At 52.9% G+C, this 103,211-nt stretch overlaps 4 protein-coding genes across 7 annotated transcripts; 1 reads left to right on the top strand and 3 right to left on the bottom strand.

Moving 5' to 3' along the window:
• The first annotated feature begins 17,389 nt into the window (after positions 1-17,389).
• ADGRA2 (adhesion G protein-coupled receptor A2) lies at positions 17,390-54,878 on the top strand. Of its 3 annotated transcripts, XM_055567095.1 has the most exons (19): positions 17,390-18,076; positions 30,285-30,356; positions 42,179-42,250; positions 42,501-42,572; positions 42,729-42,800; positions 43,055-43,218; positions 43,560-43,773; positions 44,566-44,730; positions 45,342-45,540; positions 46,021-46,170; positions 46,291-46,452; positions 47,414-47,638; positions 47,824-48,040; positions 48,629-48,837; positions 49,958-50,085; positions 50,355-50,478; positions 50,908-51,053; positions 51,716-51,805; positions 51,994-54,878. In XM_055567095.1, exons 1-19 carry the CDS (start codon positions 17,799-17,801, stop codon positions 53,252-53,254), a joined length of 4,020 nt encoding a protein of 1,339 aa, XP_055423070.1. In that variant the 5' UTR covers positions 17,390-17,798; the 3' UTR covers positions 53,255-54,878. The 3 variants fall into 3 exon arrangements, with proteins under 3 accessions (XP_055423070.1, XP_055423071.1, XP_055423072.1); XM_055567096.1 differs by lacking the exon at positions 51,716-51,805; XM_055567097.1 differs by lacking the exons at positions 17,390-18,076; positions 30,285-30,356 and adding an exon at positions 41,641-41,910.
• On the bottom strand, positions 54,869-59,211 carry BRF2 (BRF2 RNA polymerase III transcription initiation factor subunit). The gene is made up of 4 exons (XM_055567098.1): positions 58,968-59,211; positions 58,196-58,255; positions 56,956-57,277; positions 54,869-56,149 (listed from the first exon to the last, which is right to left on the bottom strand). Exons 1-4 carry the CDS (start codon positions 59,119-59,121, stop codon positions 55,420-55,422), a joined length of 1,266 nt encoding a protein of 421 aa, XP_055423073.1. The 5' UTR covers positions 59,122-59,211; the 3' UTR covers positions 54,869-55,419.
• A 5,524-nt stretch (positions 59,212-64,735) lies between these two features.
• RAB11FIP1 (RAB11 family interacting protein 1) lies at positions 64,736-101,405 on the bottom strand. Of its 2 annotated transcripts, XM_055567092.1 has the most exons (6): positions 100,950-101,405; positions 81,412-81,851; positions 79,385-80,174; positions 76,423-78,150; positions 75,729-75,837; positions 64,736-68,068 (listed from the first exon to the last, which is right to left on the bottom strand). In XM_055567092.1, exons 1-6 carry the CDS (start codon positions 101,324-101,326, stop codon positions 67,850-67,852), a joined length of 3,663 nt encoding a protein of 1,220 aa, XP_055423067.1. In that variant the 5' UTR covers positions 101,327-101,405; the 3' UTR covers positions 64,736-67,849. The 2 variants fall into 2 exon arrangements, with proteins under 2 accessions (XP_055423067.1, XP_055423068.1); XM_055567093.1 differs by lacking the exon at positions 76,423-78,150.
• LOC129643017 (elongation factor 1-alpha 1) lies at positions 86,209-87,938 on the bottom strand. Its single transcript, XM_055567094.1, has one exon. The coding sequence runs from the start codon at positions 87,871-87,873 to the stop codon at positions 86,485-86,487; it is 1,389 nt and encodes a 462-aa protein (XP_055423069.1). The 5' UTR covers positions 87,874-87,938; the 3' UTR covers positions 86,209-86,484.
• Positions 101,406-103,211: the final 1,806 nt, after the last annotated feature.

Genomic DNA, 103,211 nt, shown 5'->3' with positions numbered 1-103,211 from the left:
TGAAGTCCAAGGGACTCTCAAGAGTCACAGATGCAGCCAAAGCCACACTGCAGATAAAAGGAGGGATTCTGACATTCAAAGCCTTTGTGTGGATCACAATAAACTGGAAAATTCTGAAAGAGATAGGAATACCAGACCACCTGACCTGCCTCTTGAGAAACCTGTATGCAGGTCAGGAAGCAACAGTTAGAACTGGACATGGAACAACAGACTGGTTCCAAATAGGAAAAGGAGTACGTCAAGGCTGTATATTGTCACCCTGCTTATTTAACTTATATGCAGAGTACATCATGAGAAACACTGGGCTGGAAGAAGCACAAGCTGGAATCAAGATTGCTGGAAGAAATATCAATAACCTCAGATATGCAGATGACACCACCCTTAGTGAAACAGTAAGTGAAGAGGAACTAAAAAGCCTCTTGATGAAAGTGAAAGTGGAGAATGAAAAAGTTGGCTTAAAGCTCAACATTCAGAAAACTAAGATCATGGCATCTGGTCCCATCACTTCATGGCAAACAGATGGGGAAGCAGTGGAAACAGTGTCAGACTTTATTTTTCTGGGCTCCAAAATCACTGCCAATGGTGATTGCAGCCATGAAATTAAAAGATGCTTACTCCTTGGAAGGAAAGTTATGACCAACCTAGACAGCATATTAAAAAGCAGAGACATTACTTTGTCAACAAAGGTCCATCTAGTCAAGGCTATGGTTTTTCCAGTGGTCATGTATGGATGTGAGAGTTGGACTATAAAGAGAGCTGAGTGCCGAAGAATTGATGCTTTTGAACTGTGGTGTTGGAGAAGACTCTTGCGAGTCCCTTGGACTGCGAGGAGATCCAACCAGTCCATCCTAAAGAAGATCAGTCCTGGGTGTTCATTGGAAGGACTGATGAAGCTGAAACTCCAATACTTTGGCCACCTGATACGAAGAGCTGACTCATTTGAAAAGACCCCGGTGCTGGGAAAGATTGAAGGCAGGAGGAGAAGGGGACAACAGAGGATGAGATGGTTGGATGGCATCACCAACTCGATGGACATGGGTTTGGGTGGACTCCGGGAGTTGGTGATGGACAGGGAGGCCTGGCGTGCTGTGGTTCATGGGGTCGCAAAGAGTTGGACACGACTGAGCGATTGAACTGAACTGATTACTGTAAATTCTAAAGGCCAGAAAGTTAAATGTTTGCATTTCAGGAATTATGAAAAGAGGGGGCCTCTTGCTGTTAAGAGACTCAAAGCTACCTCTAGGTGGCGACATTGGCTAACCTGAGGGGCAAGCATTGGGGTGCCACTGTCGGCAAATTACCCTGGGAGAGACTGTCATCTAGCATCACCCTGTTTTTAATAAATGTATTTATCTATCGGGAGAATGGTTTCTAATGGAGATTGTTTACTTATTTGGCTGCGTGGCATGGGGGATTTAGTTCTTTGACCAGGGATTGAACCTGGTCCCCCTAAATTAGGAGTGTGGAGTCTTAGCCACTGGACCACCAGAGAAAGTCCCACGCCTTCTCTTTTTCAACTTCATCTGAGAGGGTAGAGATCTGAGAGAGGGGCCGGGGTCAAGGAGGGCACCCCACCCACCACCTTCACAGCATCTGCCACCTCCCCCGGCTGCCCTCCGGGGTTCTCCAGTCACCGCTCACCCATTCTTTTTAAGTCAAAACAGAAGCCAGGAAAGACACGGTTTTCCCAAGCGATGTGGCTGACTTCTGCAGAGTCACAAGGTCCTTCCAGATACCTCATTTCTCTGCAAACTCGGCTGAGGGTTCTGAGGGTTCCATGGAAACTTTGGGAGAGACATAGTTGGAACAAGAGACCCCTCAAGCTTGTGCGTGTCTTCAGATCAAGAAAAACTAAGGAGGGGACCTGGGGGGGAACTCTGGGAGGCTGACTCAAACCCAGATCACTAAAGGAAACCAAAGTCCAATATGCCCACCACAGGCCAGGACCTTTCGCAGAGAGAACCAATTGTGACTTTGTCTTGTGTTACGTGGGCCAGGCATGAGTATTCAGATTTCCGTCAAAACCCTGACAGCGTCCACAGCAAGTTTCCTGAGTGACAACCGCACGCCATCCTGGATCCCACCCACCTGTGCAGCCTGTCTCTGACGATGCTGTCCAGCCCCTGGACCCTGGTACCCAGCCCCAGAAAGTCTGGACACGCAGAAATTCCCCAGTGAATCCTTCAAGGTTCTGTCTTGGGGAAGTTCCTCACAGATTCACCGCATCTCTTAACAAAGCAACCTCTTAATATTCAAATGGGCCTCCTCCATCCCCTTTTATAATCATTTATGACACACAAATTACCATGACTACCTCCTCTGATTCTGCCCTCATGGCAGCCAGTAGGGTGATTTAGGCTGCTGGGCGGTGTCCCTTTGTGCATGCGGCACCAAGACCCAGAGGAGGTTCTGTGTGCTCCTTCCCTGAGGTCAGAGTGGGTTGGTGGCAGGACAAGAAAGAAACTCAAGACCTTTGATTCCTGGTCCAGAGCTTGATCACCACACCACCCTGGCCTCCTCTGCTGTCTCAGCCTTTAATAATTAGTGAGCGGCATATCCTTAGATTTATAAGCTTCATTTAGTTTATTATTGTTTTGATTTCTTTGGCTGCACCGCTCAGCTTGTGGGATCTTAGTTCCCCAACCAGGGATCGAACTGATGCCTACGGCAATGAAAGCTCAGAGTCCTAACCACAAGGGCCTCCCTATAAACGTCATATAAAAGAAAATTCTTACCATGAAAGAAATGGATGATTTCCAGCCTGCAGTCATTGTTGAGAACTGACAAGTCTTAATGCAGAACAAACTTTGGAACCCCAAGTAGAGGGGATGGGAGGGAGGGAGAGAATTAAACCCAGCCTGATTGGACTCACCCTTTGCTTTCTTTTACCCTGTTTCCCTCACGTAGATGCAAACTGTGTCACAGGCTGCAGGGCTCAGAGTGTGTGCATAGTGCCCTTTAGCCCCCATGGCCAGACAGGCGCTGAATTCTGTTCCCCAAGGCTGGGCCAGGAGGAAGGAGGTCAAACGGGGCATTCGGAAAATCCAGGACATCCTTGTCCTTGAGACGAGAAGTGGCCCCAAAGCACCGAGGGTGGACGCCTCGCCCCCCTGTTCCTAGAGGGCTTCGAGGAGACCAGAAGTGCAGCCGTGCAATTGAGCTGATTTGCGCTGGGAGCCGTGGCTGTCTTTACCATGAAATCAGTTGAATGCTATTACATCAGCCTCGTGACTAAGGGCGAAAGCATCCAACCGTCCACGAGACAGTTTTTGCTAATCTGCCCTCCCCTCAAGCAGCACGTAGGTAGGGAGAGGGTCTCTCTTTTTTTCCCTACCCACTTTGCCTCAACCACACCCAGTCGCGCCCAGCTTTATACCCGGTTTGTAGATATCTCAGGCCGCCTGTGGCCGAGTCTTCATTCGCAAGGTCAAGTCCCTCTCTGAAAAAAAAATCATTTCAGGGTCCCAAAAGGGACCTCAGAGCTGACACTGTCTTCTGTCAGCTCCAACACAGGGGGCTGACACGGCACACGGTGGGGATGGAGAGGGGGTGCGGGGCGACGGTGGAGGGGGTTACTCTAGGCACCGTTTTTTGTATTTAAAAATCAATACACTGTCCAGCTCCTGAGCTTTGAGACCCCAAAGGAGCAGAAGCCACCCTCCGAGTGCCGATGGCCTTCTGGAAGGTTCTCTCCGCGAGCTGGCTGGCTGCACTCCTGCCTGGAGCTCCCCAGCTTCAGAGCTAGGCTTGACCCAGCTGCCAATCTCCAAAATAAAATCAATGTGTGACCTTATTCACCAGCTGTACCGAAGAAACTAGTGCAAACCAGGGCCAACTTTGAAGCCAAAAAGGGAAGATGAGAAGTTGGGAGAGAGAGAGAGAAAGAACGGGGGTTGGGGGGAGAGGAAAACTTGGCTGGACATGAAAGGTGTCTTGTCTGTCTGTTCCCCATTAGGCTCGATTCTCTTGCAATCTGCAGCCTCGACATAATTCTCTTGACCAGAAACTCTCCGGAGAGATAGTGTCAGAAGGAAAAACAAACAGAATGGCATCTCAGACAGCAAAGTCACTTAAAAAGCTATCCGGGGGAGTGGAGACGGTAGGGGAGGGCGGTAGGAGTCAGCTCCTAGCGGGTGCTCCTCACAGCAGGCCGCCTGTGGAGGACCACTCCCCTGGGACAGACAGAGACATAAGGCGGGGTACCCCCAAGAGAGGGCTGGTGGGCCAGGCGAGGAAGCAAAACCCCAAGTCCTCTGCCCTCCCAGCCTCTCTGACACCTCAAAACCCACCTTGGCTGGCTTTCCCAACTGTGCGCTCGACACAAAACCCCATGGTGCTGGGCTTTTCACAGCCCGCAGTGCATGGAGGGGACTTCAGAAGGATTACCTGAGAAAAAAGTGCTCCCAGTTTGTCCTAACTCCACTTCTTGTTTCTGACTGCCGCCAGCAGCCAAAGGCTGAGAACTATAAGCTGGCAGCCAGCTCCCCAGGCTGCAAGGCCTGTTCCCCCAGCCCCCTTCGACCTGCCTTTGAGCAAAGCCAGCTCCGTGCCTGCAGGAGCCTGGGGGGGAGGTTAGGACTTTGGAGTCAGGGTGCAGTTCTGCACTCAAGTTTCTGGGGCAGGGATCCTGTGAAAGGAGAGGGTATTGGAAGAAAAACTAATCAGAAGAAGAAAGTAAGAGCTTTTCCCTGCCTTTCAAACTTGTTTATTGCTAGGATATCTGATTTCAGCGGAGGAAGCCGGCACTGAAGCAAGATTTTTATTGGCCCCAAGCAAGAGGCATTCGGGGTTTGCCTTTGAATTGGTTTCCCCAAACCTGGAAGGACAGAAGCGCCCTCGCTGCTTTGATGGTGCAGCTCTGTCCTTTGGGGCCCCCGGACTCCCTGTTTTCCTTAGCATCCTCTAAATGCCCCTTGGAGGATGAGGTGGGGAGCAAGGGGGCCCAGAGTGGGAGGTGGCCTCGTGGATATTTCAGAGAGGAGAGTAGAAGAGGGGACAAACAATTAAAAAATTCAGGAATTGGCTCCAGGGCTGTGCTCTCTGCCCCCCTTCCCCCGAGCAGGGACCTGGAGGAGGGAAGGTCTGGTTTGGATGAAAGCTCAGTGTCTCTAGCTGACGGGGCTAGGCGGGCTGCTCGGAGGGCCAGGCCTGATGGTTTCAATGTGTGTGGAAGATAAAGCCAGATCTGCAAAGGCAGGCCCTGCCCACGGCCCTCCTCAGCTGGGCCGGCGGGCTCTGGGGAAGGGGGTGCCCAGCTGGGCCATAGGCTCCAGGGGCTGCTGCTGACCCCCGCCCCCTCCCCGGGCTCCCCACGGACACCTTCCTGCCCAGACAGCAGCTGTTTGGGGGCTGGAGCCCTGGCCTGCCCAATCTACTCTTGGGCACAGGCTTCCTGCCTTTCTCTGGCTTCCCAAAGGGGCATCTCCTCCCCTGGAGAAAGAGGGGGGTGCACCTCCATTTGGAGGCCTCTGGGTGAGCCCAGCCAGCTCAACCTTTACCCTCTCTGCATCTGACAGCTGGCTTTCCCTGGGACTCCCCCTCATCACCCTTCCCTCTGCAAACCACAGGTGACAGGAGGGGCCCCGAAATGGAGGGCTCTAAGTGTCTTTGCAGATTGATCCCTCCACGGAGGGGAGTTTGCTTCTAGGGGTGCCAGGATTTGGGGGTGTGCGCTGATGGTGAAGGGCAGCCCTCTGCCAGGAAAGAGCCTCTGCCCTGGTATGGCCCTCTTCCCAGTCCAGGTTGGGGGCCAGGAGGTCCACAGAGAGCCACCTTTCCCCCTACCCCCCCGGGGCTCACAGCGTCTCTGTGTCTGTGTGATGGGTCCCTGCCCGCCTCGTCTCCTCCCCCCCCCCCACCCCCAGCGCACTCCTGGAGCGCTCTGCTCACCTGGGACGCCCGGGCCCTTTTTGGCAGCCTCCGTGCCGTTTGGCGCTCTGAGCTGAGGCCTGGAGCCTCCCTAGGGCAGGAGGTGGGGAGCAGGGAACAGGCCTCTCACTGTGTCCACTGCGAGGAACCCAGGGCATCAAAAGGGTTTTATGGAGTGAGCTTGGGAACCAGCTCCCAGGGAGAGGAGCTGCAGGCGTAGGTGTAGAGGGACTGCACTGGGGGAGGGGAGCTGTGTGCGTGCACACGTACTCACACACACACAGGCGCACGCATGCCCACGAAACTCTCTCCAAGACTCTGACACCCGTCTGTCTGGGTCCGAATTCCCAATCTGCTCCCTGCCAGCCATATTCCCTCGAGCCAGAAACTAAGCCCCTGTGGTGCCTCCATCCCCTCAACCTGCAAATCGGGCCTCATGGTGTCCTTGTGACGTTTAAACGTGATAAAGCCCATCACGTGCTCTGCACATAGTAAGTGTTCATTAAGCACCAGAGACCAGCAGTGGACCCAGCCCGGCTCGGCCTTGCAGTCTGCCAGAATCTCTGCGGAGCAATGGGGTGAGCGGAGCGCTGATGGATGGAGCAGATAACTGTGGAAGTGGGGGGGAGTCGAGGCGGGGGGAACTGCCACCTTCCTTCAGAAATGAAACAGGAGCCTCTGAGGCTGAGGAAGGGGACCCTCCAAGAGGCAATTAAAGCCCTGAGAGCCTGACAGGCTCCCCTCAGGGGTCTGACACTGGGAGAGTCACGGTGGCCGTGGTAAGGCCAAGTTCCCCTTCAGAAGCCAGCCCAGGATAGACACCCAAGCCTCCCCTTCCTGTTCCCCTAGCTTGAAATGAAAGAGGCGGCTGGAGACTGGGGCGCAAAAACAGCAAAATCTGCCCAGAGTGAAACCAAAACTCCACACCGTCTCACAGGAGAGGAAAGGAGAGAGAAAAGCACACAGAAGGGGGCCTCCCTGGTGGCTCAGTGTCTAGGACCCCTGGCTCCCAAGGCAGGGGGCCCCAGGTTCAATCCCTGGTCAGGGAATGAAGATCCCACATGCCAAATGTCCCACAGACTGCAACGAAGATCTCAGATCTCGTGCGCTGCAGCTAAGACCAAGGGCAGCCAAATAAATACTAAAAAAAAAAAAAAAAAAAAGAAGAAGAAGAAAGGAAGGAAGAAGAGTACAGAGAGGAACAAAGAAGCAGATGGAGGTGACAAGACAAACACCAAAGGGCCAATTCCAGAGCCCCCCCAACCCCAGCCCCACGGGCCCACCAGGCGCCAAGAGGACAGCTGCTGCCAGGAATCAAGGTTCCAGGCAAAACCCAACTTTTCCAGCCAGTTAGACATCTAGGGAATTCCCTAGAGGTCCGGTGGTTAACACAGCCAAGGGCCCCCAGGTTCAATCCCTGGTCAGGGAAGTTAAAAAAAGAAAAAGAAGTCCACTCTGCCAGGCTGTGTGAGTAAGGACGTTTCTCTGAGATCCCTTGTGACTGGAGGGGCTTCCCACGCGCTGCAGGCGGCGGGAAGTGACCTACGGGCAGGGGGCGGTGGCACTGGGAGAGGGTGACAGGGACCCAGAGGATCGGGCTTGGGAATCTGAGGACCGCCTCTGGGAGGGGCCGCTCCAGAAAGCCACCCCACCCCTGAGGCCTCCTTCCCAGGCTGCGTCTACAAAGAGCAGAGAAGTCTAAGGAGGACCAGGTCACAGCCGCAGCTAGCAGGAGGACTGGAAAGAGGCCCTGCCTTGCTTCTCTCTACAAGCTCTTGCGCGCTGTTCCACTTCTTCACCATATGTGTCTATTCCTTTGATAAAAATAATTCTTGTAAATAGTGGTGAGGGCTGGAAGCAGGCTTGGCTCTAGACAAATGTTTGAGGTTTGCCTCAACCTGGGCCTCCCTGCCACAGGCTTTGAAGGGGAAGAATTACCCCCAACCCGGCCTGGAGCCCTGGGGGGTGACCCCAGACACGCCAGGCCAGCCTGGATCATCCTCCACCTCCCCGCCTGCCCAGAATAACGCCGCATCCTCCACCACCAGCTGCCTGCTCCTCGTCTGTTTGCCTCCCTGGGGTACGACGGGGGCGGATGTGCAAGCCTCAGCCCTGGGGTGCGGAGACTGACTGGGGACTGACACCCCCCACCGCAGGGCACGGGGCGGCTGCCGTGGGAGGGGTGTCCCGGGAGCTGGGCCCACCCCCTGCACAGCACGGAGAGGCGGGTGGCCAGTGAGCCCTCCCCACCACACACGCACGCTCACACACACACACACTCACTCGCTCACACATACACAGTCACACACACACACCAAGTCACACATGCACACACACATACACACACTCATACACACAGACACATACACTCACACACTCACACATACACACACGCGCGCACACATACTCACATGTACTCACACACATACACACTCACACATACACATACACTCACACATCACATTCACACACACACACGCACTCACACACACACACGCATTCACACACACACACACTCACACACACATACACATTCACACACAACACACACAAACACACACTCACACTCATACACACACACATACATACACACACACATACACACATACTCACACACACACACCTCACACACAGACATACACTCACACTCACACACAGACATACACACACACTTGCGCACACACACACATACACGTACTTACACACACTCACACAGACACACTCACATACACATTCACACACACAATACACTCACACACACACTCACACATACACTCACACACATATACACACTCGGACACACACACACATTCAGACACACACAGACACTCACATACACACTCGCGCACGCACACTCGTGCGCACACACACAACTCACACACAGACATACACACACACATACGCACTCACATACACACACACATACACATTCACACACACAATACATTCATACACACATACACTCACACACGCACATATACTCACACACACACACATACACTCACACACACATACACACATACACATTCACATTCACACACACAATACACTCTACACTCACACACATACACACTCACACACACTCTTCTGGCCAGAGCTTCTTCCACCCCTCTAGGCCCTGAATACTCTGACCCTGGTAGGGCTCCGGGAGGGGGTGCCGGCCTGGGCCTGGGCCCCGGCCCCATCCTCTTGGCGCCTCTGAGGAGAAAGGCTGTGGCTGGAGCAGCCCCTGGCTGGGGGGTGGGGGAGAAGGATCTAAACAACCATCACGGGCCCCAAGGAGCCCCAGCACCAGGTGGGAAGTAAGGCGTGATGGGCACCAGGAAAGCCCCCTGAACCTTGACCTGACGAGAGGCCCCCTGGGAGATCCCGGGCAAGAGAGACGCAGCGTCCCCGAGCTCTGGGGCGCCCAGGAGCTCACGGGGGGCTTGACGGCTGGCCGGAGAGAGGCAGGAGCAGGAGGGGGCCCTCATCCACCCTCCCTGCCCCCGCTCCCCACAGGGACAGGCGTCTGTCCTGAGCCCATGGCGCCAAGCTCCTCCCTGCCCCAGGCCTGATCATCCTCCAGGCCACTGAGCTGTCACCTCCTCAGAGGCCTGTCCTGACCTCCTCAGGGTCCTCTGCCCCCGTGGGGCTCCCGAAGGTCCCTTTCCCTTCCCAGCACTCATCACGGTGTGTGATTGGCACCCATTCGTGTCCATCCCGGCCTCTCCTAACTGGCCCATCGACTCCATGAGGGCACCAAGCTGGACTCCCCCAGGTCCAAAGAGTGATGGACCCAACACTTGATTTTCTCCCTAAATCTGACCCTTCCTGAGTCTTCTCCAGCTTCATAAACGGGATTCCATTCTCACAGCCTAAGCCAGACACCTAGGGGCTCTCCTGGACAGATTTTTCTCACTCCGCTCACTGTGTCAGGGATCCCACTGGACGCACTTTCCACCCACACCCCACCTCCCTCACCACCTCCTTCACCCACCGAACTGTCACCCCGACCTCCGAGCCTGTCTCAGGACCCCGTGGTCCTCCCACCAGAGTCATCCTCCACACAGGAGGCAGAGAGGAGATGTGAAAGTCCAGCTCGGATCAGGTCATTCCTCTTTTCAAACTCTCTAGACTTCTCTTCTCGTTCAGAATAAAATCCAACATTTTTCCCGTGACCTTCAACGCCCTACATGATCTAGACCTGAGGTCAAGGATACCGTGTCCACCACCCTCTTTCCCTCCCTCTCACTGCCAGCAGGGCAGCCATGCTTGTCGCTGGCTCTTCCTTGATGGGTCACAGCTGGGGACCTCCCACCATGCTGCCCTGTCCCCCCAAATCCCTGGACCTCTTCCCTCATTCCTTCAGAATTCTGCTCTAAGATCACCTTGTCAGAGAGGTCTTCCTCACCACTCTTTTTTTTTTTTAATTGAAGTATAATTAATGTACAATAGTATATGTTACAGGTGTACAATATAGTGATTCACAATTTTAAAGGTTATATTCCATTTACGCACGCATGCTCAGTCACTTCAGTCATGTCTGACTCTTTGCCACCCTATGGACAGTGGCCCACCTCCTCTGTCCGTGGGATTCTCCAGGCGAGGATACTGGAGTGGGTTGCCATGCCCTCCTTCACGGGGGGTGGGGATCTTCCTGATCCAGGGATCGAACCTGGGTCTCCTGCGTCTTCTGCATTGCATGTAGATTCTTTACTGCTGAGCCACCAGGGAAGCCCATATTCCATTTATAGTTATTACCAAATATTAGCTATATTCCCTACACTGCATAATATATCCTCAGAGTTTCTTTTATATGTAACTGTTTGTACCTCTTACTCTTTTACCCCTATATTGACCCTCCTCCCTTCCCTCTCCCTACTACTGATAACCCCTGGTTTGTTCTCGCTGTGAGTCTGCACCTTTTCTGTTACATTCACTAGTCTGTTACATTTTTTAGATTCCACATATAAGTGTGCTTTGTACAGTATCTGTCTTTCTCAGTCTGATTTATTTTGCTTAGTGTACTTCTCTCCAAGTTCACTATGCGGTTACAAGTGGCAAAACTTTCTTCTTTTTTACGACTGAGTAGTATTCCATTGTATATATACATCTTCTTTATATACTCATAGTTTGATGGACACTTTAGGTTGCTTCCATTCCCCCATTTCCTTATCCTGTTTAATTTTGCTTCATTGATCTTCTCCTCACCCACTAGATTAACATATTCATTGGTTTACTTACATATTATCTGGCTCCCTCTGCTATAACATTACCTCCACAAAACCATGGACTTTATTGTCTATCCACTGACTGCTGTATATTCAGTGCTCGAAACAGTGTCTGGCACATAGTAAATGCCCAGTAACTGTTTTTTAAATAACTAAAAACTCAGGAACACTTTGCTGAGCAAGTTAATTAAATGTCTCTTCTATTCGTTGGTCACTAAAACAGGCTGGAAGTCATAGAAATAAAGAAAATAATAGCCTCCTCTTGGACCTTCTGTTCTAGTGGAAGAGTGAGATAGGTAAACAGTGAACTATAACAGGACAAAACCAAGCAGTTTCCAATAAGAAACACAGCCGCCGGCCCTACTGACATTGACTGAGCATGTGAATGTGTCAGGCTGGGGTGTTTTGTTTTATTTTTAATTTACTTTTATTTATTTGGCTGCACTGGGTCTTAGTTTTGGCACATGAGATCCTCAACCTTCCTTGTGGCACGTGGAATCTTTAGTTACAGCGTGCAAACTCCTAATTGTGGCCTGTGGATCTGGTTCCCTGACTAGGGATTGAACCCAGGTCCCCTGCACTGGGAGTACGGAGTCTTAGCCACTGGACCACCAGGGAAGTCCCTGGGGTGTTTTCTGACTCCAGTCAACTCTCCAATTCTTCAGCCCCTACTGGGAGTCCTATAATTTCATTCAACTTTGACACTGACTACCTTACACAGACCACACAAGCTAAGGGCTCAGTTCCCCAAGACTGCCTCTACTTCAGATGTCCTGGGGCGCCCATACTTCCGACCGACTGACTATAAATCAGAGATTCTCGTGACCCCCTCTTCAAGTCTATAGTTTGCTAGAACAGCTCATGGAACTCAAGAAAACACTTTATTCACATTTGCTGGTCTATTATAAAGGATATCACTCATAAGTATACCTATGGCTGATTCATGTTTATGTATGGCAGAAACCAACACAATATTATAGAGCAATTATCCCTCAATTAAAAATAAATAAATTTAATTATATATAAAAAAAGGATACAACTCATCGCTTCCACTTCCAGCCAGGTGGAAGCAATTCATAGGGCAGGGTGTGGGCAGGGGGGTGGGGCATGGAGCTTCCATGCCCATCCTGGGTGGGCTCCCTCCCGCCACCGTGACTGTTCACCAACCCAGACGCTCTCTGAATCTTATTGTTCAAGACGTCTTGACCAGCCCCCATCCTGAGGCTAAGAGTACAACCCTCATTAGCATAAACTCAGCTGTGCCCAGACGAGTAACAGAAGATACTCCTGTCCCTCAGGAAATGCCAAGGGTTTTAGGAGCTGGGGGTCAGGAATGGGTGGGCATGAAGACCAAATACAGTACTTCACTGGTGGTCCAGTGGTTAAGAATCCACCTGCCAACGCAGGGGACACGGGTTCCATCGCTGGCCTGGAAAGATCCCACATGCCGTGGAGCGGGCCCGTGAGCCACAGCAACTGAGTCCACGCTCTAGAGCCTGTGCTCTGCATCAAGAGAAGCCACTGCCGTGAGAAGCCCATGAACCACAACTGGAGAGTACACCCCCACACCTAGAGAAAGCCCTCACTCGGCAACAAAGACCCCGCACAGGCAAGAAAAGAAAATCCATTCATTCATTGTTTAAAAGACCAAACCTATTGTTATAGTATATCACACAGGCACCTTTGACAAGTACCTGACATCATCAACACAGCCCTCTGAAGTAAATATTTTTTCACCCCATTGCACAGATGAGAAAACTGAGGCCAAGGCAGATTAAGTGAGTTGCCCAAAGTCACAAGACCAATAAAATGAAGAGCCTGGGATTTGCATCTAGCTTCAGTCTCATGCGTTTAAGCATGACAGTCATGGTGCAGAAAGTCATCCATCATTTCACTTAAAGGGTGAGTCAGATTTTCATGGAGACAGAGATTATGAGTCCCTCTGTGGGAGGGTCTAAAGTATACACAGGCACCTCGTAGGGGGCGATGTCCAATCTCTGAAGGGAAGTCCTTAGAGGTCCCAATACTTATCCGGGTAGCTTCCCACAGTTCCTGTTCATCCCTTCTGGTTGAGGCATGAGCACTCTGCCATGAACCCTCAGTGTCAGAGTTCAACAGGACGGGCGGCTTAGCAGAGTCCCCACGGGGAAGTTCAGGACAGGGAAGAGAGGACAGAGCTCAGAAGACCACCCCAGAGAGCCTTCCTGGTGGGGAGGTGGGATAAAGGGGTGGTGTTCACAGGTTCTGAGCCTCCATGTCTTTCTAAATTAATGGCGCCCTGGAGAAAAGTCATGCTGGCATTATCGATCCAATTATGGGCCATGACCTTATCCACTGTTACCCTGGGTCTCTGTTAGGATCCTGCCTCTGGCATGAGAAGGCACAGAGGGAACTGGAAAAACTAACAATTAAATTCAGACATCCTGAGTGGGGCCTCTGATGGCCAGGAGAAGAGACCAGGGCCTGGAACTGGGAGGTGCTGGATATTGTGAGCTCTGATTCTATATGTGTTTATGATCTCTCATAGCCTTTATTTTATTTTTTAAAATGTATATATTTTTATCTTTTGGACAGGCTGTGAGGCATGTGGGATCTTGGTTCCCTGATCAGAGATCAAACCCAAGCCCCCCTGCATGGGCAACTCAGAGTCTTAACCACTGGACTACCAGGGAAGTCTCTCTCATAGTCTTTAGAGACTATTCTCTTATAGCCGAGGTGTGGAGCTCCTCGGGAAAGTTTCTGTCTCCCTTGACTCTGCTAGAAGAATAAGGACTGGGGATCCCCGTCCCACCACTAGCTATGGTTTGGGGGGTGGATGTCTGTAAAGGTTCAGCTCAGAGAGGGCCAGAAAATCAAAATGAGACAACCTTAAGCAGAAGTGAGGGGATTTCTTGGACTGATTACTGAGGGCGCCTTCCTACCCCAGAAATTATAAAGCTCAGTGGTTAAAACTGGACTCTGGGACTTCCCTGGTGGTCCAGTGGTTAAGAATCCACCTGCCGGGACTTCTCTCATGGTCTAGTGGCTAAGACTCTGAGCTCCCAATGCAGGGGACCCAAGTTCAATCCCTGGTCAGGGAACAAGCTACAACTAAGACCTGGTGCAGCCAAATAAATAAAATTTTAAAAATTGTTTTAATTTAAAAGTTAAAAAAAAAAAAGAATCCACCTGCCAATGCTGGGGGCATGGATTTGATCCCTGGTCTGGGACGATTCCACATGCCACGGAGCAACTAAACCCCTGTGCCACAACTACTGAGCCCATGCTCTAGAGCCTTGGAAGCATAACTACTGAAGCGCCAAAAGCCCGTCCTCCACAACAAGAGAAGCCACCGCAGTGAGAAGCCCGAGCACCTCAACTAGAGAGTGGTCCCCACCTGCTGTGACTAGAGAAAAGCCCACGTGGCAATGAAGACCCGGCACAGCCAAAACAAATAGATAAATACATTTATATTTAAAAATCCTGATTTCCATCACTTCCAGGCTGTGTATCCTTGGGCAAGTTTACTATTCAGGGTGCCTCTTCCCCTTTTGTCCACTAAAACAGCCATCCTCACCCTGGTATGAGGACAAAATGAGCTAATTCTCCTAAAATGTAGTTGCAAGTGCCCGGCACATAACAAGCCCTCAGTAAACGCTGGCTGCCCTGTGCTAACTCTGGTCTGCTCTGGGCTTGGAGGAAAGGGACACGGATTGTGACCCCCCATCTTCCACTCTCAGCTGCCCCCAGTGGAGGGTCTGGTCAATCATGGGAGAAGAGCCCCCAGCCACTGCCTGATGAAGGGGAATGGATCAGCATTGCGGGTGGAGGCAAGAGAGAGGCTAGCCAGCAGCTAGCACCCAGCAAAGGCAAACTTTGTCTTTTTTTTTTTTTTTGGACATTTTTTCCTCTATTTGTTTATTTGGTTGAGTTGGGTCTTCGTGGCAGCACGCAGAATCTTTGTGGTGCCTCACGGACTCTCTATTTGCAGCCCTCAGATTTAGTTGCTCCGAAGCATGTTGGATTCTAGTTCCCCTACCAGGGATCAAGCCAGAAAGTCCCAAGGAAAGCTTCTTTAGAGAGGGCTTAGAGGGTGCGAGCCCCAGGGCCCTTAAGGGGACAACAATGGTCTAGTAAGTTGTGGTGAGTTACATTTCTGCCCTAGATTGGACTAACATTTTTGATCAGGCCTCCTCACCCCCCATTTTGTTTCAGGCAGGATTAATTCAGCCTTCTCCCTGTATCACGCTACCTTATCCCGAGTTCAATGAAGAGGTTATCCTACACAATCAGGGCCAGGGCCCAGCTTCCTAACCAGATGTCATGAGGGTGGGAGCTCAGCTTGAGTCATCTTTCTATCCCAAACAAACTTCAACACATGCAGGCAACTCATTCATTCCAGCCTGTATCTCTGAGAACAGATAACCAGGAAGGTTTTTCATGGGGAAAGCTTTGAGTGGCTCAGAGAAAACAACATGCAAAAAAAGGAAGCGGAGGATAAGTCCCCAACCCTGTCTCTACCGCTCATCCATCACCTTTCTGGATGGGAAGAGAGATCAAAAGGGATGACTAGCAGGACAGGACAGCATTTTGCAACTGTTTCCATCCCGCGCCTCATTCCCACCTGTGAGGAATCACTGCCTCATTAAATGTCATTTGGCCTCGATTCAGCCTCAGAGAGTGGCTGTTGCAGTGGAATTCCTTTCCGGACTTAGAGTGGCTCCACAGAGCAAAAAAAAAAAAAAGAAGAAATGACAGGAGAGCTGTGTGACCCTGGACCGAGGCATCCCCTGCTCTTCTCTGAGAAGTTCCCTGGCCTGGGAACAGGAGGGCCGGTGGCAGACCTGCCAGTGGGCTGTGGCTCTGTGACGACCCTTCCTAGGAATGCAGGCCTGGCTCCTGCCCGCCCTGAGGAGGGCTCCTGCTGGGGGGAGGGGGGCCGTCCCCTTCTCCCTTGCTCCATTTGCAATCACTATTTATTTATCTTTGGAAGTTGAAGGAACCAGAGCCTGCAACTGGGAGAGGCTTGTGGAGCCAGAAGAAGTCCGTGTCTGGGCTCAGCGTCTGCTGCCCACACAAGGGAAAGAAACCCTTCCCAGGAAAGGGGGTGGGTGGGGGGAACCCCGCTGAAAGGCCACCGTGCTGGAAAAGGTGCCACACACACCCACGGCACCCGAGAAGGCGGCAGTCATCAGAGAGACCACTTTGGTGGCCCAACGAAGGAGGGGGAAAGGGGGCTCGCCTCAGGGGTCCCCCAAACCCCAGCAGCCTGCATCTCCACCGCAAAGGTGCTATTAAGTGGCAGAAAAGGCCGCCTTCGTGGGGAAACTGAGGATGTAGGCTCACTGGGCCACACCTCACGCTACCCTCTGTCCCCAGCCGGGTTCCCAGCCTGCATTCCAGCCCCTCTAAGACCCACTGAGAGTTTTCATAGCCACCTGAGTGGCCCCCGCCCACTCACTCATTCTCAGGCCAAAACTTGCAGTCACAAACTAAGGGGCGGAAGGGCCCCTTTGGACTGCGGAGATTTGACACCCCACGATGTTAGGGACTGTGTCCTTAGTCAGAGCCGCCCAGACCGGGCCCTCCTGACTCACTGCAGTGCTCTTCCCACAGCCAGGGGGAATCCTTGCTTTTGCCTTCTCAGTTCTGCTCATTCCCACCCACCCACGCCCCCACGCCCTCCACACACGCGCGCGCCTGCGCACGCACAGGGATGTGGAAAAGATAGGCCCCTAGATCTGACCTGTCTCGGCCTTTGACCCCTCCTGGCCCAATGACATGCAACCCTCGCTGGGCGAGGTCACCCGGAGGATCCGAGAGCCTCCTTCGTCTCCAGCTCGTATATATCCTGCGCTGACGAGCAGGGCTGCGAGAGTGAGCGCCTGGCTTCCAGCCTGGCCCACCAGGTCAGGGGTCAGGGGAAGCCGAGCCTCAGCAACCCCGGAGCGGGGTACAAAGTTCATTCCCACCCAGGGACATCTCTGTTCAAGCCCGCGGGTCGATGAAAGCCCCAGAAGCAGCGGGGTGCAGGCTGGACGGGCAAGAGTGAGGCAGGATTCCTCGGGAAGTGCTAGCGGTTGGCTGGGGTTGTGGAGAGGAAGAACCTCAGCTCCGGGGAGAGGGGCGGCCGGGAGACATTCAGGGTCAGGGCGAGCGTGGGGGACGCGCGGGGCCTCTCGCTGGCGGGCCGGCTGGGACTCGGAGGAAGGCAGCGGCCTGACCGCGCATCGGGAGGCGCTAGGGCCTCGCGGACGGACGAGCTGGCGAGGGGAGGGCGCCCTCTCGGGAGGGCGGGCGGGGGCTGGAGGCGGCGGCAGCGGCGCCGCGCCGAGCTGCCTCCATCCATGGCACGGAGCGGCGGCGGCGGCGGCGGCGGCGGCAGCAGGAGCCCGGCGCGATCCGCTAGGTCCCAGCCCCGCGCAGAGCGAGCAGGAGACGCGGAGGGGCCCGGCCTCATCCGGCCCGGGCGCACGGCGCCGAGAGTCGGGCCGCGCCGCCGGGGGCCGTCAGCGCCGCGCTGACAGCCGCGCCCGCGTCCTTCCCGCCGGGGCGCTCGTCGGACATGCCTCCGGGGCGCGGCGGCGGGGACCCCGGGGCTCGCCTCCGCCCAGGGCCCCCCGCCCCGCCCTCGGGCGCCCCGGGCCCCCGCTGAGCACGCCTCCCGCCCGCCCGGATCCCTCCGGCCGGCGCGCAGACTGGCCCTGGCGCTGTGGGTCCCCGCGGGGCGATGGGCTGATGGGCGCCGCAGGACGCAGGATGCGGGGGGCGCCCGCGCGCCTGCTGCTGCCGCTGCTGCTGCCTTGGCTGCTGCCTTGGCTGCTGCTTTTGACGCCCGAGACTCGGGGCGCGCCCGGCTGCCCGGTCCCCATCCGCAGCTGCAAGTGCTCGGGGGAGCGGCCGAAGGGGCTCAGCGGCGGCGCCCCCAACCCGGCGCGCAGGAGGGTGGTGTGCGGCGGCGGGGACCTCCCGGAGCCTCCCGATCCCGGCCTTCTGCCGAACAGCACCGTTACCCTGTGAGTACCCTACTTGGCCCGGCCGGGCCCCAGTCCCGACGAAGGCACGACAGGAGACTAGACGGGAGGGCTGGGGAATGGGGGACAGAGACGATTCCACCACTTCAGAGACTTCGGGCCTGAGTCCAGAAGCCGAGAAGGGAGGCTTGGGAGAAGCAAGGGAAAGATTAGGGCTCCAGGCGTGGAAGGAGGGAGGAAGGAGCACTGGGGACGGATGCGCCCCAAAGAGAGGCACCGCGGGGCGCCCACTCACCTGTACAGGTGAAGGGGAACGAGCGCTGGCGGGACGCCCAGACCCCTTGGCTTTCTAGCCGGGGCTGGTGTTGCGGACTTCGGGGACCTGAGGTGGGTGGGATGGGAGGAAGGCTCAGCGGAGATCGACGCCTGCGGCCCAGTAGGTGCCTGTGGTCGTCACCACCGCGGACGCGTCCTGGCCGCACTGGGGGAGTTTCCCGGGTTCAGCCCGCGGGCCTGGATCCTCCAGATGGGGGCGCCCCATCCGACCCCGGGGCCTGCCAGCCCGGCTTGCAGCCCGTCTCTCTAGCTCAGGCAAGAGGGTAGGTTCGGGAAAATGTCTATCCTTGGGGTGCAGGCGCTTCTGATGTGAACGAGAACCCCGGCGTCCCGATTCCTCTTGGGCCCCTGTCCCGCCGCGCGCATCTGTGAATTGACCTGTGCTCCTAGTCCTGCATCCCTTCCTCCTCCCTCCCTCCTCGGATGTGAAGACGAACTTTGGCCGTTTCTCGATTGACTTCGCGCAGATTGCAGAGAAAGAAACCTGGCGGAGGGGAAGGAGGCTGCCTCCCAAACTCCCTCCGTCATCCCGTCGTTCCCTTCTCAGCCCGGGCCTTATTAAGCCCTCATTGGCAACCGGCTCTGCCCGCTGCGCCACAACCCGACCCCCAGCCTCCCCAACGAGGGTCCGAGATCCTGCCAGCCCGCAGGAGAATTAGCGACCGCTCCCCACCTCAGCGATTTCCTGCGCGGACCACGTGCTCGGAGCTACACGCATGCCGTGGAGTGGGGGGTCCGGCCCTGGCAGCGGCCCCTTCCCGTCCTGTCCTAGACCCAGCCTCCAAGCCGCTTCCCCTTCCCTGTCCTCCTGACCCCGGTGGCGACCGTTTCCCCACCACCCCTTGCCCCGGAGTTGGAGCTGGCTCAGGGTCTATCCGATTGTGTCCAGAACAATACAGTAACGACTCTGGTTGGGTGAGTTCAGAGGCTATGCGCTTCCTGACAGGACACGACTGGTCAGCCTCTGACGTTGTCCGCCTGGCCTGCATTCTCCCCAGCCCGGGGTGGGTGTGTGCCTGTGTGTATTCGCGGGGTGGAAGCCGTGTCCCTCTGCTCTCTCCCGGGTTCCTGCCGCTCAGGGGATAGGGCCATGGCCTGGGAAGACAGCTGTGGCAGCTGATTCCCGTCCCCCTGAGAGTCCACTGGTGTGGAAGTGTCCAGACAGGCCTGGGCATTCCCCAGCCCACTCAGTTCTGGAGGAGAAATATGCTTGCTGTGTGGAATGATTGGGCCAGTGTGTCTGTGTGAGTCCCTGCTGGGCGATGAGAATTGAGCTCTGAGAGGGGTGTGTGTGTATGTGTGCCCTGGATCTTTCAGCCCTACTCACACACATGTGCTGCCATTAGGGCATCCTAACGTACTGACGGCAGAAAGAAGGGGAAAAACATTAAAGGTGGTTTTGCAGCACATCTTAGAATGATTTGGCAACTAATGCTTTCCAGCCACGGCTAATTCCCATGGATGCCACTCAAAGGAGACAGCATGGGGTGAGAAGATACATTCTCAGCAAGAGAGACGCTGGGTGAAAAGATATGGGGACAGGGTGGCAGCCAACAGGACCCCTAGCTCACCTTCCCATCCTTAACCATCCCCAGAGGAAGGGCCGCCCCCCTTTTGTCCCAGGCCACTGACCTACCTGGGCCAAGATACCTTCCAAAGAACAGCCCCCACCCCTCAGCCTGGCTAGACATCTCCGCAGGGACAACTGGACAGGGCAGGCCAAGCTGGAGCAGTCCCATGAGAGCCCGCTGGCCCATCAGCCTGCCCCGGGGTGAGACTGGGACCCGCCACAGACATTTGCTTCAGAGACCACCCCACGGGCTCCACCTAATCCGGATCTAGACTGCAACCTGTCCTCCAAGCTGGCTTCTAAAGGAAAAGAGCCCACATTCTCCCTCAGCAGAAGTTGGGCAAGGATTCTCTTCTGGGGGCTCAGTGCCCCCAGTAAACCCATCCCTAGCCAGCATGCATCTCAAGGGAAGAAGGGCTGGGAAGGGGCTTCGGCCACTCCAGTCTGGCTGCAAATGGAGGTAGAAAGCGCAGAAACCTTCACACCCTCCCAAACGCTTCCCTCCTTTATTATTTTTTTCCCCCAAATTTCTCCTTTTCCCTTTCTGCCCATGACCTAGGGCAAACAATGGACTCGGGCCAGTAACCTTTGCATTATAGCTTTCCCCTCTCTCCTCCCATTTTCCTCCGGAATGGGCCGCCAGCTCTCAGTCCCCTCCACGCACCGCCCTGCCCATGTGGGTCCTGGGTAGGCAGGGGAAAGTCGGGCCTCCACTTTGGGAAGCCTGGCAGGCTCTCCAGGCAGAGAAAGTGCTAGATAAGGTGCCCGCCTGCAGCCAGCCTCCAGGCTGATCAGGGGCAACCCTGTCAACAGAGCCGCTCACCTCAGGGAAAACCCTTCCGCCCCCACCCTGTTATCTGCGTCCTGCCTTCTGTTTTGCAGGCCCCTCTCTCCACCCTTGGCTTTTTTTTTTTTTTTCTTTCCTCTAATGGATTTTCATTCGCAGTTTTTCCAGGAAAGTAGAACTCTTGGCTTTCTTCCTGATTCGTCTGCCCACCCCACCCCCTAGTCTCACAGCTGGTCCAGGGGGCAGCTGTGGGCATGTCCCTGCCACCCCCACCCCCAGCCCAGAGCAGGAGCCTTTACGGGCCTCCCTTGAGGGGCAAGTTCTCATGGGGGAGAGTGGCTTATCACAGGCAGGGGATGGAAACACAGACCACTGTGAGCCCCCTGCTCACCCCTAGGCAGCAGCTGATGGGCCTGTCCTCTGATTCTGGGCTCTGGGAGTTACGGAGATGGGGAAAGTGGAGAGGGGATATTCAGGGATTCCACGAAGAGACTGATAATGGGTAACTCTAGAAGGAAATCTCCCCTGAGGACCTCCCAGGACCTCTGAGCAGGCCCTCAGAGGATACTGGGCAGTGTCATAAGTTTCTGGGCACCCTGGGCCGAAAAAGGCCTTAGAGACCAGCAGGTCCAGCCCCTACATGAACATCTGACAGCTGAGCAAACTGAGGCCAGGTGGGGAGAAGGCCACGTCTTGCCCCAGAGCCGCACAGCTTAGCTGGCTGATGCCAGTGTCAGGATTAGCTGGTGGGGTTCCCCTTGTGTTCCTTTCAGGTAAGAGAGTCAGTGTTCACCTGGCTGGACTTGGAAGCCAATGGACACAAAGGCTGATTTAGAAAACCCGGTTCCTTCCCAGCAGGACCCAGGCCCCTTTGACCTGGGAACATTCCAAGGCTGGGTGGGGATGAGAGGCAGGCATGGGACAGTGGACGAATCCTCATCCACTCAGTCTGGGGGGTTGCCCACCACATAGGTTGATCCCACAGGAGAGAAGGAGCTTGGGCCCTGCAGATGTGCCTGACGGTGACTAGGCCCCTTTGCTGTGAGTTTGGTGGTCTTCAGAGCACCATGGGGGAGGGAGGCCCCTTCCCAGCCCTCCCCACAGCCCCCTTGTGCCCTCCCTTAAGCACCCCTCATCCCAGCCATGGGGTCCAGTTGGGGGAGCTGGGGGCAAAGTGTGCCAATGGCCTGCAAGGAGCCCCGAGGGGAGGGGAGAGATGCTGACTGAAGGGGCGGGCCCACGCGGCCTCCCCACCCCCTTCCCTTCCACCCTCTTTCCCCCATATGGTTCTCATAAGGTCTGGGCTCAGAGACAGCAGCCAGAGGAAGTGGCTGTGTACAGAGAGCTTTTGTGCGGGAGAGGAGGGGGAGGGGGAGGGAGCGAGTAGAAAAGAGGGAAGGAAGGAAAGGAGGGAAGAGGCCCAGGACTCCAGCACACTCTCCCTTTAGGGGGGCTGTGGGACCCCCCACTTGTCTGAAGTGAGGAGCCCTGAAGAAATCCACATGCCTCCCTGACTCTCCCCCGACCACCTCCTGGAGTTGCTGGAGGCCACCAGAGCCCAGGTTCCAGGACTCATCAGCCCTTCCTGGAGGTGTTAAGAACCCTGCCGATAGGTGCAGGGCCCAGGGTCTCATCTCAGAAGCACCAGGCAGACAGCAGAGCCCTCCATGCTTCCCTGGGTTGAGTCCTTCTTGCACCCGAGACAGTGGACCTAAAATTCAACCCCCATTCATCCCGAGTGGGGCCAGGACCCAGAATGGGTTATTTGCAGAATTATTCAGAACCCATGCAAGAACCCAGCCACTCCTGACCCCCCAAGGAAGTCTGTTTTTGCTACTACAGCTCACCCCTCTGGGCTGGGCTTTGGGGGTGGGGGTGGGGGTGGGGGGTGGGGCGGTGGGTTGGGATGCAATCCTTAGTCCTGGTGAGTCTGAGAATTTCCCCCAAAGGCACAGGCAAACCAGTGTAATTTGAACCTCACCATAAATTGACCCTTAAATTTGGGGTCATGTGTTTAAAGGGAGCGAGTGTTCCTAAGTTTATGCCACATGGGAGTCATTGGGGTAAGAACTCTTTTCTGAAGGAGAAAAAGTTCCAGCCACCTCTGAGTTGATCTCCATCCTTCCATTCCGGCAAGCATGTCATCCCCAAAGCCCAGAGAGGGGAGGCAAGTTCCCCAAGGCCACACAGCCTGGACTGAGACCCCCCTTCACTCCGCCATTCCACCCGCCCCCGAGGTAGAGCCTTGGCCTCCAGGGGCCCAGACGGAGAGCAGGGGAGGGGAGGGCAGGGAAATGGCCCTGGGCTGGGGAACCAGAAGGAAAATCCGGTTGACGGCTAAGACGGGGCTGTTCAGAGGGGCTGTTTATTTTCATTCCCCCAGCCCAGCCGCTCTGTTCTATTTAGAGCTTAGACACTGACAGGACAAAGCTGCCTCCTCCCCTTCCTCCTTCCTCCCTCCTCCTCCTCCGGGGGCCCCCATCCTTCCCAAACTCCAGAACATTCCTTTGCTTTTAGGACTGGGTGATGGGGGTGGGGGAGCAGAGACGCTACGGAGTGTAGCTAACGCCCGGCGGCCTCCCAGGACCCCGCTTTCCCAGCCCTGGGAGTGGGGAGAGGCCGGCTGGGGGAGACGGGTGTGCAAGATGGATGGGGCCAGGTGAGGGGCAGGGGACAGTCTGTCACGGAGGAGCAGGGAACCGGCTGGAGGGAACAGCCCGGGAGGGAGTTCCAGCCTGAGCTCGAGGGCCCAGACGTCTCCCAGCTGGAAAGCAAAGAGGAGGTCGAGAGCCCCCACCTCCCGCTTCTCTCCCTCCCGCTCCGCCCCCCGCCCCCAGGGCGCTTCGCCTGCTGGGAGCTGTGAGTTGGAGCAGAAACTCTAGATTTCAGGAGACTCAGGGTGGGAAAAGCCATCACACTAAGGAGTGGGCGTTTCCAGTCCAGACCCTTCTTTTCCTAAGAAGGCACCCCGATTGCGGCTGACCTGCCCAAGGTCACCCAACTCCCAGCCAGATCCCTTGACTCCCGCTCCTGGTCAACCCTGTTCCCACACTGACCAATCAGAGCCGTCCTCCCTGGGGACCGGGCAGGGAGATAACCAATCTGCTTCCTCCAAGTGGAGGAGGAGAGGCGTCCACCCGCACTGATACATGTGTGCTTAGGGGACCACTGTGCAGCAGTACTGCACAGAAGACTTGGTGGGGAAGTGGAGGCAAAGAGGAAACTGCCTCCTGACTTGGGAAAACTGGGGGTTCATGGACCACCCCCACTTCCCCTGGAGCTGTACCCCACCAGACTCCCGCCCACCCACCCAGTCCTCCAGTTGCCTGTGCTGTGTGTCTGGCCCCCACTGCCAGGAGGCCCTAGAGAGCTGGTCTCTGCCCTCAGGGGCCTTGCAGGCTCAAGGTGGAGGCTGCATACAGGCTCACAAAGGACAGAAGTGGAGCCTCCAAGTTCCCAAGGAAAATCTCTGGAGTGGAAGGAGTAGAGGGCTAATTTACGCTTAGGTGTAAAAGATTGATAACAGATCCTTTCAGGTTTATTTGTATTTTTTTAAAAAACCCACTTTCTTTGCCTAAAAGTCTGAGTCCCCAGTGGTGAGATTTTAGGCCGCATCTGCAGGAAGTGTGATTGAGAGTAAGTTCCCAGCTTCCTGAAACCGGGTGGACACAGCTATACAAATAGTCCACCCTATCCGACACACGTTCTTCCACCTTCCCTGAGTGGGAAATGGTAGACACCAGGTCTCATTTGTGTTTGCAGTGCTGGTGTGTTCCCCAGGGCCCAGCACACAGCAGGTGTTCAGGTAGGATTGGTGTGTTCCCCAGGGCCAAGCACACAGTAAGTGTTCTTGTAGGATTGAATAATGAGTGAGTGGACGCCCAGGGGTGAATGCTCACAACAGACTCAATTCCAGTGCCGGGGTCTCCCACATCCCAGTCAAGGCATATCAACTACCCACCATGAACAGCTGTAGGTTCGCCTTCTCCAGTTTCTTGGTTTCTGTCTGCTGATCGCCCAGATGCAGTGCCCCTGCAGAGAGAGCAGGTTAGAGAAGAGGACCGCGGGAAGGTCCTGTGTGTAGGAGCCACTGCAAGACAATTTTCGTCTTTACCTTGACTTCAGGCCCTGCCTGGACAGCTCAGCTTCAAGGCTCAGGTCAGAGGCTGTTGCAGGACTGCTGCTACTGCTAAGTCGCTTCAGTCGTGTCCGACTCTGTGTGACCCCAGAGACGGCAGCCCACCAGGCTCTCCCACCCCTGGGATTCTCCAGGCAAGAACACTGGAGTGGGTTGCCATTTCCTTCTCCAATGCGTGAAAGTGAAAAGTGAAAGTGAAGTCGCTCAGTCGTGTCAGACTCTTTGCGACCCCATGGACCACAGCCTACCAGGCTCCTCCATCCATGGGATTCTCCAGGCAAGAGTACTGGAGTGGGGTGCCATTGCCTTCTCCTTCTCCATGTCGCAGGACATGGCCCTCTAAAGCCTGGGGAGAAGAGGCCCCACCAGGGTGACCTCCTAACCAGTAGGTGTTCAGGGCTGACCAGACAGTCTTCCAGCCAAGGGAAGGATGGCAGGAGGTCTGGGAGTGCTGTGTGTCCTCTCCAGCATTTCTGTGCCCCGCAGTCAGGCTCAGTGGAATGAGCACAGCCTTTAGGCAAAGGTGTGTGTCAGAGCCAGGCCCGTGGACCAGAGGCAGTCTCACATTTGGAGGCCCCATTGTCCCATCAGTCATGCTAAACTGCACCCCCATCCTTCATGAAACTGAACGATGATTGCTAATTGGCAATAATATGACATTTAGTAGTTCTGTAGTTAAACCTTCATTAATTTACACTTGCATCATCTATATTCAGTAGTGACTTTTTTTTTTTTTTTTAGGTTTCAGATGCCCTAATGGGCCTGGAAATGCTCCAAGGCCCTGGGTACTGTGCCCATGGGAGGTGGGTTAGGGGAGAACGGTCTCACATTGATGGTTATGAGCCTGGGGCTCTTCTTGTGTCAGCAAGCAGACCACCCTGCTCCCCGCACTGACAGTCTCCCAAAGACACGGCCAAGGTGCCAGCAGCAGGTGTTGGCGACGGGGCCCTCCCAGCCCAGAGGACCCTGGCAGCAGCCTGCATTCCAGGCTCAGAATTCCTGGAGAGCGTGGGGCCCTGGCATGTGTGTGTGTGCTGGGTCAGGTGGGGGCTGGGAGGGTGACACGTGTGACTCTTCCAACACGTGTGAGACCCCTTCGGTGCAGGCATGTGCTGGCCCCACGCCCCACTGAGTGGGGCCTGCGGGACCCCTACAAGGGTCATCTTGGATGTCAGGCCGGGATCTGGCGAGTTCTTGCGGCTGCCTGGAGGCCACAGGGCCCCAGCTGACGCCAGCCACTGGCTCCTGTGGCCTCCAGCCTCGTCGTTAGCAGTAACGCTGCTTGCTCCTCTTCCCTAAAATAGGACCCGGGCTCGGACAGAGTTCTGGAATGGACGCCGTGTGTCCCCTCTCCTTGGCCGGGTTTCAGATTCTGGGGTAGTGAACAGGGGCCTCCAGGGACTGGGCCCCCTTCCTGTGAAAATGTGACCCTGGGTGGTAGTCGGGGGCGGGGGGAGGGAGGAAGATGTTGAGGATGCTGGACTGGGCCAGCCGGAGAGGCAAGTGGCGTGGTTGGGAAGAAAACCCTCCTGGTGGGCACACTGTACTTGGGCTGGGAAGGCTGCTGCTGCTGAGGTTGTTCGGAGAGAGAGGTGGCTGAGGGTATTAGGAAGAAGGGGTCAAGACTGCACCATGTCTGCCACTCTGGACAGAAGCTTGGGGCCGCCCTGCCTGTTTGCCTCCCATGGGAGCCGTGTGTGGTGGGAACATTTTGCTTCCTAATGGATGAGGCTGTGTGTGTGTGTGTGTGTGTGTGTGTTTCATTTACCCCCATGAGCAGCCTTGTGACTGCCACCTTCCTACCTCCCCCAAACGCGGTCCCAATTTTCTGGCCAGACACACAAGGGGCACCTCCAAAGAACTGAACCCACAGACACCATTATTTCAGTCCCCACACTCTGGGACGAAAATAAAATCTCCTCAGCCTGATCTAGGTTGTTAGACCAAAAGATCCAATTTTGGCTACTTGGGGGCTAAACCATAATGGTATCGGTGATGTCTTTCCAAGAACTGGAGATGTGGCAAGAGGGGGTCCATTGGAGGGGGAAGATGCAGTGATGCTGGCCTGGGGTCCCCACTTCTGTGAGTGGCTTAGAGGGTAGGGGATTGGGAGAGCATGTTCTCGAACACAAGAAAAAAAAAAAAAAATCTCATTTCAAGACTCTCCGGGCTGGGAGTTTGCACTGGGCTGGCCCAGCCAGCTGCGTGGGCTGCAGCCAACCCTGCTCCCACGCTGCTGTGCCCTCTCCTCCCCGGCCCACAGAGCCCACTTCAGAGGGGGCGGGAGCCAGGAGGGAGCTCTTCTGGACCAGAGGCTCAGCCTCCCCTGCCTCGGGTGCTGGGCCCCATCCTTTGCTCTGCTCCCAGGCCACACGCACACAGACACACACAGACACACACACACATACGCACACAGCACCCCGGCTGCCTCGAGATCTCCCCGGCAGCCCAGACTTCCTCGTAGGGGGCGGTGCTGGCTACAAGCAGACTAGATCAGGGATGAGGGTTAAGGTCACCAGCCCCATGTGGCCTCTGAGTACTTGCAATGTGGCTGGTCTAAATTAAGTTGTGCTGGAAGAGGACACTGCAAAACACCAGATTCCAAGACAGTACAAAAAGAAGGAAAATAGCTCATTCATAATTTTTGTTATGTATATAATTTATATTGTGTATGTATAATATATAAGTATATATAATATATATGTAATGTTTTCTATTTATAATATAATTATATATTTATAATACATAATAACATATGTATTACATGTTAAAATGATAACATTTTGGATGCACTGGGATAAAGTCTATTATTAAGATTAACTTAATTTTTAACTTTTAAAAAGTGTGGCTGCTAGAACGTTCTGAATTACATATGCGGCTGGCGTTTTACCTCTGTTGACTGACTCTGGGTTAAATTTGGGGTATGTGAAAGGTGTTCAAGGGTTAAAGGCTGAAGAGTCTGGGGAATGTGGGGTACCTACTCCCCAACACTACCTCTAGACGTGTCTGGATGGGGTTCTCCAGTTACAATCCTGAGTTTTAATATTAGGGATTTGGGAATTGGAGACTTTTGTAATTTTCTGTTTTTAATTCAGCAATCTGTAAACAAAAATCTTTTGCTGATAATTTTGAGATAATTTTTTCTTAGAAGGTATTTATTTTCATTCCTAAGGTCAATGTTTCTCAAACTGGGATCCACAGATATATTTGCAGGAAATAAAACAGCTTTCCGCTCCCTTTAACAGGTCCGTACACCACTCAAGTTTGGCAGTGTTCTCAGGCTTCCCCCTTGGTGCTCTGGGCTGTGATAACCTGGCTCCCCCATTCCTCTGTCCTTCCATACCCCTGACCCCTCCCTGTGCCCCCCACCCCCATCAGCATCCTAATCTGTCTTCCTCCCAAGACCCAGGCAGGAATCATCCCTGGAGAGACCTTGGGGTGGGGCAGGCTGAAACAGATGCCCTTTCTCACCCTTCCTCCTGGTATTTCAGGATCTCTCCCCCACATAAGGATACTGAGGGGTCCTCTCGCCTTTTTTGACAGTTAATGCAGCCTCTGAGCCTCAGGCCCTGAGGCTATGTGAAGAAATGAGGTGCAGATGACGAGGAGCAGGTTTGGATTTAAAACTCACACCATCAGGCGCCTGTCACCACCAAGGGGGCGACCCCAGCCCCACCAGACCCTTAGAGCTGTAAGAACTGACAATATTATTTACAATCAGCCACCATAGGTAATGGGAAACAAAACCGTCCTCGGGAGGATCGCCTGGAGGAGGAAATGGCAACCCACTCCAGTATTCTTGCCTGGGAAATCCCATGGACAGAGGAGCCTGGTAGGCTGCAGTCCATGGGGTCGCTAAGAGTCGGACACGACTTGGCGACTAAATGGAACAAGAACAAAACGCATAAAATGAGAATAAAGGGGTTCAAGAAAGTTCTAAGTATTCATATAATGACTACTGTGATGTGCTTTTTGAAATATCAAGGTGTTTGTGTGTGTGTGAAGCACTTTGGAAACACAGCACTTCCCTGGAACCCGTCCACACGGTCACTGTGGATGACGAGGTGGAGAGACAGTGAGGCAGGGTCCAGGAGGGGAGGAGGGGCCTCTCTGCAGAGCGGAGAAAGCAGGGAAGGAGATGAGCTGCACCTCTTTCCCTTGACCCACAAAGCCCTTCCCGCCCGTGCCTCCATCCGGCCACGGTCTGCCCTCCACATGCCCCTTGAACTTGGAGTAGCGCAGATGTCTGGGGTCCTCTCGCTGTTGGGCTGGTGTGTGCACCCACCCACTTCCAGGAGGCTTTGCACAGAGCTCGGACAGCCCCTGTCATGCCCAGTCCCTGCCCCCTGCCCTCTCTCTTACTGTCCAGCCCCGAGGCTGCCCACTGGAGAGGAGGCCGGAGGCCTGCCCCTCTGGCCTTCCCAGGTCTGCTCTCCACTGCTCAGAGCAAAGATGGGAAACCCTTTGCAAGAGCTTGGGCTGAGAGGCTCATTAAAGCCTTTTTTTTTGGTCTCACATGGCATGTAGGATCTTAGTTCCCCAACCAGGGATCGAACCCATGCCCCCTATAGTGGAAGCATAAGTGTTAAACTCTGGGCCACCAGGGAAGTCCCTCATTAAAGCTTTTTAATAAGCAATTAACTCAAGGGATGAGCCCTTTGACTGGTCTGGATCTCTCTCCTCCCAGCGGGGAGCCTGGCAGAGAAAGACTGAGTGGGTGGGCAGAGTGGGTTCCGTCAGGAGCTTGGGGCCCCCTTTCCGCCTCCCGCCAGTACAAACAAATAAATAAACAAAGACTCAGAGGCAGAGCCTGAGGCTTGGGCTCCCTGCGGGGGGGGAGGGGCGGGTGGCCAGGACTCCATCAGTTTCTTGTCAAGGTTGTAGACAGGCTTAGGGATGCACAGGCACTCTGTTCCTCTGAGTTGGGGGCCTTTGAGGGCAGGGAGGGAGGGGTCCCCTTCTGGTGAGGCCCTGAGCTCCCAGAGTGATGGAGACCCCAAGGAAGGTCAATCCCTTCCACTTGCCCCCACACCTACTGGGCTTCTTGTTCTACTTGCTAGACCTTTCTCCCCATCACTGTCCTCAGGTCAAGGCTGACGGCTTGAGCAAGACAGAGCTATCAGGGTGGGGGAGAAAGGGGGGGCTGTGGGCTTGGCCCTGTGATTCCCAGGTGGAAACAGGGTAGCGTGCCTGCTTATATGGAGCCCAAGTCAGATCCAGGCTGTGGGATCCTGGGCAGGTTGACATGGCCGAGCTGGGGCTCAGTGGGCTGACTATATTCTGACCGAGCTATTGGCTGGCTCCTCCCCGTGGTCTTCTGGAGCCCAGGGTGGGGCTGCTCCTTGCACAACCTCAGGGGGCGCCACTTACACAGAAGACAAGTGTTCTTCTCCCATCTGTGTTCTCCCCGGTTCTCCAGGCTCTTGAGCAACAACAAGATCACCGGCCTCCGGAGCGGAGCCTTCCTGGGACTGTCCCTGCTGGAGAAACTGTAAGTGCTCGGGCAGGGTGGGCCGGGGAGGATGAGGGGTGCTAACTGCCAAGGGGCAACGCGACCCTCCCGCATTAGCAGGTGAATAAAGAAATAATTTCTTAGAATTCCCCTCCAGTCCAGTGGAGCAGGGCCCACAGTTGGACTTGACCACCAAGCGGAGGGCGGAGGGGCTGGTCTGGGAAAGAGAGACCCGCTCCCTCCCCGGGGACAGCAGAGAGGCCTGGGGACACCTCGCTGGCCCAGGCAGGGGTGGGGCTGTGGGAAGCTCATTAACGCTCTTTAATGAGCAATTAGCTCCAAGGGCCGAGCCCCTTAACTGGCCAGAAGCCACCGCCCCCTCCCAGCTGGGGGCCCAGCAGACCGGGCAAAGGGAGGGTTTAGTGTGACTGGGGCCTCTTTCCTGCTTCCCTAAACACAAGCAATAAACAAAGCTCCCAGGGTCCAGAGTCCTGGCCAAGGGTGTGGACAGAGGGTCACGTCCAATTCTCCCGCTCCCTGTTCCCCCACCACCCTGATTACTATTGCATCAGCTGCCCTGTGGGGCTGGAGGTGGTGGTGGGGCCTTCACTTGGCAAGGGTCCTGCTAGCCCGAGAGAAGTTCCTTCCCCAAGTTGGGGACCTGCCTCCATCATGGGCAAAGTCCGTACCAAAGGAGAGGATTGAATCGAGCCCTCTCTCAGTTCCCTGTTCAGTTGGCAGCTTCTGATCCACAGCCTGTACAATAGCTTTGGGTCCTGTCTTCTCCACGGGACACCTGGGCCTCCTGTCCCTGCTGGAGCCGGACCCTCTCTAGCTCCCCCACCTCCAAGCCCCCCGCCACCGTCTCCCATCTCTGCTTCCACCCCCTGGGCATTCCCAAGGCCTCCAGCAGGGCCCTGTCCCCTCCAGTACCATTTTGCCTAAAAAGCTTAGATCAGAGCGATGGAGGCTACTCAAGGATAAGGCGGACGCCTCCTTTCAAAGAGCCAAAGAGATTACCGTCTCGTGAGCCCACAGACCATGCCATATATAGAAAAATGAAGCAGGTCGGGGTTTCTGTGAAGTCCAAAGGAGGGCTCAGGGAAGGCTAGAAAGTTCAAGGGTAGTAGAGAAGCAGTATCTATGTGAGATCTTTAACCGGGACAATAATCTCATGAGGTTGTCTCTATGATGCCCACTTCCCAAGAGAAGGGCAAGCCCCTCTCCCAGTTCCCTTGGGGCTCGGGGAAAGCTTGGTGGCCTGGCTGGGTTCGTGGGGGTGGCAAGGCAGAGCGTGTTCCGTGTGATCTGGGCATCCTGGAGTTGGGAGGGGTCCCGGGATGCTGGCCGTGAACACACACAGCCATGACCAGTCTGCTCCAACAAGGAGGAAGGGCTGCCACAAAATTCCTTTTTAAAAGACTTATTAGGGACTTCCCTAGCAGTCCAAGTGGTTGAGACTCTGAGTGTCCACTGCAGGGGGCACGGATATGATCCCTGATCAGGGAAGTAAGATCCCGAATGCCAAGTGACACAGCCAAAAATTAAAAATAAGTTTAAAAAAACACTCGTGGAGATGAAAATGGAAAGCCACTCCCCTGTTCTTGCCTGGGAAATCTCATGGACAGAAGAGCCTGGCAGGGTAGAGTCCATGGGGGTCTCAAAGAGTTGGATATGACTTAACAACTAAAAGATAACAACAAGTTTGCGTTTTATAGTTATTTTTTCTCACGGAGTATTTTTTTAAACAAAATGTTTTATTAATTAAAAAAAAAAAAACCTTTGTATAAAAGCAAAAAAAAAAAAAAAAAAAAAAAAACACTCGTTAGGTACCAACAAAAAGGGAAAGATTTTCTCTCCCAGGAGCAGCTAAGCACTCGGGAGCTATAATTCCTGCACTCAGCCCAGGTCTTAGAGGGCTGAATTGCCAGAAACCAGATGCTCCCTCCAGGGATCTTTTGGAGAAAGACTAACCGCAGAAGCCTCTGGAAGCCTCTAGAACATGCTTCCAGCTTTTCCGTCTTGCCTCATCAGCCGCAGACATGCTGGGTCTGCCCGCTTGCTGGGTCTGCTGGGCCATCCTTCAGTCCCAGGAGGGTAGATGTTCTGATGAAGGTGAGAAGGTGGCCCTCTCCCCACCAGCCCATGCACACCTACAGCACCCACGGGGGCCTGAATCACTGCACTGCAGGTGCATTCAAACCACGCTGAAGGTGAAAGTGAAGTCGCTCAGTCGTGTCCGACTCTTGGCGACCCCATGGACTGTAGCCCGCCAGGCTCCTCTGTCCGTGGGATTCTCCAGGCAAGAATACTGGAGTGGGTTGCCATTTCCTTCTCCAGGGGATCTTCCTGACACAGGGATCAAACGCAGGTCTCCCGTACTGCAGGAAGAATCTTTACCGTTTGAGCCACCAGGGGCGCCTGTCAAACCATGGAGGCAGGCAGAAAACAGTGGGACGGGAGTTGGGGTAATGACTAAATGCCCCTGCCATGTTAGGAATCACCTAGTTGTCCGCTCTCAAGATGTTTCTTGAGCCCCCCTCTGTGTGCCAGGCTGCACACTGGGCATTAAGAGTGAACACAGCAGGCCAGGCGTCTGCCCCATGGAACTCACCTGCCACGGACAGGACCCAGACAATAGCCAAGAACTGAACAATAGATCAGGAGACCCTGAATGCTGCAGAGAAGAAAAGCCAGCAGGGGAAGGGGGACAGAAAGCACTGGAGTGAAGATGCTATTTGATGTAGTGAGGTTAAGGCCTTGCTGGAGTTGATGGAGCCCGAGCCCTCGGGAGGGAGGAAGCTGACCAGCAGGTAGCCTTCTGGACGCAGAGGCAGCAGCAGGTTGGTAAGCCCTGGGGTCCAGTCTGGCTGGTAAGTTTGAGGTGCCCAAAGAGGGCAGCATGACTGGGGAGTGGTGCGAGGTGGGGTCAGATGGAGCCTTAGGTTTGCTCGTTGGTTAAAAGTGGAGAGACAGGGTGGTTTGTAAAGTGCCTTCTGGACTTTAAACTCTATGATCCTTGGGTGTGGGCGATACCCATGGTGTTTCAGGAGAAGGAAAAAATATCAAAGAGCCCAGTGACACGGCCACCTGGGCTTTCAGAGGAGGGGAAGCAGAAGGGGGTGCTGGGTTCAGCAGGCGCCCGCACTTCCCCGGGATGCAGAGGCAGTGCAGGGCTGGAGGAGCCCAGGGCCTCGAGCCTGGCTGAGCACCGCTGCATCAGTCAGCCTTCTGCAGAGAGAGACAGCACTGAAAGGAGATGAATGTGTGTGTCCTTATATAAATAGGCAAAGAAATTAGTTAGTCGGTTAGTTGGTCTTCCCAGGTGGCACTAGTGGTAAAGAATTCACCTGCCAGTGTAGGAGATGCAGGAGCACAGGCTCAATTCATGGATTGTGAAGACTCCCTGAAGAAAGAAATTGCAACCCACTCCAGTATTCTTGCCTGAAAAATTCCATGGACAGAGGAGCCTGGCGGGCTGCAGTCCATGAGGTTGCAAGGAGTCAGATATGTCTGAGCCTGCACACATACATTTAGTTAGTAGTTACATTTTTTAGCTGCACAGCAAAGCTTTCTAGATCTTAGCTCCCTGACCAGGGATTGAACTCAGCCCCGTGGTAATAAAAGTGCGAAGTCCTAACCACTGGACTGGAGGGGAATTCTAAGAAATTATTTCTTTATTCACCTGCTAATGCGGGAGACTTCTGTCAAAGTGGATTTGATCCCTTGGTCAGGAAGAGCCCCTGGAGAAGGAAATGGCAACTCACTCCAGTATTCTTGCCTGGAAAATCCCAGGGACAGAGAATCCTGGCGGGCTACAGTCCATGGGGTCTCAGAGTTGGACGCAACTTAGTGACTAAACAACAACATAAATTTATTTTAAGAAAATGGCTCGTGTAATTGTGTGTGTGTGTGTGTGTGTGCGCATGTGCTCAGCTGTGTCTGACTCTTTGTGATCCCATGGACTGTAGTGTGAATTGTGGGGGCTGGCATATCCAAAATCTGTAGGACCGGTCAGCAGGTTGGAGAGTCAGGCAGGAATGGATGCTGCAGTCTGAAGGCAGAACTTCTCTGGAAAACCTCGGTTTTTACTCTCAGGCCCTTCAAATGGTTAGACAAGGCCCACCCATGTTAGCAAAGTCATCTCCTTTATTTAAAGTCAACTGATAGATTCATCGGTAGATGTTAAAACCACATCTTCAAAATACCTCCACAGCAGCACCCAGATTAGTGACTGATTAAGTCACTGGGTGCTATAGTCCAGCAGTCCCCAACTTTTTTGGGTACCAGTTTTGTGGAAGACAGATTTTCCACGGACAGGGTGGGGGGTGGTTTCTGTATGATTCTAGTGCATTACCTTTATTGTGCACTTTATTTCTATGTAGTGGCAATCTCATGATATTCCGCCTTGATTCTAGGGTGAGGGTTTGTGCTCCTATGAGAATCTAACGCTGCCACCACTGATCGGAGAGGAAGCGGAGCTCAGGCAGTAATGCAGGTGATGGAGAGCGGCCGTAAACACAGATGGAGCCTCAGTTGCTCACCTGCCGCTCACCTCCTCCTGTGCAGCCTGGTTCCTATGGGCCACGGATCAGTACCAGTCTGTGGCCCCGGGGTTAGGGACCTCGGCTATAGTCTGACACATAAAGTGATCAACACAGTCACTCCCCAGAGGTGGAGAGAGGCCCTGGGCTCTGGTCCTGGAGATGCTAATGATCAGGTCAGCAAGGGCCTGGGAATCGCTGACAAGGTAGGCAGGCGATTCTCATGCCCGTCGGGGTTGGGAACCAGCGGACCAGATGACCCCTACACTGTGGGCCTATTCATCGCGAATGAGATGCCATGGCCTGGTGTGCAGTTGGTGCCAGGAAACACTGATCTCTCTGTCCTCTTGGACTGGGCCGTCCAGGCTGCCTCGGTGGACCCAGTGGCAGCTTCACATCCCACGGCCGGGCAGCAAGTCCCGTGGGAGTTATCAGCCTGCCTGTAACTCAGTCTGGGCTGCTCCAGAAACTGCCAGAATTGCCTGCCCATGCCGAGTGCCCCTCTGGCCTCTGCAGTTGGGTGGGGTGTAAGGGGCCCCTGTTTTGCAGTGCAGAGCCCCGAGGTAGGGGAGGGGACACAAAAAGGGCACCCCGAGGGAACGTGCCTGAGACAATCCCATGGGTGGACCCGTGGCCCAGGGAGGGGTAGGGTGGGGTGGGGTGGGGAGACACACCTTCATCAGCTAGGCAGGCTGGACAGGAAAAACTGAAATAGCCTGGCAAGGTTCAAGGATAGTCCAGGCCTGTGTCTGAAGAGCCCAGACTTGTGACCCGCTGCCTCTGAGCCCCGTGGCCTACCGCCCCTCAGCATAGACTAGCCTGTTGTCCAGGGGAAGGACCTTTGGGTGAAGGGACTGGTGATGAAAAGGCACGGGACTTCACCCTGGAGTGAAAAGAGACTGGGATGTAATTGCCCCTCCATCCTTCACCTTCCGGGTGCCTGTGCAAAAGCCGCAGGCTTCTCGCCTGGATCAAAGGGCAAGGCGCGGCTCCCTGATGGGCGATCACCGGGGTAAGAGGCTCTCACCCAGGACGACAGCAGGGGGACACTTCGGGCTCTCAGTACAGGCGGTCCCCTGCTCCTCAGAAGAGTTCTAAGTGGCAAGATGTCACGCCAGCCACCCCTGATCGCTTGATTCATCCGCAGGCCCCAGTCCCGGGCATGCGGTGGTGGAGACGAAGTGTCTGCGCGGAAAGGTCTCGCCGGCGATGGGATCGTCTCTCGGGTCCCGCACATCTCCGTGCGTTCAGCAGGGACCCGGCCACCGGACTTTCCCCGCAGACCCGCAGACCCGAGCGGGCCACGGCGCAGACAGCCCCCTCGGGGGGTGGGGTGAAGGCCGAGGGAGCCCCGGACTGGGCCTGCGGGCCTGCTTGTGGGTCCGCGTGGACGCGCGCACGCCCCCAGTGGCCTGAGCACGCCTGGAGCCGAGGGCCCGGGGTGGGAGCCTGGAGCCGAGGCTCGGGATGATTTGTCGTTGCCTAATGAGATTAATGAGCCCCGGGGGCTGGTATGCGGCGGCGCTGGGGCTCTCATTAGACGCGGATGCTCACGGGAACGGTGGGGGGCGGGCGGGGGACTGAGGCTCCCCAGCCAGGTGGCTTCCATTAATCTGTGGGCGGGGTCGGGGGCCGGGGGCCGGGCTCTGGCGTACCCCACCCCCGCCCCCACTGCCCTCCCGGCCCGCGCCGCCGGAGAGGAACGCGGAGCAGAGGGTGCCCGAAGGCCCGGGCAGGGAGGCTAATGGGTCCGGGGACAGCCCTCCTGCTCGCTGCTGTAGGCCCAAGGCCTGGCACGGGGTATGTGCTCCATAAATACCTATTGGATGAGGTCAGAGACAAGAGGGGCCCGGGGCATGCGGGTGGGAGGGAGCCTCGGACCGTCTGGGTTTTCCCTGGCCCCCAAGACCTCTCCCTTTCCCGCCTCCCCTAGACAACCTCTGTACCTGCGGGGGTGTCGTGCCCACTCCGCAGCCAGCCCTCCCCCCCCCCCACTTTCTAAGGAACCCTGAAAGTCCGGAGGGCCCAAGGGAGCTGCTCTGCGGCCTCCAAACCTATAATTTGGTTTTCAAACCCACAAGCAGGGAGGTCTGTGGGGGCCAGAGGGAGCCAGCTTCGTGCTGCCCCACCCTGTCCGAGTGTGGGTACACACTCACACACATACACACACACACACACACTCAAATACGTACTGTCATACAAGCTCACACACTCAATAGTTTAGTGAGACCTAATTTACATACCATAAAGTTCACCCGTTTAAAGGGTAGGATCCAGTGGTTTTTGAGTACACTTAACAGCTGTGCATTCATCATCATAATCTAATTTTAGAACATTTTCATCATCCCCTAAAGCAACCTTGAATCGTTACCAATCACTACCCCCATCCTCCACCCTCTGTATTTCCAAGCCCTGAGCAAATGCTGGGCTTCCCAGGTGGCTCAGTGGTAAAGAATCTGCCTGCTAATGCAGGAGAGTCTCTGGTTCGATCTCTGGGTCAGGAAGATCTCCCGGAGAAGGAAATGGCAACCCATTCCAGTATTCTTGCCTGGGAAATCCCATGGACAGAGGAGCCTGGAGGGCTACAGTCCATGGGGTCCCATAAGAGTCCGACACAACTTAGTGACTCAAACAACAACCACAAGTAACCACTAAGCTACTTTCTGTCTCTGTAGATTTGCCTGGCCAATCTATAGAGACAGATACACAGAGGACCACACTGTATGTGATCTTTGGTAACTGCATTCTTTCATGAAGCACAGTGTTTTCCAAGTTCATCCATATACTATGTATTAGCACGTCGTTTCCTGTTTATTTCTTTAATTATTATTTTTGGCTGCATTGTGTCTTAGTTGTGGCACACGGGATCTTTGTTGTGGTGCATGGGCTTAGTTAACCCACGGCATGTGGGATTTTAGTTCCCTGACCAAGGATTGAACCTGTGTCCCATGCATTGGCAGGCAGGTTCTTAACCACTGGACCACTAGGGAAGTCTCTACATCATTCTTTTTTTATGGCCAAATACTGTTCCATCTTATGAAGAGAGCATATTTTATTTCTTCATTCATAAGTTGATAGACATTTGGGGTGTTTCCACTTGGGGCTTATGAACAGTGCTGCTATGAATATTCCTGTGTATGTTCTTGTGTGCGTGTGTGTTCACTTCTCTTGGATGTGTACCAAGGAGTGGAATTGCTAGGTCATGTAGGGCTTCCCTGGTGGCTCAGTGGTCAAGAATTCGCCCGTTAATGCAAGAGAAACAGGTTCAATCCCTGGGTCGGGAAAATCCCCTGGAGAAGGAAGTGCAACCCACTCCAGTATTCTTGCCTGGGAAATCCATGGACAGAGAGGACTCTGGCAGTTTCCAGTCCATGGGGTCACACAAGAGTCAGACACAACTTAGTATCTAAACAACAAAACAACAACAAACAATGGTAGCTTTAACTGCCAAGCTGTTTTCCAAAGTGGCTGCACCATTTTACGCTCCCATCAATAACATATAAGGATTCCAGTCTCTGTTTTTTAAATTATAACCATCTTAGTGGACAAGTATTTCCCTAATGGTGTTGAGTACCTCTTCATGCATTCATTGGTCATTGGTATATTCTCTTTGGAGAAATGTCTGTTCACATCCCCTGCTCATTTTTTCAGCTGGACGATTTGTCTTTATATCATTGAGTTGTAAGTTCTTTATATAATCTAGATAAAAGTCCCTTATCAGATATATGATTTGCAAATATTTTCTCTCATCCCATGGGTTGCCCTTTCTTGGGTGATATTCTTTCAAGAGCAAAGGTTTAAAATTTTTAAGTCCAACCTATTAATCAATCTGCTGTTTTATTGCTTGTGCTCACACAGTCTTACACACTCAGCTCCTTGCACTCACACACTCAGTCTTACACACTCAGCTCCTTGAGCTCCTTTTTCCCAAGATGGGTATAGGGTGAGATTTGCTCCCAGGAGTCCCCTGCCCCCCAACTTCTGCCATCGGGGGATCCTACTCCTCCGTGTGGGCACAGATACGGGGAGAGGGATATGTCTGGAGTCAGGGAGCCTGGTCTGGATTAGGCATGGTGGAGGTGGGGAGGGAGGTTCTGCGCATAAGCTGCCTTTTCACCAGGTTCCAGGACCAGGGAGGGCCCTATGGAAGCAGACAGGGGGCGGGAGATTACAGAAGGACGCACATCATGGACGCATCCGTGCGTCCTTGTCACCTCACCTAAGAGATGAAGGGATCGGATGAGAAAGACCAGAGCAGGGGTTTGTAACCTGGGTTCCACGGGCCTCTGAAATCAGGTGCATAGTACTGGGGGGTAGTGCATTCTTCGGGGGCGGGACTCCATAGCCCGCAGCAGATACTCAAAAAAGGATTCCGCTCAGCCAGGAAGGTGCTGAACCACCAACCAACCGGTAGGGGCCTCAGAGGCCCATGGTTCTGTGTGAGCATCTCCTCCTACCACAAGGGAGGGTACAGCCCCAGAGCTGCGCCCCCACCTTGGGGACCAGGAGGCCTGAGCTGCTGGGGGTGGGGGGGGGGGCAGCCCCCATCGGGCTATCAGTTCAGCGCAGGGAGCTGCCCCTGGCCTGTGCCCCTCTCCCCTGGAGAGGACCAGGGACTGGTAGATCTGGGCCAACTCTGAGGGCACTCTGTCCAAGGGCCGCCTTGCCCACCCCGGAAGCTGCTCTGCGGGTGTGAGACTAGGGGGTCAGGACTGCAGACACTAGCTGGAAGCTCCCCTCTCCGAAGGCCCCGGTGGGTGGCGGGGGCTGCAGGAAATCCGGGGCAGGAAGGGGCTGGGCCCAAGCCGCCTGCCTTACTCCCATCTGTGGAGCATCAGTGGGGCAGCTGGGTGGGGGTTCTTGCGGGGCGGGGGGCAGGGAGGAAATGAGAATATACAGTGAGCAGAGAGGGAAGGGGCGGGGGGCTGTGGTCCGGGCCCCTTGGCAGCCCATGAAGGGAAGTGACACAATGAGGAATGTGTTTCCCCCCGTGCGGGGTGGGAGGCAGAGCCCTGAGAACGGCCAGACCCCCAGAGGGGCCAGGGGGCACAGGCCAGAGAGGCATAGGAGGCGGGGGCTGCGCGGGTGGTGCTCTGGGCAGCAAGTGGGGGCGGGGAGCGGGCAGGAAGGGCAGCTCGGGGTGGGGGCCGTCCCCATCTCCAGACTCCACCCTGAAGGAGCCTTCTGGGCGCTGCGTTCTCACACATTCCCTGCCTGCACCCTGGGGGTGGAAGTCACCCCGTGGGACACACCCTGGTGGCTTCCTCTTCTTTCTCAAGGGGCGCAGGGTTATGGAGGCCAGCTCCTCGGTGGGAGAGGGCGCTGAGGTGTGAGGACCCCGGACCAGGGGCAGGGCTGGGCAGGGGACATGTTCCATTTCTCTATGTTTGTCTCTCTGTCCCTTTCTGTTTATGTCTTTGTCTCTCCGTCTCTCGATCTCTCTGTTATTGTCTGTCTCCATCTCTCTGTCTCTTTCTGTGTCTGTCTGACTCCATCTCTCCATCTCTCTGTCCCTCTGTTATTGCCTGTCTCTGTTTCTCAGTCTCTTTCTGTCTCTCTATGTCTCTGTTATTGCCTGTCTCTGTCTCTCTGTCTCTGACTCCATCTCTCCCTCCATCTCTCCATCTCTCTGTCTGACTCCATCTCTCCATCTCTCTGTCTGACTCCATCTCTCCATCTCTCTGTCTATCTCTCTGTTATTGTCTGTCTCTGTCTCTCTCTCTGTCTCTCTGTGTCTCTCTGGGTGTTTTTGTCCCCAGCTGGGCTGGCCCGTGTGAAAACAGGCCCCTTGGTGGGAAGGCGCCTCCCCATCCTGGACACCCATTTCCTCTCCCCCAGCAGGGAGCTGGCTCAGTTAACCCCCTCCTGCCCAGAATCCAGAGGTGCCCCCGAGGCTTTGGCCTGCAAAGCCAAGAGCCCCTTTCTGGAGCTAGGGCTGGGGATGGCCAGGCCTTGGAAAGCAGGTGGGCCCCACCAGCGAGCTAGGTGGGTTACTCCAGGAACACCACCGTACCCCTCACCCCCAGCCACGCTCGCCTCTCTCCTGGGTGCTCCGGGGGGCCTGAGAGGATGCTGGAAAGCAGGAAGTAGAGTGGAGAGCCTGCAGCCCCCTCCCAGTGGGCAGTGAGGCCTCCTGGTGGGGTCTCTGTGAGTGCTGAGCCTGTTTGGTTTGGTTCAGGCAAGACCCAGGTGAGCCTCAGGGAGTGTGGGCGAGAGGCTGGTCCTGCCGGCCCCTCTCCTGCTGCTGTGACCACACAGAGGATGGGGCGCTGATGCAAGCCGGGGTCCGGCCCTCACCTTGGTGGTCCCAGAGGGCTGCCGGGTCTGGTGGGGGTGCTGGGGCCAGGTGGGCACTGGTTGGTCCCCAGGGATGGTCTCTTCAGTCTCTGCCGCCCCTCTGGGACGTGACAGAGGGGAGGGAGGGTGACACTCTGGCTGTGCGGTTGAATCTGAGCCACAGACTCGGCCACCCTGCAGGTCACTCCTGGGGGGTGCTCCTTGGCCCTGGGGAGCCCAGGGGGTGGTCACCATCTTTCCTTTGGTCCAATCTGTGACCTGCTGGAGGCCAACTTGAGGTGACACTTCCCCTGCCGCCCTCCGTCTGCACTGGGGGCTCCGAGGAGACCTGGCGGAAGGTGGTCGGTGGCCCCCATGGCCTCAGCTTCCCCATCTGAGGGCTGAGGGGTGCGGCCAGGTGATGGATAGCAGGCAGCATCCTGCAACAGCCAGCCAGCCGGGGACTCTTCCTCACCTGCCAGGAGGAGAGGGCCACAGGATACCTCCCCGCAGCCAGGCTCGAGGAGACTGTACCTGTGTGTGGCAAATCCCCGTGGTCAGAGGAGGAGCCCGGCGGGCTACGGTCCGTGGGGTCACAGAGAGTCGGACACGACTGGGGGACTGAGCGCGGCACGGCAGTCCACAGAGGACCATCACACCCATTTTCAAACGACGCCATGGCAGCCCTGAGAGATGGAGAAACTCGGGGCAGCTCGTGGCAGCTGGAGCCTCCTGACACCAGGGTCGGGGCCCTCCCCTCCCATTTCCACCAGGTTTGCCGCCTCATTCGTCTGTCCGTCTGTCCGTCCGAGGCCCTTCTGCACCCTCCCTGCGCAGGTCTAACCAGGGAGCCGGGGAGGCCGCGGGCACCCGTCTGAGGGGCCAGGTCCTTCATGAGGCCTCCCGGCTGGCACTGAAAAAAGCAGAGATTTAGAGGGCAACAGAGACCCCAGCCCCGACTAGGGCAGGAGCTGCCCACCCAGGTGGGCCGTGTGCCCTCCGAGTGGGTGAGGTATCAGGGCCCCCGCTTGTCTCCCGCAGGGACCTGAGAAACAACGTCATCAGCACGGTGCAGCCCGGCGCCTTCCTGGGTCTGGGGGAGCTGAAGCGCTTGTGAGTGGCATGTCCTGACCACCCCCCGCCCAGACCCCACATCCCTGGAGGAGGTCCCGTGGATCCCAGTCACCCACCGTCCCTCCTCACCACACAGACGGGATCGGGGGGGCAAACACTTCAAAGCCCCAACCCCATCCCCTTTTTCTCCGCTCCCCACACAAGCCCCAGCCTCACACGTGTGTCCCTCACGCGTGGACCCGTGTGTGGCCACGTGGCCGACATGCTGAGGGTCTGCGTGTCTCTCCAGGGACCTCTCCAACAACCGGATCGGCTGTCTCACCTCCGGAACCTTCCAGGGCCTCCCCAGGCTCCTCCGACTGTGAGTGCGGGGCGGGGAAGGTTGGGGGGGTGTGGGGTGTGGGGGGCGGGGAGCGGTTCGAGGGAAGGCTCCCCAGTCACTCATGGGCTCTGCATTCTCACGGCTTACCCCCAGCCCAGGGAGAACCTAAGATCCCATCTCCCTGTTCCCCTGCAGAAACATATCTGGAAACATCTTCTCCAGTCTGCAACCTGGGGTCTTTGATGAGCTGCCAGCCCTTAAGGTGGTGTGAGTATCCTTTCCCCAGGCCCCTGCTTCCTTCCTCGGCCAGGAGGGGGACACATAAACACTGTGACCACGTGGCCAGCCTTCTGAGGAGGCAGGGCGGACGAGGAGCTGTGTGAAGCCTCAGAGCAACACAGGGCGCACGCACACACCGGAGTTTGCCCTCTCCAGCCTCAGTCTCTCCCTGGGGCTCCATCCCCACCCCGGGAGACCAGGGAACCCCTCTGCTCTACCCTGGGTCCCTCCACCCTCTGCAGGGACTTCGGCACCGAGTTCCTGACCTGCGATTGCCGCCTGCGCTGGCTGTTTCCCTGGGCCCGCAACCGCTCCCTGCAGCTGTCGGAGCGCACGCTCTGTGCTTACCCCAGCGCCCTGCACGCCCAGGCCCTGGCCGGCCTCCAAGAGGCCCAGCTGCGCTGCGGTGAGCAGACCCGAGCCCTCAAGGCTCCCGAGGCGGTGGGCTTGGTCTCCAGAGCGTCCTCTCCCTTAGACCCCACTGGGGACCCATCCTCCATCTGATTTTCTAAACTTCCTTGGGGAGCGCTGCTTGGTTTATGTTTTTCATCTGGTCCCACCTCTTGGGGTGACAAAGCGTGCTGTGGAAAGAAGCACTTTTACTGTTCAAAACCCGCCTGCTCCTTTCCTCTGCTTTAATCTCTGGAGACACTCCACCCCCCTCCTTCTGAACTAGAGTGGGCTCCAGACAGAGGGGCCTGGTCCTCACCTGACACTCAGGCTCACTCCCCGTGTCCCCGCCCACAGAGGGGGCCCTGGAGCTCCACACACACCACCTCATCCCATCCCTCCGCCAAGTGGTCTTCCAGGGCGACCGGCTGCCCTTCCAGTGCTCAGCCAGCTACCTGGGCAACGACACCCGCATCCGCTGGTACCACAACCGGGCCCCCGTGGAGGGCGACGAGCAGGCGGGCGTCCTGCTGGCCGACAGCCTGGTCCACGACTGCACCTTCATCACCAGGTACAGGCCCCGCGGGCCCTTCTCAGCCCAGAGCACGGGCGGGGGGAGCCAGAGCCCTCACCCACCCACCCCCGACAGGAGCTGGTCTGCTCCTGGGAATATCTGTGGGCATGTTTATGCAGATCCAGACCTAAGTCAGAAATGGTCTGCGTGAGGGATACAAATTGAATTGTTGTTTGAGTCACTAAGTCATGTCCGACTCTTTTGCAACCCCACGGACTGTAGCCGCCAGGCTCCTCTGTCCATGGGATTTCCCAGACAAGAATACTGGAGTGGGTTACCATTTTCTTCTCCAGGGGATCTTCCTGACCCAGGGATCAAATCAGAGTCTCCTACATTGGCAAGTGGATTCTTTACCACTGAGCCACCTGGGAAGCCCTACAGATTGCCTGATAGGAAAAAAACTGATTAAATCTGACATTTATTCAGTACCTTTACAAGGATACAGAGGGTCTCACCTGTATTATTGGACTTGCTCTCTGCAAACGTCTTGCAAGAGAGGTTTTATTACCTCCATGATGAGGGTGGGGAGATTGAAGCTCAGAAAAACACTACCGTAAGGCCAGCGTTAAAGGAGTATCAGCCTGTACCCTTGCCTCAGAGCCTGGGGGACTTCCTTGGTGGTCCACTGCTGGGGGCCCAGGTTCCATCTCTGGTGGGGAAACTAAGATCTTGCATGACTCAACCAAAAAAAAAAAAAGAAAGAAAAGAGCCTGAAGCCGGCATCCGGGCGCTCGGGGAGGGTGGCGTGGCCGCCAGGAGCGCCTCCAGCCAGCCCTCGCCCGCCCGCAGCGAGCTGACCCTGTCTCACATCGGCGTGTGGGCCTCAGGCGAATGGGAGTGCTCCGTGTCCACGGTCCAGGGAAACGCCAGCAAGAAGGTGGAGATCGTGGTGCTGGAGACCTCAGCTTCCTACTGCCCCGCTGAGCGCGTCGCCAACAACCGCGGGGACTTCAGGTTTGGGACCACCCCTGGCCGTCCCCTGCCCCCGTAGCCAGCCTCTGAGACGCAGGTGAACAGTCCCCCGACCTGCTCTAAGATGGAGAAAACACTTTCTCTTGTCATTCAGCTCCAAGTCTTGTTGGTGTGTTTAGAGAGACCATATATCCTTTTGTATAAAATCACCCTTCAAGATGTGCTGTGCAGAACAAACAGGGGTTTGGGGTTTTTCTTGGGGGCGGGGGGGCAGTCGCTTCCCTACATGCATAGTTGACAAAACTCTCCCATGACAGATGTCACATTTTAATATCCCAGCGGCCTCTCCCTTAGTCAGGGCAGGTGTTATTCTCCCATCCTACAGCTGAGAAGACTGAGGCCCAGAAAGTATAAGTGACCTGAACTCAGGACTCCAAGGCCAGCCCCGCAGCAATGACAGCATTGTCCCAACAAACACAGCTTAAGAACTCAGGGGAGCTTGGGAAGCCCTTGAAGTCCAGTCCACACGGCCTCTTCTGGACCCTGCCTCCAGCTCCCAAGGGGTCTGGCCTCACAGTTCTCAGGGCAGGGAAGGGACGGACCCTGGCCCTGAGGAGCCTGGGTCATCGGTAACTCTCTACTTCTGCCCCCAGGTGGCCACGAACTCTGGCTGGCATCACAGCCTACCAGTCCTGCCTGCAGTACCCCTTCACCTCGGTGCCCCTGAGCGGGGGAGCCCCTGGCACCCGAGCCTCCCGCCGGTGCGACCGCGCTGGCCGCTGGGAGCCGGGGGACTACTCCCACTGCCTGTACACCAACGACATCACCCGGGTGCTCTACACCTTCGTGCTGGTGAGGCCGGGGTGGGGGTGGAGGCCATGGGGAAGGGGAAGGGGAAGGGGAGAAGCTGGCTGGTCCCACGGGGCTGGGGGCCCCTGTGTCCTTGGGAGGCACGGCGAGGAGCACGGGGCCAGCGCCATGTCTCGTGCTCGTCTCCTCTTCCAGGGGTTTCAGACTCCCCAGGGCCACACTTGGGACGGGAGGGCCACCCCGATCATCTTTGTCCCCCAATACAGCAAGGTCAGTCTTAAGAGGAAAGTGTGAGGTCGTCCCGTTGTCCTTAGGGGTGGCGCAGCCGGAGGACGCCCGAGTTGTGCAGACCTCGCTCTTTACATCTGCCTCTCCCATCGGGATCAGACTCAAACGTGGGCAGGACCCTGCTCCCCAGGCCCCATCGCCGAGCATCAGCACAGAGAAGGGGGCTCCTGGGGGGCATTTTGAGGGAGAAGGAGCCAGATTGGATGGTGCCCTTTCCTCCCATCTCCAACCTAGATGCCCATCAACGCCTCCAACGCACTGACCCTGGCCCACCAGCTTCGAGTCTACACGGCCGAGGCCGCCAGCTTCTCCGACATGATGGACGTCGTCTATGTGGCTCAGATGATCCAGAAGTTTCTGGGTTATGTCGACCAGATCAAAGAGGTGAGGTTCAGTCAGGCCTCTGGGTCCCTTGGAAATCACCTGCTCCCCCTCAACCACTCAAGCCTCTCTCACCCCAGCCCTGCTCCTGCCCGCTGTGACTCTCTCCCCTCCTGCCCCCAGCTGGTGGAGGTGATGGTGGACATGGCCAGCAACCTGATGCTGGTGGACGAGCACCTTCTGTGGCTGGCCCAGCGCGAGGACAAGGCCTGCAGTGGCATCGTGGGCGCCCTGGAGCGCATCGGGGGAGCTGCCCTGAGCCCCCACGCCCAGCACATCTCTGTGGTACCATGGGCCAGCTGGGAGGCTGCCCCAACCAGGGAGGCACAGGGAGGGGCCTTAGAGATGACAGGGGTCAGCCCCAGCCCTCATCATCCAAGAGCAAGTCCAAGTGTGGGCCAGCCGTGTGCCCGATTTATCAAGAACCCGAACATGACTAGGGTCCCATCCCGGTCATGTGGCATCAAATTCCAGCTTGTCAGGGGCAGTGCAGAGGAGAGGGAGGCCAGTGACACCACAGAAGTTACCCAAGGCTTCGTGCGGGGAACCGAGTTGAAAGGCTGTGTCGTTGTTTAGTCACTAAGGTGTGTCCGACTCTTTGCAACCACATGGACCGTAGCCCGCCGGGCTCCTCTGTCCATGGGATTCTCCAGGCAAGAATACTGGAGGGGGTTGCCATTTCCTTCTCCAGGGGCTCTTCCCTGCCCAGGGGTTGAACCCACCTCTCCTGTATGGCAGGAGGATTCTTTACCACTGAGCCACCTGGGAAAGCCCTGAGTTGAAGGGCTAGGCAGATGGAAATACAAGAAGGGGCAGGGAGGAGGAGAAGGACAGGAGGAGGGTTTGGAAGTGAGGGCAGCACTGGGATGGAGTGGGGGCTGATGGAGACTTCATATCCCCAATAAGAGGGGACGTTTCCAGTGAAGGGTGGTGAAATATTAACAGTCAACAAGGAGACCACCGCATCTCCTCTGGGCACCGGTGGAGATACGAGGAGGGGGCACATGGAGCCTGCTCTCTGGCTTAGCCGGGGCAGGAGGACCAGGGCGTGTGGGGAGCTAAGCTGGCTGCAAGGTGGGGGGTGAGTGAGCGGGAGGGAGGGCGGAACAGCACTGGGGGGACTCCACGGCCGACTCGGGGCTCCCAGGCCCTGGGCGACGGGCAAGGGACTGGGGATCAGTCGGAGCAGGTCTGTGGTCTAGAGCAGGAGCAGGCCAGGAGAGGGTGACGGGGTCCCTGTCCCTAGAACTCGAGGAACGTGGCCTTGGAGGCCTACCTCATCAAGCCACACAGCTACGTGGGCCTGACCTGCACGGCCTTCCAGAGGCGGGAGGCGGGCATGCCTGGCACGCGGCACGCGGGCCCTGGCCAGAGCCCGTCACCCGAGCCGGAGCCCCTGGCCGACCAACAGCTCCGCTTCCGCTGCACCACCGGCAGGCCCAACGTGTCTCTGTCCGCCTTCCACATCAAGGTGGGCGCCGGGGAGGCAGGGTGCTGAGCAGGTGGGGGGCGGGTGGGAGACAAGGTGCCTAGGTGGGGCGGGGGGGCGGTGTAAGGGGACGCAGGCAGGGGAGGAGACATGTGGAGGTGGCCCTGGGGGCCAGCAGAGTCCCAGGGACCACGGGCGTCTCTGAGGAACTCCCATGTCCCCCCCAGAACAGCGTGGCCCTGGCCTCCATCCAGCTGCCGCCCAGTCTATTCTCGATGCCCCCGGCGGCCCTGGCCCCCCCGGCGCCCCCAGACTGCACCCTACAGCTGCTCGTCTTCCGCAACGGGCGCCTCTTCCGCACTCTCGGCAACACCTCCCGCCCCGGAGCCACAGGACCTGGCAGGAGGCGCGGTGTGGCCACGCCTGTCATCTTTGCGGGGACCAGTAAGGGCCTGCGCCCTGCCCTACCCCACTCTGGGGGTGGCCCGGGACCCCGCCCTCTGCCCCGCCCTGCCCTCACCCCTGGAGGCAGGGGACGGTGGCCCCCGCACTGTTTCCGAGGACGATGCTGGACAGGGGCATCCGGTGAAGGAAGGGACGGGTGGAGAAAAGGCTCCACGGACCTGGGGTTTCACATCCCAGACTCGTCACATTTCCGAAGGGCTCCAAGCACAGACCCACGTGGGCCTGCCTCTCCTCCCCAGGGTGTGCCAGCTCCCCGCCCGGGGTGCCTGCCCTCCTGTATCCTCCCTTCACTCCAGCTTTTGCTCCCTTGGTGTCACCTTCCACCTTCTTTCCTCAACCCCCAAGTCCTCCCTTGCTGGCCACGTCACTGCGACCCCTTGGGCACTAAGGAGGGCCACCAGCTGGCCGTGCCTTTGTTTTGATTCATCCTTGCAGCTCCCCAGTTAGGCTGAGGCTCTGGGGTGGGGGGCGGGCCTGCATGTGGCATCTAACTCTATCCCCCAGGCCCCCCAAGCCCCCACACACCCGCCCGGGCCTGAGTGGACCCCCCTCCCTTTCCCACCCTAGGTGGCTGCGGCGTGGGGAACCTGACCGAGCCGGTGGCCGTCTCACTGCGGCACTGGGCTGAGGGGGCCGAGCCCATGGCGGCCTGGTGGAGCCAGGAGGGGCCGGGAGGGCCCGGGGGCTGGCGCTCCGAGGGCTGCCAGCTGCGCTCCAGCCAGCCCAATGTCAGCTCCCTGCACTGCCAGCACCTGGGCAACGTGGCCGTGCTCATGGTGAGCCGAGTGGGCGCCGGGGGTGGAGGGCGGCAGAGCACCCTGACCACCTGGGGCCACAGGGAAATACAGAAAGAATGGTGGCCTGATCGGGCCTCGCAATGGGGAGCACTCACAGGGACCTGTCCCTCTGGTCTGCCCCACACCTCTCCATCTTGCAGGAGACAGGGAGGTCCTCAGGCCCTCTATCAGGAAAGTGAACGTGTTAATTGATAATTCGTGTTTGATTCTTTGCGACCCTGTGGATTGTAGCCTGCCAGACTCCCCTGTCCATGGGGATTCTCCAGGCAAGAATACTGGAATGGGTCATCATTCCCTTCTCCAGGGGATCTTCCCGACCCAGGGATCAAACCCAGGGTCTCCTGCATTGTGGGTGGATTCTTTATTGTCTGAGCCACCAGGGAAGCCCCAGACCCTTTTGGGGGGGAAAAAAAAGGAAAAAAGCCCCACAGCCTTCTGGGGAAAAAAAGGAAAAAAAGACAGACACAGAGGTCCTCTATTCCCATGTCGAGAGAGATGGCTAAGGAACCACCGGGCCGGGTCTCTACATCCTTCGCTCTGACACCCGGGTTGTTAAAGTGAAAAATGAACCTGGGCATGTCTGCCCTCTGTCCCCCTCCCCACCCAGGCCTGTCCAGCCCCTTGCCTCCTGCACCACACATCATAGCCCACACTCCCAGATCCTGAGCAGGTGTGCGGCTCTACCATAGATAGTACCTTCTTCCTCTTTCCTCATCTCTGATTTTCAGGCTGAGAACCTGTAAAGTTCCCAGAAAGCCAGGTCAGAAATGCCACCTAGACCAACTTTCTAAGCGTAAATGTGGTGGTGCTTCCATCTTTGCTACCTGGACAGCAAAGGGCCAAAGTTGGGGCCCAAGGCTGACTGGGCTTGGGAGGGGAGAACCGGCGTGGGAGACCAGCCCGGACCCCGCAGGGGGTCCTCGCAGCCCCTGGCTTCCTGTTGCTCACTCCCTGTCCTGTCTTTCCAAGAGCTGAACTCCTTCCCCAGGGAGGCAGGGAGCTCTGGGGTGGGGCTGCACCCCATCGTGTACCCGGACCCCATAGGGGGTCCTCGTGGCCCCTGGCTTCCTGTTGCTCACTCCCTGTCCTGTCTTTCCAGGAGCTGAGCGCCTTCCCCAGGGAGGCGGGGGGCTCTGGGGCAGGGCTGCACCCCGTCGTGTACCCCTGCACGGCCCTGCTGCTGCTCTGCCTCTTCTCCACCATCATCACCTACATCCTCAACCACAGGTGAGCTCCTGCAGGGGGAGCGGGTGTGCAGGAAAGGCCAAGGAGATCGCTCAGCCCTGGCGAGTGTCCCTTCCCCAGGCTCCTGTCCAGCATTTCCTGCGAGCGTTCTGAAATTGAAAAACATGTCTGGGGCTTAAGGTGCCTGTCCCATTTCACGCACGCACACCGATGTCTGCCTTCTTCTCTTCGACTCTCCCAGTGGTCTTGAGAGCCCACGGGCCCGACCTTGGGTTGCACCGTCCACTAACTAGACACTGTTTCTATGGCAGCTCCATCCACGTGTCCCGGAAGGGCTGGCACATGCTGCTGAACCTGTGTTTCCACATGGCCATGACCTCGGCCGTATTTGCGGGAGGCATCACGCTCACCAACTACCAGATGGTCTGTCAGGCGGTAAGCAGGGGAAGGGCTGGGGTCTCCAGGATGGGTACCAGCAGCCTGGGCACAGAGGAGGGAGGCACACAGGCCAGAAGTGGGAGCGGGTCATGGGCTCCAGCTCCATGGTTCTGGGCCCAGCCTTATTGGGGATGGGGGTTGGTGAGAAGCAGAGACACTAGGAGCCAGGGTAAAGTGGAGGGTGGGGGGCCTGCAATGGAAGAACAGTCGGGGACGAGGCCGGCAGCAACGACAGGGTCATGGAGCCACCCTGGCGTGTGGAGGAGAGCCCTGGGCGGGAAGTAGAGAGGGTATCAGCAGGGACACAACCCTGGGGAGGGTCTGGGTGGAGCTGGGGGCGGGGCACGTGGGAGGCAGGGGAGAATACTGTGGGGGCTGAGGCTTCAGGGTGGCCAGCCCCCCAGCCCTCACCCCTTGACCCGACAGGTGGGCATCACCCTGCACTACTCTTCACTGTCTACACTCCTCTGGATGGGCGTGAAGGCCCGCGTCCTCCACAAGGAGCTCACCTGGAGGGCGCCCCCTCCACCAGAAGGGGACGCTGCCCCGCCTGCCCCCCGACCCATGCTGCGGTAGGCACTTCCATCTGTCAGCTTTGCGGTAGGGAAGGGCACCTGGGGTGGGGGAAAGACATCAAAGGCTGTTCTCCCAGGGTGGATGCAGGGTGGGTCCAGGGTCCTGGGAGATCACACTCCCAAGACACAAGAGGAGGCCGGGGTGGGGGGGGGGGTGGTGCTTCCTTGGTAGTCCAGTAGTTAAGACTTGGTGCTTTGACTACCGTGCCCTGAGGTTGCTGATCGGGGAACTAAGACCTTGTGGCCATTAAAAAAAAAAGGCAGGAGAGGCAAGGGCCTAGGTGGCACCAAGTTTGCCCAGTGCCATGGAGGGGGTGCCTCCTTGGGGTTTTCAGGCATACCTCGTCAAGGAAGTAAGCAACTTTGCAGGGCACTGGGCAGGGATCCTGGGAACCAGAGCAGCACTGAGTTCTGCGCTGTTTAGGGGGACAGAAAGCAATTCTGGCCTCTGTCCCTTAGAGCAGTCTTGGCCAAATCCCCTAGGGACCTATGACCTGCCCTAGAGGGGCCTTACATCCCTGGGGAAAAAAAAAAAACAAAACTCGCACACAATTTCCTGGGGAAGGAGGATGGGGCAGAGACCCCTAGGTGAGGGTTCCGAGCACCAGGTCCCCTCCTTGCTCCCCATCTCTCTGACCCCCCAAACCCCCTCTCTCCAGGTTCTATCTGATCGCGGGAGGGATCCCACTCATTATCTGTGGCATCACGGCCGCTGTCAACATCCACAACTACCTGGACCACAGCCCCTAGTGAGCGCCTTGCCCCCGCCCCTGACCTCCCTGCTTGGCGGGGTGCCTCCTACTCCTCACCACGGGGGTCACCACCCACCCGCCCAGCCAGTCACCCAGCCCCAACCCCTGCATGTGGCCCGAGCCACCTCCCCACCCACCTGGCCTCGGGGCCCCACCTCATACACGCCGCCCGTATCTCCCCGCAGCTGCTGGCTGGTGTGGCGCCCGAGCCTAGGCGCCTTCTACATCCCCGTGGCTTTGATTCTACTCATCACCTGGATCTATTTCCTGTGCGCAGGGCTGCGCTTACGGGGTCCCCTGGCACAGAGCCCAAAGCGGGGCACCGGCCGGGTCTCCCTGGAGCCGGGGGAGGAGCTGAGGGGTTCCACCAGGCTCAGGAGCAGCGGCCCCCTCCTGAGTGACTCGGGTTCCCTCCTGGCGGCTGGAAGCACAGGGGTAGTGACGCCCGGGCCCCCGGAGGACGGCGATGGCCTCTATTCTCCGGGAGTCCAGTTGGGGGCGCTGGTGACCACGCATTTCCTCTACCTGGCCACGTGGGCCTGCGGGGCGCTGACGGTGTCGCAGCGCTGGCTGCCCCGAGTGGTGTGCAGCTGTCTGTACGGGGTGGCGGCCTCTGCCCTGGGTCTCTTCGTCTTCACCCACCACTGTGCCAGGCGCAGGGACGTCAGGGCCTCCTGGCGCGCCTGCCGGCCCCCGGCCTCGGGATCCCGCGCCTCCCCGCGGGCCGCGCCTGCCGGCCCCGAAGACGGGTCCCCGGTGTTCGGAGAGGGACCCCCGTCTCTCAAGTCGTCCCCGAGCGGCAGCAGCGGCCACGCGCCGCCCCCGGGGCCCTGCAAGCTCACCAACCTGCAGCTGGCGCAGAGCCAGGCGTGCGAGGCGGGGGCGGCCGCCCGCGGGGACGGGGAGCCCGAGCTCCCGGGTCCCCGGGCCGGCCTCGGCCCGCGCCATCCCAACAACCTGCACCACGGCCGTCGGGGCCACAAGAGCCGCGCCAAGGGGCACCGCGCGGGGGAGGCCGGCGGCAAGAACCGGCTCCGGGCGCTGCGAGGGGGGGCGGCCGGGACGGCCGAGCTGCAGTCAAGCGAGAGTGGCAGCCCGCACCACAGCCCTTCCGAGAGCTACCTGGGCAGCAGCGGCCACAGCCCGGGCGCCGGGCCCCGGCTCGAGGGCGAGGCCGCTCTCACGCCGTCCGAGGGCAGCGACACGAGCGCCGCACCGCCCGCCGAGGCCGGCCGGCCGAGCCAGCGCCGCAGCGCCAGCCGCGACAACCTCCGGGGCGGCGCGCTGGAGAAGGAGAGCAAGCGCCGCTCGTACCCGCTCAACTCGGCCAGCCTCAACGGCGCCCCCAAGGGCGGCAAGTACGATGACGTTCCCTCGAGCGGCGCCGAGGCGGCCGGCGGCGGCTGCATGAAGACCGGCCTCTGGAAAAGCGAGACCACCGTCTAGGGTGGGCGCGGGCGCCGCTTCGGCACGAGCTGGCCGTGCAGGGTCCTGACCCCGCTTCTCGCGGAGGGGCGGGGGGCGCCTCAGAGACGTCCATCGGTACGCACCCAGGTTGGAGTGGAGGTGCCTCGCTGCACCTGGGCTCTCCAGCTGTAGTCCTGGAGGCCGGGAGAGGGAAAGGCGCAGGCCCGCCCCTGCGGAGCGAGCCGTCTCCCCGGGGTACCGACAGACAATCCCTGGACCGCGGGAGGGGTAGGTTTCCGTCCCGGCCCAGGCCGGTTTTCGGCAGCACCTGCCTTCCAGGCTTGCGGCCTAAAGTCCTGCGGGTCTGTGGTGCGACCGAGAGTGGCGGGGACAGCTCGGGCGGGCCCCTTCTAAGGTACACCCGCCTCACTGGCGGCACCCGCGTTACTGGGAACACTGGTGATGGAGTCTGAGTGAGGCGTTCTCGCCTAGCCGCCCTCTTTAGTCTCCCCTCTGTGCCCACACCCCAGAGCCTCTCTCTCACCCGATTCTGGCTAACTAGGGAGCCTAGCAGATGAGCCAGGTTACCAGGACAAGCCGGAGGAAACAAGGTGTTGCTTTTTGAAATTAACTATGCAAGAGGAGAATGGGGGCCTCGTGAAAGGCAGCTGGGATCAACCAGCTCTCTGGAAGGGAGGGAGGTGGAAGGAGGGGTGCAGGATTAGGGCTGGAGGCCATTCCCACGGGACTGGGACAAGACCCACATGGCAGGGCTCAGAGGGGGCACTTCAGGACAAAACTAAGGTCCTACACCTAAGACGCTGACTGCCAGGTACCTGGGGAGGATGGGAAGATAGCAGAGCTAGTACTTCGATTTGGGGCTGAAGGTAGTCCTGCCTCAAACCTAGTCCTACTGAAAAACACGCTCTGAAGAGGGGCGCTACTGCCAGGCTTCACGTGGTGCTGGAAAAACACTTACTGTTAATGGCACAGCCCATATCCCCAGTCTCAACCTTCCGCCTCCCAGGGACTAAGAGGCCTCCCCACCTCCATGAGGCCAGACGGGAGAATCTTATCGATGATCTTATGTCTAGGTCCATATTAGAAACCTCCAAAAAAAATGAAACCAGCTTCCTGCCCCACAAAAGCCCAAACCAAATCCCCAAGGCAAAGGGTAGGGGCCCTGCGAATCACCTGGGACCTGTGCCTTCACTACTTTTAAACACCAGCACTCATATCTTCCCCAACCTAAAGAGCAACCACCAGCCTTTGATTACAGCACACGATCAAAGTGGAGGGAACCTTGGGCCTCATGAAAAGCAACAGAGAAACTCAGCCCAGTCTCCATATCACTCCAGCCTGATCGCCAAGGCGAGAGCAGACAGACAGGGGAAAGGGAGAAAACCCACACGCCCTGAGATGGATCCTGTTATTTATGCTTGCTGCACAGACAATATTAGACAGAAAAAAAAAAAAAGGCAAAAAAAAAAGCTTCATATTATTCTTCCACGTATGCTGGCTGCTGTTTACATACCCCGCCAATGCCTTAGCACTGGAGAGCTTTTTGCAATACGCTGGGGAAAGGGGAGGGAGGGGATGAAAAGTGCCAAAGAAAACATGTTTTTAAAAGCTCGGGTTTTATACAATAGAATGTTTTCTAGCAGATGCCTCTTGTTTTAATATATTAAAATTTTGCAAAGCCCTTTGAGCTATGACCTTACTCCTCCACCCACAGTCCTTTTGTGATGAAAGAGGATCTCTAACACTGTACACACGAGCCCACAGGGTCTGTGAACAAACACAGGGCCGAGGGTTGCTCAGTTCCCATCCTTTGAGGGCTGGTAACGCTGAGAATACCCATGATCCACACCAGGAGAGGCCCCACCAGCCCGTGGCAACTGTGTATCCAATCCAATCCGGGAGCCGGAGAGCCCCTGACACTGCCCCAGCAGCCCAAGAGAAAGCAAGCCCACAGAATCCGGAGGGAGGCAAGCCGCTCTCTTGGACCAAGGGATGGGACTCTCTCCAACCTGGGCGTCCCCACGCTCCTTCTGACTTCACCTCTGGGACTGCACAACCCCTCTTGGGTCCCTTAAACGAGAATGGAAACACCTGAGGGCTTGTGGACAGTGATTCCTCTGGCTGTGTCAGGCCAGTTAGCAAGTCATCAGATGAGGGGAAGCGCCCTCAATGCCCAATGTGCATCAGGGAGGGTTTGGAACACTCTGGGCGGCTTGTGTAGCTGCCTGGGCCTTCTGGAAGTCCCTAACTTCCTGAGGGGTACGCAAATACTGCTCGATTTCACTATCAGAAATGTCCTCGTCTCCAGTGACCGTGGAGACAGGGGGGGTGGGACAGACTCGTTTTGGGGGCTTCAACATGCAGGGTGGGAGGAGGAGAGCGGGGCTGGAGGGCCGCTTGCCCGCAGGCAGCTCTAAAGAGCTACTCCCCACATCCTCGTCTCCCAGTCCTTGCCCCTGCCCCTGGCCCTGCAGTTCCTTCTCCCCAGCATCCATCTCGGCTGTTCCATCCCGAAAGGCCTTGCGGACCAGCATGTGGCGGTGCTGGAGGAGGTCGCCGATGTGCTTGACCACAGACCGTTTGTCAAGCTTCAGAACCTGCAACCAGGCCAGCTGCTCAGCCATCCGCAGCAGCACAGCCAGCAGCTCCTGCAGGCGGGAGGAAGCTGGGTAGGGCAGGTCCACGTTCGCCAATTTACAAAATCGGGCAAGGGAACAGGTCAGCCGATCTGAAGGCCGCAGGGACTGCCACGCCAGGAAAGTGGCGGCGGTGATGACGGGCAAGGGGTGCCGCCCGGTCACCAGCCACGTCTCATCGGCCAGCTCCACCAACTGCAGTGTTCGCGACAGCATCTTCTCCTTGTCTTCCACGTACTTGGCTGGCACAGATGGGGAGGCTTCAAACAGCTTGAAGCTGAAATAACCAAAATGAGGGTCTGGTCTCGGTACCTCCAGGAGACAGCTCTTCCAAAGCACAGAAGATAGGCAAGCTATGCTATCCTTTCAGGAACACACAAGCCTGCTGGGTAGCAACTTTATTCAGGTACCAAGAGAAATCAGGGCGAGTCTCCTGCAGGAGAGGTGAAGGGCAAGAGAGTGCAGAAGGGCGCTAACGTCTATTGACAATCCTGCCGCCCCCACCATCAGCCATCATTCTGAGTGAGTGCTTTACAAAATGTTCTTTAATCTACTCAACACCCTGTTATGTGCATTTAAGAGTCGAAAAACTTGCCCACAGTCATCCAGCTTAGAAGTGACCAAGCTTCAAACTCAAGGTCATTCGACACTGACAGCCTTTGCTTTCTACCGTATTTGTCAGAAAAAAAAGAAAAGAACACAGCTACTTATTAAAGAGAGAAATTAGCTTCTAACTCCAGCTCTGTCAGTTTGCTCGTACTCTTTCAGCTCTAGTCACACACAACGTGATCCTGCTGAGGCAGGGCTGTGGCAGTTAGTCAAGCAGGCCTGAGTGGCAGAACCCAGAAGCCCCGTGCCAAAGCTGATACTTAACCTTCCTACAGCATCAAGTTGCTGTGACAGCGAAGGGGTCTGAAAATGATACAACATTCTAGAAACGTAAACGGATTCACCCGACCAGCGCCAGGCATAGGAGAAGAAGTCCATCCTCATAGAATGGGCTTGGTCAAAAAGAGACAGCTGGAAGTAAAAGGATTCAGGTCTAAAGCCATTCCACCCCCGTGTCTCCCACGAGGCAGGTACCTGCTACAGTAGGTCTTCACCAGGTCCACCAAGCACAGAGATGGCACATCCAGCCCCAGGAGCTTCACTATCTGCATGTAGGTTCCAGAAAACACATCCAAATCTGCATACAGCAGGGTGCAGATGGTCCCCATGGTCAGGGGCCAGTTACGCTGCCGGCAGGTGACTAGGACGCAGCAACCAGCCAGCACCTCCTTCTTCTGCAGCCTGGCCGTGCGGATGCCAGCGAGCTGGTGCGCCTGTTGGTAGTAGGCAAGTGCCGTGTCCTCAAATGTTGGCGGCAGCTGCAGCACTCGACAGAGGTCTCTCACTCGACGAAGACCTAGGAAAACCCATGGCAGGAGTTGGAGGGGTTCCCAACAATACGTTAACAGGATCAGACAACTTGATTGAGTGGGATTTATCCCAGGGATGCAAAGATTTTTCAATATCCATAACTCAATCAGTGTGATACACCACATGAATAAACTGAGAATAAAAACCATATGATCATTTCAATAGATGCAGGAAAAGCTTTTGATAAAATGCAACATCCATTTAAGATAATAATAATAAAAAAAACTCTCCAGAATGTGGGTCTAGAGGGAACAACATATAATAAAGGTCATATATGACAAACTCACACTAGCATTATACTCAATGGTGAAAACTGAAAGCATTTCCTATAAGATTAAGAACAAGACAAAGATGCCCACGCTTGTCACTTTTATTCAACATAGCTTTGGAAGGTCTAGCCATAGCAAACAGAGAGGAAAACTAAAAGGAATCTAAATTATAAAGGAAGTAAAAATGTCACTGTTTGCAGATGATGTGATATTATATGTGAAGGAGTCAAAGGAGCTCCCAGCGAGTTCTGTTAAACTCGCCTCAGATACCACATGCACAAATAATGGACCTTTCTACAATAAGAGTGACACTTGGTAAGGCCATTTGAAAAGCACAAAGACATTTGTGGAAAGAAGTCAACACTTCAGTGCCTCATCTTTTGGAGGTTGGTTTGATTTGTGACCAAGCTTTGACCTGGGTTCCTTGAATCTACCTCAAACATACCCAAGCAGACGTAAACCTTCCACCTAATTTATTCCTCTCTTAGAACCACCTCCATCTTTTATTTCTAATAACCATTCTCTTCTTCTCTACCTTTACTTAGTAATGCTGAAAACAGAAAAGACAAGAGACGAGCTGAACCATAAGGAGAATTTTCTTTAAAGCCACTGTGTCATAAAAGGTTGATTCTCACCTCGTTGCTGGCTTCGACTAACTTGTTCGTTTTCCCCGGTGCTGCGAGAATATGTTACTTCTGTAAGATAATGAACAAATAGCTTGTTTAGTCTCTATTCACAGACCCCTGCCCTCCTACCACACAAAACCAGGGAGCAGAATCCAAATCATCAGGTACCCACTACCCGTCTCACAGAAGGTGCTCATCTTTGCAGGTAAAAGGTCCACCTGGTTTTCTATGACCACAGGCAGTACCAAATACACAGAAGGCTTTAGAAGATTAGGACTAGCACTAAAGCAGTTCCAAGTGTTACAAATTTCCAGCCACCCCTCCTGTACATTCAATTCAGGCAATTTTCCTGCCTGTAGATTTTGAGGGCTGCACTGGTCAGGGACTTGGAACACAAATGAAAAAAAAAAAAAGTTTTTGCCAATTAGTTTTCAAAACTGCTTCGGGGTAGTAGTAGTTCCCGCATTTGCACAACATTGACCTATTGATATAATGCTTCCAAACATGCAGACTAGGTAAATTGCGTGGAACTTTGTTTCTGTTTCATTTATTCAACTAAACTGAATTTATTCGTTAACACCTACATGTAACAGATATAGTGCTAAAAAAAAAACTGAAAATGGCAGCCCCCGATCGAAAGTTCACTAGTTCACTTTCATGTTTTCTCCCATATCTAAGTGTGCTCTAGACAGGAAGAGGGCAAGAGATAAGAAGCATCTGACGTCAATCCCTCCATCGCCCCAGGCTGTATCCATGGCCCTGGAAAAGCCCTCACAGGTACCTCGGAGGTTGCCCTCGTCACTGAAGGTGGTCGTAAGAACGCCCTCGGTGACCACGCAGCCGCAGTCGGAGCACACCAGCTGGTTCTGGGAATAGTGCGAGTCTTCCACGAGCTCAGCGGAGCCGCAATCGGGACAGCGGCCTCTACCCGACATCGCACAAGCGGTCCAGAGCCCAAGCAGCTAACCGCCCCTATCTCCCACAACAGCAACTATGCCGAAACAGGAAGTAGGAGCGGAGTCTTGTAGGGTTGCACCTTCCTCTTCCGGCTAGCGTAACAGCCGTACTGTTAGTACCGCCTCCGCGGCTTCCGGTCCGTTCCTCTGCGGACTCGGGTAGAAACATGATCGAGGAAAGGAGGTTCCTGATCTGGACTGTATCTTCGAATTTCCCGCGATCTGTACTTAGTTTGAGGTTGGCTGTCTAGACTCGGGGTTACTCTTGAGTGAGTCTACAGCCGTGGACGCGCGTAACAAACAAAAAATTGTTGCCAGCCACAAACAATTCTTCTTTCTAAAGCGCCAAGGGTATCTCAGACTCCCCTTTTTCTCTTTGGTAATAAATGTTGATTCTGGCCATAGTATAAAATTTGTGGCCTAAAAAGGGAGGGTAGTGTATTGAGAGAGCAGGAAATTGTGTTCTTTCCAGAGCAGCTTCCCTATAAGCACGTTGTTTCCTCTCTTTGCAGTCTGTTTTTCTCCCCTGTAGAATGAGGGAGTTGAATTAAAATCCAGAGTGACAACCTGGGAGGCTTCCAGAGACTAGCCAAGAAATGTCTAAGGGAGTTGGAGAGAAAGACTACGGAAGTTAGTGAGGCCCTTGGCAGTCTGAAGAATTTAAGCAGATTGGGATGTTTTAAAACCTTAAGCTTTAAGATGCTCCAAGATTCTAGCTCCGAAGGTCCTGGCGTGGTATAGTATAGATGAAAAAAGCAAGCCAAAGTGTGCCTCTAGTAATGTTCCAGAAAACAAGCTCACAAATGAGAGATTTTGTTTGTCATGTTTGAATATAACTTAAGCGTCAGCAAAGAGGATGTGTTTTCTCATAAGTAAATCCCAATTGCACTCATCAAGAATAAAGGTTTTCAGGAATTCCCTGGTAGCCCAGTAGTTAGGACTTTGTGCCTTCACTGCTGAGGGCCCAGGTTCAATCCCTGGTCAGGGAACTAAGATTCCACAAGCCATTCAGTGTGGCATAAATACATAAATAAATAAATGTTTTTTAACACTTGAAAGTTTTAGAATCAATTGTGTTTGAAAAATAAGACAATTGAGTTAAAGTTACAAAGAACCGTGGCCAGTCCCTCTGACTCCAAGAAAACAGACGGGAGTTATCACAGCCAGTGCTGAAAGTATGTGGGGAATTTCTGCTTCTCAGTTTGCTCTTGGAGAATTTCAGGCAGTCTCTGGCATTAGCTGATTTTAGAAGATGTTAGTTTCAGACTGTGCAATCAACATCCTCACTGGGAGGGTAAACAGGTCCCTAAAAGGAACATGGAGACGGCAATGGCACCCCACTCCAGTACTCTTGTACTGGAAAATCCCATGGATGGAGGAGCCTGGTAGGCTGCAGTCCATGGGGTCGCTAAGGGTCAGACACGACTAAGTGACTTCACTTTCACTTTTCACTTTCACGCATTGGAGAAGGAAATGGCAACCCACTCCAGCATTCTTGCCTGGAGAATCCCAGGGACGGGAGAGCCTGGTGGGCTGCCGTCTATGGGGTCGCACAGGATCGGACACGACTGAAGTGACTTAGCAGCAGCAGCAAAAGGAACATAACTGGCCCTGGGAGCATGTCTTTACATTCCCAAAAAGAACAGTATCCGACGCCAGTCATCCCAGTTTTGTGCAGATCATGAACCTAACAGCATTATTTTTTTAAGTGGGATTTCACTTCAGAGTCATCTACCCATGACAGAAGCCTTGAAATTCTGCTTTCCCTGACATTTCTCATAGTAAAGTGGAAGAGCAATTTTATGATCCAGCAACTCTGGGGCTTCCCAGGTGGCACAGTGGTAAAGAATCTGCCTGCAATGCAGGAGACACAGGAGACTTGAGTTCAATCCCTGGGTAGGAAGAGCCCCTGGAGGAGGAAATGGCAACCCACTCCAGTATTCTTGCCTGGAAAATCCCATGGACAGAGGCGCCTGGTGGGTTTATAGTCCATGGGGTCTTAAAGAGTCAGTCATGATTGAGCACACACACAGCTAGCAACTCCAGGGGTGGAGAGGTAATTCTCTTCCAGCCACAAGTGTGTGATGGTCTCAGAGAGCCTCACCCTCAGACGCAAACAGGCAGGGAGGTAGTCAGGACCCAGGCCAGAAGATGGCGCGCTCTCCTAAGACATGCAAGACTAAGGCTCACATTCTCACGAAGAAAACCATTTATTTAGGAAATTCATTTGTCTTCCTCTGGGAAATCAGGACATACACATCATCCTTGGTACCTTTCCTTCCGATACAAACTCTACGAAGATTTAGGGCTTCCCTGGTGGCTCAGACAGTGAAGACTCTGCCTGCAATGCAGGCGACCCGGGTTAAGAATTAAGTGTCCTTCAGTGACAGTGACGATCTGTTTAACAGATGCTTCTCAAAGCCCTCTCCCCAGCTCCTCCCCAAGCCTGTGAAGCTGGAGCCATGTTTCTTGTCCCTAAGGCCAGAGCCCACAGGGTACTTGGCACATCGGCTTTTGGAATGCTGAGTGCCCTGATGGGCTGGATTAGAGCAGAAAGCTACTGAGGAAGGAAGGCCATTAGAAAAGATGCCTCAGACGTGGTCCAGATGTGAAATTCTGACCTCGAGGCCAGAGTTCTTTCTCGAGAGGAGGCCAGAGAGAAAGGCCGATGGAAGATGTCCCGATGGAAGGCCCCTGGCCAGTCATCTCTGGTTACATGTGTGTATTTGTTAGTGGTCTGCCTGTCTGACTTTGTTGCAAATCTCCCTGGGAATGACCTGGCTGTCTCATCCCTGTGCCCCAGGAGCGCCTGTTACACCACAAGGCTGTTAGCCCCTGTGGACACCCGTCCTGGGTAGGCCTGTCAGAGGCCACACATAGATGGAATTCCTCAGTGGCAGGATCATTTCTAATCTGGAGTGAGTAACTGGGGGAGGTGGGGTTGGGCTTCTCTCAAGGCCTCACCCCGGGCTTCCTCCAGCTCAGATGACTCTCTAACCCAGTTTCATTCTGAGCCTGGAGGACCCACTCTCCTCGCCACCCTGGGCCTTGGAGCTTTTCTGCCTGGGTCCCCTTCATCTCAGCTTTCAGCAGATGCTGATTCTCCCCTGACAACTGTGGTGAGGGCCTCAGTCCAGGGCACGACCAGGGCCCTCGCTCGTATTCACTTTCCCCTTTCCTGTTGTTTATTCTCTCCCTCCCCCTGGCTGAGGATCACTGTGTTGGGTTTCTTGATCTCCCAGAATCAAAGTCACCTGGCAACTCTGAGCAGGTGGCCACAGGCCTAGAGCTCAATCATAGCCGGAACGTCCCTCCTCGGGAGCCGTGGCTTATAGGGCCTTGTCTTGAGTGGGGCTGAGTCACGTGGGCTCCACTTTCCCTGCCTGCTCCCATCCTCCAGTATTCCAGGTCACTCAGAATATTATCCCTTTGCCCCCTCCAAAGTAATCCTAGACTGGGTGTCCACAGACGTTTTCCGAAAAGGGCCTGAAAGCAAATATTTAGGTTTGGTGGATGTGAAAGTTTTTGTTTTAACCGCTCAAGTCTGCTTTTGCAGCATGGACACAGCCATAGACAATTACTCATAGACAATGACTCAGCTGTATCCCAATAAAATTGTGTAGACACTGAAATTTGAATGTCATGAATTATTGTTATTTTGATTGTTTAAAAAAATGTAAAAATCTCTAGTATTCAGTGCAATGCTGTTGACTACGGTCATTCTGGCCATTTGATCTCTAGACTTGTTCGTCCCACATTAAGAAAAAAAAAAAGAGGAGAAATCATTTTTGTTGTTGTTGGGTTTTTTTTGTTTGTTTGTTTTTTTGCCGCACTGCATGGCTTATGGGATCTTAGTTCCTTGATGAGGGATTAAATCCAGGACCGTAGGAGTGAAAGTGCAGTGTCCTTCCCCTGGACTACTGGAGCACCACCAGGAAAAATCACCCTTGGTTTGAGGGCCACCTGAACAAGAGTGAGGCCATAGTTTGACACCTGTTCTAGAACCCCAGGTTAGATAGGTGAGTTCAAATTCTTTCTTAACTACCTGCTGTGGGACCCCAGGCAAACTCCAGTTCTGATGCCTCTGAAAGTCTCCGTTTCCTCATCTGCATAATGGAGATATTATCTACCTTGATGAGAACTGGAAACAGCACTCAGCAGTGCTGAGTGAAATGCAGGAACTCAATAAACAGGCCTTCCTTTTGTGGTCAAGTTTCAGCCTGAAGTGAGCACTTGATGTGCAAGGACGGAGCAGCTTCCTCTCAGTTCTCAGGGCCTGCCGGTGTCACCAGGGTGACTGTTTCTAGGGCTCAGGATACAGGTGTGTGTAAGATAGTCAGACATCACAAGGCCACATGAGGACATCTTCCCTCGAAGGTTCTGTGGCTTTGGGAACCGCTGGCCCCACAGAGCTCAGCTTAGAGCTTTGAACTTGAATGCAAAGAGATTGCTCCCACCTTCTCAGGATGGGGAGACTGCAGAATCCAAAAGATGGCACCCCCGATCGGCTTAGAGGCAGGGTCTGAGGGCTGGGAATGTGCATGGTGCTGATGCTTTGGCTGTGGTCAGAGTGGGAACAGTACCCTGTGATGTTTTCCATGGGGAGGTGGGCAGGGTGCCCCCCACAAAAAAGGCAAGGGAGATGAATCTCAGGGGAGAGTTGGGGGTCATTTGTACAAACATTCCTTCCTTGGAGACCCTTTCCAGAGAGCTTTTTGGCTGTTTGCACCAAACCTGGAAGGTTGTATGTTTTAAGAGAAACCACCTTTGTATCACTTTACACGGTGGTTCCACCATCTACATCCGGTTGGGTAACCAGACCCCTCCACCCAAACCGGGGAGGCCCTTGGGAAGCTTCCCCCACCCCACCTGGAAGTGACCCAGGTCCACCTGCGTCTGTCCCTCTACAGTGTGACTGTCATCCCTAAGAGCATCTCCGCCATTCGGAGAGCTTGGGACCCTTGGTTGAGGCAGGCAGACCTCTCACTTCTTTGGGGAAGTGTTGGAGATTATTAGAATGAGCTCAGGAGGAGTATTTTACAGCCATAATCCCCTCTACTCAGAAATGAGTGAGCTACATTTGTGGAACCAGAGACCTGGCTCCTAGATCTGGGCAGTCCTGAATGCAGGGTGAATTCAAATGAAGCTCCAAAAGTCAGGCTTTCACTCTCTGGGAAATCAGTGGGGCAGGGGTGAAGAGGTGTGTGTGTGTGGTGGGGCGTGGGGGAGGTGGTGCAGGGTGGAAGCAAATCAAGAAAGTGTCTTGTTCCTCTGCTCAGCTTAAGGAAAAGGTGGCAGCTTGTATCACTAGGGACAGGAAATTCAAACGATGTTCAGCTGATAAACGCCAGAGTCCCTTTTAGCCCAAAATATGGGTTGTGTCATAGGGAGGTCATCAGAGATGTCCCAACCCCCACAGGAGAAAGGGCACTGGGTCCCCTGGGCACCAGATAGAGAGGCAGCAGCAGGAACCCAGGCGAGAGACCCTCATGGGCTGAGAAACACTGGTCACCCCCTAAGAGAGATTCTGCAGGAAGCCAGAAATTCTTATCACACCCATACAAAACCACAGACACAAAACTTTGAAAGGTAGTACCAGTACCATTTTATTTAGTGTTGTAGGAAGTTTTTAGGTTACTTCTCAAAAACAAAAGCAAAGAAATTCAAAATTCCCAAAATAACAAGGCAGGAGATAAGAATTCTATAATCCAGAAATGCTGGGTGAGCTTTCAATCAGAGGGAGGAAGAGGTCACGTCAGTAGCTCACACAATAGATACTGAGAAAACCACAGGGTTGAGATTGGTGTAGAAACTAGAGGGTAAGCTCTCTGCCCGCCCCCCAACGGCAACAGATCCTTCAGCCTTGAGGGACCATTCACCAGTGAATGGGTCTAAAAGAGAAAGGGCATGAGGAGTGAAGATCGCGCCTAATTTTACAAGTTGCCTCTGGCCTTCAGTCTGCCAGGTGGCTAAGGGTCATGGACCCTCCCCACTCCATGCCCTTCTGAGCCCCCACTGTCAGCTGAGCTGGAAACCACACACGTGTGCCAGTCACTGCCCACACACCCTCCACTCTGGGTCAATGGCTGTTAGTGTGGCGAAGGGCAGACTTTCTTGCTCTTCCATCCCACTACCTGGGGAAGCTGACCCACAGGAAATAAAAGGGGTGGGCAGGACATCTGTCAAAGCCCAACGACAGAGATGATATGAAACAACTGGGCAAAGGATTGACTTTTTTTTCCCAGATGCTGACCTCCAGTGGAAGTTCATCACAAGGTGTTTGGTATTTCACTGGATGCTTCCCTGAAGTACTGACTGGTCTTCTGGGGGTAGGGGGTGGGCAGCCAGGCAGGGCCAAGAAAGAGCTGCTCCTGCTTCTGCAGGGCATGGCCTCCTCAAAGGACCCATCAGTTCAATGAGCATTCTCAGCAGCCAGAGGCTAAACCAGACTCTCCTGGTGCAGACAGCTGGGTGTAAGCCCTCAGACCCATACTGGCTGCAGGAGCTCCAGCCCTCCAGTCCACCTGCCCCTGTGAACAGCTCAGAGCTGACTCCAGCTTTCCCAACTGAGTTCTCCCTCACAGTAGAGCCCTCAAGGACAGGTGTTAACCGGCATCCTTGAGAGGCGCAGGAATGCTACCCATGGAATTTTGTTCCAGCAGTTGGTAGAAACCAGACACTCTTGAAGTTGATTGTCCTTCATTCTCCAGAGTTCTTGAGTGGCATCTCAGAGCAGAGGAATTCGCTCTCTTAAACACGGACCGGGACCCATCCCCGAGGTCCTAGCAGCAGATCTCCCACAACGAAAAGCTTTCAGGAAGAACTCGGGTCTCCACGTGAGCTCTTCTCAGGAGAAACCACTCAGTGCCCCTGCCACCCAGTACACGGGGGTAATCACAGTCCAAGTACACTGACATCAAGTACAAAACATTGCATATCAAATATATACACATATATCTCCAGAGTTCAAGCGAACATCCAGTTCTCTTTATAGGGATGTAAATAAATCTCGTAGCGCTACAAAAATACAAGTCGTCTGAGAGGTTTACAGTGGTCCCCAGTATGTAGGAGGATATTAAATAAAACAGCTATCGATAATTAAAAGTGAATTAGTTCAATCAAGTTACAGTATCATCCTTCAGATTAAAGTGCTCTGATATTAACTAATGTGGCAGCAGACGTGATCCTGAGGAGGAATCCCACTGTCAGTCATCTTGCCTCTTAACTTCAACACAACAAGAATGAACACAGAGAGATCTGTGTTTATAACTGCTCTCTCCTCAAGCCCTACCCACACCCTTGGCCTATGACATTCTCTCCCTAGGAGAGATGTCGGGGTTTGATGAGATTCTGTCTCAACTGGAACAACAACAAAAAATGAGTAATATAGAAAACATTCTCATATCGGGTTACTAACAATGAAATTACCTGAAGAGTCTGAGTTGTTTAGTTGCTAAGTCATGTCCGACTCTTTGCGACCCCATGGACTGTAGCTCATCAGGCTCCTCTGTACATGGGATTCTCTAGGCAAGAACACTGGAGTGGGCTGCCATTTCCTTCTCCAGGGGATCTTCCCAACCCAGGGATTGAACCCCCATCTCCTGCATTGGCAGGATTCTTTACTGCTGAACCACCAGGGAAGCCCCAAAGAATCTGAACTGGTGATATTAGTTAAAAAGGGGTCCTAGTTTAAAAAAAAAAAAAAAGTGTGTTAATCTAGTTTTAAAAACACAGCCATCTAAAAATAGATATCATCTTGCTCTTCACAATGTTATACAAGGGGGGGGAAATGCCAGGAAGAGCTGCCAAGGAAACCAGGGAGCCAAGCGAAGGCATGGGAGGAGAGGGCCAAGGGACCCCCTGCCATGGCTCCAAGCCTGGTAGAACCATTTTAGCAAGCGCCTGGGGCACTTGATGCTAATCAAGGCACTGCCTTGGCCACTCCAGTCACAGGGATCCTGCGATCACCAGAGGAAGGGTTTTGACCAATTCCCTTGAGTGCAAAGTGACTCTAAGTCCCCTGGTCTGCTTCCCTCCATAGACAGGCCCTCTCCATTGAGAAAGAGCATCTTTTAAAGGCTACTGCGGTGTAGAGGCCGATGTCTGGAAAAGGCGGCTTGTCATAAATCTCAAAGGCACACTCGACACTCCTCTGCTCCAGTCGAAACAAAAGACCAAGTCCGAGGAGTCAAGTAGGTTTACATGGTATCAAAAATTTAGCATCTGCAGCCAAAATGCCACGCCTGAGCTATTCAAATGCCAAGAAGGTATGTGCAACACAGCCCCGATCGCCTGGTCCTTGTTATCTCACCTGAAGCTTTAAAGACCGGGGGGAAACGTACTTTAAAAATCTCAAATTCAAAGAAAGAAAACCCCAATGTTTAAAATACATTAATTAATACCCCCCAGTGCCATCTGAACCTCCAGGCCAGGATCAGATCTTATGACCATGTCTCCGGTCAGGCCATAAAATATTTACAATGTGGTTAAAGGCACAGTGGCATTTAAAAATAAAACCCTGGGAATGGACAGTGAAAAGATCCGTTGTAGTCATTGACCTGGCTTCCATGGGTGGGAGGGACTCCTGCCAGATAACCTGGAAGGAAGATGGCAAACTGTGCCCGGCTCTTGGGCACAGCGAGTCCTCGGCCTCAGGAGCTGGTGGAGACAGACCCACGGCAGAGTCTCGATGCTGGAGGCCGGCGGATCACATCTTTCCTGCTTTTTTGCCGACCTGGGAGGGAACCCGGAGGATGTTTGGCGTCTCCTCCATGACCCTGACCAGCAGGTTGTCGATGTAGTCTTCCAGTTGGCGCACCTGACATTCCTTCTTGCTGATCGTTTCCTTCTGTTTGAGGACCAGCTGAATGAGCTCATCGTGGGTCAGCTGCGCGTAGGCAAATGCGGGGTCCGAGGGCTTGTATTTCTTTGGTGGGGGGCGGGAAGGGGGGACAACAAGAAAATTGACAAAGTCAGCCAAGAGGTCAAACATCTCAGAGAAATACCGGGACTCCCTTGGTGGTCCAGTAGCTAAGACTCCACATTCCCAATGAAGGGGACCCAGGTTCGGTCCCCAGCCAGGGAACTAGATCCCACATCCTGCAACTAAGAGTTCGCATGCCACAACTAAGATCCTGAGTGGCACAGCTAAAACCTGGCATAGCCCAATAAATAGATATTTATGAACAAATAACTACTTATAAGTAAATAAAAGAAATACAGAAGAGGCAGCTTTTAGTGATTGAGTCTGTGATCTGAGTCTCCTGAGAATTCATTTTCAATTTCTGTGGAAACCCATGACCAATGAAGCTTTCTGTAAAGGGCCAGAGAGTCAGTATCTCAGGCTGCCCAGGCCACAGATGGCCTTTGCTGCACGTTCGTCTTTTGGTTTGGTTTTTTGTTTCATTACTTTTTCTTTCTTTTTTTTCCTTTTGGCCCTACCATGAGGTTGGTATATTTAACTTATATTTCACTTATACGCAAAGTACATCATGAGAAATGCTGGGCTGGATGAAGCACAAGCTGGAATCAAGATTGCCAGGAGAAATATCAATAACCTCAGATATGCAGATGACACCACTCTTATGGCAGAAAGTGAAGAAGAACTAAAGAGCCTCCTGATGAAAGTGAAAGAGGAGAGTGAAAAAGTTGGCTTAAAACTCAACATTCAGAAAACTAAGATCATGGCATCCAGTCCCATCACTTCATGACAAATAGATGAGGAAACAGTGGAAACAGTGACAGACTTTATTTTCTTGGGCTCCAAAATCACTGCAGATGGTGACTGCAACCATGAAATTAAAAGACGCTTGCTCCCTGGAAGAAAAGTTATGACCAACCTAGATAGCATATTAAAAAGCAGAGACATTATTTTGCCAACAAAGTCCGCCTAATCAAAGCTATGGTTTTTCCAGTAGTCATGTATGGATGTGAAAGTTGGACTATAAAGAAAGCTGAGCGCAGAAGAATTGATGCCTTTGAACTGTGGTGTTGGAGAAGACTCTTGAGAGTCCCTTGGACTGCAAGATCCAACCAGTCCATCCTAAAGGAAATCAGTCCTGAAAATTCATTGGAAGGACTGATGCTGAAGCTGAAGCTCCAATACTTTGGCTACCTGATATGAAGAACTGATTCATTGGAAAAGACCCCAATGCTGGGAAAGATTGAAGGCAGAAGGGGATGACAGAGGATGAGATAGTTGGATGGCATCACTGACTCAATGGACATGAGTTTGGGTAAACTCCAGGAGTTGGTGATGGACATGGAGGCCTGGCATGCTGCAGTCCATGGCGTCGCAAAGAGTTGGACACGACGGAGCAACTGAACTGAACTGAACTGGGGTTGGTGGGATCTTATTTCCCCACCCAGGGATTGAACCCAGGCCCTCAGCAGTGAAAGTGCAGAGTCCTAACCACTGGACCGCTGGGGAACGACCGATTCAAAGTGTGAAAATCATATTTGAGTCACAGGCTGCAGACCCCTGGACTAGCCTCTAGGCCTGGTGTTTAGAGATGTCACGACTGGAGGTCTGTGACCACCAGAACTGGCACAACCAGGTATCCAAGCGGACCTGAGCCCCAGGCTGAGGGGACCCGTGAAGAAACGCTAGCGGCAGACGACGCAGTAGGAAACACTCTCCTCCCAGTACAATACGTGAATGTTTATCCCAGACAGTCTGCTACTGCCTCCACTACGCTCAGGAGACCTGGCAATTAGGAGGATGGCCTGGGAGACCCCAGTCTAAGTCATCTCACTCTCAAAACCTATGCAGAGTCAAAGCCAAGGCGCACCACACAGCCCTTGGTGGTGCCCCCTCAGGGTCCAGTGGCCGTGGCTGGGGCTGAACAACCGCCCCCATTCTGACCAGGGTAGGAGCCCCAGGTATTGTGATCATCACCTGGGAGGCCTGGAGTCTGACTGCAAACTGCTCAGGCCCCAACCACGAGGAGACACAAGATGAGCGTTATGTAAACTAACATGTTGTACCAAGTCTCCAGAGAGCTGGGGGAAATTAAAAAAAAGACTAACTTTTCCTGAAGTCTGTGACTCTGGTTCGAAAGTTGAAAGAGACGAGGTCGTGGGGCAACCTCAAGACAGTTTTGCCTGCGGAGCTCTGAGGTAATCACAGTTTCACCACGATGCGGGTCGAACAGTTTCACTGAGAAAGGCCTAGAACTACCTGCTCCAAGAAGGAGTCCCGGCAGGAGCAGGCGAACCTTGACACAGCATGAGAGAAGCCCCTGTTCTGTCCAGTGATGCAAACTGCCTGCACGCCAGCCAGAGTCCCAGAGAAATTCTGTCCCTCTTGTCCTGGCGACAAGGAACAGCACAATGATGGCTACTAACTTAGAAACTCCTAACGCTTCCACACACGCAGCAGGAGGCCTAGAAATAGGTGAGACGGTGGTTATGGTTTAGTTGCTAAGTCGCGTCCTACTCTTTTGCGACCCCATGGATTATAGCCCGTCAAGCTCTTCTGTCCATGGAATTTCCCAGGCAAGAATACTGGAGTGGGTTGCCATTTCTTCCTCCAGGGGATCTTTCTGACCCAGGGATCGAACCCATGTCTTCTGCATTGCAGGTGGGTTCTCCACCACTGAGCCACTAGGGAAGCCCCTGAGATACTTGTCAAAAACTGTGTCTCACTTTTAATCTTTTTTTTTTTTTTTTAGCTTGTTGAAGGCAGACACTCACAGGGTCCCCCTCTCTGGACCTCCATCATCCTATTTGTGACTTTCAAAACAACCCTTTCAAAAAAGTTGCATTTCTGGGAAAGAACTCTGGAGATTGGTTGTGCAACAATAGGAATGTCCTTAACACTGCTGAAAATGGACACTTTAAAAACAGTTGAGGGGGTAAATTTTATGTTTATCACAATTTTTTTTTCAAAGTGGCATGTCTGTTTACATATCCTACCAAGAAAACAAGTAGTCTTTGTAAAAACAATAGCCAAGAATATATCCTCAAGGAGTTTTAGATTATACCTCTGTCACAGAAGGATTTTATCTGTTCAACAATATTTTACAGGACTTCCTGGGTGGCGTGGTGGATAGGAAGGCAATGCAGAGACACGGGTCCCACCCCTGGTTGGGGAAGATCCCACGTGCCGTGGAGCGACTGAACCTGCACACCACAACTGCTGAGCCCGTGGCCTAGACCCCTCCAGGCACGACCACTGGAGCCCACACGCCCCAGAGCCTGTGCTCCCACTAGAGAAGCCGCCGCAGTGAGAAGCCACGAGGAAGAGCAGCCCCTGCTCGCTGCAACTAGAGAGAGCCCTCGGGCAGCAACGAAAAGCCAGGGCAGCCGAAAATAAATAAGTAACCTCCTCTGACCCAGACTCTGAAGATGAATTAACATTAGTTTTCTGTTCATGTTTGACAGAAAACAACAAAGTTCTGTGAGGCAATTATCCTTCAATTAAAAATTAATTTCTTAAAAAATTAATTTTGCCCGCAATAACATAATCGTGTTTTTAACTGTGAAAAAATATATATTTATTTATTATAGAAAATCTCAAATCCAGAAGAAGGGAAAAAATTACTACCCATAACTCCAACACTTAACACTTGGGTCTCTTATTGGTAATGGGTGTTCTTTGTAATAACTTTAGCCTCATACAGAATCAAGTTCTATGGCTTTTGAAAATTGGGTATTTTGTGAGCATTTTCCCATCATTAAATTTTAGAAAAATTGCTTTTTAAATGGATGTTTTAAACTTAATTGTATTTTAACCATCTCTCTGTTGCTGGTCATTTAAGTTGGTTTCAGTTTTCACAATTATATAAGAACACATTTAAAGGCGTGAACATAAATCTTTGGTCATATCCCTACACATTTCCCTAAGACCAAAGCACAGAACTGAAATGGCATGCACACTTAAGGTACCTCCTGAGTGTTAGTCGCTTAGTTGTGTCCGACTCTTTGTGACCCCATGGACTATAGCCCACCAGGCTCTTCTGTCCATGGGATTTTCGAGGCAAGAATATTGGAGTGGGTTGCCATTCCCTTCTCCAAGGGATCTTCCTGACCCAAGGATCAAACCCAGGTCTCCTCCACTGCATGCAGACTCTTTTCCATCTAAGCCGCCAGGGAAGACTAGCGGGACCTCCTACAAAATGTCAAACAGCTCTTCCATTTGGATTCTGTAATCTGAAGAAGAAATGATGCAGGACTTTGAAATCATCAGAAATTCCTATTTATGTGACGGCTAAAAAAATTAAAAAGCAATCCAGCAGTCACAGAAAGTGAGCAAGGGCCATGGAGAGGAAGAGGTGCAAAGAAAACACCCATTAACTCAGGAAACAATAGTGCCCATCGTCACATGTTTCCTTCCAGGACTTTCACATTGGACTTTTCCCCCATTGTTTTACCAATAATGACGTATATTCACGCTGGTCTCCCACTCTCCCCATATAATTTGACAGAAGACTTTTTGGCTCTAGTTGGCTGTGTTATTTTTAAATGGAAGTGTGGAAGCCACCTGAATAAATAATACATTCCTAGTTATTAATCATCTATAAAAGATGGTGGCCCTAACACAATAACCAAAAAAGAAAAGAAAAAAGCCATTATAGTAACGATTCAGCTAGGTTTTCATAACTTTAGCCAGGCAGTTTCTTTCCCTAACCTCTCTCTCACTTTGCAACATTCCAAAGAGTAGTTATTTTCATAAGTACTGTTTATGCCTTAGTACAAAGCGCCTATTCTATGGCCGGCCAATGGCAGTCCCCAGGAACCTTTCCATATGTACTCAAAAGAGTTACTAGGTCTGGTCCGGGACCAACAGCTCTGTTACAGCCAGGCAGAGGGGCAGCAGTGGGGCTTACAGATCATGAGCAACATAAGTAACGGTTGCCTTGGTTTTAAGGCAAGTTACTGTCAGTCGGGGCCTGGAGATAAGCCCCTGATTAAGTGAGCTTGGACGAGTAAACAGAGCAGGGGACCAAGGGTCTTGCTGACTTCCCGAAAGCTAGGTGTTTGTTTCTCTTTGGAGCCAAGCTGCATTCCACTGTTAAAGGAAGAGGGGTGGGGAGCTGCGAAATGACCCTGGTTTTCGTTATCATCCCTTTCGTGCTGTTCTTTTGCCCAATTTCCTGGTAAATATTATGCATGCCAGGAAGACAAGTGCTGCTTCTCCTAACACAACCAAAGCCAGCCACGCTGGGCTGGTGAAGTTACAGCCAGTCCATCTTTCGGCTCAGGCTAAAAGACCATAGGTACACAATTCTGAATACAGCTGATCATTTTCAGGCTGACGCCCTGTTAGCACAGACTACAGGGAGGAGACGGCAAGACGGCTGGAAAATGCTAAGTGGTTTTCAGCAACAGTTCCTTATCACCACTCTGCCTCTTGACCCGGAACTCGGATCTCTGGATTTCAGTGGACGACTTTCAGCCCAGTTCCTAGAGGCAAAGGTGCAACAAAGCCAGAGGCATCAGCCATCACCCCGCACTTAAAAATACCTGCAGGAGTGAAGGAGATGTGAGCAAAAGTTTTGTTTTTAAAAAACACAAAAACTGGGACTTCCCTGGTGGTCCAGTGGTTTAGAGTCCGCGCTTCCACTGCAAGGGGCACAGGTTCGATCTCTGTTCAGGGAACTTAGATCCTGTATGCTAAGTGGTGTGCCCCCGAATTGCCCCCAAAAACAGAAAAAAAAAACCCACAAAAACTATTTGACATCCTGGAGTCCGTGGGACTGTACAATCTATGATTGAGTGAAACTTCTAGACACCTGCAGTAAAACAGAAATGAAGTTTATGTCTCCCAACTGTAGTCTGCAGGGTCGGTTAGGAAACACAACATGTTTCCATGTGCCTGAAATACAACACATCTCCTCTCATTAACAGTCCCCTGTCACTCGGTAGATCATTCTCCTCTGTCCCTGTGACAATGAGCCAAAGACAAAGAGGTTGGTAGCAAGGCAGGACTCAATCCCTCTGGTTCTAGAACCGGAAAGGGCAGAATGGAGACACTCTCCCCAGCAGAACTCATGGGGGTGGGAGGTGGGGGGTGGTTTTGGTTTTGGGGGGAGGAGCTGCTTTTTTCAGTGGTAGCCACTCAAGCTTTTTACAGAGCAGAGATCCTCTCATCAAGCAATAGTCTTCCTGGAAATTCAGCTTAAGGAAGTCAACTACAAGAAGGGGAAAGTCCTATGCAAGAAACTACGGACTACAGTGTTATTCATATCGAAAACAGAGAACAAGCTAAATAGCCAATTACCCAACTGGGGAGTGGATAAGTACAGACTAGCATAACCATTTCAAAGAATAATTAAGTAGCAACGTGCAGAAGTGTGTATGATAAAAACTAAGCGAACAAGACGATTTCAGAGGGTTTCCACGCAGGCGATGGGGCTGGAGACCCATCCTTCTGCTACTATCTTACATTCATCAGTGGACATTGAGGCCTATGAACCAGAGGTTGATAAAGAGCAGGAGGTTGCATGGCCTGAAATGAATTCCTCACATATTTCCTACTAACTGTGAAGGGGAAAAAATAGCTACTCTGCACTGAAGAACCCAGTGGACACCACCTAACCTAAGTCACCAAGTTAACACCCCACTAAGAGGACAGGGTGCCGTGGGCCCTTTACACGATGCACTGGGAAGGGCGTGTTTTTCCTATAGTTAATACCTGCCGAGAAGACCCAGCCTCCACCTAACCACGAGTAGACGTCAGGCAAAGCCAAATGGGAAAATTCTACCAAACAACTATTCTAAACTCTTGAAAAAGGTCAACGTCTCCAAAGACAAAAAAAGCCGAGGAGCCGTTCCAGAGTAAAGGAGATCCTCAAGACAAGATATCAGGGTCTCTTGGTGACCCTGGACTGGGAAACAAAGAAGAAAGGCCACCGCTGGGACAAACTGGTGACGTTGAAATACGGACGACGGATGAGAAAACAGTGTGATACGCCTGTTAAATTTCTTCATTTTGATAAGTATCCTTATTCTTAGGAATTACACACTTAAGTATTTAGGGGTAAAAGGAGCATGATGTGGGCAAGTTACTCTCCAATAATTCAGGGGGAAAAAATGTATGTACATACAAAGAGAATGGAGAAGGAGAGGGTGAGCGTGATAAAGCAAATCTGGTGAAATGCCAATAAGCTGGTGGATTGGGGTGAAAGGCGTACAGGAGTTCTTTGTGCTACGCTTGCAACTTTTCTCGAGTTTGAAATCACTTCAGAATAAAGTTACAAGAAAAGGCGATCTGTGCCGCAGTTACAGCTACAGGAATTTTACCTTCTTGCCAAAAGATACGCAAGGACGCATGGGGAAAAGGAGAATGTCTGTTGGCATGACCGGGGGTGGGGGGATGGGGGGTGACATTTTCTTCTCATTAAAAAGAAGTACTGGTTGCCAATTGTGTTGCTTGACACACACACACACACACACACAAATCCAACAACAGCCAAATGACTATGAGGGAAAAAGTTGAGTATGCCATGGGAGGTGTAGGGGCTTCCAAAGATCGTCCAAAGACAGAGACGTGTGGTTGAGTCATCCCGGGGTTCCCCACCGCCCCCGGGAGCTGTCTGCCGTGGAGACTCAGACTAACCTGCCTGCTCCCCGAAAAGACATACCTTCATCCCGGCTTCGTTGATCAAGTTCTCACTCACGATCGTGGTAGTTCCCGAGGTGGAGTTAGCAACCTTGGGGGCTGTCGTGTTCATCGGCTTCACGGGATGAAGTCTGAAAGAGAAGGGGGAAAGGACCCTTAGACCTGCGGGAACCGCAACACCGAGGGACCACCCCTCTCGGGGGCGGGGGGGTGAGTGGCAACCAGCGAGGCAGGCAGCAGGGGAGCCTGGAGACACGCGCAGAGCCCTGGAGCCCTGCAGAGCTCCAACAGACAAGCCAGCTTCCCACCGGGCGGGGTTTTTATAGAGTAAGCTGTCCGCCCAGCTGGTTTTTCCCACTCAAGTCTCAGCTGGCCTCTGAGACCAGGAAAGAAAACTCGGCTCCTGATGCTTCTCTGCAAGGAGAGCTCCATATCAGACAGGGCAGGACAATCCCCACTCTGTCTCAGGATGGCCGCTGCTGTGACGTTCTTGTTCCAAGACACAGGGGTGTCGTCTCTGGGGGGCTCCCAGCCCAGGGGACGGCCTTGCCAAAGACGGCCTGCTGTCAACACCAGGGGGGACGCGCACTGCCAGGACAGCTGTGCATGAGCAAGCCCTCACGCCTGGAGACAGAAGCAGGGGTGGGGAGTCGGGGCAGGGGGGCTGGCTTACACTCCCGAGGACAGTCCTCCCCCCGGTCCACACCGGCTCTCACCTGTGCTTGGCCGGCCTGCTTCCAGCGCTCGGCTGTGTCTCTGAGGGGGAGACCCGGGCCTGAAGAAGCGGCTTCCTCTTGCCGGGATTTTCCACGTTACCCGCGGAGCCCTCGGCTGTTACTTTTTTTTGAGATTCTGCTGTATTGGTGTGGGGGGTGTCAGAGTGTGCAGAGGGGGGAAAGGAGCGTGTGGCAGGAAGCGGGGGAGGGGTGGGGGAGCTGGACACAGGGGACCCCAGGGCAGCGGCTAGAGGCCGAGGCGGGCTCCCATCTCCGGCTGGTCCTGCCTTCCCGCCATCGCTGCCAGGTCCTGGGGTGTGTTCTGCAGAAGCCGGGGCGGTTGCTCCGGGCGTGGGGTCATGCAAGCTTCCTGCTGCTGACCCGCCAGCCTCCTCACTGGGCGCCCTCTCCCCCTCAAGCTGGACAGGCCCCGTGCTGGAGGACAGAGCCCCTCCTCCCCAGCCTGCCACCAGGGCCGCCCCTCCGCCACCTTCAGGCTGATCGCCTCTCTCGTCCTCCGACTCGACCTCAGGGATGGAGGGCAGGGTCAGGTCCAGATGGGCCACGCCTGGGGGCTTGGCCTCGCAGGGGGCCTGGAGGCCCCGCAGCGGGTCGGACAGCAGACCTTCATGGTCACTGGCTTTGCTCTGGTTCCATGCCATCCGGGTGTCGTCTCCCTGACTCCTGAAGAGGGGACCAGCCCTCCCTGAGCCGATCGTCGGCTGGGGACCCCCTGAGAAGCTCCCCTTGGAGGAGGGGCAGGGAGTGTGAGTCGCCAGGGCCGCGGGCCGCGGTCTGGTCACGGCTGCCCCCTCCTGGGAGTCTCCCGTGGCCATCGCGTTTCTGGGAGCGGCCCCTGGTGGCGTTGGCTCCTGTGGGACCCCTCTGTCCCCATGAACCAGCCTGGGGGCCACCTCCCCAGCCTCTTCTGTGGAGAGCTTCTTGGAAAACAGCGCCTGCTTCTTGGTATCCTTTCCGCCATCACGGGCATCCGGACCCATCTCTTCATGTCCCTGCGTCGTCACGGAGTCGGGTGTGGGGGCCGACTCCCCCGTGTGGAGGCGGGGCGCCATTTCTTTAACTGCAGGACTCAGCCTGCCACCCCCACCCGCGTCCTTCGCAGAGTCTGGGTCCTCCCTGCTTGGGGGCTTTCCAGCGGGGCTGCCCCTCCTGCCTCTCCCGGGCGCAAGGGCAGATGCTACTTCTCGGGCCTCGTCCTTTGAAGCGATATCACTTTGTTGTTCTTGCCAGGGAGACCCCAGAAGCCCTCCTTCTTGTCCCTCTTCAGGCTGTGTCTGAAGAGACTGTGCCAGGTCGTTAGTACTGGTCTTCTCTGGTGAATAGTCTTCCCTCCCTCCAGTCACCGGAACGGGTGTCTGCTTGGAAAGCAAGCCCACAGCGTGGAGATCAATATTTGGAACTCGGGTCTGAGTCTCCTTTTCCAACTCTAGTTCCAGGAGCGAAGGTGGTTCTTCAGAGCTGGCTTGGCCCGGGTCTGCAGAGGGCCAGTTCTTAATTGGGGTGGATGTGGAGATGGGGGCCGCTATGGGAGAGGAGATAGAGGAGGAGCCTGAAGGGGACTCAGAGGATGGTGTCTCTGAGTCATGCCCCGTTTTAGAAGAGACAGGTATCTGCCCAGAGCTGGAAGCGAGAGTGGAAAGAAAGAGGGGAGAGTTAGTGGAAGGAGGGGGCCTGGGTGCGGGCCGAGCCTCTGGAGACACTTCCGGCCTGCAAAAAGGACAAAATAAAACCTGCAGGTCAGTTGCAGATGCAACATGAGAGGCAAGAGATATGTAAAACTATAGTCTTTCCAAAGACGAGAACTTTTTTTTTTTTTAATATATATTGGGGGCAGTACCTTCAGAAGTTAAAGAAGGAACACCAATATATTTTTTTAAAATATATATTGGGGGCAGTACCTTCAAAAGTTAAAGAAGGAACACCAGTATTTTTTTTTTTTAATATAAATTGGGGGCAGTACCTTCAGAAGTTAAGAAACACCAATATATTTTTTTTAATATATATTGGGGGCCGTACCTTCAGAAGTTAAAGAAGGAACACCAATACTTAACCCATAAAAGGCATGCTTTTATCATCAAGCACATCTGCTACAGAAAGGTCTGTTGCAATAGAAACAGAAAGGTCCCGGGAGAGCAACAGCCTGCAGTCTCTTCTGGTGATAAAAAAACCATCTGAAAAAACTCAAAGCCATTCGAGGCACACCACAGGGCAAGAGGCAGATTTTGAAGGGGAACTCTGTGGGTGTGTGTGTGTCTCTGTCTGTGTGTGTCTGTGTCTGTGAAATCAAAATAGGCAGAATCTCAAAAAAAAGTCTCTCCCACCCCAGCCAGTAGGAATACCATGACGGTGAATATGAGTCATGCTGAAAAGCAGAACCCCCGAGGCTCTTGCAACAAGGTGCAGAGTGAACACACAGAGAACCGCCCAGGCACACTCGACAGGGGACCAAGGGGCTCTTGTGTCAGCAAACCCACACCAAAGTGCAAGGAGGAGAGAATACATCTGCCTCCAATGAAATATGCAGGAAGAATGGACTGATCCCCAGTTCTGCACGCACCATCACCATGCAAACCTGTTGTTTTTCCCAGACCCTGACACTCAGAATCTGCTACAAAACCTGGGCGCTCCACTACGCTCTGCTTATCTCGTTGAGATGAACAGACCAGTCCTGTGTACTTTTGCCAGAAGCAAAAAATATTTGCAGGGGAAACATTTGTGGCTAAGATATCTGGGGCAAAGATACTTACGGGGGATATGCCGGACAAGGGACAGGCCACGCCTGCTGGCAGAGGCCCTGGGCTGGGACACGGAGGGGCTGGCTAAGAGCGACTTAGACTAGTAAACCCCCAGCTGCTACAGGGACCACCACAGACCAACAAGCAAGGCCTGCTCTACAGTAGGCCTGACTGCCAGGGTCCCCGCAGGGAGGGCCGAGACTCACCGGGGTTTCACGGCTCTGGTCTGGGGAGCCCTGGGCGAGAAAACAGGTGGGACAGGCGCAGCCTTGGGCTCTGGGTCAGCTTCTGGTTCTGGGAGCTGCTCATCTTCAAAGGGGTTCAGTGCTCGGCCCAGTCCAGCGACAACAGGCGCAGCCTCTTTGTTCGATTTCTTCACAAGGTCGTCGACAGGCCCCGGCTGGTGCTCCCCGGCCCTGAGGGCAGCAGGCGCTTCCTCCCTCTCCTTCCCCCAGGCGGCAGCAGGAGGGCTTTCGCCCTCGCTGCCCTTGGCCGTGTCCTTCTTTCCCGGCACCAGGAAGGGCAGAGCTGGCTTCTTGTTCTCCTGTTTCTTGCTCTCTTTGGTTTCCTTTGCAGCCTCCAAGGTCGCCGGGGCCGTGTTCTCCCGAAGGTCCCTGCTGACCTGCGGCTGGTAGGACGGCAGGGACATAGACTTGAGGGTGTCCTTTGTGGAAGACTCGGAAGGCACTGCGCCTGCTTCCCCAGGCTCCCTCCAAGGCCGAGAGGCCAGGTTTTCTGTAGATGAGAACCAGCGCTTCTTCCTGAGGTCTTGTGGGGATGGAGAGGGGGACGGGGAGCTGTCCTTGGTCTCGGTCTTGGCCTCGGGTGGCTCCACGTAGACGTGGTTCCCATTGATACAGACGTTCGAGCGGGAGAGGACATCGTTCTTAGACCGGAGGCCGCCCAGGAAGGAGAGGCCTTCCTTCTTGGGGAGACTGAAGTTGACCTGGTTCAGCTGCTTAGGATCTGCGCTTGCTGTCCTCTTGTGAGACAAGACTGCAGGGAGAAGACCCAAGAACCAAGGGGGTTAGAAATTAAGAGAAAGCAGCATCTGAGTCCTTATTTTGGTTGTCACAGCTGAGCGGGGTGTTTACTGGCATCCAGCAGGCGGAGGCCAGGATGCTGCTAGAGATGCCACAGAATATAGGAAGGCTCCCGTAACAAAGAGCTACCCACCCCAAATGTCAATGGTGCAGAGGTCAAGAAACTGCAAGGACCAGGGACAAGGGCAGTGCTCTTGGCTGGGTTGCAGAATCTGGCCAGTAGTAGGGAACTGGTCACTGAATTTCAAAATACCCAGTTAATTCAGAGTTAAGGGAATTGGATTCCTCAGCTTTCATTAGGAACATATTTCATGGGAGCTCAATATAATACCTGATGAATTAATGAACTATCAGAATTATTGTAAGGTTCTATGGTTTTATCCTTAATCTGAAAACAAAAAAGCAAACAAAAACCTTGCATGCTAGCCCCAAAAGCTTGTACGAATGCTCATCAGTTTTAGAGCCAGACATTATGAGAAAGGAATTTACACATTCCTAGAAACTAGAGGGGAGAAGGCAATGGCAACCCACGCCAGTACTCTTGCCTGGAGAATCCCATAGATGAAGGAGCCTGGTAGGCTGCAGTCCATAGGGTCGCTAAGAGTCGGACACGACTGAGTGACTTCACTTTCACTTTTCACTTTCATGCACTGAAGGAAATGGCAACCCACTCCAGTGTTCTTGCCTGGAGAGTCCCAGGGACGGGGGAGCTTGGTGGGCTGCCGTCTATGGGGTCGCACAGAGACGGACACGACTGAAGTGACTTAGCAGCAGCAGCATCAGAAACTAGAGGACTTAGAAATAGAGAAGGCTTCCTAACCTTAGTTAGTACTCTTAGGTACTAGAAGGCTTCCTAACCTTAGTTAGTACTCTTAGGTACCAGAAGGCTTCCTAACCTTAGTTAGTACTCTTAAGTGCCCACCGTCGTCACCACTATGATGACGACTGGCAGCAGCATCTCCAGCACCATCAGTAAAAGCACCACCACCATCTACACCATCCCCACCACCATCACCACTACAGCAACCGCTGCCATCAACACCATCCCCCAACACCATCCCCATCACCATTACTATAACCACTGCCATGTACACCATACCCCACCCCCCACACCAAGATTTGCTCGTTTCTTCTCTCCCAAAGCAAAGGAGGGGGAGAAGCCAAGTGAGAAGGAGGAGGAGGAGACTCACCATCCGAGGCAGAGGAGGACTCATCCTCGTCATCGTCCTCCCACCGGGACTCGAAGTCTCCAGGACGAAGCATCACTTTGTCTGACTTTGAGGTCGGCAGGACGGACATGGACTGGGAAAGAGGCGTTCTCTGCAGGTTGGACTTGGAAAACAAGGTCTTGATCTTTGACTTCTTCTTCTTGTCTTTGGAAGGAGACTCGTCATCGCTGTCAGCCGAGGGCGTCACGTGGGGGACGATGGCTGACACCGTATCGGACGCGCTGTCCTTATTCTTGCCCTTGATCTTGTCCTTCAGTTTCCCAAACGGGTTCCGAGACTTGTCTTTCATGGAAAGGTCAAACATGCTCGCAGTCATGTTGTTTCTCATAAACTGGATGTCAACCTCAATTTCTCCTCGCTCTTTATCCTTCTTCCCCGGTTTGGATTTCAAGGTGTACCACCTAGGAGGAGAAAGGCTGAGAGGTTACCTTTGAATTTAAGAGCCTAAAACAATGCTCACAGTCCTTTATCTGGTGTCTCCTCTGTGCTACTGCCAGCCTCATATAGAAACACATCCTGTGCTCCCTTCTTTGGGGAACGTGGGGAGAGGGGCGGGGAGGGGAGGGGAGGGCAGAACTCGTAGTTTTATTTCTGGGAAGGCATCCACTAGGCAGTACAGGATCTGATTCTGTACTTAGTGTATGAGTGATAGTCACTCAGTCATGTCTGACTCTTTACAACCCCACAGACTGTAGCCCACCAGGCTCCTTTATCCATGGAATTCTCCAGGCAAGAATACTGGAGGGGGCTGCCATTTCCTTTTCCAGTGGTACTTAGGGTATGGTCACCTAAAATCCTGATTCAGTAAAGAGTTATTTTTAAGAATAATATACACATTCCATCAAATCATTTCCTATGACTGGCTCTGACTGGTTTTTTCCTTCAAAGGGGTAAAACAGCTACAAAGATAAAGTGCAAATTTACAAGAGTATCTCAGAGAAAAGCAAGGGTTTGTAGAACAGTCCCTTCCAGGGAGTAATGGAAACTGCAAAACAGAGTAAAAAATATCTATTAAAAAAAAAAAAAAAAAGAGTGAAATAAGCCAGAAACAAAGTGACAAATACTGTATGATTCCAGGGATGTGAGGCCTTCCCTGCGTGAAAGTGTTCCTCGCTCATTTGTGTCTGACTCTTTGCGATCCCGTGGTCTACACCCTGTCAGGCTCCTCTGTCCATGGGATTCTCCAGGCAAGAATACTGGAGTGGGTTGCCATTCCCTTCTCCAGGGGATCTTCCCAACCCAGGGATCAAATCCGGGTCTCCTGCATTACAAGCAGATTCTTTACCGTCTGAGCCACCAGGGTAGCTTAAGGCCCCTAGACAAGTCAAATTCAGAGACAGGAAAGAGAATGGTGGGTGCCAGGCGCTGGGGGTGGGGGTGAATGAGGAGTTAGCGTTTAACGGGTACAGAGCATCAGCTGGGGGATAAAAAGTTTGGGACCTGGGTGGTGGGGACAGTTGCACAACAGTGTAAAAGTAAGTAATGCCACAGAACAAGAAACATGGTTAAAATGGTCACTTCTGTTACATGTATTTTACCACAAGGGGAAAAAACAAGAAACTGAGAGGAGACGCTCATCTCCAGCTTAATGATCAGAAAAAGGAATGTTTCAAGCATGACTCAAGTATTTCACTTGGTCCTTTGCAAACAACCTCATGATACGGCAAATGACATTCTATCAGCCCAGGAAAGACAAACTGCAGAGAAAGGAAACCTCTCCGTGGCATGTTCCATCGGGTGAATAGCAAAAATGTGAGCCCGGTGAGTGGCACGACTTCCACTGAACAAACAACTCCAAATACAGGGCTTCCCCACAGCCACCCCCGGAGTCACGTTCACACACTGAGAACCACACACTGATGTTCTTCTCGGTGACCTATTTAAGAGCTGAGGGCTATGGACTTTAAGGAAATGATGGTTTTGCCCAAATAAACACAATTTCCTCTTTCACCTTCAGCTTGTCTTACTCACCCGGCGTATTGCTGCCCCCACTGTCTTAGCTCATTCTGCACTTAAAGGGGCAGAGGGAAGCAGAAACATACTGAGAAATGTCCTCTAAGTCTCATGAGAATGGCATGAAGTAGACAGTATACCCACTTTACAGATAAGGAAAATTGAGGCTCACAAGTTAGGTAACTTGTACAAGGTCTTGCAATTGTTAAAAGGCACAGCCAGGACTCTGAACCAGCTCTGCAGTTTCCCCAAAGCTCCTTTCTCTACACCAAGATTCCAACTTAGCACTCTCTCTCTGAACTCTCTGAACTGGCTGGGCCATCTCTTATGATATACAGGAATAAAAGGGCTGGAATTAACATTCTTTATGAAGGAGGCTTAAGCTTCCAATTTAAATGTTCTAAGTCAAAAGACGAGAAGGGGGAAAGCCCCTATCGCTGACCTCAGCCCTAAGTCTCAAGGCTGTACGGAAAGTCCAGACTTACACTGGGTTGGCAAAATACAACCAAGACCTGAGAACATGGTGGGAGCTGCAGTTTTGGATCTTTAGAAGAAAGCATTTAGGATTTTCAAAACTATAGTTCACAGCTGGAGGAGAAGGGAGATGCACGGTCTTTACAGACAGCCTTGCCTGCCAGCCTGGTGTCTTTCCATTACACGTCCAGGGCCTCATGGAGAACAGTTTGCATATCTGTCATTTAGATGTTGAGAGGATTATTTGTATCCTTCTCTCCTGACAGTCATGTGCTGACATGGTAGCCTTGGTGATGAGGAGTGGCTAGCCTTAGTAAATACCAAGGGTAGGCACCTGAAAAGGGGAAGTTGCTGAGAGCTGAACTCGGAGGCTCAAATGACAACACAGACCACAAAGGGAGACCTCACCTCTCCACCAGGGCCTCCTCCCAGCTCTTTCACAGCCTCTCTGCTCACCCTCCCAGGGGATGCAAAGACTCCTGACCTTCAAAGAACACCACTTGCCCTTTCCCCCGATGGGGCTGCCTTCCCCAAAGTATCAACATCAAAGCCTGTTTATTCTGAGTAAAGCTGCAGCCAACCCCAGGATCCTCCCCGAGGGCCTATTACCACCTGATGCATGGGTTCAGTCCCTGGGCACAAGAGTGGGATTTGTTTTGCAAATTTCCAACGCCACCAGGAGGTGTGAACATGCACTCCGACTGTTCCTGTCGCTTATTTTCACCAGCAAACCCCAAACCAAAGGCCAGGTAGCCAAGAACAACCACTGGGCTATTTAAGGATGGGAAAGGCAGGCTGAATCCCAGGCAGGGAGGCAGCCCCCTCTCAATCTGTGCTGTATTTATCAAAGCTGGAAGGGAAGACAGGAACTGTTTCAGCAACATTACCCTGATCATTAAATCCACACAGCTGAAGCAAGGGAGCTTTGACACAAGCATAATTTGATAGTTCATGAAAACCATGATCCAGAAATGTCTCACCCTAAAAAATTTCAAACCAGGACATATTTGTGGGTTTCAACATTGAAGCATCGGTTCAGTTTTTCAGTGTTTCTGTGAGTTTGATGTCCAGTGTACTTAATTCCAGCATGTCACAGAAGTAGTTCATAAATAATCAGGTCCCAGCATGGCCACACAGCATGTGATGTCAGCCTGGGTAGGACCCAGCACCGCCCTTCACGTCAGCCCAGAAAGTTTGAGTTATCTCAGAAATTAGGGCTGGGTTTTCCCAGTACAAAGGGCAGAGTACAGACAGAAAGCCATAATTCTAATGCAGAAGGTTTATTTTTAAGCCTTTATTCTTAAAAAAATCCTGCAACCTATCAAAATAGTGAAAAGTAAAAGGATCCCCTCTATAAGCAGTCATCTTTACTTATAATTAAAATTTAGTTCTTCCAAAGTTAAGAGGATCTTTGAATATACAGCAAGAGACAGGACACGTACATAAACTATATTGTAAAGTAATAACAGCAACTGTTATTTTACAATGATGCTTTTACAAAATGAAGATTTTCAAGAAGGCTCATAAAAAGAACTTTTCTTAACAAATGTAAGTTTCTGATAGCCTTTAGATAATACCACTAAACCAAATAACAAATGACAAAAATTTTGCTGTGCTGTGCTCAGTCATGTCTGACTCTTTGCGACACCACGGACCATAGCCCTCCAGGCTCCTCTGTCCCTGGAATTTTCCAGGCAAGAATACTGGAATGGGTTGCCATTTCCTACTCCAGGGGATCTTCCTGACCTAGGGATCAAATTCTCGTCTCCTACATTGGCAGGGAGATTTTTTATCACTGCACCACCTGGGAAGCCCAGTAAATGACAAAACTCGACTGAAAAACCTGTTTACTTCATCCAGATCAACAGGAATCAATTACATGGAACTGAATGAACTGATGAGTGTGGTTTACAACTTTATGACTTTGTGGAAACTATACTAACTTTAATCTTTGTTTCGCAGAAAAACCTTTTCTCCTATGCTATGACCTACAACAAATCAAAAAAGTATACCTCTGTAAACAAACAAATGAAAAAATAATAACAGGCATAGGGTAAAAATTCCAATCATAGAAAATGGTCTAAAATGAAAACTTTAATCTCCATGTCCCTCAGTCAGGCGAGGGTCTTGGGAATAAACATTCAAGCAAAAAATGCCTATTATCCAAATAGGCTGCCCAACTGTTTGGGGATTTTTTGGTTTGGGGTCTTCTTGGTCAAACATACGACAAGGCTAAACAGCTAAAAATACAGAAAAGTTCATTTCAGGCTTTTACCCTTTCAAAAAGATGTCTTTTTTTTTTTTTTTTTTTTTTTTTTTTTTTCTCATTAAACTTTTTTTAATGGGTCTCAAATTCTGTGACAGATTTTTGGTCAAGTTGTTTTCATTAAAAAGTACTGATTTTAAAAAACTAATAACTTAAACTGCCACACACAAAACATATGGTCCACAAAAACATTCTCCTTTCCTTCTGAAGGTTTTACGATGCATTGTTATCATTAACCAGTCTTTTACTATTAAACTTAAATGGCCAATTGAGACAAACAGTTCTGAGACCGTTCTTCCACCACTGATTAAGACTGGGGTGGCAGGTATTGGGGATAATATTCATTTAGCCTTCTGAGCTTTCTGGGCAGACTTGGTGACCTTGCCAGCTCCAGCTGCCTTCTTGTCCACTGCTTTGATGACACCCACAGCGACTGTCTGTCTCATGTCACGCACAGCAAAACGGCCCAGGGGAGGATAATCAGAGAAGCTCTCGACACACATGGGCTTGCCAGGAACCATATCAACGATGGCAGCGTCACCAGATTTCAAGAATTTAGGGCCATCTTCCAGCTTTTTCCCAGAACGACGATCAATCTTCTCCTTCAGCTCAGCAAACTTGCAAGCAATGTGAGCTGTGTGACAATCCAGCACAGGTGCATATCCAGCACTGATTTGGCCTGGATGGTTCAAAATAATCACCTGAGCTGTGAAGCCAGCAGCTTCCATGGGTGGATCATTTTTGCTGTCACCAGCCACATTGCCACGACGGACATCTTTGACAGACACGTTCTTGACATTGAAGCCCACATTGTCCCCAGGAAGGGCTTCACTCAATGCTTCATGGTGCATTTCTACAGACTTCACTTCAGTTGTTACATTGACTGGAGCAAAGGTGACCACCATGCCAGGTTTGAGAACACCAGTCTCCACACGACCCACAGGGACAGTACCAATACCACCAATTTTATAGACATCCTGGAGAGGCAAACGCAAGGGTTTGTCAGTTGGGCGAGTTGGTGGCAGGATGCAATCCAGAGCTTCAAGCAGGGTGGTTCCACTGGCATTGCCGTCCTTACGGGTGACTTTCCATCCCTTGAACCATGGCATATTAGCACTTGGCTCCAGCATGTTGTCACCATTCCAGCCAGAAATTGGCACAAATGCTACTGTGTCGGGGTTGTAGCCAATTTTCTTAATGTAGGTGCTGACTTCCTTAACAATTTCTTCGTATCTCTTCTGGCTATAGGGTGGCTCAGTGGAATCCATTTTGTTAACGCCAACAATTAGTTGTTTCACACCCAGGGTATAAGCCAGAAGGGCATGCTCACGGGTCTGCCCATTCTTGGAGATACCGGCTTCAAATTCACCAACACCAGCAGCAACAATCAGGACAGCACAGTCAGCCTGGGATGTGCCTGTAATCATGTTTTTGATGAAGTCTCTGTGTCCTGGGGCATCAATGATGGTAACATAGTACTTGCTGGTCTCAAATTTCCACAGGGAGATATCAATGGTGATACCACGCTCACGTTCAGCTTTAAGTTTGTCCAAGACCCAGGCATATTTGAAGGAGCCCTTTCCCATCTCGGCAGCCTCCTTCTCGAACTTTTCAATTGTTCTCTTGTCGATCCCGCCACATTTGTAGATCAGATGGCCAGTCGTGGTAGACTTCCCTGAATCTACGTGCCCAATGACAACGATGTTGATGTGGGTCTTCTCCTTTCCCATTTTGGCTTAGGTTTAACGGTGGTTTTCACGACACCTGTGTCCTGGCGGCAAACCCGTTGCGAAAAAGCTCAAAAAGATGTCTTATGAAGAAAGCAACAAGGGAATATGAAAAAAGAGAATGAACAGGGTACAGAATGCAGGACACAGGGTCTGCCTCCCGAGGGGCCTGACTGGGGGACTAGAGTCCAGATACGCATTGTCAAATCTCCTGGGTTTTTAAACACTCAAGTTTTTTTTTTTTTTTTTTTTTTAAACACTCAAGTTTTGAAACAGCTAAAGCAACCCAACCATGCGCAATTCTCAGGGCTGGTTTCCCTCAGCATGTAGGTTTCTCAGGACAAGGAAAGCTGATCCCAGGGGCCCTCCATCGGAATGTGGGCAGTGTGGTTCCTTCTCTGGGGAAATGAAAGGTCTCGCAGTGCATCCCAGCCGACGTGCGGGCTTACGGTTGTGTAAAGGACAGGCCGGTATGCCTCCAAAATAATCTGTCTGTAGCTGAAGCAGACATGTTTTTTCCTTTAAAACATTCCACAGGGTAGACGAAGAAAAAAAAAAAAATGACAGCTTCAGAGATTCAAGGCGGAGACAGGGAAATAATGGCTACAAAGATGTGGTCCATGCCCGCTCTGGCACAGCGGGCACTGGAAACACAGAACCAAGAGGCCAGACAGTGGGAGAGGGGACCGGCTCACCCGACGGTCACGGAGTGTCTGTTACACTGAATCAACGGCTGTTTTTTCTTTCTGATTATGAAGCGTGAAAAAATAATTTAACACGAAAAGAAATTCCTGCTAGCGTATACAATTTCATCACAGATAAGGACATGTGTGAAGTCACTCAGTTGTGTCTGACTCTTTGTGACCCCATGGACTGTAGCCTGCCAGACTCCTCTGTCCATGGGATTTTCCAGGCAAGAATACTGGAGTGGGGTGCCATTTCCTTCTCCAGGGAATCTTCCTGACCCAGGGTTTGAACCCGGGTCTCCTGCATTGCCGGCAGACTCTTGACCCTTTGAACTACCAGGGAACCCCACAAATAAGGACTGTCATACACAAAGAGAAGGAAATGGTAATCCACTCCAGTATCCTTGCCTGGAAAATCTCATGGATAGAAGAGCCTGGTGGGCTGCAGTCCATGGGATAGCAAAGAGTCGGGCATGGCTGGGCGACTATCACTTACACTTACTTATACACAAAAAAGTTTCTCAGCTAAGTGAAATCCCAAGGGGCTATAAGAACCACCTACTTGGGGACCCAGCAAAATGAATTAAGGCTCTACCCTCCCATCAGACACAGGAAGCTCCAGGAAACACAAAGGCAAAGACGACCACTAGCTCCTTGTTTTAATGTGTTAGTGTTCATTTCAAGGGATCCTGTCTATATGGGCTCCAGGGTCAAGGACGGACCGCCTAGTTCCCTTCCCGTGCAAAATCTCCACCCCGACTTATAGCGTGAGTTATCCCCATGGTAACTGAACTTCAAGACACAGGGGATCGTGGCCTCCGGTGAGGGGAGAAGCAGGAAGAACAGAACAGCACCTGAGTTTCATGTGTTTGAGATGAAGGATGCACTTGATGGAAAAACTTTTTAAATCAGTTCCTTCACTGTCTTCCCTGGGGAAGAAAAATAAGGCTGAGAATCTCACAGGGTCAGCAGAGGAGGATATCTAAAAGGGGTTGTGAGAAGGAGTGACTCCACGTGGGTGAAGTGTCTAGACTCTTCTCTTGGCAGCATAGAGGCAATGCATAGCAAACAGGGACAAAGACATTTAAGACCTATAAAACGCTTGTGGGGTATAACCGGCAGAAGCTAAGTGGTTTAACAGGTTTTGTTACTGACCAAGGTAACTGGTCCTTGTTACCTAACTCTGAATACAGAATCACTGATCAGCCATTCTTGCCGCCCCACTCTCCTCCCCAGGTGGACTTTCCCATCTGCCCACCACCAGCTACTTGGTGGTAAATTATGAAGATTGCAAATGGTTCCTTTTTGACCCTAATCCCTGAAACAGCCATTCTGCACCACTGAAAGGCTGTCTGTAGCCACCAAATTCAATCCTAAAAAGTTAGAAAATGATATGGGAAAGGAAACATCGTATAAAAAGCAGGTTGAAAATGCTTTTGATCTTCCCATACTATTTGCTCTATAGAAAGTCCCTTAGAAAGTAATTAAAGCAGGTTATAGGAAAAAAGTTTTAACTGACTCTCTCTAATGCTAATTCAACCATTCCCTTTAATGTATTTTCTTGAAGTCTTTTTCCTGCATGTTTTAACTGAGAGACTTCAGACAAGTTACTTGACTTCTCTGGCTCCTCCTCTGAAACAAGGTTAAAAGCACCTTCGATAAGGTGCTTACAAAGGATGTTACAAAGATTGTGCGTGCTTAGTCGCTCAGAACTGCCCGACTCTTTGCAACCCCAGGGACTGTAGCCCACCAGGCTCCTCGGGCCATGGGGATTCTCCAGGGAATAATACTGGAGTGGGTTGCCATGCCCTCCTCTAGGGGATCTTCCCAACCCAGGGATCGAACCCAGGTCTCCCACGTTGCAAGCGGATTCTTTACCACCTGAGCTTAAATGGCTTAATACATGTAAAGAGCTTAGAACAGTGCCTGGCACTTAATAAACACTTGGTGTTAGCTATGATCATGACTTGGTAATAACCAGAGAACACAGGCAATTCTATTTGTAGTGTGTTAAATATAGCTGTCGTACAGTCCCCATATCCACTATTTTTAATGGCTGCATGATATTCGGTGAGTGCATTTATACCATTGTTCAGCCATGCATGTCGTTCTCAGAAGGGAATTTAAGATACCAACAGTTCAGACTGACGGTATTCCTAGGGATCCAAACTGACACTATCAAACACAAATAACAATGATTTGCATTTGAAGGGAGTGGGGAAAAAACTCAATTATAAAATTAGTTTGTATGATACAATTTCCAAAATTAAAAAGCAGATACGATATTTTAAAATATCATGTTATTCAGTCGCTCAGTCGGGTTTGACTCTTTGCAAGCCCATGGACTCTGCAGCATGCCAGGCTTCCCTGTCCTTTGTGAAGTGAAGTGAAGTGATCAGTATGTAATTCTATAATTTATCATGAGATGTAATGACCCTCAGAACTCTTCAGAACTTCTACGGAGGTGGGAGAGACAAGAAACAGAGGGTCCCCAAATGATTTCAGGCACACGCCAAGATGACATAACTGGCTGAAGTGTAAGGATCAAGGCATATTTTCTAAGTTGAAAGCAATACTCAACTCTGTGTAGGTAAAGACTACAGGAAATAACCAAGCATCAGTATTTTAAGATTTGCTAAAAATTAGAAAAATTAACACATTTATAAACATGGAAGTCTGCCACTCTTCCTATCATCTAGTTACCAATGTTTTACTTGACCATCTCAAAAAGCCACAAAAATTAATATTCTAACACCAGATCCGGTATCTTGCCTTTTGCCTCAAGGTAATGTATTTTATGTGATCTGCCGAAGAAGGATCTCCGTGGGGTCCTTTGTCACTCAGGCACAGAGACCTTAAGGATGGAGAAAGGAAATGAGATGGTCTGGTTCACCACCTCCTGGCCAGGACAAAGGAAACAAACTTTAGCCCGGTAGACATCAAAGCGCTTTCAGTCCTCTCTCAGCCCCCCAGACAGACCCACACTTCTTTCTTTGGGAACCCCTGGTGGGGGGTGTGTGTTAGTCACTCAGTTGTGTCCAACCACTCTTTGTGATCCCACGGACTGGGGCCTTGCTAGGCCCCTCCGTCCACGGGATTCTCCAGGCAAGAATACTGGAGTGGGTTGCCATTCCCTTCTCCAGGGGATCTTCCCGACCCAGGGATTGAACCTGGGTCTCCCACATTGCAGGCAGAATCTTTACCGTCTGAGCCACCAGGGAAGATTCTGCTTCCTGGTGGGGAAGCAGAGCATCTGACTCATCTGGTTATCAAGGTGAGTCCCAAGGAAGAGGGAAAAAAAAAACACATACCGAGAGCATTTCAAAATCCTGTTCTAACAACAAACTTTAATAAGAATGAAGAGCTCCTTTGGTATAAGAAGAGACCCCACAGCCCAGTGCTGTGGGAGGCGGCACCCTTGAAGAAACAGCCCTGGGGCCCGCCTGTCCCTCACACAGGACATGGTACTCCGGATCACAAGAGGCCTTTTCAGGCCAGGCCTTCTGGAAGCTGTGGTGACTCTCCCTGGGCTAGCCACATCTCTTTTCATAAACAAGAAGTTTACAAATGAAGCGTGCAGCCGTCACACCTCTATAAAGTTTTTCTGGCATTTCTTATAAAACGTTTTCCTTTGGCTCCACTAGGGAGGGCAGCGTTCAGGAAAAGACACTTAATTCCAGCTGCCTTTTTTCTCCCCATGGGCACATTCCTAAATGTGTCCCTCAGGGACACCCTGGAGACGAAAGCCCTTGATTTCTCTCTAACAGATTATCTACACGCCTCTCTCTGCAGGAAAGGAATTTCTCATCTCATTAGTGCCTAAAAGCGGCTCCTTTGCCAAAGGCAACAGCGAGCCCCCAAGCGGCAGGTGACCTGCTTCTCCCGGGTGACCTGCTTCTCCGGTGCTGAGCAGTGGTGCTGATGGGCAAGCCAGACCCCAAGTTCACACCGAGGCCACCCTTCATCTTTAATCCACTCGGCTAAATGTAAGATGGCTTAAAACTCAACTTTCAAAAACCTAAGATCATGGCATCTAGTTCCATCACTTCGGCAAAACAGAAGGGGGAAAAGTGGAAACAGTGACAGATTTTATTTTCTTGGGTTCCAGAATCACTGCAGATGGTGACTGCAGCCATGAAATTAAAAGACGCTTGCTCCCTGGAAGAAAAGTTATGAGAAACCCAGACAGCATATTACAAAGCAGAGATATCACTTTGCCAACAAAGGTCCAAATAGCTAAAGCTATGGATTTTCCAGTAGTCATGTATGGATGGACGTGAGAGTTGGACCATAAAGAAGGATGAGGGCCAAAGAATTGATGCTTTCAAACTGTGGTGTTGGAGAAGACTCTTGAGAGTCCCTTTGAACTGCAAGGAGATCAAACTTGTCAATCCTAAAGGAAATCAACCCTGAATATTCATTGAAAGGATTGATGCTAAAGGTGAAACTTCAATACTTTGGCCATCTGATGTGAAGAGCTGACTCATTGGAAAAGACCCTGATGCTGGGAAAGATTGAAGGCGGGAGGAGAAGGGGGAGACAGAGGATGAGATGGTTGGATGGCATCACCAACTGAATGGACATGCAACTGAGCAAAGTCCGGGAGTTGACGATGGACAGGGAGGCCTGGGGTGCTGCAGTCCATGGGGTTGCAACGAGTCAGGCACGACTGAGCGACTGAACAACAAAAACAAATTTTTGAAATTAGAACACTAATTTTAAACTTCTTGTTTATGAAAAGAGACGTGGCTACCCCAGGGAGAACCACCACAGCCTCCAGAAGGCCTGGTCTGAAAAGGCCTCTTGTGATCCGGAGTACCGTGTTCTGTGTGAGGGACAGGCTGTTTCTTCAAGGGTGCCACCTCCCACAGCATCAGGCTGTGGGGTTTCCTCTTACACGAAAAGAACTCTTCATTCTTACTGAAGTTTGTTGTTAGAATAGGATTTTGAAATGCTCTCGGTATATGGGTTTTTTTTTTCCCTCTTCCTTGGGACTCACCTTGATAACCAGATGAGTCAGATGCTCTGCTTCCCCACCAAGAAGCAGAGTCTTCCCTGGTGGCTCAGACAGTAAAGATTCTGCCTGCAATGTGGGAGACCCAGGTTCAATCCCTGGGTCGGGAAGATCCCCTGGAGACGGGAATGGCAACCCACTCCAGTATTCTTGCCTGGAGAATCCCATGGACGGAGGAGCCTGGCGGGGCCCCAGTCTGTGGGGTAGAAGTGTTTAACAAAGATTAAACACTTCTCCACGTCCCACTGGCAAATGACCACCTGCCCTATGTCTCCAGGGACTGTAACCACTTACTTGCCCATTCAGAGATGTTAGAACACCTGGGCTAGGTCACACAGCAAATGAAGAGACAGAAGTGGGCCCTGGACAAGGGGAAAGAGGGTCAGCTGGCCTGGTCTCCAGCTGCAGCACGAGGTCCGACCTAGGACACCTTCAAGGAAGCACAACCCGCTCACCGAGTCTTTCCACACCTATGCCGGTTTTCTTCAAAGGCTGATCAAGGTTCTGGTTGTTAATTCTGTTGGAATTCAAAGGCCCTGAGGCTTAGAGATCCATGTAGGCTCTGAACCAAAGGCCACCCAGGGCCTGGCTGTGAGATGAAATAAGGCCTTAAATGCCTTCAAATCACTCCCTCCGTTCACGGAGGACATCCGAACCCTCTAGAGCTAAGCCACGGCCAGCATCCTTCCCAATGTACAGGGTGAGAAGCAGCTTTCTCAGACATAGAGCAATTAAAAACCAGAGCAGCGAAAAGGAAACCAAGGATTATTGTCCAGGGGGACGGAAGGATGATGTCAGCAAATACGGTTGGAGCTGATGACAGTTTAATAAGCACATGTATTGTTTTTAATGTAATCATAACATTTTTAAATTAACAACTACAATTAAAATGACAGAGATACTATTTATAAAAACCTTCCTCTGATGGTGGTTGTAGAAATACAACACAGGTCTTTGTAACCAAAGGGAAGTTGAGCCAAACAAGGCTCTTTTGTATGTTCACCTTCCCCTGATGTGAAAAACCTTTACATGGTTGGAATGGTTGACTTACTTGCCTCCAGAGTTGTGTTTTTCACTGACGGGTTTACTTCCCCTCGTGTTGTGCATCATTTTTCCTTTTCTTGGTCCTGTGTTTCTTGTGGCAGTGACTCCACCTGCCGTGTTGGCGCAACCGGTGAGGTCACATCAGTTACGCTATTACAGAACAAAGACTTGGCCTGTGCTAAAAGTGCAAACACCTGGGGACGCACATGTACACGCCCTGGTTTCGATGGTGTTTCCTACTCATTTGCTTCAACGGAAGACTCGACACACAGGCATCATGGCCCATGTTGTCTTTGCCAAGACATGTTGACCTCACTCTTGTATCACAGTGACTGCTGGGGAAAGCAAGCCATCACCGTTTCCTGGTTCACATTCAACAGCAAGTTCTCCTTATTTTATTTGTTCGTTCTTATCACTTCCTCTCACTCTCCCCCACCCACATCCAATCCACCACCAGTAAGGCCAACTGAACCTCGGAAATATTTCTGAAACCCACCCACCACCGTCCATGCCCACGCCTGTCACCCTACTCCTGCCAGAGCCTCCCAGCCCACCTGTCGGGTTCCAGGCTAAACCTGCTCCAAATCTGCTCTCCATCAGACAGCCAGACTTTCACAAACTGGATCACGTCACCCCTCTGCTTTCAACACTCCGCAGTTTCCATTGCTCTTGAAGGAAGCCCGGCCTTCCTCTTCAGCCTCAATCTAGGCAACCTCTCCAGCTTCCCAGATCTTCCTGCCTCAGGGCCTTGCACAGGCTGCTCCCCATCCTCTACTTTTCACTGGAAAAATTCCTCTTTATCTTCCAGGCCTCTGCCTCAGAGAGGCCATCTGCAATCTTTGCTCTTTTCTCTTATGATACCCTGTTCTCTTCCTCTACCACACTCATCGCAGCACAAGATTATTCATCTTTGTGTTCATCTGTGTTCAGTCGCTAAGTTGTGTCCAACTCTTTGAGACCCTGTGGACTGCAGCACACCAGACTCCTCTGTCTTTCACTATCTCCCCGAGTTTGCTCCGATTCATGTCCATTGAGTCGGTGATGCCATCCAACCATCTCATCCTCTGTCACCCCCTACCTTCTTGCTCTCAATCTTTCCCAGCATCAGGGTCTTTTCCAATGAGTCAGCTTGTCACATCAGGTGGCCAAAGTATTAAAGCTTCAGCTTCAGCATCAGTCCTTCCAATGAATATTCATGGTGTTTACTGTCTATCTCCCCCCAGAAGGCTCTGGGCTTCCTGAAAGCAGGGATCATTGTTTATGCTGTCTACCCAGTGCCTCAAAAATAGTAGGTGTTAAAAAATAATTACTAAAAGTATGGATGAACTTTAAAAACAAGCGGGGGGAAAGGCAGTGAGAACTTTCCGCATTGCTAACTGAATGCCTTGTAAATGAAATCACCATCAAATCATATCACAAAAAGCACACCTTTCACATCACAGGAACCATGACTTTGATGCACCCTCCCCTCTGAGTCACTCCATTCCTCCGCTGTGAACAGGCTGGGGTTACTTCTTCCAGAGCCCATATAGCACCAATCCTGGACACTGAGCCATCAGTTTCCTATACTGGGTGGGGGGGCCTCTGCCAGTTTGGAGATGGGAGGGTTTCCAGTAAAGCCTCAATGTCATCTTTAAGAGAAATCTCAAAAAAACTCAAATACTGAACCAGTAACAGCATTGCTCAAATTTTCCAGTCCGTTACAAAAAGCCGAAAAGTGCTTAGGAAACCCAGAGGTGTTCTACAAGCGCAAACGCTGACGGCTCAGATTTGTGAAGTTGAGATCTCTGTGCTCATCTGTGACTTCTCTGCCTCCCACTCTCCCAGAAAAACAATGGTCTCACCCTTCTTCTTAATCACCTGAATTTCCTTTGGCAACATATTACACCATCTTACTACACTTACAGTTCTTCAAAATGTCTAACCTTTATCAGCATCCAAATCCTTTCTATGCAGCCAGATTCTCTCTTGAATCTTCAAGAAAGATGATAAAATGACCCTCCATCATTCACTCTCTCTCCATATCTGAAAGGCTATTGTATCAAATTTCATCCTATCTGGTTACACAATGGCCTTCCAGTCACCAGCCTGAATATTTATTTTAATCTGTCTTTAAGCGATTACTGCCGCCATTTTTATTGCTATTGGTATTCTTAAAAGATGCTTGGTTTTGAGTTTGGGTTTTTTGGTCCAATTTAGGACCCCTAGCTACTCAAGATCAGACAGCAGAGAAGCCCACATGTTGGTCCCCTTACTCTGCCTCTCAGATTCACGTCTATTTCATGATCACGGGACTTAACTGATTTCCATTTAACTAAAGCTCAGCTGAGACCACAGAGAAGTATGGATGAGTCTGCCCTCTGTATCCACAGGTCCTCAGATTCAACCAAAATATAAATATCTCAAAAATATTCAAGAAAAAAAAAAAAAAAAACTCCAGAAAACTCCAAAAAGCAAAACTTGGATTCATGCACTGGCAATTATTTATATAGCATTTCCATGGTATTTACAACTACTTACAAGAAGCCTGGTACGCTGCAGTCCATGGGTTCGTAAAGAGTTAGACACAACTGAGCCACTGAACAACAACATGGCATGTATATCATATTAGATATTATAAGTAATCTAGAGATGATTTAAAGTATACAGGAGGATGTACAAAAAGTGTTAGTCACTCAGTCGTGCCTGACTCTTTGCGACCCCATGGACTGCAGCCCACCAGGCTCCTCTGTCCATGAGATTTTCCAGGCAAGGATACTGGAGTGGGTTGCCATTTCCTTCTCCAAGGATGTGCAAAGGTTATACACAAATATGAAGCCATTTTACATAAGGGGCTTCAGCATCCGCAGATTGTGGCATTGAGGTGGGAGGGGAGCTAGAACCAATCACCCTTGGATATGAGGGACAACTGCATTAATATCAGTGCAAAATCAGTTCATTTCGATTTCTTCTTACCTAAAGGGGCCACACACTCTTCCCTATTAAATGGATCCTATCTATATGTCCGTCTCTGTTTAGTGTTTTAAAGATATGTATCATCACACTGCAGCCATGAAATTAAAAGACACTTGCTCCTTGGAAGAAAAGCTATGACCAACCTAGACAGCATATTAAAAAGCAGAGATATCACTTTGCCAACAAAGATCCGTCTAGTCAAAGCTATGGTTTTTCCAGTAGTCATGTATGGATGTGAGAGCTGGACTATAAAAAAAGCTGAGCGCCAAAGAATTGATGTTTTTAAACTTTGGTGTTGGAGAAGACTCTTGAGAGTCCCTTTGAACTGCAAGGAGATCAAACTTGTCAATCCTAAAGGAAATCAACCCTGAATATTCATTGAAAGGATTGATGCTAAAGGTGAAACTCCAATACTTTGGCCATCTGATGTGAAGAGCTGACTCATTGGAAAAGACCCTGATGCTGGGAAAGATTGAAGGCGGGAGGAGAAGGGGGAGACAGAGGATGAGATGGTTGGATGGCATCACCAACTGAATGGAGATGCATCTGAGCAAACTCCGGGAGTTGATGGTAGACAGGGAGGCCTGGGGTGCTGCAGTCCATGGGGTCGCAAAGAGTCAGACACAACTGAGAGACTGAACTGAACTGAACTGATCATCACCCTAATCTGAGGTCGGCAAAATCTGAGTCATTACAAAAAGCATATTTTCTTGATTCCAAATGTGTGATATGTGGGGTCTTATTAAGAGAACAAATGAAAATATCAGCAAAGTTAGCTCTTAACACTTTGAGTTTTAACTTCTGGACCACAACTATTTTCTGTAAAGATTAACATACATGCACACATGCACACACACACACACACACATAAAACTATAGGCCAAGATGTGAGCTTTTCTTTTGATTTTGGTTTTAATGTCTAAGGTGGAGTCAAACCCTTAATAACCAGTTCAAATGATCCTCCTAGCCCAACCAGTTTCTTTCTGTTAAACTTCCACCTAAAAGTGTATATCTCATACTGCAAATTGCAGCTATCTTGGGCACCCAAGTGAAGTACCAGGACATCAGACAGGCCTGGTTCAACTGAGTTCCTCCAGCATCTTGGAAAGTCCCAGGAAGTGGCAGATGGAAAGCTTGAGATTTTGCCTACTGCTGGAGGAGCGAAGAAGGCTTCCTTTGTAGTTATTAAAAAAATCAACTAAGCATGGTTTTCCTACAAGCTGATATTGTAACTAAGTGGTCACAAGCTTATATAATAGGGACAGGAGTAATCACCAAGGTTTAGAATTACATCAGAAAGGATGGGAAAAATGAAGGTGCAGAGACTGAACCTTTCCTGAAATTGGGGAACTTGAGGAGGTTTTTGTTCCTCCCAAACCAGTAACAGGACCTTTTGAATCAATACATGGGGCTCCATTAATCCAGGAACCCGGAAACATCTTATAAATATCAGCTAAGTCTGGCCACAAGCTCCATCTGTACATGGGGAGACTTGGGTATTTAGAGACGGAGCATCCTGAAGCCCAACAATGAGTCAGGGCCAGAGTGGGCACCAGACCCAGAGATCTGGAATCCCTATCTCTAGCAGGGAGATCCAATCTACTTTTCAAGGGAATAAGAAGAAACAGATGGTAGAGACAGACATGATATCCACACATCTTGGATGGGACAAGGCAAAGGACAGTACATCCAAGGCCCCAAATGCCATTTAATCAAGCAGAAAGTTAGGACTGCTCCAGCCCCTGGTCAGCGAAGATGCTGCTGCTCACCTTACAGCTTGTAAGCTGATACCACAAAGATACCCCATCCATCCTCACCTCTAGGCTCTCCCTTTTTATCTGATTCAAGCTCAGAAATGCCTGTTCATCTTTGGCTGGATAAAGGAAGCAGTTATAACATTTGCAAGAACCTACAGAAAAGAGAGTCTGGTAACATCAAATCCTCTGGCTCTTCCTGCTTCCTTTCCAAGGGAAAGTTAAAATACCATGTATATCTAAAACATACAGCATTAATCAGAGTGCTTCATAAACCACAGGAGTTAGGTGATAACATGACTAGCATATTTAAGGTCCAGCAAAGTAACCAATTAAGCTAAGCGAGGCTGTGTGTGTGTACGTGTTCAGTCATGTCCAACTCTTGTGGAACCCCACAGACTGTAGCCCACCAGGCTCCTCTGTCCATGGGATTTCTGGGCAAGAATACTGGAGTGGGTTACCATTTCCTTCTCTAGGGATCTTCCCCACCCAGTGATGGATCCTCTAGCTCCTGCATTGGCAGGTGAATTCTTTACTGCTGAACCAGTGAGGAAGCCCTAAGGGAGGCTAGCTCTGGGTATAACAGATGAGCATAATCAAATGTTCCATTCCAAACACTGAGAGAAAACAAACCGGTAACACTTCAGAATGCACAGGGGGTTGCTTTGCTTTCCCTGCAGGAGTGTATTACCCTAAGAGAAATATCTTAAGGAGGGAGGGGAGCTACAGGTGGGCAGCCATCCTGCCCCTCCCAACCCCCCACTCAGTAGGACCAGAGAGAACTTCGCAAACTCCAGAGCGAAACAGGGCCTACTTTTCAATTCAGCCTGGCCAACCGCAGGCCCTGGTTCCAGCCGTCACTGGGAAATCCTTAGTAATTTGGGGCCGAGGGCAAACATGGTTAGGGTATTTTGGTCTGAAAGTTAAGACCAAACTGTTACAGCATTCCTAGAGGAGGAAAGGAAGGAGGGAGGGGCAAATTCTCCCGATCGACCCCTAAGGCGTTGGTGAGATGGGAATAGGGGATAGCCCTCGCTGAGCAGCCCGCGTTCCCCTTTCCCCACCCCACACCCACACCCACCCCGCACAGTAACGCCCCTAGCTCGGCCCCTGAGCGAGCCTCTAGGGCTTTGGTGTCGGTGGATCTAACTGCTCCAGTTGGTCTTCCCAGCGCTCCGCCCCAGCCATTCACAGCTCGTTGTCCAGTACAATGAAATACCCAGGAGGCTTTACACGTAAGCTGAACCCTACATCAAATATACACAGCTACTCAGCTAATAAGAGGAATTCGTCAGCCCACACATAGTTTCAATTCATCAAAAACTCATGAAATGATTACTAAATGCCAGGCGCTGAGCGCCGTCCCGCAGATTCCAAAAAAAAAAAAAAAATCCCCAGGTACCGGAACCCATCTACTGGGAGAGCCAGGGCGGGACAGCCCAAGGAGAAGCTAGGCGAGAATCCTAGAACCGGCCGAGCGGGTGGGGGGATTGGGGGGGAGGGTCCCCCTCCGCAAAGGCGTGGCCCCGGCCGTCCCCTTGGAGAGACACATTCTCTGGCGCTCCGGCCAGGCTTCGTGCTCGCACAGCCCGTCTCCCCGCGCTCGCCACCCGCCCGCACACTCACTGGGTCCTCCGGCGGCCCTGATTCTGGTGCAGCCCCCGCAGGTCCACCTCGGCGCGGCCCAGGAACTTGTCGAGGCCGAGCAGGGCGCGGTGCAGCACGGTGAACTGCAGGGTGACGGCGGCGGCGGGCGCGGCCTCGGCCGACAGCAGCGGCGGCAGCTCGAAGGTGGCCTCTTCGCGCCAAACGGGCGCGCCCAGGCTGCGCTCCGACACCGAAGTGGCGTACTTCTCCTTGCCCACCTGGATCACCGCGTACGCGTCACTCGTGCCCCCGGGACCCTTGGCCCTCAAGCCCCGCGCCTGCAGTACCGTCACCTGCACATGCGTCGGGGACCACACGGCCCCGGGGCCCCGGCCCGCCGAGGCTGCCAGGGACATGGTGGCGGTTCTGCGACCCAACAGAAAAGTTAAGAGGTGATCGCCGCGACCGGCGGCCTCTACCGCCGCCCCAGTCTCCGCAGCCTCTTTAATGCTTCCGGCCACGCCCCTATGTGCCCCGCCCCCAGACAGTCCCCGCCCACCGCCCCCACCTGCAGGACCTGTCCGACTCCGCCCCTTAGGGCCCGGGTTGGGCCGCGCCGGCGGGGGCGGACCTTGGAGACTTTTACCCTAAGGGGTGGTCAGTTCTGTTCAATTCACTCTCTCAGTCGTGTCCGATTCTGCGACCCCATGGACTGCAGCAGCCCGGGCTTCCCTGTCTATCACCAACTCCTGGAGCTTGCTCAACTCATGTCCATGCAGTCGGTGATGCCAAGAGGTGATGCTAAGAGGTGGAAGATGTCCCCAACGGCCAAAGGTCGCCCAGCCCAACCGGATCTGGCCGGAGCAGCGATTAGGGGAGTCAGACCTCATTTCCAGTCTGGTCTTGCCCTCTGGCAGGTGTTTGGCTTTGTACAGATTCCTTAGTTACCTTTGGGTCTCAGTTTCTTTATCTGTAAAATGAGAGAGCAACCACCTCAGAGACTGCTGTTAAAAAAAAAAAAATGTCATGTTACCTGGCACAGGGTGAGTTCTCAATAAATGGTAGCTATGAGGATGAGTGGTTAAGTATCCGCGTGCAATGCAGGAGACGCAGGTTCGATCCCTGGGTGGGGAAGATCCCCTGGAGAAGGAAATGGCAACCCACTCGGTATTCCTGCCTGGGAAATCCTATGGACAGAGGAGACTGGTGGGCTACAGTCCAAGGGGTCGCAAAAGAGTCGGACACGACTTAGCGACTAAAGGACAAAAACAATGCGAGTGACTGCGAAGGCGATCCCAAATTCGTTGCTCTTCCTACTTTGGCCGCTGGGGCCGTTACTCCGGAGGAAAGTCGGTTCGGGGAAGGTGCCAGGTGGGTGGCAATTGATGAGGATGTTTTGAAGGCCAGAAAAGGTGAAGGTACAACCAGAGGGCACCTGTAGTGGCTTGGGAGCGTTCTGCTTTGCCCCACCCTCACCAAATAAGGTGAGGCTGAGAGGCTAAGTCAGGGAAGGGGACTAAAGGAGGAACTGGAAATGGGATTGCCAAACGGACCTCCTCGGGAGCAGAGGCCCTCCCCCTACCCCCACCCTCGCAGTTCCCCATTTCTCCTCGCTGGACCCTCTGCCGTCTCTCCTCGCTCTTTAACTCTGGGCCATCCATCAAGCACTTCCTGGTTCGCAGTTTCCTTTAGACTGGCGATTCCCTTCATTTCCAATATCCTGGGGACTCAAGTATCTATTGAGCATCAGATTGCAGAGGTTGAGGAAGGTTTTTAGATTTTAGAGTTAAGGAAAGGCCCAGAGGAGCAGAGAAGTGATTTGTTCAAGGCCCTACAACAGAGCCAGGACTAGAGCCCAGGGTGTCTGACTCTCATCCAGTGTGTCTGCTGCATCCCTTGCTTCTCCCAGATCCTCAGAACCCGGATCTTGGATTGCTGTTAGTTTCCCACCTGGTCTGTAGGCTCCCTTCCTCTTGAGCCACACTGAGTATTGCCTGCTGGGAATTCTGCAACATTACCTCCCCATCAACTGCATTAACCTGAGACTTAACAGAGATTCCAAGGCATTCCTATGTGGGCCCCACCCTGATTCCCTCTCCTCTATCTCTTGAACAAACAAACTGTAGCCCAGATAAACTTCCCACTTCAGCCATTTAATCGCTAGGCTGGCCCGCGGCTGCCCGGCCCGCCTCTCTCTCTGGCCAACCTACATCCTATCCACTGCAAGGCTTCACTCAGATTTCTCCAAGCTTTGGCTTCCAACAGTCCTCTTCAGGGCAGGACCAGGTGGTGACTTGTCTC

The sequence above is a fragment of the Bubalus kerabau genome, chromosome 2, assembly GCF_029407905.1.
Source record: "Bubalus kerabau isolate K-KA32 ecotype Philippines breed swamp buffalo chromosome 2, PCC_UOA_SB_1v2, whole genome shotgun sequence".
NCBI lineage: Eukaryota > Metazoa > Chordata > Mammalia > Artiodactyla > Bovidae > Bubalus > Bubalus kerabau.
The sequence above is the reverse complement of the archived record's forward strand: the minus strand, read 5'-3'. Positions and strand labels throughout refer to the sequence as shown.

Coding starts and splice junctions, on each gene's coding strand:
- BRF2 (XM_055567098.1), bottom strand. CDS start 59,121: ATGTCGGGTAGAGGCCGCTGTCCCGATTGCGGCTCCGCTGAGCTCGTG. Junction 58,256..58,967: donor TGACGAGGGCAACCTCCGAG/GTACCTGTGAGG, acceptor ATTATCTTACAG/AAGTAACATATTCTCGCAGC. Junction 57,278..58,195: donor TAGTCGAAGCCAGCAACGAG/GTGAGAATCAAC, acceptor GGGTTTTCCTAG/GTCTTCGTCGAGTGAGAGAC.
- RAB11FIP1 (XM_055567092.1), bottom strand. CDS start 101,326: ATGTCCCTGGCAGCCTCGGCGGGCCGGGGCCCCGGGGCCGTGTGGTCC. Junction 78,151..79,384: donor ACCAGAGCCGTGAAACCCCG/GTGAGTCTCGGC, acceptor TCCTTTTTGCAG/GCCGGAAGTGTCTCCAGAGG. Junction 75,838..76,422: donor AGCAGGCCGGCCAAGCACAG/GTGAGAGCCGGT, acceptor CTTCTCTTTCAG/ACTTCATCCCGTGAAGCCGA.
- ADGRA2 (XM_055567095.1), top strand. CDS start 17,799: ATGGGCGCCGCAGGACGCAGGATGCGGGGGGCGCCCGCGCGCCTGCTG. Junction 42,801..43,054: donor CTGCCAGCCCTTAAGGTGGT/GTGAGTATCCTT, acceptor CACCCTCTGCAG/GGACTTCGGCACCGAGTTCC. Junction 46,171..46,290: donor ATGTCGACCAGATCAAAGAG/GTGAGGTTCAGT, acceptor TCCTGCCCCCAG/CTGGTGGAGGTGATGGTGGA.
- LOC129643017 (XM_055567094.1), bottom strand. CDS start 87,873: ATGGGAAAGGAGAAGACCCACATCAACATCGTTGTCATTGGGCACGTA.